Genomic DNA, 139,176 nt, shown 5'->3' on the forward strand with positions numbered 1-139,176 from the left:
AGCTCTGTGGAGCTTGAAAAGCAACAAAAGTTGGTTCGATAAGAGATTACCTGCCTCACCCTCGTCTGTGTTTTACGAGTGTCAGTCACCCTGGTACTGGAACTCTGTGGCGCTGGTAGCAGAGCTCACAGCTACCAGCCCATGCAATGTGTGTGCCTGGCAGCCTGAAACACAGATGTTATGCAGCTCACTACCACCATCTATTGGTGAAGAGGGGAAAGAGCAGCCAACAGCTGCTCCATCAGCTGTTTACCCAGAACTCCATAGACAGAAACTGCTCAGAGAAGGAACTCTGCCGCCCTCTGTCAGCAAACAGGGGGAAGTACAGCTAAAGAACTCATTGCCTAAGCTTTACCTGAAATCCTCCATGACATTTTGGGTCCTCCCTGGAACTGTACACGAGCCCCAAGTTGGTCAGATAATGGGACTGAATGAAGAGAGCAAGACTGAGGGAACAAGGCTCCTACCTCGTGGCAAGAACTCCGCTCAGGGGTCCTGTCATCCTCTCCACTGAGGACTTTGCAAAGAGATGGCACTGAGGAGACTTCCCAGCAAGAGGCAGCATTGAGGGGGATCTTGGCTGAAGTTGCAGTCGAGGGAACTGAACTCTGGTGAAGGACCCCAACACAGCACCAGTACAGCGGAGATCACTATATCTGGGATTGGTGCGGGGAGGGGCTCACAAGAATTGACAAGACCTTTCCCCGAGGGAAGCTGAAAGTTTTTGCCTTGGTTCTCCCCAAACTGAACTTCCTTGAAATCCCTCTCCAGGGAAGTTCTCACATGCCAGGGCGTGTAGCCGAGATCACAGCTTGACCAGCCCCTCCTTAAGGCAGCTCGGTGGGTCACTGCTCTTCCCAGCAGGGTCTCCATCTATTTTAAAGCAGCCCCACCCCCGTCCACCTGCCGATACATGAGGGGATTTGAAGTGAAAATGGAGTCATAGCACAGTGAGGTCCCAGTGCAGGTGAACCCTGTTAGGAACACTCCCATCAGCCCCCCGCCCTATCACAGGAGCGGAAAGCCGTGTACTAAGGGGGCACAGAAGGGTCACCAGTATTAGCTCCATTTTACAGATGGGAGAATCTGAGACAAAGGAGAAGTGACTTCCCCAAAGCCACAAAGGGAGTCTAGCAGAGAGCCAGGTTAGGATTCCAGGATCCCGTTCCATTAGAGAGCCCTGCTTCCCTTGATTCTTGTGTTTCTTGTCCTGACGTCAGTCACCTGTTGAGACCTGGGAGTTCAGAGGGGAGCCTCCTGCCCCAGAGCTACCATGTCCCAAGAAATAATGACTCAATACTGGGATGGCAGCAGCTTGGCCCCCAATATTGCACCACAGGAGATACACCAGTGGAATGACAGCAACACACTCTGGTCCCAGGGAGAAGCAGCACTGGTGAGCCTGAGAAACCCAGGTTAGCTACACTCAGAAACCGCATGGGCATGTGCAGGGGCAGGTGTGTGACAGCAAAGCAAAGGTGGAGCCGCCATGGGGAATGGGAAGAAGGTCTCTGAGCAGAACAGCCACCTCCTGTCCTTTGCTCCACCGCCCTAGGATTGGCCCAGTTGCTGACTTCAGACAGCACTGAAAACTGCCACCACCACAGTGCCACCGATGGCATCTGGTCACCGGTCTCCTGGGAGCCTTCAACAATCCCAGCCTACGGTTCTAGCCTTTGTGGTGTCAGAAAAAGCCCTTCCTACTGCAGAGCTGTCATCCTGAGCCTGCAGGCAGGCAGAAACAATAGCTCAGAGATGTGAACTACTCAGTGCATCATAACAGAAGTGTTAATTCTGTACCAACTTGAGAATGTCTACATTAACTATTTCATTGCTGATCATTTGAACAGCCAATCAGCGTGTTTATCTCACAAATGGGAACTAGTGAGAAGATTCTCCAGCCAATTTTCATTTTCAATACTAAACTCTGCAGGACAAGCACAATTAAAAATTGAGACACAGCATAAAAAACAGTAAAATGCAACAGCACAGGGGATGCTGTACTGATCATATTGACATAATTAAAAGGCATCCACTGTTAAAACATCGCCATAGCTACTGCAAGCTCCTCAGCTTGTAGCGTTTCAGCAACATAAGACAAAGGTCAATCACATTTCCCCATCAAAACATTTCATACAGAACATGGCTTGTTTTCAGAGTGTCCATTTAAAAAAGTGTCAAACAAATCTGAGCAAGAAAACTACTGTTAGTTTTCAGCAGAGCTTTTCGTGAGGGGAAATTCCCAGCGTCACCAGTGATTGCCTGGTGGGCCAGAGTGACTTGACCACCACAGAATTTATATACAGAGGCGAGGGGAGGGGGAGAAGGGAGAAGAGGGTGGCAAGGGAGCCAGAGAGAATGTAGCAATTCTGTTAAACAGGACTGCAGTAGTATTTATCTTATCATCTACACCCACTTATTGTCCCATTTCCCCATGAGTTCACTAAGCTCAAGAAACCCAAAGTTTATTTTCCTGTCTGTTTGAAGTCTTTATATGGAGGTAGGCCTCAGCCTGTACCTAAACTCTCCCAAATTCAGGGGCTTCTTTTCCAAGGGGTCACTTCACCACAGACCGATCTCATGCAGTCTTTAGTACAGTCTGTTGCTCTTTAGCACGGCTTTTCCTTCCTGCTGTGGAGTGAGCTGGATCTGACATAGGTCCCAGACCTCTCCCACCACCAGCAGCCTCTGAGAAGATTGGTGGTTAATTGGAGCCACAGGACCATGCCCTACTTTTCACATTCAGGGGTAGTCTATTGTCTACAGCTGCTGGGGTTGTTGGTGGTTTTTTTGCTGCCTTCCACTCATATGATAGCTCCCTCGGTCACATCCAGCCAACTCTCCACAGGGGTCCTGCTGCAATATTGAGGTCAAGCCCACCGTCGCATATAGAATGCCTTGTTTATAGCCAATGGGAACATGATAGGGAAGGGAGAATCTGGGCAGGAAGACAATGGGGAATTAGGGACACAGAAACAACTAGGAGAAGAATGGGTAGCGCCTGCCTGTGAACCTTTATGGGAACAGGCAGAGAACATGACCCAGCAGGCAGGACAAATGGCAGTGGGATTTGGACATGATCTAACCTATCTCCCACCATGCTTCCTTGCCCCTAGATAAGAACCCAACTCAACCTCCCTCTCCACCTTCACAGCTGTTCTCGCCAAACACCTGCAGTCATGTCTTCCTGGCTGACCCCCCATCCAGTCCCCCAGTTGGACTTTGCCAGCATGCCCAGTTACAGGTCATTCCGACAACAGTTCTTCTCTTGGTTAACAACAAACACCCCAGGTGCATTGAACTGAGGAGTGTCCATGCTTCTGTTTGACCTGTGATCAGCAAGGCTGTGGGTGAACTCCCAGCACTATGGGAGTCAATGGCAAAGTTCCCACAGACTTCAGTGGGGCTAGAACTTTACCCTGTGCTCCTTCCCCATCACAGCTGGGAACATTCACACAGCTTTCCTCTGAGTGGGTATGAGGGACGGGGCTGTGTTTTATTGCAGTAGGTCTTATGGGGTGACAGAGGACCCAGAGGAAATGCCACTCCTCTGCATTACAGTGGAGTGCACAACTCTGAGCTTGTGTGTGAACACTGGGGAGTTAAACCCTGGTTTGCAAGTTTACCTGGGGCACAGGCCTTGGCCCAGCTCTCTGCACCATGAGGAATTTCACTTGATGGGGGAGCTTGTCAATATCCCTTTACTACAGGTGTTTTTAGAAGACTCCTTCATATAGTATTTGAGTCAGACTTTGCTTCTTTGTTAGCACCTGGAGCCAATTAGAAACAGCCAGGGAGCAGGGCAGGAGATTGGGAAGCTTTGGGCCAGAAGGGGAGACAACTAGAGAATAGCAAGGGAAAGAGGGAAGGGGACGTATAACAGTGGGCACCCATCTCTCATGAGCACCCTATGTTCAAGTGTGTCTGCAGTCTTCAGATAGTACCAGGCCATGCCCCCAGGAAGTCCTCCCTCCCCCAAGACAATCATCTTCACCCACTGGGTCTCTTCTAGCCCCAGCTCTCCAGCTGGGCCACTTAGCAGTTCAGTTCCCCTTCTGGGGGTGCATGGCAGTTCAACTGTAAGCCCACTTCCCCAGTGGCCTATGGGAGGGGAGGGGACCCAGGCCCACCCACTACTCCAAGTCCCAGCCCAGGGATCCTAAGAACAGCAGCCTTTCCCTGATTGGTCGCTTCCTGCACAGTCTCTCTAGGCCGCTCGGAGGACTTAGCTCCACTGCTCCTTTCCTGGGACGGATGTGGCAGGACCCTAAGGCCTCCAGCAGGGGGCCTCTGGGCCCAGTCCACCCCATTGCAGCAAGTAAATGGAGAGAAAAGATAGAAAAGAAAAGACAGCAGAAAAAAGAAAAGCACAAAAGACAAGAAAAGATCTGATGGAAATAGCCCCAGAAAAGGGGGGATGGAAGAGGAAATAGAATAGATACAGGGAGAGGAAACAAAGGAAACAAGTGGGGAGAGCTGTGATGATTGCAGGGGGTCGGGGAGGGTGACACACTGCTTGTGGAGGGAAGGTCCCGTGTGCAGAGAGATGGGGAAGGGTCATGTGTATGGGGGAGGGGGAGGACAACTTTTTTTTTTAAAGAAGCACACAGGCAATGATGAAAGGTGACACATTTCACTTTCTATTATTTTTTATTGTCTGTTTCTAAATGGCCCTAAGGGCTGGTCCCTGCTCAATGCCCCAGAGGAAGGCGAAAAACCTCCAGGGTCTCAGGCCAATCTGCCCTGGAGGAAAATTCCTTCCTGACCCCAAACATGGCGATCAGTTTGACCCTGTGCATGCGAGCAAGGACCACAATGGGAAAGGACCCACTGGTTGCTATGGTTACACACCCTGCCCCAGTCAAACCCTGAGATACAGTCTGTGTCCCAGTATTCGCCAATCTCCAGTGCTTTCCTCTGATAAGGTACGACTCACTTCATTGCTTCCATCCTGGCAGACAGAACCAGCTGCTCTCCTTCCCCCAGCAGGTGAACAGATACGAATTTGAATCCTCCCACAGCCCTGTCAAGGTGAATGCTATTTCTTCACCAGTACCACCAGCAGCAGCATCGTTTCCCTACTGGCTGCTCTGACCAGCTGCACTGCTTTATCCTTGGTGGGTCCAACAGGCTCTTCCTCCATAGGCAGGTATCAATCAGCCCCTTCATTAACACACAGATACAACCAGATATTGCTGACCTGTGACAGTTACAACCAGCTCCACTGATCAATCCTGACAGACACAACCTCTTATATTGCTTTCCTCTTCCCCTGCACTAACTTCTCCTTCCAGTTCCTCTCTCTATAGTCACAACCAGCTCCTTTGTGTCTCTCTTGCCAGATGGATTTCAACACCACTCACAGCAGAAGCAGATGCACTGTGAATCTAACTGACAGAGACAGCTGCACCGCTTCCCCGTTAGAACGGCCAATTTTCTCTGAGCCATAACCTGACAGAGTTAGACCCAACTGCATAGTTCAGCACCCAGTCAGAGTATAAAAACAGGAATATTTTCTTACTGTTCATGGCCACCTGGGCCACAATCATCTGGAAAATTACAAACAGCTCAATTGCTCATCCACTAACAGCTAATCCTAGATCCCTTCTCTTCATATATACCACCAGCTTCATTGTACTACAGGGGAAAGTCCCAGTTTTCCTTACTCCCCATCCGGTCACTGAGTTGATTTCTTTTCAGAAATTTGCTGAGCTGTGCAGTTTGTCAACTGCTTGTCGATTTCTTCTCTCCAAAGGGAAGATCAGCTGCATTTCTTGTACCTGAAAGTATAGTCTCATCCATTTATTTCTAAAGGAATGCTGGAAGGCATTTCTCACCTCTCAATAGGAACAATCACCTTTCATATATCTTCCTGGCATAAATCTTCCTACTGTTCCCACAGCTTGAAGCCCAGTCAGCTGTAATGAACCGTATTTGAAAGATACTTTATTATTACTAGGTATGTTCAGATTTTGGGGGTCTTACATTGAAATGTTGGTTTGCATCCGATTTATTTAGCATGAAGAGAACATTGAATGCTCACCTCTTTGTCAGTGATGGTCTAAGCATTGCTCTCCTTTTGAGAGGTAACATCTTCTGCAATGTCTAAATCTTGATAGGTGGTCCCTTAACTAGAGAGAGGAGATGCTTTTCTTAGATCTCCGCAAGAATGGCCGTCATCAGTTTTGTGGTATTCCCCTCTGAATGGCAGAAGAATCTGAAAATGTACCCAGAATCATTGACTTCTAGATTGTTGCCATGAGACGGAGCACGTCTTACCTCATAACAGAAATGATCCACTTCATGTATCTTCTTCCTGCACTTCTAAAGGACAATAAAGTGCAATGAACAATTCTGCTAAAATTTGAAGCATATAAGTGGCTGCTTGCCTTTTTCTGAACTAGAAGTAAAAGATGCTTTTCTTCCTTGTGGCCAGGTCTTACCTGGCTGACTTTGTTTCTTAAATTAAGCAGCCTCTTGTCATCCTCCCTTTAACTGGAAGATCTTCATTTCAGCTGAAAATAGAAAGAGAGTCTTTAATTCCTGTCCACATGCTGTGAGGGGGTGCCTTCCTTACCTCTTGATAGGAATGATCAGTTCCACTTATTTCTTGACATTTGATAAATAAGCAACAATGATCACTTCTGTACAAATAGAATCGGTTGGACAATTAGTCTCTGCAAATGCGAGAGCAGGTGAAATGCTCTTCTTCACACTCTGGTTAGCTGCACTTTTTGGAAGGAAAAAGGAGCAAAGATCATCATCATTAGTAAGAATTACTGACTACTTACATCTGAACCAGTAGCTCCCATTTTTATTGCTTTATTCAGTAAAGCAACTTCTTGTGCTCTTTAGAGATGAAGATTTCATCAGTTATATTTCTTCCACCTGAAAGTATGTGCAGAATCATTTACTATTATGGGAATGGCGTATTGCATTTCTTACCTCCTTAAAAGGATGGATCAGCTAATTCCTGGATTGAACAAGTGGCAAGTCCATGTTGCTTTGTCTTGCGTCTGCTTTTCATACTCTCCCCATGACAAGTAAAGTCCACCACAGCTCTTCTCCCAGAAAGTAAAATCCACACCATTTGATATACACATGGATGTTTGGAGACCGGTATTTTTTATCTCCTTGCCCAGGAAAAACACTTACCCTCACTTCTCCCTGGTAGGAATGACCACCTGGTCTGTTCATATCTCATATTAGAAAAACCTGCAATCAATGTTTGACAGAATTATTGATTATTACTCATTACCAGCTATGAAGAGTCATCAATGGAGAAGGTTCCTTAGCATCCAGATCATTAAGCTTTAAGAGACCTTTCAGTGCTCACCTACTTGTCAGCAATGTTCTACCGCAAGACTTTGATTCCTAGAGGTACAGCGAGTTACCCCGTCTAAAATTTGAAGCATATAAGTGGCTGCTTGCCTTTTTCTGGACTAGAAGTAAAAGATGCTTTTCTTCCCTGTGTCCAGGTCTTACCTGGCTGACTTTGTTTCTAAAATTCAGCAGCCTCTTATCATCCTCCCTTTAATTGGAGGATCTTCATTTCACCTGAAAATAGAAGTAGAGCCTTTAATTCCTGCCCCCATGCTGTGAGGAGGTGCCTTCCTTACCTCTTGATAGAAATGATCAGTTCAACTTATTTCTTGACATTTGATAAATAAGCAACAATGATCACTTCTGTACAAATAGAATCGGTTGGACAATTGATCTCTGAAAATGCAAGACCAGGTGAAATGCTTATCTTCACACTCTGGTTAGCTGCACTTTTTGGAAGGAAAAAGGAGCAAAGATCATCATCATTGGTTAGAATTACTGAATACTTACATCTGAACAGGGAGCTCCCATTTTTATTGCTTTATTCAGTAAAGCAACTTCTTGTGCTCTTTAGAGATGAAGATTTCATCAGTTACATTTCCTCCACCTGAAAGTATGAGCAGAATCATTTACTATTATGTAAATGGCGTATTGCATTTCTTACTTCCTTAAAAGGATGGATCAGCTAATTCCTGGATTGAACAAGTGGCAAGTCCATGGAGATTTGTCTTGCGTCTGCTTTTCATACTCTCCCCATGACAAGTAAAGTCCACCACAGTTCTTCTCCCAGAAAGTAAAATCCACACCACTTGATCTACACATGGATGTTTGGAGACTGGTATTTCTTACCTCCTTGTCCGGAACAACCACTTACCCTCACTTCTCCCTGGTAGGAATGACCACCTGGTCTATTCATATCTCATATTAGAAAAACCTGCAATCAATGTTTGACAGAATTATTGATTATTACTCATTACCAGCTATGAAGAGTCATCAATGGAGAAGGTTCCTTAGCATCCAGATCATTAAGCTTCTAGAGACCTTTCATTGCTCACCTAGTTGTCAGCAATGTTCTACCGCAAGACTTTGATTCCTAGAGGTACAGTGAGCTTCCGTGGCTAAAATTTGAAGCATATAAGTGGCTGCTTGCCTTTTTCTGAATTAGAAGTAAAAGATGCTTTACTTCCCTGTGGCCAGGTCTTACATGGCTGACTTTGTTTCTTAAATTCAGCAGCCACTTATCATCCTCCCTTTAATCGGAAGATCTTCATTTCACCTGAAAATAGAAAGAGAGTCTTTAATTCCTGCCCACATGCTGTGAGGAGGTGCCTTCCTTACCTCTAGATAGGAATGATCAGTTCCACTTATTTTTTGACATTTGATAAATAAGCAACAATGATTACTTCTGTATAAAATAGAATCGGTTGGACAATTTATCTCTGCAAATGCGAGACCAGTTGAAATTCTCATCTTCACACTCTGGTTGGCTGTACTTTTTGGAAGGAAAAAGGAGCAAAGATCATCATCATTAGTTAGCATTACTGACTACTTACATCTGAACCAGTAGCTCCCATTTTTATTGCTTTATTCAGTAAAGCAACTTCTTGTGCTCTTTAGAGATGAAGATTTCATCAGTTACATTTCCTCCACCTGAAAGTATGAGCAGAATCAGTTATTATTATGGGAATGGCGTATTGTATTTCTTACCTCCTTAAAAGGATGGATCAGCTAATTCCTGGATTGAACAAGTGGCAAGTCCATGTTGCTTTGTCTTGCGTCTGCTTTTCATACTCTCCCCATGACAAGTAAAGTCCACCACAGTTCTTCTCCCAGAAAGTAAAATCCACACCACTTGATATACACATGGATGTTTGGAGACCTGTATTTCTTACCTCCTTGCCCAGGAAAACCACTTACCCTCACTTCTCCCTGGTAGGAATGACCACCTGGTCTGTTCATATGTCATATTAGAAAAGCCTGCAATCAATGTTTGACAGAATTATTGATTATTACCCATTACCAGCTATGAAGAGTCATCATTGGAGAAGGTTCCTTAGCATCCAGATCATTAAGCTTTAAGAGACCTTTCAGTGCTCACCTACTTGTCAGCAATGTTCTACCCCAAGACTTTGATTCCTAGAGGTACAGTGAGCTTCCGTGGCTAAAATTTGAAGCATATAAGTGGCTGCTTGCCTTTTTCTGAACTAGAAGTAAAAGATGCTTTTCTTCCCTGTGGCCAGATCTTACCTGGCTGACTTTGTTTCTTAAATTCAGCAGCCTCTTATCATCCTCCCTTTAATTGGAAGACCTTCATTTCACCTGAAAATAGAAAGAGAGTCTTTAATTCCTGCCCACATGCTGTGAGGAGGTGCCTTCCTTACCTCTTGATAGGAATGATCAGTTCCACTTATTTCTTGACATTTGATAAATAAGCAACAATGATTACTTCTGTATAAAATAGAATCGGTTGGACAATTTATCTCTGCAAATGCGAGACCAGTTGAAATTCTCATCTTCACACTCTGGTTGGCTGCACTTTTTGGAAGGAAAAAGGAGCAAAGATCATCATCATTAGTTAGCATTACTGACTACTTCCATCTGAACCAGTAGCTCCCATTTTTATTGCTTTATTCAGTAAAGCAACTTCTTGTGCTCTTTAGAGATGAAGATTTCATCAGTTACATTTCCTCCACCTGAAAGTATGAGCAGAATCAGTTATTATTATGGGAATGGCGTATTGCATTTCTTACCTCCTTAAAAGGATGGATCAGCTAATTCCTGGATTGAGCCAGTGGCAAGTCCATGTTGCTTTGTCTTGCGTCTGCTTTTCATACTCTCCCCATGACAAGTAAAGTCCACCACAGTTCTTCTCCCAGAAAGTAAAATCCACACCACTTGATATACACATGGATGTTTGGAGACCGGTATTTCTTACCTCCTTGCCCAGGAAAACCACTTACCCTCACTTCTCCCTGGTAGGAATGACCACCTGGTCTGTTCATATGTCATATTAGAAAAACCTGCAATCAATGTTTGACAGAATTATTGATTATTACTCATTACCAGCTATGAAGAGTCATCAATGGAGAAGGTTCCTTAGCATCCAGATCATTAAGCTTTAAGAGACCTTTCAGTGCTCACCTACTTGTCAGCAATGTTCTACCCCAAGACTTTGATTCCTAGAGGTACAGTGAGCTTCCATGGCTAAAATTTGAAGCATATAAGTGGCTGCTTGCCTTTTTCTGAACTAGAAGTAAAAGATGCTTTTCTTCCCTGTGGCCAGGTCTTACCTGGCTGACTTTGTTTCTTAAATTCAGCAGCCTCTTATCATCCTCCCTTTAACTGGAAGATCTTCATTTCAGCTGAAAATAGAAAGAGAGTCTTTAATTCCTGCCCACATGCTGTGAGGAGGTGCCTTCCTTACCTCTTGATAGGAATGATCAGTTCCACTTATTTCTTGACATTTGATAAATAAGCAACAATGATCACTTCTGTACAAATAGAATCGGTTAGACAATTTATCTCTGCAAATGCGAGACCAGTTGAAATTCTCATCTTCACACTCTGGTTGGCTGTACTTTTTGGAAGGAAAAAGGAGCAAAGATCATCATCATTAGTTAGCATTACTGACTACTTACATCTGAACCAGTAGCTCCCATTTTTATTGCTTTATTCAGTAAAGCAACTTCTTGTGCTCTTTAGAGATGAAGATTTCATCAGTTACATTTCCTCCACCTGAAAGTATGAGCAGAATCATTTACTATTATGGGAATGGCGTATTGTATTTCTTACCTCCTTAAAAGGATGGATCAGCTAATTCCTGGATTGAACAAGTGGCAAGTCCATGTTGCTTTGTCTTGCGTCTGCTTTTCATACTCTCCCCATGACAAGTAAAGTCCACCACAGTTCTTCTCCCAGAAAGTAAAATCCACACCACTTGATATACACATGGATGTTTGGAGACCTGTATTTCTTACCTCCTTGCCCAGGAAAACCACTTACCCTCACTTCTCCCTGGTAGGAATGACCACCTGGTCTGTTCATATGTCATATTAGAAAAGCCTGCAATCAATGTTTGACAGAATTATTGATTATTACCCATTACCAGCTATGAAGAGTCATCATTGGAGAAGGTTCCTTAGCATCCAGATCATTAAGCTTTAAGAGACCTTTCAGTGCTCACCTACTTGTCAGCAATGTTCTACCCCAAGACTTTGATTCCTAGAGGTACAGTGAGCTTCCGTGGCTAAAATTTGAAGCATATAAGTGGCTGCTTGCCTTTTTCTGAACTAGAAGTAAAAGATGCTTTTCTTCCCTGTGGCCAGATCTTACCTGGCTGACTTTGTTTCTTAAATTCAGCAGCCTCTTATCATCCTCCCTTTAACTGGAAGATCTTCATTTCAGCTGAAAATAGAAAGAGAGTCTTTAATTCCTGCCCACATGCTGTGAGGAGGTGCCTTCCTTACCTCTTGATAGGAATGATCAGTTCCACTTATTTCTTGACATTTGATAAATAAGCAACAATGATCACTTCTGTACAAATAGAATCGGTTGGACAATTAGTCTCTGCAAATGCGAGAGCAGGTGAAATGCTCTTCGTCACACTCTGGTTAGCTGCACTTTTTGGAAGGAAAAAGGAGCAAAGATCATCATCATTAGTAAGAATTACTGACTACTTACATCTGAACCAGTAGCTCCCATTTTTATTGCTTTATTCAGTAAAGCAACTTCTTGTGCTCATTAGAGATGAAGATTTCATCAGTTACATTTCCTCCACCTGAAAGTATGAGCAGAATCAGTTATTATTATGGGAATGGCGTATTGCATTTCTTACCTCCTTAAAAGGATGGATCAGCTAATTCCTGGATTGAGCCAGTGGCAAGTCCATGTTGCTTTGTCTTGCGTCTGCTTTTCATACTCTCCCCATGACAAGTAAAGTCCACCACAGTTCTTCTCCCAGAAAGTAAAATCCACACCACTTGATATACACATGGATGTTTGGAGACCGGTATTTCTTACCTCCTTGCCCAGGAAAACCACTTACCCTCACTTCTCCCTGGTAGGAATGACCACCTGGTCTGTTCATATGTCATATTAGAAAAACCTGCAATCAATGTTTGACAGAATTATTGATTATTACTCATTACCAGCTATGAAGAGTCATCAATGGAGAAGGTTCCTTAGCATCCAGATCATTAAGCTTTAAGAGACCTTTCAGTGCTCACCTACTTGTCAGCAATGTTCTACCCCAAGACTTTGATTCCTAGAGGTACAGTGAGCTTCCATGGCTAAAATTTGAAGCATATAAGTGGCTGCTTGCCTTTTTCTGAACTAGAAGTAAAAGATGCTTTTCTTCCCTGTGGCCAGGTCTTACCTGGCTGACTTTGTTTCTTAAATTCAGCAGCCTCTTATCATCCTCCCTTTAACTGGAAGATCTTCATTTCAGCTGAAAATAGAAAGAGAGTCTTTAATTCCTGCCCACATGCTGTGAGGAGGTGCCTTCCTTACCTCTTGATAGGAATGATCAGTTCCACTTATTTCTTGACATTTGATAAATAAGCAACAATGATCACTTCTGTACAAATAGAATCGGTTAGACAATTTATCTCTGCAAATGCGAGACCAGTTGAAATTCTCATCTTCACACTCTGGTTGGCTGTACTTTTTGGAAGGAAAAAGGAGCAAAGATCATCATCATTAGTTAGCATTACTGACTACTTACATCTGAACCAGTAGCTCCCATTTTTATTGCTTTATTCAGTAAAGCAACTTCTTGTGCTCATTAGAGATGAAGATTTCATCAGTTACATTTCCTCCACCTGAAAGTATGAGCAGAATCAGTTATTATTATGGGAATGGCGTATTGCATTTCTTACCTCCTTAAAAGGATGGATCAGCTAATTCCTGGATTGAGCCAGTGGCAAGTCCATGTTGCTTTGTCTTGCGTCTGCTTTTCATACTCTCCCCATGACAAGTAAAGTCCACCACAGTTCTTCTCCCAGAAAGTAAAATCCACACCACTTGATATACACATGGATGTTTGGAGACCGGTATTTCTTACCTCCTTGCCCAGGAAAACCACTTACCCTCACTTCTCCCTGGTAGGAATGACCACCTGGTCTGTTCATATGTCATATTAGAAAAACCTGCAATCAATGTTTGACAGAATTATTGATTATTACTCATTACCAGCTATGAAGAGTCATCAATGGAGAAGGTTCCTTAGCATCCAGATCATTAAGCTTTAAGAGACCTTTCAGTGCTCACCTACTTGTCAGCAATGTTCTACCCCAAGACTTTGATTCCTAGAGGTACAGTGAGCTTCCATGGCTAAAATTTGAAGCATATAAGTGGCTGCTTGCCTTTTTCTGAACTAGAAGTAAAAGATGCTTTTCTTCCCTGTGGCCAGGTCTTACCTGGCTGACTTTGTTTCTTAAATTCAGCAGCCTCTTATCATCCTCCCTTTAACTAGAAGATCTTCATTTCAGCTGAAAATAGAAAGAGAGTCTTTAATTCCTGCCCACATGCTGTGAGGAGGTGCCTTCCTTACCTCTTGATAGGAATGATCAGTTCCACTTATTTCTTGACATTTGATAAATAAGCAACAATGATCACTTCTGTACAAATAGAATCGGTTAGACAATTTATCTCTGCAAATGCGAGACCAGTTGAAATTCTCATCTTCACACTCTGGTTGGCTGTACTTTTTGGAAGGAAAAAGGAGCAAAGATCATCATCATTAGTTAGCATTACTGACTACTTACATCTGAACCAGTAGCTCCCATTTTTATTGCTTTATTCAGTAAAGCAACTTCTTGTGCTCTTTAGAGATGAAGATTTCATCAGTTACATTTCCTCCACCTGAAAGTATGAGCAGAATCATTTACTATTATGGGAATGGCGTATTGTATTTCTTACCTCCTTAAAAGGATGGATCAGCTAATTCCTGGATTGAACAAGTGGCAAGTCCATGTTGCTTTGTCTTGCGTCTGCTTTTCATACTCTCCCCATGACAAGTAAAGTCCACCACAGTTCTTCTCCCAGAAAGTAAAATCCACACCACTTGATATACACATGGATGTTTGGAGACCTGTATTTCTTACCTCCTTGCCCAGGAAAACCACTTACCCTCACTTCTCCCTGGTAGGAATGACCACCTGGTCTGTTCATATGTCATATTAGAAAAGCCTGCAATCAATGTTTGACAGAATTATTGATTATTACCCATTACCAGCTATGAAGAGTCATCATTGGAGAAGGTTCCTTAGCATCCAGATCATTAAGCTTTAAGAGACCTTTCAGTGCTCACCTACTTGTCAGCAATGTTCTACCCCAAGACTTTGATTCCTAGAGGTACAGTGAGCTTCCGTGGCTAAAATTTGAAGCATATAAGTGGCTGCTTGCCTTTTTCTGAACTAGAAGTAAAAGATGCTTTTCTTCCCTGTGGCCAGATCTTACCTGGCTGACTTTGTTTCTTAAATTCAGCAGCCTCTTATCATCCTCCCTTTAACTGGAAGATCTTCATTTCAGCTGAAAATAGAAAGAGAGTCTTTAATTCCTGCCCACATGCTGTGAGGAGGTGCCTTCCTTACCTCTTGATAGGAATGATCAGTTCCACTTATTTCTTGACATTTGATAAATAAGCAACAATGATCACTTCTGTACAAATAGAATCGGTTGGACAATTAGTCTCTGCAAATGCGAGAGCAGGTGAAATGCTCTTCGTCACACTCTGGTTAGCTGCACTTTTTGGAAGGAAAAAGGAGCAAAGATCATCATCATTAGTAAGAATTACTGACTACTTACATCTGAACCAGTAGCTCCCATTTTTATTGCTTTATTCAGTAAAGCAACTTCTTGTGCTCATTAGAGATGAAGATTTCATCAGTTACATTTCCTCCACCTGAAAGTATGAGCAGAATCAGTTATTATTATGGGAATGGCGTATTGCATTTCTTACCTCCTTAAAAGGATGGATCAGCTAATTCCTGGATTGAGCCAGTGGCAAGTCCATGTTGCTTTGTCTTGCGTCTGCTTTTCATACTCTCCCCATGACAAGTAAAGTCCACCACAGTTCTTCTCCCAGAAAGTAAAATCCACACCACTTGATATACACATGGATGTTTGGAGACCGGTATTTCTTACCTCCTTGCCCAGGAAAACCACTTACCCTCACTTCTCCCTGGTAGGAATGACCACCTGGTCTGTTCATATGTCATATTAGAAAAACCTGCAATCAATGTTTGACAGAATTATTGATTATTACTCATTACCAGCTATGAAGAGTCATCAATGGAGAAGGTTCCTTAGCATCCAGATCATTAAGCTTTAAGAGACCTTTCAGTGCTCACCTACTTGTCAGCAATGTTCTACCCCAAGACTTTGATTCCTAGAGGTACAGTGAGCTTCCATGGCTAAAATTTGAAGCATATAAGTGGCTGCTTGCCTTTTTCTGAACTAGAAGTAAAAGATGCTTTTCTTCCCTGTGGCCAGGTCTTACCTGGCTGACTTTGTTTCTTAAATTCAGCAGCCTCTTATCATCCTCCCTTTAACTGGAAGATCTTCATTTCAGCTGAAAATAGAAAGAGAGTCTTTAATTCCTGCCCACATGCTGTGAGGAGGTGCCTTCCTTACCTCTTGATAGGAATGATCAGTTCCACTTATTTCTTGACATTTGATAAATAAGCAACAATGATCACTTCTGTACAAATAGAATCGGTTAGACAATTAATCTCTGCAAATGCGAGAGCAGGTGAAATGCTCTTCTTCACACTCTGGTTAGCTGCACTTTTTGGAAGGAAAAAGGAACAAAGATCATCATCATTGGTTAGAATTACTGACTACTTACATCTGAACCAGTAACTCCCATTTTTATTGCTTTATTCAGTAAAGCAACTTCTTGTGCTCTTTAGAGATGAAGATTTCATCAGTTACATTTCCTCCACCTGAAAGTATGAGCAGAATCATTTACTATTATGGGAATGGCGTATTGTATTTCTTACCTCCTTAAAAGGATGGATCACCTAATTCCTTCCTGTAACCTACAGCCGTCTGTCATCCTTGCATCTCAAAATATGACCTGCTGCAAAGATCAACATTTGTCAGACTGTATTTTTGTCAGGCAACAGGTAAATGAATTGTCCTTAGATTCATTTTGTAACAGGGAACATAAATGCTCGCCTTCTGTGTGATGAATTGCTGTATTGGTTTATCTTTTTCTCTCCATACAATCAGCTGTATTGTTAAAACCCTAGTAGGTATAAGTGGTTTCTTTATTCTTGACTAGAACAAGTAAATACTTCTGTAACTCTCAGAAGCTTTGGTTTTGTATATTACTTAATTCTAACGAAACTGCTTGTAGCCTTTGACAGCAAAGGATAGATTCACTTCCTTCACCTAAAAACACTCAGATTGGTTAGTTTCCACTCCATTGCTACCAGAAGGTGCATTCCTTACCTCTTGATAGGAACAGTTTCTCTTACTAGAGTGGTACTATATGAACTTCTGACAGACAAGATGTAATGATCAAATCCACAGGAATAGTGCCAATTGCAATGTCATCTCTTGACAGGTAAGAACCAAGCTGATGCCACTTCTCAGATAGACCATTTGTACCCTTTCCTTTTTGAATTGTACAAATGCTGGCATGATTAACCCCTAGTAGTTACATCTTGACACAGACAATCAGCATTCTACCCGATGCTAAAGAAATCAGTCCAGGTTCTTACCCCATCCACTGCTTCTGTGCTTCTCCTTTCTCTTCTCTTGCAGCCTCTTTGCCCACTCCTTTTTCATGTCTCTCTCCTCACCCATTCCCCTTTCCTCTTTCTTCTCTGTCCCTTCCTCAGCCCCTGGTGTTTCTTTCTCACTAACAACTTCCATTTCCCCCCTCACCTCCATTATCAATACCTCATTTCCTCCCCCCACTCCAGTCTTGTCCCTGCCTTGTTTCCTTCCTCCTTACAAGAATTCTTTCCTTCATCCTTCTGTGTTTCACGTTCCCATCTTTAACAATGGAAGCAGGTTGGTCCCAGAAGGCCCTGCTCCAACACCCTAGTCCCTGTACTCAGACCTACAGGCAGCAGCCATGTGCTCTGGGCGACATCCTGGTGTGAAATGCAGCAGCCCCTGGTGGCTGACCCATCAATCACTGCATCACAACAGGGAGTTGTGGGTCATCGTCACCAACTCCTCAGTGGGGCAAAGTGACCTGCCCCACATCCCCCCAGGGGAGCTGTAGGGGGAAGGCTCTGGCTGGCTCTAAACTCTCAAATGAGTCAAATTACACTTCAGATCTGGACTCACCAGCTGGGGCTCTGTGACAGTGAATTCCAGGATCATGAACGGCTCCTTTCCCTGTGATTTGGATGGAGTGGGACTTACACAGCCCTCACCTATGGAAGCTTACATCATAGTTCCCATCCCCTGCCTGCCCCACCTCTGGGTTTGTCTAGGTCACCACGCCTACAGTGGAATGTTACATCTCCATCATAATGGGCCAATTCTGAGCAGTGCTGAGTTCCTGCATCTCCCTCTGGAACCAGTGAGAGCTGTGGGTGCCCAGCCTCTCTCGGGACTAACCCTGTTGGCTGCGTTTCATGGCACCGTGCTGTGCCCTCCATCTTGTGTTCTAGGCTGATCACTGTAGACCCACCCGGGGACTGACAGCCAGTGCCTCCTGTACAAGGGAATCCAGGCAGGGGTTTCAGTGTTAGTGGGAGATGGGCAGATACCAGAACCATCCCTCCACCCTTCCATGATCACTGGGAGCTCTGATAAAAGGACACCTGTTATTGGCTGTGTGGGTCCATACATTGTCCTGGCTCTGGCCAGGTAGCTAGCCCAGGAGACCTCAGTCAAACTGCCCAAAAGACAACAGACTTGTTCAGTGGCAAAGACGCTTGGCCAGGTTTGTTGTCGACAAAGCACTGGTACTAGCACCCCATACACTCTGCATGGACATTAGGACATGTATGCTCATGAACATGGACCAGCTCAGTCAGCAGTAGGACTTCCCACTGTCCCCTTGGCCAGATGTACCTTCTGAGACCCCTCTTTTATACACTGATACAAACAAGTTGTGTATTTCCCCTCTCACATGCTTAGTATCCACCTTGGACCTGTTGGTTCAAACCATCTTCGGGGAGTGTATTTATATTTTAACTCTGTAGTGGGGTATTCTTGTGACTAGCTAGTGCCTAGTATTTATTAGGAGTGTCTCTGTTTTAGCAACACCAGCCACATCCTTACCAAGTTCGTGTACTGGACAGTGAAGTTGTAAGCAAGCATTTGCTTTGTAGCAGGTCCTGACTGTGGCTGATGTTTGGTTCAGGCCTCATCTGGTCCCAGGCCCTGTCTTTCAGGCTCTTTCTGCTACAACTGTCATATCCAAACCACCCCACGTTTGGCTTTGGTTTTCCCAGCAGATGAGTTTGCAAAACCAAGACCCGAACCATCTCCCCTTTTGTTCTTCTCTAGTATTAGGGCCTCTCCAGCCTTGTTTGTGAGTGACCCCCCCCTGTAACTTGGGTTGCCTTGAACTCCCAGATCTGTTGTTCACCCTGACCCCCAGGGAGGAGCAACTCCCATTGATTTCCACTTGGAGATACTCCTACCTTCCAGTCAGCATCCAGGCCTGACATCGCTGGCCTGAAGCTTTCAGGAGGTTGGGCTTCTAGAGTTTTCCAGTGAGCAGAGTCAGATCTGGAAACTAATTCCACTGCAACAATTTGTACTTCACTGGCTGGTTTGGGTTTAGTCTGTGATGGTGTAAGGACAATGTTTGTGAGAACTAGAGACGTGTCAACAGGAAGTGGAGATGAAATAGAGTTATTCAGCTATATTGTAGAGGGGAGGTTAATGAGAGCTAGAACTGAAGGGAGAGGGAAAGACAGATCTCTCAATGGTCCCTGATTATCTCACTCAGAAATTTAATTCCATAAAACACTAGCAGGAAATAAGATAGAAGCGGCGTTTTGCTTCCTTCTCCCACTTCAGGATGTGCCCCAGTGTTGCTTATGACCGATTTATGGAAATATTGGACACTGAGGTTGATGCATGGGGCATATTTATATCGTTACTCATTGTTTTTCAGTGTGAAGGGTTGTGGTAACTGTGGAAGACCTGATGACTTTGACACTATGGATAAGGCCTTTAGACCTAATTAGGGCTCTGGTTACTCCAGGACCAGCTGGGTCTATATTCTGTGGCATAGTCTATATCCTTGTGGGTAGAGCAGGTTGGAAATTTTTACAGCAGCTTCATTCACCCTATGAATAATTAATATTTTGACTGACTTGAATATGAAGAAATCTAATATAATCAGCGCAGCAGTCCCTGCGTGGGTCAGGTTTTCCATTCCATGTATTTCACACTGCCCTTGCTTTCAGCTTCAGTCTACTGAAGACTCTTGACAATTAAGTAACTGCAGGGAAGAAGCTGGAGGCTTTGGCTGCTGTGTCGGGGACAATTGGATATTTTGGCAGCTGGGAAGGCATAGGAAGCCGTGTGGCATGGTGGGGTAAGCACACCAGCTAGATGTTTCTGCTAGAACAATCGAGTCAGATAGGTAGCAGTGTGCACACTTGTATTGTCATATTTAGAGCTGTAGCCCTAGAGTTGAAGGCCAGAAGGGACCACAGATCATCTAATCTGACCTCCTGTATATCACAGGCCCCTAAACAGCACCCTGAACCCCCACCCTTGGCTCTGGGCCAAGAAACAGAGCCCCGGTCGTAACCATAGTAACCTTGAAGATGCAGGATCTGGTTCTGTGTTTGTGCAAAGCACAAGGAGAACATGCCAGGGTAACTGTATCAGTATTCCCCTTCCCTGGTCCACCTGCTTTAGGCTCCCAGCTCCCAGCCATCACCGCAGTTGGGGAGACTGTCTTCCCTTCACACACACTCCCCCTTGACAGGCATGTTAAGACTGCAGAGCCCCCTGATTTACACTTTGACATTCTCCACAACCCAGCCGCCTTTCCCTCACTAGGCTCTGCCCAGTGTATTGCCCACAATTACAAGTTACCAAACAGCTCTTTCTAAGCAAGCACCTAGATTCCTAAGGGGAAAGCATTACAAAGAAAACATTAACAGTACTAAAGGAACCGACGCCCATGCTAAGAAGTTTACCAGCCGTCATCCCAACTTCAGTCTTGGGCTCTGGTTCCTTCCAAACCCACAACTGGGTTTTCCCCATGGAAGAGTGTGGGGTAAAGACACTGGCTGAATAAAGGGACAGAGGTGAAAGGGGAGAGAAAAGAACTAGGTTGAAGATGAAGAAATAATTGATAATGGGGTGCATTGCTGTTTACATATCTAAGGGATGACTGTAGCATGAACAAACTCCAGAAAGGAAGAGGGAAGAATGGACAAAGGAAGGGGAGGATAAAAGGAGAAAAAAATAAAAATGGCCCCCTTAATCTCTCTGCCACTGCCTTCCCTGTGAGTTTGTTCGAAATGCCTGCAGTTACTGAATTGCACATTGTGATTCACTCCGGGATGCTTTACCTTTGTTCTTTGTTGGTTTCCTCAAACTAAGATGGATCATTCAGATAAACACTCTGTGGGTTTTGAAAACGTGACCCAGTCCACTGTGCAGGACCCAGAGCAGGAACTCGAGTCGCTCAGAGAGCCTGGGTCTGTGCTAGAAACTTAGAGACAAAACATTGTTACAGAAACCATCTCCCTCACACTCTCCCCTCTCCCTCTGTGTGTTACTGGGGCATTGCATGTACCTTCTGGAGGAGGGACGGGATGCTAATGTATTTCCTGTCATCAGCCCTTTGAACTCACCCCCCTCGGAGAGGTGCACATATACTACTTCAAACTGGATTCTCCAGGGACTAATAGACAAAGGGTTTTTGGATAAATAGCCTGGTTTTAAACTGGCTCAGGGCCTTCTTCCAGCCAATGGGCAAGACCCCTGGTCCACAGAGGGCCCCAGCCCTGAGGGAAGGGTTGGAAGGACAGGGGGCTTATGCTGAGCTGAAGCTGTGATGAACAAGGAAATCCCTTGGGTGGGGCCAGAGCCCATGTTCGGGTTGGGGTGATCCCTCGGCCCACGCATCCCTCGTTCCGCGCCCCTTCCCGCAGCCCCCATTGGCCTAGAGCGGTGAACCGCGGCCAGAGGGAGCCACGATCGACTGAATCTGTGGACGCGGCAGGTAAACAAACCGGCCCAGCCCACCAGGGGATTTCCCTGAACAAGCGGCAGCCCTAGTTTGAGAACCACTGCCCTAGGGCCCAAGCTGGACTGTAGAACCGCTGTGTCCCCATTGCTCACTAGCCTGGAGATCTTTGACAATGCTTTGCTAGTGAACAGTGAACCCCCCAGGCTCTGTTCACTCATAGCCACCAGCATCCAAAGTCAGGCCCATGAATCCACGAATGCTCTGCCCAGCTAGTCATGAATAGACACAGGGCGGTACCTATATATCCCTCAGGCCCAGCCTTGCACCCCAGAACTGTGCATCTTGTACTGCTCAGGACCCCCCTACCCCCGAATGGTGTAAACTTATTAAAAGTCCGTCATTCCATCAAAGGGTGATGAACATGCCCCAGCCTTTAACGTGAGTAGAGATCCCCCAAACACTCCAGCCCAAAGCAAACTGGCTTAGATAAACAATGAAACACGCTTATTAACCAGAGAGGGATTTTAAGTGATATAGGCATAAAAGTCAGCATTGGTTAGAAAAGAAAAGATTGTGGTTGTATCCTAACTCCTAAACTTTACCAAGCTGAATAAGATTTGAAAGCAAAAAGGGATCTCTCTCCCCAAAACTTTCCGCAGGCCATACTGACTGGAAGGCTTTCCAGACAAGACCGCCCCTCCCCTCCCCCCACACTTTTCAATGTTGGTTCTTTGTCTTTCACACACTCTTGCCGCCATGTGTTGAGATAGAGAGGACAGGATCTGGGGAAGCCATTGTCTTATTTATACCCTCCTCCTCTCGCTGAGGATTACCTGCACCCAATCACGATTACCCAATCAGGATTACCTCCACCCAATCAGTGCGGGCAAGAGCAGAGGAAGATTCAAAAAAGGATTGCATATTTATAGGGACATCAAGAATAGCCAGAGTTATGAGAATTTTATTAAAACACTTGGGACGTGCATAGTCTTATGCGTCGCGTGTAAGACAATCTAACTATTAGAGAGCAGCATGTGAAAAAACAATTTAAAAAAACAGTTATAAAAATATGGTCCTTTATAGAGGCTTCAATTCTGCAAACCCTTAAGCAGGTACTTAACTGTACGCCAGCTGACGTCAGCAAGGGGGCCATCTGAACCCACGGAACAGCAATTCCCAGCAGATGTTTCCATTTCCTCTTTGACTGACAAGCAGCTGATCCAATTATAGGGAAGAGGGTTTTTGGCCATTGTTCTGAGCATCTTCACTTCCAGGGTTCCATGAGCCTCAAGCAGGGGTAGGCAAACTTTTTGGCCCGAGGGCCACAGCTAGGTGGGGAAATTGTATGCACGGCCATGACTATAGGGCTGGAGCATGGGGTAGGGGTACGGGAGGGAGTGCGGGTGCGGTTTGCAGGAAGGGGCTCAGGGAAAGGGGTTGGAGTGTAGGAGGGGTGCAGGGTGCGGGCGGGGACTCAGAGCAGGGGGTTTGGGTGCAGGAGGGGGTGTGGGAGGAGGCTCAGGGCAGGGGATTGGGGTTCAGGAGGGGGCTCAAGGCAGGGGGTTGGGGTGCAGCGTGCAGGAGGGGTTTGGGATGTGGGTTCTGGCCCGGTGCCACTTACCTCGGGTGGCTCCGGTGTGGAAGCAGTGCGCAGCGGGGCTAAGGCAGGCTCCCTGCCTACCCTGGCCCTGTGCCGCTCCCGGCAGCAGCCGGCATGTCTGGCAGTGGCTCCTGGGGGTGGGGTGGGGCAGGCGACTCTGCCACGCGCTGCCCTTGCCTGTGGGTACGACCCACGAAGCTCCCATTGGCCGTGGTTCCCCGGTGTCTTTGGGCGGTGTCTGCAAGTGAGGGCAGCGCACAGAGCCCTCTGCCCCCTCCCCCCCATGGGCTGCAGCGAAGTGATGCCGGCTGCTTCCGGGAGCGGCGCGGGGCCAGGGCAGGTAGGGAGCCTGCCTTAGCCCTGCTGCGCGATGGGGCTGGCAATCCTGTGGGCCGGATTGAAAGCCCTGATGGGTCGGATCCGGCCCGCGGGCCATAGTTTCTGCTCCCCTGCTCTAAAGTGATTGCTAGGTAGCACAATGGGGAATCTTTAGGTGACAGAAATGTTTATCTCATATTTTCCTATGGGTCGGATGCCACTGAGACTGCCTAAGCCATCAGCAATCACCGGGTTCTGCTGCCTCAAAAAAGGGTGTCAGAGAGGAGTCTTTTTATTCTGAACACCTGTGAACTTCCTTCCAATTATCCAGCATCCCCTCCCCTCCCTTCCGTTCAGTTCAAGGTTTATTTGCAGGTGCAGAATCTGGCAGGCAGGATGGTCAACATGGTGTTGGGGGGAATGCCTGGGTAACAGGTGTCTGAGAGCTCCATCCCCAAGGGTACGCTATAACAGCTGATCCTCATATTGTCTGATTGACAGGAGCTGTGGAAAAAATCAGACTCAGTAAGTTAGAACCTAAAGAATACGCCTGCAGTACGTGCATTGCACTTGTCCAAGTGGTTGCACTAGCTCCGTGCGTGCCAGCCAGCCAGAAATAAACAGGGCTCGTTGGACAGACGCAGCGACAGGAAAAGATCATCGGTGCTGTGAAAGGGAGACCTGAGCGGTAAAGGCCTTCAGGAACATTTACAAGCTGGAGACCTAAACTCTGTGCTTCTAGTTCTGAGATACCCAGATTTAATGTTAGACAGAAACCAGCACAGACAGGCCAAGAAAACAGTCCCAGCCGGGTCTGAAACAGCTTTTCGATTTCAACGCACTGGGACTGGGAAGTTGCCCAAAAGGAAAAGGCAGAAGGACCTCATGTGTAACTCAAGCTCTGTGGCTGATTCTGCACAGGGACTGCACTGAAGACATTTCTCTCACCCCTCTTCTCTGAAATCACGCACTCTGCAACAATCATCACCGCCAGGATTATAACAAGGGCCCCGAGAACCATCCGGATGACGAAAACAACGTGGGAGGCATTGCTCCTTTTATCTGAAATCAAGAAAAACCTGTCAGTGTGGGATGCAGGGATTGAGAGGGACAGATTTGCCTCTAAAGGAGGGATAGAGACTGATGGATAAATAAAGGGACGGCAGGAACAGTTTAAAGATGAAACACTGTTTCTCCCCTGTCCCTTAATTTCCGACCTCGTCCTGTGTCACAGGCAGTTTCCTTGGCCTCCCTTTTTGCCAGCAGGTTCCTCTTCATATGCCAGCTGCTGGGACCTGTGGGGTCATCGGGCTGGGTTCAGCCCTCTGCCTAGGGGAACCTTCCCATGAGGCCAGCCAGCAGCTGACTCTGCCGCATGGGTAGGAAATCGCTAGCATAGCAAGACAGTAGAGACCTGGCCAGAGCCCTTACCGAGAGCAACAAGAATAACGGGGATTCTGAATATACAAATTACCTAAAGCTCCTTGCCAGTGGTCGCCATTAAAAATCAGCATTTACCCCAGTCAGCACGCAACACTGCTGAGATGCCACACTGCTTCCTCATGCTTGGAACTGGCACCGGATTGCAGCACTAACTTGAAGCACTAACTTCACCTCCTCCACAAAACAGTAATTCTGTTGACAACTGCTAAATGTGTGTATTTACACAAGCATCAGGTTCAGCTGTGAGTGTCAGTTAAATGCATTAAAAAAACCCACTATAAATGCTCCACTGCACACACAATTCCCCCTCTCGGGAGAGGATGAGAGAGAGAATGGACCACACCTGGCAGATGTTAGTCACATTGCTTGATGCATGGCTGGAAGCTGCTCAAGCCCAAGACTTTTTAAAGGTATTTACGCATTGCAGTGCTGAGTGGAGCAAAGTCTACGTGACTTAGCAGCCTCCATTTCATTTTCAAAAGGGACTTAGTGCCCCATTCTCTTCCAATGAGAGAGGCTCCTAAGTCACTTAGGCCTTCCAGTGCTGAGTGGAGCAGTGCCTACATACCTTTGCAAATCTGGGCCTCAGATACTATGATAAGGGCAGTAAAAGAACCTGCCATATATACTTGTTCATAAGCTGAATTTTTTTAGTAAAAAAGGGAAGCACCAGAGAAAGGGGGTTGGCTTATGAACTGGTATAGAGAGGGAGAGGTGGGACACAGCCCCTCCCCCCAAGAGACGGAGCAAGGAGAGACAGCCCAGCAGAGCCAGAAGGGAAGAGGCGGCGCCAGAGCGTCTCCACTTCTGGCCACGCTGCTCTCCCCCCAGTCTCCGAAGCAGCTGCAGCTCTGGGGCTGGCCGGCTGCAGCCATGCCCCTCGCCCCCCCCCCACCCCCCCGAGCAGGCTGTGGCCGCGCCGCCCAGCTCAGCCCGCTGGAACATGCTGCAGCCGCGCCGCCCGGTCTCGCCTGCCGGAGCAGGCTGCGGCCGCGCTGCCCAGCCTGCCGGAGGAGCTCCAGCCAGGCCAGAGACATCCTCCCCTGGCCCTCCCCAGATAAGGTGGGAAGGGATGGGATGGGGAGAGTGTGGGGGTCCCAGGCTAGGGGTGGGGTCATATGGGGGGTGCTCCCCTGAGCCCCAGCTTCTCCCCCTCAAAACAATTTCCCCACCAGTTGCTGTCCCGGTCCGTCAGGGTTAGCAGCTGGCGCGCCGGGACTCTTTGTTTACTTAGGTTTACCTCCGTGCCTGCGGACGCTCAAGGTAAACAAACCATCTTGGCCCACCACCGGCTTATCCTGATGTCCCGGGAGCCAAAGTTTGCTGACCCCAGAATTATAGGGTCAGTTTATGAACGGGTTATAATTTTTTTCCATTTTTACTTATCCATCTTGGGGGGCGGGGAGGGGGAGGTCAGCTTATAAGCCTGTTCATTTATGATCAAGTATATACGGTATGTAGAAAAGAGGAACAGATTCTCGGGTGCACCGAGTGTTGCTCCAGATGCCTTTATGCCCGGCCCGTCCCTGCCCAGTCTTTGGGCGCTGTCATAAAGAAGCTCAGAGCTGGGCATAACTTAGAGCAGCTTAAAGGACTCCTGGCCCGTGTTTGTCCCTGGCTCTGTCTCTCAGGCCGGGCTTCACTTGTAGTGAAAGAGGTGCCAGGGCTCAAGCAATTGTTTTTTACATTCATAACTGATGCCGCAAGCCCAGGAGGGCCGGGGCTATGGATTGCCAGGCCTGGCAAGCCCTGGCACAGATTAAGCACTGCTCTCAGCACGGCTTTCCCTGCTCCTGCTCCGTCGCTCTGTGGGGAACCGATAGTATCTGGGTCTCATAGTAGGAAGCACATAGGAGACTGCTGACACTTACTGATGGTCACCTGGGTTCCGGCTCCTGACACAGACAGGCTCCTTGCTGTGATCCCCACCTCACACACGTAGGTTCCTGTATTAGATGAATTTGCATTCTTCAAAGTGAGAGAGGCAAACCCATTGTCCAAATGCAGGGTGGTGATCACATCGCTGTCATTCACCAGCTCTGTCTTTAGTGCCTCCGTCCCATAGTGATACCATCGCACATACATGGTGCTGTTATTGACTGTCTTGAATGTACAATTGATGGTAAGTTCTGAGCCTTCGAAATCACTGACACTGGTTGGGGTTTGATTCACCATCAGGTCGGTAATTTCTGCAGAAAGAGAAACACAGATGATGGCACCTTCATTGAGAAATAGTTCAATGTGCCACCAGACAAGGGCAGATGTACAAAATGAATCTCTCCAGTCCTGCTGTTTAGTTTCCCCTGCTTGTTAAGAGTTTAAACGGATGTTCTTTCGTTTCGCCCCATATAGAGCTGTATCGTGCATGTCAAGACTTTTCTGCTCTGTTTAGTGAGCAGGTAACCCCAGAAGCTTCAGTCTAGACAAACCCCCTCCAACAATATGACGTCTTACCTGAACCTTGTGTTAGGGTTACCATATTTCAGCAAGCAAAAAAGAGGACGGGAGGAGCCCCGCCCCTGTCTTGCCCTAGCACCGCCCCTGCCCCACCCACTTCCACCCCCCTCAGAACCCTCCCCCCCCCGCCCCTTGTCCCCTGACTGCCCCCTCCTGAGACCCTCCCCCCAATCCTAACTGGCCACCTAGGACCCTACCCCCTAACTGTACCCTAACTGCCCCAATCCTTATCCACACCCCCACCCCCAGACAGACCCCTGGGACTCCCACGCCCCATCCAACCACTCCCCACCCCCTGACAGCCCCACCCAGAACTCCCGACCCATCTAAACCCCTCTGCTCCCTGTCCCATTGCCTGCTCCGATCCCTCTCCCCACTACTGCCCCCTGACAGCCCCCCCCAGAACTCCCAACCCCGCCCCCCCGCTCCTTGTCCCCTGACTGCCCCCTCCTGGGACCCCTGCTCCTATCTGCCCTCCAGAACCCCACCCCCTACCTAAGCCTCCCTGCCTCTTGTCCCCTGACTGCCCCCTCCTGAGACCCTCCCTTAACTGCCCCCCAGGACCCTACCCCCTACCCGTACCCTGACTGCCCAAAACCTTCTCCACACACCCCCCAGAAAGCCCCCCCTGAACTCCCGACCCCCCCCATCTCTTGACTGCCCCCTCCAGAACCTCCCTGCCCCTTCTCCGACCCCCTGGCTCCCTTGTCGTTGCCCTTCGGTTCGCCTAAGGTCTCTCTGGGAGCTTGCTCAGGAACTGGCTGAGCCGTTCTCCCGGCACACTGGGCAGCAGCGGGGGAGGAGCTCCAGACTGCCGGAGGCGAATGCAGGGAGGGCGGGAGGGAGTGATCTCTGCTGCATGGGGAGGAGGGACTCTGTCTCGCTGTCGGAGCCCCATGTAAGTGGCACCATCCGGCAGCCCTGTTAGCCACGCACGCTCTGCATGGGGGGAGGGGGGGAAGTCCGGACATTAACAAATTTCCCCCAGACGCGATTTTTAGTTCAAAAATCCGGACATGTCCGGGGGAATCCGGACGAATGGTAACCCTACTTGTGTATGCCTGACACGCCTGCCAAATTCCTTACATTCAAACCCTTCTTGAGACCTATTTCCCTCCAGCAGCCCAATGCAGGGCAAGAGAGAGGGTGGCCAATTCTCCTTTGTTACAGAAAAATGGGATTCCCTGAAGGACGTGGAATGGGCAGTTCTGAGACGTGATGCCCTTCTGCTGGCAATGGCAGGGGAGTGAGGATCGAGGTGCAACCATTATTCAGGGCAGGGCTGTGCTTACAGCATAGCGAGAGAGTGTCAGCAAGTCTTTAGCGCTGGTTTTACTGGTGGAAACTTCAGCAGCTCCAGGGCCAGGCGGCAGCTGAGCAGGGGTTTTGAGGATCTCCATGGCCCCCAGATGTTGGATTTAAGGGCCTAAAGCCCTGTGTGGATTTAGTCCTTTAATCTCTGTCTCACTTCCCAATCTACTGTTAAGACGTCTGCCCGTTCTCCCCCTTTTGTCTGTCTTGTCTCTTTAGAGTGTAAATTCTTTGGCTCAGGGGCTCTCGCACTATGTCCATGTACAGTAGAGCTGATTGCAAATGTTCTGGCAAAACTTACCTTAGACTGAAAATGCCAATGCACTGACGAGAACTGATTCACCAAATCTACTACAGATTTGACTCCACTTTCGTCAAAACACACACTGGTTTCTGTTGGTGTTCCAAGAGCCCCAGGGTTCAAAAAGAACTAGATAATAGCCTGGAGGATGGTCCATCAATGGCTGTTAGCCAGGATGGGCGGGGATGGGGATGCCAGAGGCTGGGAATGAGCGACAGGGGATGGATCACTGGATGATGCCTGTTCTGTTCATTCCCTCTGGGGCACCTGGCACTGACCACTGTCAGAAGACAGGATACTGGGCTAGATGGACCTTTGGTCTCACCCAGTCTGGCCGTTCTTATGTTCTTCTGTCCCGCGAGCCCCAGCTTGGGGAGTCGGGAGTCGAGTCTCGGGGCGGGTGGGCTCCCCACGCTGTGGCAGAGCCAGGTCTCTAGGGGCTCTTGCTGTCTGCTCGGCTCCCTGCTCGAGCCAGGGCTCTTGGCGCTTCCAGTGTCCCTGCCATGGAGCTGGAAGCCTGGAAGTTCCAGGACCAGCTCCCAGGGGTGCAGCTCTGGGGTCGCTCCGCCATGCAGACTGCCCCGGGCTGGAGATCCCAGGGCCTCTAGAGTCCTGGGCCAGTGACTCCCCAGGCTGCTCTACTTGTAACTGGCCTCTGAGACTCTGGAAGTCCTCAGGTCCCTGGCCCTGGTGCAGTCCTGATCTGTCTTGGTTTGGAATGAAGCCAGTTGTGAAACAATGAAACTTCCGACAAACTGAAACCGCTCTAGTGTACAGGACCTAGCACAGTCGGCCCCACATGTTGGTTGAGGCCTCTGAGCACCATTGCAAAGCAAACACTAAATAACAACCTATTACTGAGCATACAACTTCATCCTGACTCTGCTCAGCCCTTTGTGGGTTTGGGTTGGACTTTTCGGGGGCTAAACTAGAGGGATGCCCATGTTTTGTTGGTTCTGTAAGTCAAGCACATTGCATGCACCAGGGACTCTTTGCATCCCTCTGTCCCCCAAAAGGTGCCGGGGTGCCACCCTCCCACCCCTCTCTATTTCAGGGACTCACTAGCCCCCATCCTCATGCCAGGAGCTCTGTGTCTCCCCCATTTCTTCCCCCCCATGCTACAGCCCCCAATTCTGCCCCAAGCCAGGCGCTCTCTGTGCCCTAATCCTCTCCCTTTCCACCATTCCAGGGCCCCCAATTCTCCCTGCATGCTCAGAGCTTTGGCTGTACCCTCATTCCAGCATTATCCCTAGACCAGATCCCCCATCTTCCCCGTGTCAAGGGCTCTGTGAGCCTTCCCGTCCTCCCTTCCACAGTATTGTTATTTCTCCTCTTTCTGCCCAGGACATAAATCATCCAGAGTGTCAGGATGTTACACTCTACTGGGGGAAGGAGCAGAGATGAGACAGGAATGTTTTCCTACTGGGAAGTGTTAATTGGTGCCACAAACTGGTTCTTTGATTTAGACAGTTACAGAGGTGCTTTGCTCCAAGCTGTTACTCTGCTAAACAGGAAACAGGCACTCCGTGTGTCCCACACTTTTCCCCCTTTGGGTTTTCTGATTTCCCCAATATCAGAGTTCTGCCCAGTGATGCCTTCAATACTCCCTGAAATGTTGGAATTGATGGGCTGCGGGGTTCCAAACTATTGTGTCACAGACCAAGAGAAATGCCATCACGTTGAGTGCACTGTAGCTGTGTCAGTCCCAGGATATTAGAGAGACAAGGCGGGTGAGACAATAACTATTATTGGACCAACTTCTGTTGGTGAGAGAGACGAGCTTTCGTGCTCCATAGAGCTCTTCCTCAGGTCTGGGAGAGATACTCCCAGCACCACACTAAAATGCAACGCTTAAACTCCCACACAGATTTCCATCACAACTTCAACAACCACCACCCAGCCAGCCAGCCATTAAACTCTCTGGGGAACACTCCCACACTAGCATCAATTTCCTAGACACCACCATCAGCTTCAACAATGGAACCCCACAGACAACCCTAGACAAGAAACCCACAGATCTCCACACCTCCCTTCATAAACCCAGTAACCACCCCAAACAACCAAGAAATCTGTAATCATAGACTTTAAGGTAAGAAGGAACCATTATGATCATCTAGTCTGACCTCCTGCACAACGCAGGCTACAGAATCTCACCCACCCACTCCTGTATCAAACCTATGTCTGAGCCATTGAAGTCCTCAAATCATGGTTTAATAACTTCAAGGTGCGGAGAATCTTCTAGCAAGTGACCCATGGCCCACGCTGCAGAGGAAGGCAAAAAAAACCCCAGGGCCTCTGCCAATATGCTCTGGAGGAAAATTCCTTCCGGACTCCAAATATGACGATCAGCTAAACCCTAACCATTTGAGCAAGACTCGCCAGCCAGACACCCAGGCATTCAGATAGCACAGAATTCGCTCCTAGGAGAGTCTGGGATACACACCTTAACACACTGAAAACTGGCTGCACCAAACAAGGACATTCTACTAGAGAAGTAGATTGCATCATGGAATGGGCTGTCCAAATACCCTGAGAGAAGATGCTTGAAAACAGAAATAAAACCTCCTCTGACTGCACTTAGAGGAGAGGAAAGTGATCAGGACCAGTCATCATGGATTCACCAAGGGCAAGTCATGCCTGACTAACCTAATTGCCTTCTATGAGAAGATAACTGGGTCTGTGGATGAGGGGAAAGCAGTGGATGTGTTATTCCTTGACTTTAGCAAAGCTTTTGATACGGTCTCCCACAGTATTCTTGCCAGCAAGTTAAAGAAGTATGGGCTGGATGAATGGACTATAAGGTGGATAGAAAGATGGCTAGATCGTCGGGCTCAACAGGTAGTGATCAATGGTTCCTTGTCTAGTTGGCAGCCGATTTCAAGCAGAAATCTTTCCTGAACCCCCACTTCTGACCTTCAAGCAACCCCCCAACCTCTCCAAGGGCATCATCAGAAGCAAGCTGCCCACAAACCAGGACACACCAACTCAAAGCAGCACCAGATCCTGCCAGAACAACAGATGCAAAATCTGCAGACAGATCTCCACTGCTACAATGATCAACACCCCCCACAACTCACCTTTCAAGATCCACGGATCCTACACAAGCCTATTACAACATGTGGGGTACCTCATCCAGCGCACTAAATGCCCCAATAACAACGATGTGGGTGAAATCAGAAAATCACTGTGCTCTTGAATGAACTCACACAGGAAAATGATAAAAGACAAAACCACCCTGTCTCCAGTGGGGAACACGTCTCACCGGTCAGATACAGAGTGGTCCTCATCCTCAAAGGAAGCCTGCACAACACTTTCAAAAGATGAGCCTGGGAGCTAAAAATCATGGACTGAACAGACACTGGATTTATGGCTTATTACAACACCCTGTAACCTCCAAACCCCTCTTTTTGTCCTATGACTGCAGAAGTGTTAACGGGCCACCCTGCCTTGAATGGTCCCTTGAAATAGGTGTTAACTACTTATGCTAAACCAGCCATTCTACCTTGTATTTACCTGTGACACTCTGCACGTCTCTACTTAAAACACTGCATCGGCCCAGCTGCACCACTGTCTAAACAGGAGGTTCGGTCGGTGTAACTAATTACGTTGCTCAGACGTGTGGATTTTTCACACCCCTGATCAACATAGTTATGGTGACATAGGTCTGTAGTGTAGACCAGATCTAAGTCTCCAAGAGCTGAAGAAGAGCTCTGCATAAGCTTGAAAGTTTGTCTCTCTCTCCAAGAGAAGTTGGTCCAATAGAAGATATTCCTTCACCTACCTTGTCTCTCAAGTTGCGTATAAGGCTTAGCCAATTAGAAACCTCCCCTCACACCCCATCTCAAAACAGTTTTTTTTAATATCTGGGGCTTGATCCTGCATTATTTGTGAAGCCAAAACCCCCACAGAAATCAGTGGAATGCAGGGTCAGGACCATTGTACGTACCACAGAATGTCCCCCCGTTTTGCCCACAGCTCTGCCCTTTACACTTTTTGCTGCTCCATCTCCCCCAGCACCACCTGCCCCAGCTTCTGGAACCAGGCCAGTGTCCTTAGGTCCCTGGAAGGGGTTTTGTAGAACAGAGAAGGAAATGCTGGTATTTACCATTGATGGTCACTTGGGTTCCCTTCCCAGGAGATGTCCCATCCCTGTTCCCAACCCAACATACGTAGGTTCCAGAATCGGTGACATTGGCTTTCTTCACGGTGAGCGAAAGAGACCTCTTTTCTTTATCTTCTGATGATATGATTCGATCTGTTCCACTGGACAACTTTTCTGTTACATACTTTCTGGTTTTATACCATTCAGCATACCACTTGGTTGAATTATTGCTTGTGTTGAATGTACACTCGATGGTGAACTCTGACCCTTCCATTGCACGGATATAAGGGGGTGTCTGATTCACCACAAAGACAGCAGTAGTATTTTCTGCAGTTCCTGAAACACAAAGTTCAGTGTCACTATTTGAAATTATTGCAACAGGAAGAAGAATTAAATCAAAGAAAATTGTTTGCAAATGATCCACTGCAGAATGTTTCCATTTCTCTAGCAGGAAGCCAAGTGCACGAGCAGGAACTCTCTGCTGAAGGTCACGGCATGAAGTTCAGAGCGGTGAGTGGGGAGGGCTCAGCTGGGCAGTTAGCACAGGCCCCACTTGCACTGTTAGCCGGCCTGTCCCACTGGCTCCAGCCTGCCGTACGGGCTCCAGGGGGCCTCTCCCTAAGTGTCAGCGAGAGAGCACTGGGTGGCTCCTAGGGATCTAGAGAGAAGCCCAGATGCAGGGAATTGGGCCTGCAGGCCCCACGGTGGAGTGTCTGCTCCAGGGAGGCAAATCTCAACTACAATGGGCAACCAGAGACTTGGGGAGGGAGGCAGGGTTCAAAGAAGGGAGATAGAGTTGGGAGAGACGAGACAAAAGGAAGGTGGCGGGACGGGAAGACTGAAGGAAAGAGAGAGCTGGGAGTGGAAAAGAGAGGATGGGAGAGAGAGAGAGTGTGTGCAAAGCAGGGGAGAGGGATAGAAAGATGTAGAGGGCCTAAGGAAAGGGGAAGTAAAATAGACAAAAATGAAAATTATGTGAGGCAAATACGAGATGAAAGGAAGACAATGATCATCGTTATTATTTATACTTATTCCCATTGCACCTAGAGTCCTCGGGCACTAGTACAGACCTGTTGTTTTAGGCCCTGTACGTACTGTAAGAGCCAGTGCCTGCCCTGAAGAGCTCACTGTCTACAAGTGGGAGAAGAAAAAGAGATACTGTAGAGGGGGAGTTTACTTATTCCCTGTGCACAGGGGCACCACCAGTCTCTTCCCAATAGTGGGGCTGAGATGGGCCAGACAGAAAATTGGGGGCCTGAGCCCCCCCATTGCCACAAGGCCCCACCCCTCTTTGTAGCCCCGCTCCATGGCCAAGTCGGAGGCCGGAACCGGGCAGTGAAGGTGTTGGCTGCTGACAGCCAGTAAGAGCTGCCCTGGCAGGGGAACCTGGCTCGGGGACCGGCAGAGCCCTCGGGGAGCAGCGACCACAGGGGTGGGGCCCAGGAGCCTGGCCTGGAGTGGGTCAGAATGGGCTGCTGTGGGGAGCCCTGGATCTACCACCTGCCCTGGGCGCTGCGCCCTGGCGCTTGAGGATAGGGATCAGGGGCTGTTCTCGGGCACCCCAGTCCTCTGCCCAGGTTTACTTCTCCGCTGCTGCTGGAGCTGGGGACCCAGCCAGCAGCCTCTGCTCTCTCCACTCTGCCTTCAGAGCTGGGCAGCTGGAGAGTGGCAGCTGATACAACAGGGCTAAGGCAAATTTTGGGGTGGTTCTAGCCCCTGCAAGAGCTGCCCCTGCCTATGCACTAGACCACACTGCCTGCCCCCAATTATTATTATTATTTATTATTAAGCAGTACTGCTAACAAACACAATATTCTACAGAACAAAGAGCAGGATGATGTATTTCTGTCTTACAGTGCTGATGAAATACCGTCTATTCCATCAGTAACTAGGCAGGATGTAAACTAGCAATGTTACAGGTAAACTTTTTTCTATTCTGAAGGACTGGATAACTTGCACCCAAGAGCATTAAAAGAATTGGCCAAGGAGCTTGCAGAACCATTTTGTTTTTAATAACTCTGGGCACAATGGGGATGTTCCAGAGGATAGGAAAAAAAGCTAATGTTGTGCCAGTATTTTAAAAGGGTAAACGGGTGACCTGGAAAACTCTGAGCTGGTTAGTCTGACTTTAATCCCAGACAAACAAACTTGATATAGTTTTTTTGATGACGAATTTGGTTGATAAAGGTAACTGTTGACATAACACTTGGGGCTTGTACACACTACCACTTACCGACCTAAGCACACTTATGGACAGCGTTATGTCGGCGGAAGAGCTTCTCCCACAGACATAGCTCCTACCTTTCATGGGGGTGTATTTATTGTGCCAATGGGAGAGCGCTCTCCCGTCAGCATAGAGCATCTTCACCACACAGGCTACAGTGGCGCAACAACATCGAGTGTAGACTAGCCCTTAGACTTCTGCAAAGCCTCTGATATTCTGATTTCATATGGTGCTGTGTTTTTAATCAACATAGTATATAGAATCCTAGTATTGTAGGACTGAAAATGACCTAGTCCAGTCCCCTGCACTCATGGCAGGGCTAAGTATTAGCTAGATCATCCCTGACAGGTGTTTGTCTAACCTGCTCTTAAAAATCCAGTGATGGAGATTCCACAACCTCCCTAGGCAATTTATTCCAGTGCTTAACCACCCTGACAGTTAAGAAGTTTTTCTTAATATCCAACCTAAACTGCCCTTCCTGCATTTTAAGCCCATTGCTTCTTGTCCTATCCTCAGAGGTTAAGGAGAACAATTTTTCTCCCTCCTCCTTGTAACAACCTATTATGTGCTTGAAAATTGTTATCATGCCCCCCGCCCCCCCGCCTCAGTCTTCTCTTCTCCAGACTAAACAAACCCAATTTTTTCCAAACTTCTCTCATAGGTCCTGTTTTCTTGACCTGTAATAATTTTTGTTGCTCTTCTCTGGACTTTCTCTAATTTGTCCACATCTTTCCTGAAATGTGGTGCCCAGAACTGGACACAATGCTCCAGTTGAGGCCTAGTCAGCGCAGAGTACAGTGGAAAAATTACTTCTCGTGTCTTGCTTACAACACTCCGGCTAATACATCCCAGAATGATGTTTGCTTTTTTTTTTTTTTTTTCCCAACAGTGTTACTCTGACTCACATTTAGTTTGTAATCCACTATGACCCTGTACCTATTGGGTTCCGGGAAGTGGGTGGGCGTAAGCCCGCCCACTGCTAAAGGATCCCCCCCCAGCCTAAGGGGAGGATCCACAGGGCCTGGAACTCAAATAATTACGGGGGACAACTAATGTAAAAACAGGGACAGGAGTGTGGTCAAAGGGTCAAAAGAAGAGAACCAGACGGGGACACCGAGCAGAGAACCCCGGACAGCGCCCACTGCTCCTCAAAGGCTTCAAGGGAGCCAGTGGATGCCGCCCAGAGGAACTCTGCCCGGATACGTGAACGGACAGAGGATCGGAAACAGGCCCCGCAGTCACAGGCACCTCCATCGGCCAACCTCCTCTCCCTGGTTTTATAGATGGCCTGTTTAGCCAGTGCCAAGAGGAAGTTGACCAGGAGGTCCCGCGACTTTGTGGGGCCACGGATAGGGAGTGCATAAATGAGAAGGTGAGGGGAAAAGTGTAACCAAAAACGTAACATAATATTGGTGAGGAGCCGGTGTAGGGGCTGCAACCTGGCACACTCTAAGTAAACGTGAGCCAGGGTCTCCCTCACGCCGCAGAAAGGACAGGTGTCCGGGACTAGGGTAAACCGCGCCAAGTACACGCCCGTGCTCACGGCCCCATGAAGGAGCCGCCAGCTGATATCCCCGGCGGGCCTCGGGACCAGAGTGGAATAGAGGCTGGCCCACCGGGGCTTCTCACCCTCGACAGATGGCAGGAGGTCCCGCCACTTTGTATCGGGGCGGGACACGAGGGTGAGGAAGTGAAGAGTGTGCAGCACGAGCGTGTATAGATGTTTCCTTGGCGCGGTCAGGAAACGAACCGGCTGCAAGTCGTGCAGCCGGCTCACGGAGAAGGGGCGGAGGGGCCGGTTGGGTCCACGGGGTAGGGGCCCGTGTGACAGAGCGGTTCTGGCGGAACCTAACTGAGAGTGCCAACTCAGGACAAATTGCTCAAATAGGGCAGTTACAGCCCAAGGCTGGGGTTCTTTCCACCTCTAAGGCAAACCAAACCAGCCAGACTAAGATGACTTCGGTCTCACCCCCCGGCTAACCGCAAGTCTCACAAGCAATCTCCTTAGACACTCCAGTTTCCCAGTATTACCACCAGTGCCACTCGTTATGGGGACAAGTGGTTATGAAAACCAATACCCCAGTAAAAGAAAAAGGTTCTCCTGATCCCAAAGGACCAAGCCCCAGACCCAGGTCAATATACAAATCAGATCTTACCCACAAATCACGCTGTTGCCAATCCTTTAGAATCTAAAATCTAAAGGTTTATTCATAAAAGGAAAAGGATAGAGATGAGAGTTAGAATTGGTTAAATGGAATCAATTACATACAGTAATGGCAAAGTTCTTGGTTCAGGCTTGCAGCAGCGATGGAATAAACTGCAGGTTCAAATCAAGTCTCTGGGATACATCCCCCGCTGGGATGGGTCCTCAGTCCTTTGTTCAAAGCTTCAGCTTGTAGCAAAGTTCCTCCAGAGGTATGAAGCAGGATTGAAGACCAGATGGAGATGAGGCATCAGCCTTATATAGTCTTTTCCAGGTGTAAGAAAACCTCTTTGTTCTTACTGCGGAAAATTACCGCAAAATGGAGTCTGGAGTCACATGGGCCAGTCCCTGCATACTTTGCTGAGTTACAGGGCGTATCTGCCTTCTCTCGATGGGTCCATTGTATAGCTGATGGTCCTTAATGGGCCATCAAGCAGGCTAGGCAGAGCTAATCTCAGCTTGTCTGGGATGTCACCCAGAAGCATAGCATAAATTTGAAATACAGACAGTATAGAGCCAATATTCATAACTTCAACTACAAAAGTGATACACACGTATAGACAGCATAATCATAACCAGCAAACCATAACCTTGTTTTAGACACCCCATTTGACCCCCTTTATACAAGATTTGGGTGCCACTACAGGACCTTGGTTGCAACAATGATCTATATGGTCCCAGATTATATCAATAACGTCACACCCCCAACGCAAAATTGATGCAGGAAGGGATGTCACAAACGTCACTGACTGCATCCTAAGAGCTCTCCACTCTGGACAATGCATCAGCTACAATATTTTCCTTTCCCCTTATGTGGACTATATCCATTTCATACTCCTGAAGGGCTAAACTCCAACGCAGCAACCTGGAGTTGTTGCCCTTGGCCCTGTGCAGCCAGACCAGAGGGGCATGATCACTCAACACAGTGAATTTTTTATTGTACAAATAGGGCTTAAGTTGCTTGACAGCCCAGACAATGGCATAACATTCCTTTTCAATGGTAGCGTAATTTTGCTCAGTGGGGGACAATTTCTTACTTAGATATGCCACGGGATGTCTCTTCCCTCCTTCCCCCTCTTGCATTAGCACTGCCCCCAGCCCAATATTGGAAGCGTCTGTACATAATAAAAAGGGCTTTTCAAAATCTGGGCTGGCCAAAATAGGCTCTTTGGCCAAAGCGCTCTTTATGCTTTGAAAACCCTGCTCACAGGCCTCCGTCCATAGCACCCGGTCTGGTTTTTCCTTTTTCGTCAGGTCTGTGATGGGAGCAACAATGTCGCTGAATCCCTGCACAAATCTCCTGTAATAGTTGGCCAGACCAATGAAGGATTGGACCTGCTTTTTAGTTCTAGGGGTTGGCCAGTTTTTAATGGCCTCTACCTTTACAGGCTCTGGGCGCAGTTGCCCATTGCCCACCCTGTGCCCCAGGTAGGTCACCTCAGCAGCTCCCATTCTGCATTTAGAAACCTTAACCGTTAGATTGGCCTCCCTGAGCCGGTGCAGCACAATCCCTATGTGGTTCAGGTGATCTTGCCACGAACTGCTGAATACGGCCAGGTCGTCTATATAGGCCCTCGCAAAAGATTCTAACCCCCGTAGGACCTCATTTATAAGTCTCATGAACGTAGCCCCTGAATTTCGCATCCCAAAGGGCAGCACTTTGAACTCATACAGGCCCGATTCCACTATGAAAGCGGATTTTCCTTGTGCCTCGGCATCTAGGGGTATTTGCCAGTACCCCTTAGTCAGGTCCAGGGTGCTTATAAACCTTGCCCCTCCCAGTGTATCCAGTAGATCCTCTATTCTGGGTGTGGGGTAAGGGTCAGGCTGGGTGATAGCATTTAGCTTCCTGTAATCCACACAAAACCTCATGGTCTTATCCTTTTTTGGCACCATTACAATGGGAGAGGCCCAGGGGCTCTGGGATCTGGTGATTATTCCCATTGTCAACATGCTTTCCACCTCTTCCTGGATCTGTCTTTGCATCTCTCCCTTGGCCCTGTAAGCTCTGCTAGGGGCTGGGCGGGGACCCACCGTCTGAATGGAGTGTGTTATTCTATCTGTGAGCCCTGGCCTATTGGAGAATGTTCGCTTATGGTGTCTTAACAGCATCAGCAGTTCCTTTCTTTGAGGGGGGGTTAAATCCTCCCCCATCTCAATGCTCTCAAGAGGCGTTTCCTCCTGGCTTTCAGCAACCATGTCAATTAAAGGGGCAGATCCTGCCTCTTCCTCAGCATAACAGATTGTGTTCACATTTACCTCCCTTGCATGGTAGGCCTTCATTCTGTTCACATGCACTGTCTGCACACTTCCCTGGACCTGGGGCTTCCTCACATCATAGGTAACCTCATTAATCCTTTCCACTACCTCCATGGGTCCAGACCAAACATCTTTCATTTTGTTCTTCCTGACAGGATCTAGCACCAATACCATGTCCCCTATTTCAAACGCTCTCTCTTTAGCATCTCTGTCATACCAGGCTTTCTGAGTATCCTGGCTCTCTTTCAGATTCTGCTCAACCAACTTCATCATCTCCTGCAAGCTCTCCTTGAATTGAGCCACATACTCGGCCACCGGCTGCTCTGCCTCCTCCACATTACCTTCCCATGAGTCACGAACCAAATCTAGGGGCCCCCGGACCTGCCTCCCATAGAGCAGTTCAAATGGAGCAAACCCTGTAGACTCTTGGGGCACACTCCTGTATGCATACAATAGATATGGCAGCATAACATCCCAGTCATTCTGGCGTCTATCCACATACATTTTCAACATAGACTTCAGGGTTCCATTGAACCTCTCCACTAGACCATTAGTCTGGGGGTGGTAGGGAGCAGCTTTCAGGTGCTTCACCCCACATAACTCCCACAACTGTTTGAAAACCACAGACATAAAGTTAGACCCACGGTCAGACAATATTTCCTTGGGAAAACCCACTCTGCTAAAAATAGAGAACAAGGCCACTGCCACCGTCTCTGCCTCGATATTAGCCAAGGCTACAGCCTCCGGATATCTGGTAGCAAAATCTACCAACACCAGGATGTATTTCTTCCCATTTCTGGAAGGTTTTGGGAGTGGCCCCACAATATCCACAGCTACTCTGGCAAAAGCCTCCCCAATAATGGGCAGAGGCTGGAGGGGCACCTTGCTAGGCCCCCTTAACCCCTTACGCTTCTGGCACAGCTCACAGCTCCTGCAGTAATCTCTCACTGACCCCGAAAGGTGAGGCCAGTAGAAATTCTGCTCTAGCCTGTCACACGTTTTGCCTATCCCCAGATGTCCTGCAAAGGGACTATCATGAGCCAACTTCAACAAATCATTGCGGTAACTCTCAGGTACCACAAGCTGTTTGCGAGCTGCTGCTTGGGAATTCTTCCTTCCCCTAGGTGGTTCCCTATACAACAGCCCATCCTGCATAAAAAACCTGCCTCTCTCTTCACAGGCCGGGACCTGACTCTGAGCATCATTCCTGGCCCTCTCTAGAGATACATCACTCTGCTGAGCCACAATAAATTCACTCTGGGTTTTGTTTGGATTCAGAATCATCTCTGATACTTCAGACAAACCCTCACCTGATCCATCTTGAGAGGCACTCTCTGTCTGTTTGCTGCCCCCCTCACTGCCATCGGGCAGGGTATCCGCCACAGCCCCAAATTCTTTCTGAGACCTGGTCACTACATTCACTTGGCCAGGCACCCCTAATATGTTATTTCCTACCAACACATCAGCCGGAATCAAATCCCGGACAGCAGCCTTCACATCCCCTTTAAAGCCATCCCACTCCAGGTGGATTCTAGCCATTGGCAGGTTTACAGAATACTCGGATAACGCCACTACCGTCACATACTCCCCCGGCAGCATGTCCTCCGGCTTCACCAGATGTCCCTTGACTATAGTTACATCCGAGCCAGTGTCTCGCCATCCCGTGCATTCAACATCATTGACCTTTGCCTCCATGATAAACCTCTCACTCCCCTGCCATGCCTCAGTCCTGACATAACTGGTGAGCTTATCACCTCCTCCCAAGCCACTGGAGACGATGGGGTTAACATTAGCTACTGCTGTGCTTGCACCTGAACTTAAGGTGGAGCTGTTATGGCTTGGTTCAGCCTGAGTGCTCAGGGTAATGGAGTTGGCATTTATCGTGGCATTTGGGGTTGCTGGCTTTGGGCTGCCCTTCAGGGTCGGGCAGTCTGGTCTCATGTGGCCCAGCATACCACAGTGATAGCATGTAATCTGTTCCGTCCTGGGATGAGAGTTCCTACCCTCCGGGCCCCCTTGAACTCCTCTAGAAGAGTCAGGGACAGATTTACCTTTAAATCCCTCCCTCCTCTTGAACTGGGGAGAAGGGTGATTAGTTTTCCCCGGGGTTTTACACCCTTCTCGAGCCCTGTTTTGGGTATGGGCATCCGCAATCTCTGCTGCCCGTAGGACTGACTCAGGCTCCCTGTCACACACAGCTGCTCTCACATGGTCAGGCACAATATCTAAGAACTGTTCCAAAGTTATTAAATCCAGCAATTTTTCAAAACTCCCATGCGCCTTGGCCCCCACAACCCACTTTTTAACAAAACCCATCAGCTTATGAGCACATTCTACAAAAGTATATTCCTTAGGCATTTTAAACTCTCTAAATTTAACTCTGTAAGATTCAGGAGTAACCTTGAATCGCCTTAACACAGAATCTTTAAACTGCCCATAATCCAAGGCTTCTTGTTCCCCCAAGTCATTAAATACCTCCCTGGCTTTTCCAGTCAGTCTGGTCAGCAGGACAGGCATTCGCTGACCCTCAGGGATCTGGTACAGATTGCAGAGGCGTTCAAAGGTAGACAAAAACTCCTCTATATCCTCAGTATCATTGTAAATGGGACACATCCTTTCCCAGTTTTTCTCATGACGGGGGGGAAGTGGAGTACCAGGTGGGGATGACTTTCTCCGCTCTTCCATTACTTGGAGCTGAAGTCTGGCCGTCTCCTGTTCAGCAATGAGCAGCTCTAGACGCCCCTTACGAGCTCTCTCTTCCCTCTCATCAGCCTCCTTCTTTCTTTGATCGGCTTCTTTCTCTCTCTCAGCAGCCTCTTTCTCTCTCTCTCCAGCCTCTTTCTCTCTCTCTCTTTCTAACTCTGCTACTTTTTGCTTCTCCAGCAATCGAAGATCTGCTAGCTTCTGTTCATGCTCAAATTGCAGTTGACTTGTCACCCTTTGCATTCTAATTTTTTCTGCCTCTTCTGCAGCCTCAGGTAAGGGCTGTGCTCTTGCCCCCTGATCACTGGCTATTAACAGATTTCTCAGTTCTTGATTTGTAGCTTTCTTTCTAAAGCTTATCCTCTTTTCTGAACACAAATTTTCCAGGGCTTTTTTGCCAAGTCCCTCATATGCTCTTTGCTCAGCCATTGCAGCAGCTCTTTAACCAACAAAACTCTCAATCCCAAAATTCAAATTTGGACAGCGTGGGGTTCTGACCCAAAGCTTAATTGACCTGGTTCTGTGGATCCAAGCACGACTACGCCACTGTGACAGAGCGGTTCTGGCGGAACCTAACTGAGAGTGCCAACTCAGGACAAATTGCTCAAATAGGGCAGTTACAGCCCAAGGCTGGGGTTCTTTCCACCTCTAAGGCAAACCAAACCAGCCAGACTAAGATGACTTCGGTCTCACCCCCCGGCTAACCGCAAGTCTCACAAGCAATCTCCTTAGACACTCCAGTTTCCCAGTATTACCACCAGTGCCACTCGTTATGGGGACAAGTGGTTATGAAAACCAATACCCCAGTAAAAGAAAAAGGTTCTCCTGATCCCAAAGGACCAAGCCCCAGACCCAGGTCAATATACAAATCAGATCTTACCCACAAATCACGCTGTTGCCAATCCTTTAGAATCTAAAATCTAAAGGTTTATTCATAAAAGGAAAAGGATAGAGATGAGAGTTAGAATTGGTTAAATGGAATCAATTACATACAGTAATGGCAAAGTTCTTGGTTCAGGCTTGCAGCAGCGATGGAATAAACTGCAGGTTCAAATCAAGTCTCTGGGATACATCCCCCGCTGGGATGGGTCCTCAGTCCTTTGTTCAAAGCTTCAGCTTGTAGCAAAGTTCCTCCAGAGGTATGAAGCAGGATTGAAGACCAGATGGAGATGAGGCATCAGCCTTATATAGTCTTTTCCAGGTGTAAGAAAACCTCTTTGTTCTTACTGCGGAAAATTACCGCAAAATGGAGTCTGGAGTCACATGGGCCAGTCCCTGCATACTTTGCTGAGTTACAGGGCGTATCTGCCTTCTCTCGATGGGTCCATTGTATAGCTGATGGTCCTTAATGGGCCATCAAGCAGGCTAGGCAGAGCTAATCTCAGCTTGTCTGGGATGTCACCCAGAAGCATAGCATAAATTTGAAATACAGACAGTATAGAGCCAATATTCATAACTTCAACTACAAAAGTGATACACACGTATAGACAGCATAATCATAACCAGCAAACCATAACCTTGTTTTAGACACCCCATTTGACCCCCTTTATACAAGATTTGGGTGCCACTACAGGACCTTGGTTGCAACAATGATCTATATGGTCCCAGATTATATCAATAACGTCACAGCCCGATGAAAAGGTCCGGAGGGCCAGGGGTGGAGGGTGGGCGGGGCGTGCCCTCATGCAGGATCCGGTCGAGGCAAACCCGAGCAGCGGGCGGCAAAGCGGCCCTCACCTCCCGAAGTACGCGCTGGGGAGTACAAGGCCTGGAGAGCCCCATGCGCCGAGCGAGCGTCAGGGGATCCAGCCAGTCTCCCCGGTCGTAGTCCAGGAGGTCTCCGACTCTAGTGACTTCTGCCAGGACCAACCTCTGGCGCACCGCGGGGGACTCCGCCACCTGCACACGGAGCTGGGGATTGTGTAGCAGGGGCTCCGCGAGGAGATCTGCCCCCTCGGTGGCCGCCACGGACCTGGTCGCTGAGAACAGTTTCCAGGTCCGGAGGAGGTCCTGGTAGAAGACCGGCAGCCCGGAGAGGTCTCGCGGAAGCCCTCTCGGATCGAGATAAAAGAGCTGCCGGTCGTATCGGAGCCCTCGGAAGCGGCGCAGGAAGGCGTGCGCCAATACGCTCCACGCCGGATTACCTGCACCATAAAGGAGCCTCTGCAGGGCCTGGAGGCGGAAGACATGGACCTGAGTGTGGAGGCACTTCAGGCCCTGCCCTCCCTCCTCTAGGGGCAGATGGAGGACCCCTGCAGAGACCCAGTGCAGTCCTGGCCAAAAGAACTCCAGAATCACCCTCCGGAGGTCGGCCAGGAAGCCCGGGGCCGGGACCAGGGTGTTGAGACGGTGCCAGAGCATGGACAGGACTAGTTGATTGAGTACCAGTGCCCTCCCACGAAGGGAGAGGCACCGGAGTAGTCCTGTCCATTTCCGGAGCCGCTCCGTCACCCTGCCCTGTAAACCTTGCCAGTTCTCCGGCGGAGACGGATGCGTGGCGGAAAGGTAAACGCCGAGATAGAGCAGCGGACCTACGCTCCACCGGATGGCCTGAAGCGCGGGTGGGAGGGAGCTCGCCTGCCACCCGGCCCCTACCACCAGGCCAGAGCTCTTGACCCAGTTGACCCGGGCGGAGGAGGCCGCTGAGTACATGGTCTGGCAAGCCTCCACCCGCACCAAGTCGCCCGGGTCCTGGACCACGAGGAGCACATCGTCGGCATACGCCGACAGGACCAGCCGCAGCTCCGGTTCCCGAAGCACCAACCCCGTCAACCTCTTGCGGAGGAGACAGAGGAAGGGCTCGATCGCCAGAGCGTACAGCTGGCCCGAGAGGGGGCACCCCTGCCGCACTCCCCGCCCGAAGCTGATCGGTTCGGTCAGGGTCCAGTTGAGCTTGACCAGACACTCTGCGGAGGCGTACAGCACCTGGAGAAAACCCACAAACTGGGGTCCGAAGCCTAACGCCTGCAGAGTGCCCAGGAGATACCCGTGGTCCACCCTGTCGAACGCCTTCTCCTGATCCAGGGACAGGAGGGCGAACGACAGACCATCCCTACACCCAAGTTCCAGAAGATCCCGGACCAGATAGAGGTTATCAAAAATGCTACGGCCCGGGACGGTGTAGGTCTGGTCTGGGTGGATCACGTCCTCCAGCACGGACCCCAGCCGCAGCGAGATGGCCTTGGCTACGATTTTGTAGTCCGTGCTGAGGAGCGAGACGGGACGCCAATTCCGTAAGTCGCGGAGGTCCCCCCTCTTCGGCAATAAGGCGAGCACGGCTCGCCTGCACGAAAGAGGGAGGACCCCGCTTCGCAAGGCCTCGGCCCAGACGGTGACTAGGTCCGGGCCGAGGACGTCCCAGAACACGCGGTAGAACTCCACGGTCAGCCCGTCCATGCCCGGAGATTTATTGGTGGGCATGCGGCGGAGGGCTTCCGAGAACTCGGCCAGAGAGAGAGGCGACTCCAGCCGGTCCCGGTCGCCCGCGCTGACCGTTGGGAGTCCGTCCCAGAGCACTCTGCAAGCGGTAGGGTCAGTCGGATCCGGGGAGAAAAGGTGTGCATAGAAGGCCTTGGCCCTCTGGCACATCTCCACCGGATCCGTAAGGGGGGTGCCGTCCTCCGCTAGAAGGCAGGTGACGTGCTTCTTGGCCCCCCTCCTTTTCTCCAGGGCGTAGAAGAAGCGGGAGCCGCGATCCATCTCCCGAAGGAGGCGGATGCGGGATCGAACAAAAGCACCCCGGGCCCGATGATCGTCGAGGGCCCGGAGCTCCTCCCGCTTCTCCCGGCACGCTCCGCAAAGGGATGGATCCTCAGGGCTGGCGGCCAGACGCCTCTCTAGCTCCAAGACCTCCCGTTCCAACTGCTCTATCGCCACATCCCTCCGTCGGCTGGCACCCCGGGTGGAATCACGGCAGAAGAGCCGGGCGCGCACCTTTCCTAGGTCCCACCATCGCCGCGCCGAGGGAAAGGCACGCCGCTGCCCTCGCCAGACCAGCCAGAACTCCCGGAAGGACGCCACGAAGCCCACATCCTCCAACAAGCTATTGTTAAAGTGCCAATAGGCCGGCCCCGGCCTCTCCCCACATAGAGAGGCCGTCACGGTGACTAAATGGTGATCAGAAAAGGGGGCCGGCCGCACATCGGAGGAGTGGGCCCGTGAGAGATGGAGACGTGACAAGTAAATGCGGTCCAACCGGGAGTGGCACGACCGATGGACTTCCACCCGGACGTAGGTGAACGTGGAGACGTCGTCCGGGTGGTGGTCGCGCCAGACGTCCACCAGGGAATGACGTTCTACAATCTCCCGGAGGACGTCCGCTGCGGCCGGGCACTGCTCGGTCCCCGAGCGGTCCCGCTCCTCGAGGGTAGCGTTGAAGTCGCCGCCCAGAACCAGGCACTCACGAGGATCCAAGGAGCCGAGGAAGGCGGATGCCTGCTGATAGAAAGGCAGCCGCTCCGGGCCCGATGTCGGGGCATAGACGTTGACAAGATTAATCACAAGCCCCTCCATACGGACCCGGAGGTGCAGCAGGCGGCCCGGCACAACCTCGGCAACCCCCAGCACCTCGGGCCGTAGGTCGGGAGAGAACAGGGTAGCCACTCCAGCCGTACGAGCTGTGAGATGGCTAAAATAGACCTTGTCCCCCCACTCCAGCCGCCAGCTGTCTTCGGCGGCCGGATCCGTGTGGGTCTCCTGCAGGAAAACCACAGAATACCCCCCTTCCTGAAGGAAGGAGAGCACCTGGCACCTGCGGAGACCCACCCTACAGCCCCTGGTGTTCAATGTTGCAAAAGAGATAGGTGGCATGAGGAGGGCTGGGGGGGATCCTCGCTGGCAGGGACGCTCGCGGCCCCCATTGGGCCGCGCAGCAAACCGTGACCCACCCCGAAGGTGAGCAAGGAGTCACGGAAGCTGCGGACCCGCTGGTAAGCCGCAGCACCCTGCTTCCCGGTCCTTTTACCCTCCCCCATGAGGGCCCTCGCGGCCCGGAGGATCTGGTGGAAATCCCCCCATCGCTGGAGAGCGAGCGGCACCTTATTGCGGGAGCCACGCACATCTTCTAAAAACTCCCGCAGCTCTTCTCGCAGCATATGGGGGGGTGGGGTCACTGGCTGCAGATCATCCCCCGTTGGGGCCCCTGGCTCGGCCCCGTGGCCCACTGAGACGGGCAGGCAAGGGGCGGACCCTCGACGTGGCGCCCGATGGACCGGCGCCACACGGTCCGCCTCAGACCCCGGCTTAATGGGGGGCGGCGGCGGAGGGAGAAGAGCAGCCCCTAGTGGGTCGGGACTGGGGAATACAAAAGCCGCTCCCTGGGGGTCACCCTCTGGGAAAGAGAAAGTGACATCCCCAGAGGCGGCAATGGCATCGTGGGAGGTGGAGGGGACAGGGCTGGGGTCAGGAGTAGGGGTAGGGCCGGGGGCAGGAGTAGGGTCGGGAAGAGGGACAGAGGCGGGATCCTGGGCCCCAGGAGCTGGACAGCTGGAAGGTAGCTCCTCTCGGTCGGGCCCAGGGGTCTGAGGGTTAGGGAGGGGGTCCCCAGGGATGCCGGGCTCAGGCTCTACGGCAGATGGAACAGCCACGGCAGCAGGTGGTGAACAATCTGCAATGGGGCCCCCACTCGGGAAGGAACTCGGTTGCCCCACACCAACAAGGGATACCTCTGGTAACTCGAGTCCCGGCCGCGAGGCACCGGCCGTCGCCTGAAGAGGCTCGGCGGCCGTCAGCGATGCGTCACCCGCAGCCGGGCAGGGCAAGGAGTCCAGGGGTTCCTCGAAGGCAGGAGCAGCGGTCAGGGGAACAGGAGACGCAGAAGGGAGGGTTGAGGTGAGAGCGGCTAGATCAAGGCCCGCTGGCAAAGGGTCGTCCTCCCCCTGGGTGACCGGGGTCAGACCCAGGGCCTCGATCTCCTCATAGATAGAGGGCAGCTCACCTCCCACCACCCCGGGATCATCCCCGCTAACACCCGAGGCGACGCTTGCCTCGAGCATCGCAGAGGGTATAGGTGGTAAGGGGGTAGGAGGGGCCGCAACGTGGGCCTCCGCGAGGAAGGACTGCGGAGAATGGATGGCGGCATCCTCCGGTGCTGCCACAGCTTCCCCAACCGGCAACGGTAGATGTAAAGCACCCGCGGGCAAAGCGGAAGGCTCAGCAGCGGAGCCCCCCTTCCTGGTTTTCCGGGGGGCCTCCGCACCGGATGGCAGGAGTGGAGCTCGAGCCTTCCGCTTGCCCCGCTTTCCCTGTACTAGGGTCCAGCCCTCCATGGCATCGTCTGCGGGCTGGGTGACAGGGATTGGGTCGGGGGGCAGAGATGACGGCTTGAGGACCTGAGGAGGTAACAATGGGGCAGTAGGAGGGGGGCAGAATCCCCCTGGGGAGGGCCCTCTCTCGCGCCCGGCAATACCCCCACCGCACCCTCCTCTACAGGCCCCGCCACAGTGCATATAGCAGAGACGGGGTTCTCTCGCTCATCTGGGCATGGTGGGGGAGATACCCCTTGAGCCCGAGCGGGAGCAGTGGTGGTCCGAGAAAGAGGAGGGGCGGCTCCGGGTACCGGGCAACTAGGAGCGCCAGCAATGGTGGGGCTGGCACTCTGCCGGGGCTCGGGGGTCCCGGACGCTCCTCCGTGCCGGGCCAAGGGGCAGTCCCTCCGGACGTGCCCTATCGCCCGGCAGAGGTAGCACCGGGCCTCCCCCGTAGAATAGTACACCCGGCAATGGGTCCCCCGATAGGGGACCAAGAAAGACCCCTCAAGCGCCTCTCCAGCACGTGCCGCCGGCGGCAGTTGGAGCTGCACGTGCCGGCGGAACGAGAGGACGTGACGGAGGGCGGGGTCCTTGCATCCTAGCGAGAGAGGGCGAACGATGGAAATAGGTTTCCCCAGGGTGGAAAGGGCGGGCAGCAGGGCGACATTGGGAAGGTAAGGAGGAACAGAGGTAAGGACCACACGGACACCCAGGTCCTCTAGCGGCTCCAGGGGGACGAATACACCCCCCACCGCCAGGCCTTTCTCCACCGCCTCTTGGGCGGCGGCCTCCGAGGCAAGGAAAAAGACAACCTTGCCATACATTTTGGAGGCCGCCACGATGGCCGCGGGCCCCACCACCCTTGCCAACGCCCGCACGTAGGTCTCCACATGCGGTGAGGCGGGTACCTGGAGGCAACGGATACCATGCCTCCTAGTCAAGGTGGGGAAGGGGCCCAGGCCACTATAGTTGGAAGCGGAGGCGGTGGATGGGCGAGATGGCATACCGGTGGCCGCTGCCACCTGGGCATACGCCCTAGGGCCTGGGGGAGGGGCACCCGCAGAGCTGGTGGAGGGAGCAGCGGGAAGGGATGCCGCGGCCGGTGGTAGGGCCGCGGCAGTGGAGGCAGCCCCTGCCATGGAGGGCCCAGTCTTTTTAGCGGGGCTCTTTCCTTTTTTTCTTGCCCTGGCCTTTCCTGCCGGCTGGGGCAGCTCCCCCATAATTGGAGGGAGCTAGGGACGTGGCAGCAGCGGAGGTCACCCCGTCGCCTGCCGCTGCTAATGCCGCAGTGGTGGCAGGTGGCTCGGCAGCGGAGGTCGAGGTAGAGGCTAAGGGGACAGGCGGGGGAGGGGTGGCGGGGCCTACTTGGGGGGGCTCGCCCACCGTGTTCCCCTCCATATTGAGCAGGGAGGGAGGGGAAAACACACTGGAGAAAAAAAGGGGAGGGGGCGACTAAAGGAAAGGCAGGTCAACCACTCCTCCTCGCTAGGCTGCAGGCAGGGGAGGAGGGCACCGAAACGCAGGGAGATGCGGGAGTATCAAGGGCTGAGGGGGGACAGTCACCGACACCGGCTCCTCTAGTTACACTAAGGGAGGGAAGGTCACAATAACAGAAGGGGGTGCAGTGATTAACCAAAATGTGATGGGGGGCACAAGCGCACGGGAGGGGGCATGGGCACACGAGGGGAGAGGTCAATCAGGGCAAGGGGGGCGCAAGGGAGCAACCAGGCTGGGAATGGGGCAGAGGAACCAAAGGGCTAACCGCAGGGTTGGGGTGGGACAACGGAACCAAACTGCAAAGGGAAAAGGGCGGGGCAGGCAAACAAACCGAAGCTGGGGAGGGGCAAAAGGCTACAGAGGGCAAAGGGGGTAGGCAGCAAGGGGCAAAGCTTGGGGGCCTGTTGCAAAAGGGGAAGGGGTCAGTCCGGGGGGGGAGGGGGTATGTGCGCCCACGAGCGCTTGCGAAAAAGTCAATGTGCGGGCCGCCTGCCCGCCGCTGCAGGCCCAAATGCTGTCAGTAGGGCGTGGCAGGCCAGGAAAGCAGCAGAGTCCCAGAGGCAGGAGCGGAGACAGATGGAAAATGGGCTGTGGGGTTGGTGGTGGAGGGGGCAACGGTGGTGGTGGGGGTTTGGGGGGGGGGGGACACACAGATGGACCGGGGGCAGGCTCCACGCCACACCCCCTGTGTCCCCACAAACGCAGTCTAGACCTCCACCACTAGAGCACAGTTCGAAAATTACTCAGTTCAAAACAGCCCCCTCCACAGTGGTCTCCAGAGTCTCAAGCGCTCCCCCAGCAGCCGATGGACCGCGCAGTCCTCTTCCTCCACCTCCAGGCTCTAGCAGCTCCCCAGGACACGCACAGCACCGGCAGCAGCAGCAGCAGCAGTAGCAGCTCCGGCAACCCTGGCAGCCAAGCAGGAAGGACCCCCCCACAGGTGGTAGTGCTGATGGTGAAGGTGGGGGGTCTTAGCTTCTCCCTCCAAAGATGGTGAGGAGGGGGGGCTGACCGGCAAGGCCCCCCCACCCCTGACTCAGCAGCAGTGGTAGCAACAGCAGCAGCAGTCTAAGGAGGGAGCTCTAGCCAGCAGCAGCAGCCCAGGGAGTAAAGGAGAAGGAGCTCCAACTAGCAAGGCAGGTGGAGAGGAGAAGGAGAAGGAGGGAGAGCTCCAGCCAGGAGGGCAGCCACAGAGGACCCTGAGCACGCTCTGTAGCGGGGTGGACACCCGCTCCTGCCTGGCAGGGCTTGAAAGCAGCCCTGCAGAGGGCGGCACCTCTAAAAGCTGGGCTGATTGGGGAAATGGGCGCAGCTGGGCCACGCCCCAATCAGGCCACAGCTGGCCTGTATAAAAAGGCTGTGAACCAGAGGCCAAACAGTCTCTCTCTGCCTTCAGAGGGAGAAGGGCCTGGCTGCAGGGAGACAAAGTACCTGAGTGGAGCAGGGCTGGGGAACTCCAGCCTGGAAAGCCCAGGCTGCGGCCTAGTAGAAGGCCAAGGGGTACTGGGGGTTGCAGAGGGAGCCCAGGGGTAGGCCAAGGCAGCAGGTCGAAACCCAACCTTGCCTGTGATGCAGTCTGCATCCAGTTTGTCCACATCATTTTGAATGTTGATCCTACTCTCCAAAGCAAAGCTTGATGTCACCTGTAAACTTTATAAGTCTACTCTCTATGCCATTATTTAAATCACTGATGAAGATATTGAACAGAACTGGACCCAGAACTGATCCCTGTGGGACCCTACTCGATATGCCCTTGCACCTTGACTATGAACCACTGATAATGACTACTCTCTGGGAATGGTTTTCCAATCAGTTATGCACCCACCTTGTAGTAGCTTCATCTAGGTTGTATTTCCCTAGTTTGTTTATGAGATGGTCATGTGAGACAATATCAAAAGCCTTACTAAAGTCCAGATATACCACATCTATTGCTTCTCACCTATTCACAAGGCTTGTTAACCTGTCAAAGAAAGCTATCAGGTTGGTTTAACATGATTTGTTCTTGACAAATCTATGCTGACTGTTACTTATCAACTTACTATATTCTAGGTATTTGCAAATTGATTGCTTAATTACTCGCTCCATTATCTTTCTGGGTACTGAAGTTAAGCTGATTGGCCTGTAATTCCCCAAGTTGTCCTTATTTCCCTTTTTATAGAATGGCACTAGATTTGCCCTTTTCCAGTCCTCTGGAATCTCTCCCGTCTTCCATGACTTTTTGAAGATAATCGCTAATGGCTTAGCTAGCTCCTCAGTCAGCTCCTTGAGTATTCTAGGATGTATTTCATCAGACCCTGGTGACTTGAAAACATGTAACTTGTCTAATTTTTAACTTGTTTTCTTCCCCTATTTTATCCTCCGATCCTACCTCATTTTCACTGGCATTCACTATGTGAGATATCCCAACACTACTCATCTTTTCGGTGAAAACTGAAACAAAAATGTCATTTAGCACCTCTGCCATTTCCACACTTTCTGTTTCTGTGTCCCCCGCCCCTCGGTGAGTAACAGGCCTACCCTGTCCTTGGTCGTCTTCGTGATTGTAATATGATTTAGCTCAAAGAAGTTCTGGGCTCGATGTAGGAATTACTAAGCAAGACTCTATGACCTGTGTTCTGCAGGAGGTCAGTGTAGATGTTCATAATGATCCTTCGCTGGCCTTAAAATCTATTAAACTATGAGTGCATGAAACACGGGATGTTATTCTGCTGCACCTTGTCAGAGCTTAAGTCTGTCCACTTTTGCCTTGGCTTCTAGTTCCTGCAGTTGAATATCTGCCATTCTGTGTTCATGGTCAAACCACAGGCGTTCTCATTCAGCAGCTTCTCCTTCCATATCAGCTATGTTTTGCTTTTGTTCAAGTTGTAGCTGCTGGTTTTTCACCGCAAGCATTTTCACTGGTTCTACTTCCTTATCACTGGCAATTAACAGATTTTTCAGTTCCTGCTCTGGGGCCTTTTTCTTAAAAGACAACTCCCTCTGTGACCACAATTCTTCTAGGCTTTTTCTGTCAGGAACTTGATCATGGGTCACTCACTGAAACTGATTTTTAACCCTCAAACTCTCCCATATCAAAATTTATTTTTTTTGACAAGCATGTGGTTCTCATCCAAAAGCCCAATTAACCTGTGGTAATGTGTATCCAGGCAGGACTACACCACTGTGACCAGGGTCCCGGGGGGAGCCAACTGTGGTCACTCAATTACGGTGAACTGCAAAGAATGGGGCAACCTCATCTCCAGCTGCAGCCCTGGTTTCAGCCCCAAACTCCCAGCCCTGCTCCTGGCTGCAGCCCTGGCCACAGCCACGGCTCCACTCCCAGCCACGGCACCAGCCACAGCTCCCACGTCAGCCTCAGCTCCCGGCCCTGACTGCAGCTCGGCTCTCCGCTCCCAGCTGCGGCTGCCAATCACGGTTTCCGGAGAGGGCCCAGACACGTTCCATTACGGGTAAGGGGTGTGTGTGACAGAAAAAGTTTGGGGACCCGCCTCAGGGAGCTGGCAGGGGAAGTGGGATGGGAACCCTGGAGTTAGCTGCAAAAGGGGGCTGGGCAAGGTGGAATCAGTCACAATGGGGCTACTCAGCACGAGCGGGGGGGGGACAGAATCTAGGGCGATCGTAAAACAGCTTCTTTACCAGCTTTGCTGACGCAGAGGCCAACGTCTCCACTGATTTGTTCCCACAGACGTCAGTGGAGTTCTGCCAGCCGTGAATTAAGATCAGTCCATTCTTTGTTAAACTATGGCCAGGTCTGTGCTAGAAAGTGCTCTTGCTAGTACAGCTTCCACCAGCTTCTTCAGCAAAATAAGCTACACTGCCCACAGCCCTTTCTGGCTGGTAGAGCATCTACACTGGGATTTGCTGATACAGAACGTCTTCACAAAAATCACACCTCTCAGTGACAGTGCTGTACCGGCAGGAGTTTCTAGTGTGCACCTGCCATAAGAAGTAAATGATGTAAATTGATTTTCAATGATGATGCTCAGATCAAAACCAGTAACTCAGTTGTTACCTCCCTACGCCCTTTAATACCCCAGAAATATTTGTTACAGTTCATCCCTCCTTTCCCCGAAACACTCGCTTCTCTGAAAGAGCCAAACCCCCAAACTCACCCAGCCTCAGAGACAGGAGAAGTGCCCAAAGCAGAGAGAGCCTTTCCAGCCGGGTTCTCATGTTCCTTCGAGAACCTTTCCCTGGCAGCGCTGTCGGGGGCCCTAATTGAGGAGGTGTCAGATCTGCTGCTAAAACAGCCGGTGCTCTTAGTTCTTGCAGCTCATTGGCTGAGGTAACCCCAGAGCCATTGCTGCACTCTCTCTCCCCGTCCCCTTTCCGCGCTGTCCCTTACGAACTCTCCTCTGCGCGATGGTATCTTTATCTGCTGATTCTTTGTTCCATGTGTGAGTTTCCTGCAAGTATCCCCTGCCAACTTCCCTATTCTGTCACACTGAATGTTCTCAGATCACACAGTGAGTTTAAAAATATTACTGTTGAATTAATTTTTAAAACTTCCTCTCTCCTCTCTATCAAACTCTACACTAACCCGGCCTTTCAACGTTTGAAAGTATCAGACCAGCAATGTCCATGGCCCTGAATCTCCCTCGGCAAGGTCTGAGTCATTTCTATTCCAGTTGTATCCTCTCGGAGGGGGTGTGGATCGGGGTCCAGAATAACAAATATACCATGTAAAATACAGGTGTCATTCCCAAAGAGTGGTGCAGTGGGGTTGTAGTACAAAGAGTGAGCAAAATGGAGGGATAGTTTTAACTTTGCTTTGGAAAATCTCATCAGGTTCTATTCCCTTCTGCAAAACTAAACCCCAAACCCCGCCATGGGTCACACCTGAGTCCTATTTTATCTGAGCCCCCCCAGGTCATGAAGGGTTTGGGTGGCAGTTCTGCTGTTGGCCCATCAGTCCCTCACACTAACATGCGGCCTGCATATGGAAGGCCTTCATAGCTGCAGAATTCAATCCATGATTAAGAATGAAAATCCCTGATACCTAATACATGCCGCCACATCCAGGAGATGGCCAACCCAGGTGCACAGATGTGACGTCCCTTCATACAAAATGATGCAACTTAACTCTGCACAGGAAATGACACATACCTGGCAATCTAAATTTAAAAAGAAGAGTATGTTTTACTTAACCAGAAGAGCAGTCCAATGTCCGTTGGTAATAAGCAGTGCCTCAATGGAGGGTAAGCTGAGGACGGGGTCACCCCTGTGAAGGGAGGAAGAGAGCAGCTGTACCTGGCGTGATAAGGTATGTCCCTGGGGATCATGTTTGGGAAGAAGACCACACCACTTGGCCATACATGTCTAGGTGTGAGCAATGCAACAGTTTTCAGCTGTCACAATAGAGGCAACGAAGTATGTCACATCTGCCAAGAGGAAGACAATGCAGATGGGCAAAAGGAAATCTCACAGTACTTCAGACAGACTAAGGCAAGATCTACACTAGTGGCTGTATTCTGTGTCTAGGCGTGTGGTTGAGCAATCACCCCCCATTCTCCCCCCAGAACCAAGTGTCTGCAGGCAAACAGAGAACGAGGGAGCTAGGCCACCTGAGGGGTGCGGTGTACATGTCTCCGGCTCTGGCCTGGCCCCGTTCCCATGCCAACTGGCAGCATGGAAGGGGGTAAAGGGACTATACCAGGTCTCGAGTTTCAATAGTCCTCCACCCCCAGTCGACAATGGACTGAATCCTTTTCTGCCTGGTCCTTCCCCAATCTATAAAGGGCCGTGTCCCCCGTTTTCACCCGTAGGCATGAACTGCTCTGACCACATCACAACAGCTTTCTGCTGCACTCTTTGATCAGTACAGGGGAACATGGCTCCTGCTCCAAGAGCAGCCCCCTGGCTCACCGGCCACGCTTGGGTGCTGCTGATCGGTGTGTCATCGAAGTACATCATCCTCCCTGACTTTGTGCCCCCCTGTCTGGGCATTTCTCGGGCAGCACGCTGGCAGTGACAGTCCTGGGGCTGCACAGACCGGGCGAAGAAAGGGGGTGGGTTTAGAAGAGTTCCCATTGAGGGTGGGACCATTGTAGAAAATGTACAGTTGTTTGTCCAATAGCTGTTTTCTTTGTCTCTTCAGTTTCAGTGCTTCTCTTCTCCCCCCTGCTCCAATCTTACAAAGAGGAGCTGAACAGAACCGAGGTGGAGTTTGGAGCTTAGGTCCAGGGAGGGGAAGGGGACACTAGTTATCTGAGAAAAAGTTAGTCTCAGCAGTCCTTTCTCTCTTGGAAGATGACAAAATACTACTCTCCCTGTCCCTGGGATCTGGCTTCTCCCCGCACTGAGACATGCTGCACAAGGTCAGAAGTGAGGGTGTGTAAGGAAGCCGGTCTGGCAGCTGGATAAACACAGTGCGATGTCCCTTTGCTATGGAGAGCTGAGGGGCTTGTGGTGCTGCTCTGAAACTCCAGGGAACCAAATAAAGGGGCTGTGTCTCTTTCTTTCCCTGTACTTTTCCCTGTTGTTAGGCAGGCACAGAGGCAGGATTTTCTGGTGTTGCCGGGGCAGGGTGGGGTAGGGGGTGGTCATAGTTCACATTTTCCTTTGCACGACAACTCCATGTGCTTGATGAGAATATAGTCAATTTCCAGTCAAATTGCCTCCCAGGCCTGTAAATACATTTCAACAAATTTCTGGTGTAGCTGAAGCTGGGTCTTGATGGTCAAGGGCAGAACATATCTGCTTAGTCCACCTTCACAGCCGAACAAACCCCTCCATTCAGTGACAGGTACAGGGGTGACCATTTACAGAAACATCTCTCTGGCATAGAGTGCCGGATCTCCTCCACAGGACTGGAAAGCCATGTCCCTGTTCCATGCTGGTACCTTGACAACCTCTATTTTCTCCAAATGTTGGCCGGCCTTTAAAGAGGAAATTGTAAGCTGGTAGCATAGCCCTGATGTGAACAGCCACTCCCTGGGCTCCTGAGAGTCTATGAAAATTCTAAATATTTAAAACCTTATTACATGTATCTTAGTACCAGTAGCCTCTGCTCTTTCCTCATGGGCTGCAAAAGCTGTCTGGGAACCAAGGATGGTCTAACAGTCACATTCCTGGAATGCTGAAAAGTATCAATATTGTGGCCACAGGAAAAAAAACCATATAATGCTACCCTTGTCTTTGAAATGGCAGGACCTTCGGCACCCGGGAGGCAAACCATTCTGCTAGAACGGCCGGAGCGGCACCCAGAGACAGCAGAGACAGACAGAGCAGGACTCTGTAGCACCTGGTTATTGGCATGGACAGAAGGACTCAGGAGCAGTGATGGTGTCCCTTGAATAGATATATGGACAGAATTGGTACCGGGGTTGGTAGCAGGGTTTGGTTCTTGGGTTGGTGTGTTTGTTGTGTGGTATGTAGTTGCTGGTTAGTATTTGCTTCAGGTTGCCGGGGCTGTCTGTAGGTGAGGACTGGCCTGTCTCCCAAAGTTTGTGAGAGTGAGGGATCATCCTTCAGGATAGGTTGTCGATCCTGGATGATCCGATGGAGAGGTTTTAGTTGGGGGCTGTAGGTGTCTGCTAGTGGAGTTCTGTTACTTTCTTTGTTGGGCCTGTCCTGTAGTAGGTGACTTCTTGGAACCCTTCTAGCTCTGTAAATCTGTTTCTTCACTTTACCAGGTTGGTATTGCAGTTTTAAGCACGCTTGATAGAGATTCTGAAGGGGTTTGTTTCTGTCTGAGGGATCGGAGCAAATGCAGTTGTATCTTAGAGCTTGGCTGTAGACAATGGATCATGTGATGTGGTCTGGATGAAAGCTGGAGGCATGTAGGTAAGTATAGCAGTCAGTAGGTTTCCGGTATAGGGTGGTGTTTATGTGACCATTACTTATTAGCACTCTAGTGTCTAGGAAGTGGATCTCTTGTGTGGACTGGTCCAGGCTGAGGTTGATGGTAGGGTGGAAATCGTTGAAATCTTGGTGGAATTACTCAAGGGCCTCCTTCCCATGGGTCCAGATGATGAAGATGTCATCAATGTAGCACAAGTAGAGTAGGGACGTAAGGGGATGAGAGCTGAGGAAGCGTTGTTCTAAGTCAGCCATAAAAATGTTGGCATACTGAGGGGCTATGCGGATACCCATAGCAGTCCCGCTGACTTGAAGGTATAAATTGTCCCCAAATCTGAAATAGTTGTGGGTGAGGACAAAGTCACAAAGTTCAGCCACCAGGTTTACCATGATAGTATCGGGGATGCTATTCCTGATGGCTTCTAGTCCATCTTTGTGTGGAATGTTGACATAGAGAGCTTCTACATCCATAGTGGCCAGGATGGTGTTTTCTGGAAAATCACCAAAGGATTGTAGTTTCCTCAGGAAGTCAGTGGTGTCTCGAAGATAGCTGGGAGTGCTGGTATAGGGAAGGGGGCATTCCCTAATGGAGAGACTGATAGAAGGGTGGCCAAACAAGTTTGAGGTCCATCTGCTAACTCGCTGCTCCTGACCGGGAGGGGTCTGCAGGACTCCAGGACCACACCCTCCACTGGCACCCAAAACCTTACACATTCCAGTTAGTCCTTTTATTAAATGTTATAATTTCCTTGACCTGGGTGAGGTCCCTCCTTCCTAGCCGTGATGAACATAAGATGTTTTCAGGCTCAGGATTGGGGCCCAGAATTCACAGCACAGGAATTGGAATGGTGTAACTAGTTTGACATGGGTCTTGTGAAAATTATTGATTTCCTTACAGCCCCGGCTTCTGGAGTCAAGAGGATCGGTGTTGAGTTCAGCCTTCATTCTTAAAGAAAAATAAGTTTCTGGCCCTCATGTGACCCCAATGCACCCTAAAGACTCAAAAAGCAGAAGGCAAATAAAAACAACAGAAAATGTACTAACTTTTACATAATCACATTGTTTTAAAGCCAATCTCATGACTTTTGGTGAGCAGGACTCATGATTGTTGAATATTTGGGGTTGGCAATACTGTATCTTACTGCAAATGCTTTTCTGTCTGTCCCACACCCACTTCCCCTCCCCACATGGGTTAGGAAATATCCAAAGTCCCAAGGATGGGGAAAGTGCAGCTAGTGTGATGTGCTTACAGACCCCACCGCTACCTCCACATGTAGCGGAACTCCCAACACAGACAATGGGTAGAGAAATGTCTTTGCAGCTTCGTTGACGTGCAAAAAAACGAAATGCAATTCAAGCACCAATACAGGCAGCTGCCACCACCCTGTGATTAAAAGTCCCTTCCTAGCCCCCACTTCCCAACCTTAACCAGTTTCAGACTTAGTAGTGATTAGTGCTCCGTAATAGCCACTAAACGCAGTTAGCACTGCCGACAAAGATTGGTTAAAAAACATGGGTGCCTGTCCCCACCCTGCTCTACCCCAAAGCAAATGTAGCTAAGGTGGTTAAGTGTGACTGAGCACTGCTGATAAGAGGTGTGTGGACAGATAAGAAAACAGAATCGCACAATGATTGTATTACAACTCAGCCGCCATCCTCCTCAGCCTAAAAAGGTGTTAACCCAATGGAGTTTCCCTGTTAAATCTCTTGAATGTGTGAATTGTCACAGGAATGAACACCCTCCCAAAGCTCTGTAGCCCCCGGGTATGTGCCAATGTTCCCTCGGGAGCTCCTCCAGCAGCTGGACAGGGTGTGATGGTGTCCCCTGGCCCAAGCAGATGTCATACTTTGCCTCCCTGCTGTGCCAAGATGCATCCAGATATGGCATCCCTGATTTCCCAGTGGTGTGAGGTGAGTGTCCTACTCTTTTTCCCCAGCCAGGGACAGCCTACCTGCACCCCAAACACCTCATCCCCGGCCCTGCCACATCCCAGACCCCGCACCCCAGCCAGAGCTCTCACCCCCCCACACACCCCAACCCTCTGCCCCAGCCCTGAGCCCCCTCCTGCACCATGAACCCCCCAGCCTCACCCCGCACCCCTCACCCGTGCACCTCTGCCCTAACCCTGAGCCCCTCCCACACCCCAAACCCCTCATCCCCAGTACCACCCCAGAGGCCTCACATTTTTACATTCTTTTAAAAAATATATATTGGCTTACAAAGCAGGTGTCAGAGGGGGTGGGACTTGATCCCGTTCTGGGCACCACCAAAAATTATACAAACCTGCCGTCCCTGGTGCCAACTTGCCCTAGGCATTTTCAAAACATGGTCCTGGGGGGTGGATCCCGCTGAAGTCCCCTATCAGGCCTGTATCCTCATCCTCCTACTCCCAATAGATCACTGCTTGAACGAAGCCTTTAGGGGAAATCACAGACACTTCTTCTTTTTACTTCTACTGTATCTGCTGATCAGAAAATTAACCCAATAGTTTTTTTTTAATGTTTATTTGCATACAGGAAATGTTAGCAATTTAGCACTCAGAGCCCCTTGACGTCTGTTCTCTAACAAAGAAAAGTGCAATTGAACAAATAACGTCAATGAAGTTTCATAAACTTGCTGGATAAGGAACAAAATGGCTCCACGGGCACAGCCTAAGCTATGTCGGTAAGAGAGAGAATGCGAATAGCCAACCAGCCTTAATTCCAGCGGTAATATCACTGCGACCGTGTCACTCCAAAGCAGAACCTGTGCCAGCCGGGCAAAGCCTGCTCTCCAGCATTCAGGCCCAGATCCTCAAAGGTTGTAGGTGCCTAACTCCCATCGATTGCTCTGGGCATTAGGTGCTTAAATACCTTCGAGGATCTGTGCTTAACGTCCTCCCGGTGCAGGGCGCTGCACGTGTAATGGGACAGGAGAACTTGAGCCTGCCTTCCTGGAAGAGCCGCTCTGCAGCTGCCGAGTTCTTCCTACCCAGCTGCAGCAGCAAGTTGTACACTTAGCTCCGTGCTCCCCTTTCACCCGAGTGCTACACAAACGCCATGTCTCTGCCCACATATGTATGCAGTGGTGTTGTAGCCACATGGGTCCCAGGATATCAGAGACAAGGCAGGTGAGGTCATATAGAGGAAGAGGAAAGTGATCAGGAACAGTCAGCATGGATTCACCAAAGGCAAGTCATCCCTGACTAAGCTAATTCCCTTCTATGATGAGATAACTGGCTCTGTGAATATGGGGACAGCAGTGGACGTGTTATTCCTTGACTTTAGCAAAGCTTTTGATACGGTCTCCCACAGTATTCTTGCCAGCAAGTTAAAGAAGTATGGGCTGGATGAATGGAAGTATTTGGTGTGGTAAGAAGTAGATGCAGTATTGTATAGTAATGGCCTAAATCACTAGCAGTAATTCTGCTGTAAGCTGTAGAGTTTAGGGCAACCGCTATGTATTTTGTACACAGCTTAGTCATTCAGTGTGGTGTCTCTCAACCCCCAACTGTCATAAGGGGGGACTAGACAACAGGGGATAGATCACTTGAAATTGCTCTGTACTGTTCATTCCCTCTGAAGCATCTGGCACTGGTCAAAGACAGGATACTGGGCGAGATGAACCATTGATCTGACCCAGCATGGCCATTCTTATCGACATTGTAAGGCACATGTACAGTCTTGGTGTAAATGGTTGAAAACCTTAATGACTTCAGCCAGGCTCATTATCTCCATACTGATTTATACCTGCCTCTGGAAATTACTTGCATCTGAAGAAGTGAGGTTCTTACCCACGAAAACTTATGCTCCCAGTACTTCTGTTAGTCTTAAAGGTGCCACAGGACCCTCTGTTGCTTTTTACAGATTCAGACTAACATGGCTACCCCTCTGATACTAGTTACCACTGAATAACCCATCGTTTGCATTAATGAAACTGATGTGGCTAAAGACCTACCCCACATAAGGGGACCAAACCCAGTCTTGGTGCAATCACAATGCAATTCGATAGCTGTCTTTTCTTTTGGGAGTTCAGTCTTGAAAACTGGTGATGCCATGTATTAGTTAATAATGAATTGATGCAGGTATTAATAATAAGCAGAACATTTTGCAGGTGTTCACATGGTTGCTGTGCTGTTTCTTCTGGTTGTATCCTTATGGCATCCATGAGTTGTGGTCTGCACAGGTTATATCTCATGCATCTGCAGTAGTCATAAAAAGCAGTGCATTATGGGGAGACTTTCAAAAACACACCTGTTGATTTTTTGGGGTCTCTCCATTTTTGGGAGCCCAACAGCCCCTTTGGGTTATTTTTTCTGGGGGTTTATCTAACATTTTTATTATTAATTATTATCTAAAAGCACAATCTACTTACACCACTAGAAATGATGCTTTTTTTAAAATTACACATTTCCTTTTTCAATTTACAGTAAAGCCACACAGACACACGGGGACAAATCCATTCCTGGTGTAAGTAGGTACAACTCCATTTCAATCAGTGCAATTGCACACACTTAATCCTGGCCTAAACTTGCTGTAAAAGCTTTAGTTAATATTTAAAATCTGCTGGCGAAGCAATTCACATTGTTGTTTGGCTCTTGAGTGGGTGGAATCCAGGGAAGCTGAATTCACTCCCAACAGAGAAGCCGACTTTGTGCTTAGAAAGATTCAACAATCATGTCAGTGTCATTCATGAACGTATGGGACATTGCTCTTGAGCCTTATCAGCATTATTGTTCATCCTCCAGTGTAGGGAGCATGGCTCTTCGGAGGATTTTCCTTCCTCATTCAGCACAGTTGGCATCTTCAGTGGAGGACAGCGCTTCCCACAACAAGATGGCAACATTTTCCATACTTGGGTGGCTCAAGGGCTTGGCTCTCGGTCACTTGTTCAAGTACAGTGCTGGTAAATAGCAACTAAAACTTGCTATAATCCGATGGCTGGTGAGTTTGTTAAATTAATTTCTGGTCTCGACTCAGTTCCTAGTGAAACACTGTCCACTGCACAACCCGTTTCCTGGCTGCAATCGCAGCACATAGACCAAGAGTAGATGGGTTAGCAGAACTCTCCATTTACCCACAGAATTGGTCTCTCCAGATCACAGTTGAGGCATGTTGGTGGAGCAGGAAACGAGGGAATCTTGCACTGCTACCTGTTCTGTTCATAACTAGTGGACTTTGATCTCCAAGGACATCTTTTACTAAGAGCTCATTCATTTTTTCATGGAGACTTGCATTTCATGGACATGTGAAATGCTGGTCACTCCTCTGTTAATTCCCACTGGCTCTTCCCCTAGCGATGACGAGGGTTGACTTTTGCGTAGATGTCATTGTCATCTCTCTGTTTTGGCCGTGTCTTCACTTCCGTGTAAACAACCTCTTCCTCTGCTTTTGCGTGTCTTTTGTGGGAGTTCAAGTCAACGTAAGTCACCTCATCAGCTGGTAGTGGAGAAGACTGCAAAGCAAGATGAAAATGAGTGAAGACTGCTCGTTCCTTTCATGCCCATATCGTACTGTTATAATGCTAGACCATCTTCCATTGACAAGGCACTGTAAAAGAGTGTGCTGACTTTTTAGGAAGCTATATTCTGAAACACCTCTAATGTTCCTGGAGCATATGCTGCATTCTCCAGTGTTTTGAGGTTTCTGGAGCTGCATAAGATTCCCCCTGTCTTGAACTTCCCAGTTCCACTGCCTAGAACCAATGCTGCATTCTCTATTATCACTGAAGATCCTGTGCAATCGCTAATTTATGTCCTCTTTATCTTTGCTCTAAGACTAATTAACTCTTGATTCCCCTCTGACTTTTTAAATGTCGTACCACCCTGATCCTATCCAGGACTAGTGCTGCATTTTCTGTTACCCTGAAGTTCTTGGAGCTGCAGTCTGTAAAAGGAGAACTGATTTCTTTATTACCTTGTATTCCTGGAGTTGATGCTCAACACTCAGTTCCCCTACGCTAGAGAGAAAAATTAAATGCAGCTCTTATGATAAGCTCTCCAACTCACCGTCTCCATCTGATTCATCTCTGCCTCTGACCTGCTTTGAAGTGGTTCTGGAAAAAAAATGAAGTTGTGGCCAAGCTGGGTATTCTCTGATGACCTTTGGGTCACTTAACTGAAGGAGTTAGTTGTCAGTCTCGTTAGTTCATAGTGGAGCAGAATCTACAGCCCACACGTTCCCACCCGAGCAATTGCCAATAATTGGTGGCTTTGTTGGCAATCCAGCCAAAGGTGGAATAGACGTGGAGACTGAATCCACCTTTCACACCTTGAGGTGCTTCCTCAGGTCAGGGAGGAGACATAGAATAGTCCTACCATTGCCCAGGCGGCATCTGTGCTTAGGTATGAGACTTCACTAACTAGGGCTGCCAGTTCACCACCGCTGCTGTATGTTCACTGGCAAAAATTCCCCAAATTACTCTTTATTCAGCTAAAGGAAGGACACAAAAAAGAATCTATCGGCATCGTATGAGCTCCCCTCATGCAGAAATTGTTTACATTTATTGTCCAAGTAAACCTTACCTTTGGAGCTCTGTCTCCATCTCCACAAAAGGATACCGAGCACCAGCAAGAAGAGAAGTGTCCCAGCCACAGCTCCAGGAACAATGTAAGAGCTCATTAGCCTTTGGTCAGGTGCTGTTGAAAGAAATGTTAATTCGCTGATGTCCTACTAGACAGGGGCTACAGAAGCAGGGGAAGTTGAGTTATTACACTCCCATCACCTCTAGTTCTAGGGAAAGACAACATAGGTCAGGCATTATCACCTCTACAGGAGTCCTGCTGGATAGGGGCAGGGGAAGATGCTGTGAGGTAGGTCACTAGACCACCCCCACCACCACCTGAGGAGTCCTGCGGCAGAACAGCTGAAGGAGAAAAGACAAACTGGGTCACTGTTCCACCACTACTTGAAGAATAACCGACACCAACCTGGTGGATTCATTTGTTAGAAGATGGTATTGGGCTAATCAGTTAGGGTAAAGTAAAGAGTAGCTTACACCCTCACCCAGAATCAAACTGGAACCTGCGCTGAGGTTCAACAAGATTTCCCTCATTTAAAAAAAAGACAGACAGTATTCTGCAGTTATGTTCCAAAACACTGCAGCTTACAATAGTGGTACTACTCTGAGTGGGTTGTTAGGTCTGTTCTCTAGACACTTCTTGTTTTTGTCCAAGACTGAAAACAGTATTAGCAATATACCAAGAGGCATTTCCATCCTGCTCAAAACTGGAAATACTGGAAATCTTCTTACAAGAGAGCCTGTCATGGTGAAACTGACTGTTCAATACGGGCGAGAAGAGCTTCTGAACCTAGAGGTGCTTCTCCGAACCTCTGAACCCTTTGTGATTCACCCATCACCCAGTGGCTCGGAGAATTCTGGTGGGCAGCAATGCTGTGCTGCTGTGCGAAGGACATCGGGGGGGAGGGGGGGGTTGCAAGTACTTGGATGACCCAAAAAAAAAAAAAAGATGGGCAGGATCTGGAAAGCCACCAGGAATCTCTGACTTCTCACTGCAAATCTCTCCATAGCTTTGCCTTCTCCTTCTGTTTGCCAGCAACTCCTGTCCCATCAATATCATTAGTATTAGCATTAGCTCTTCCTTTCCTAGTCCTTATTCTTCCCTAGGAAATACAGTGAAGATCTGAGAGGAAAATGCTGCTATTGACCATGGATGGTCACTCTGGTTCCATTTCCACCGCCATTTTTACCAAAGTCGCACCTGTAAATGGCTGTTGACTGGGGATATATTAAAATAAATGTCTCCCCCTCCAGTATTATGTGTCCTTTTCCCAGCCTGTCCATTTAACATTCCCTGCTTATCAGAGGTTAACGTGATGCTTTCACTTAGTTCCACTCATAGCTTTATGATGCCTGGTAAGACCAGAAAACCATCCCACCTCCCTTGCCCCCAAATGTTCAGTCTGGAGAAGTTGCCTCCTGCAATATGGATCCTTATGTGAACCGGATCTGACATAAGAAGCAGCCCCAGGTTTCACCCATCCACAAATCAGACATAAATTCATGTCTAACTACCCTTTTATCTCTCACAAATTCCAGATTCCAGGCACGCAGGCAGGCTTTGATCGTACCAATATGTGTGTATGCGACATGGGCAAGCATATGTTCAGAGACTAATTTGAGGCCATGTGAAACATTTGGCTGTAAAGGATCTAAAATGGAAACATTGTTCCCCCTTAATATCGTCCTGCAGGGCTCTATCTTGCAAGGAGTTTAGTGCTTCTGGGCAGGCGTGGAGCACCCTCAGCTCCCATTGAAGGTGGAACTGAAGACACTCAACACCTTCCAGGAGACATGTGTTCTTGTTCTCACTCGCTCACCCCCATTTCCCCAAGAAGATCAGGTAGGAAATTCTGGCACTTACTCTCAATGGTCACTTGGGTTCCTGGTCCATTCCCAGAGAGGTTCCTTGCTGTGATCCCCACCTCACACACATAGGTTCCTGTATTAGATGAATTTGCATTCTTCAAAGTGAGAGAGGCAAACCTATTCTCCAAATGCACAGTTGTGATCACATCGCTGTCATTCACCAGCTCTTTCTTTGGTCCCTCAGTCCCATACTTATACCATCGCACATACATGGTGCTGTGGTTATTGACTGTCTTGAATGTACACTTCATGGTAAGTTCTGAGCCTTCTAAATCATTGACACTGGTTGGGGTTTGATTCACCATCAGGTCGGTAATTTCTGTAGAAAGAGAAACACAGATGATGGCACCTTCATTGAGAAACAGTTCAATGTGCCAGCAGACAAGGGGAGATGTACAAAAGGAATCTCTCCAGTCCTGCTATTTAGTTTCCCCTGCTTGTTAAGAGTTTAAACGGATGTTGTTTCGTTTGGCCCCATATAGAGCTGTATTGTGCATGTCAAGACTTTTCTGCTCTGTTTAGTGAGCAGGTAACCCCAGAAGCTTCAGTCTAGACAAACCCCCTCCAACAATGTGACATCTTACCCAAATCTTGTGTATGCCTGACACGCCTGCCAAATTCCTCACATTCAAACCCTTCTTGAGACCTATTTCCCTCCACCAGCCCAATGCAGGGCAAGAGAGAGGGTGGCCAATTATCCTTCATTACAGAAAAATGGGATTCCCTGAAGGACGTGGAATGGGCAGTTCTGAGAAGTGATGCACTTCTGCTGGCAAGGGCAGGGGAGTGAGGATCAGGGTGCAACCGTTTTTCTGGGCAGGGCTGTGCTTACAGCATAGCGAGAGAGTGTCAGCAAGTCTTTAGCGCTGGTTTTACTGGTGGAAACTTCAGCAGCTCCAGGGCTAGGCGGCAGCTGAGCAGGGGTTTTGATGATCTCCATGGCCCCCAGATGTTGGTTTTAAGGGCCTAAAGCCCTGTGTGGATTTAGTTCTATAATCTCTCTGCATCTCACTTCCCAATCTTCTGATAGGATGTCTGCCCGTTCTCCCCCCTTTGTCTGTCTTGTCTGTTTAGTGTTTAAATTCTTTGGCTCAGGGGCTCTCTCACTGCATCCATGTACAGTGGAGCTGATTGCAAATGCTCTGGCAAAACTTACCTTAGACTGAAATCTACTACAGATTTGACTCCACATTCGTGGATTTCCACCCCAACTTCAACAACCACCACCCAGCCATCCAGCCATTAAGCTCTCTGTGGAACACTCCCACACTAGCATCAACTTCCTGGACACCACCATCAGCTTCAACAATGGAACCCCACAGACAGCCCTAGACAAGAGACCCACAGATCACCACACCTAACGTCATAAACCCAGTAACCACCCCAAACAACCAAAAAAATCTGTAATCTACAGCCCGGCACTCATATAGCACAGAATATGCTCCTAGGAGAAAGTCTGGGATACACACCTTAACGCATTCAAAACTGCCTGCACGAAACAAGGACATCCTACTAGAGAAGTAGATTGCTTCATGGAATTGACTGTCCAAATACCCTGAGAGAACATGCTTGAATACAGAAATAAAACCTCCTCTGACTGCACACCAGTTGCTACCTACCACACTACACTGGAACCTATACGGGGCATCATCAAACAACTATGACCCATACTCGATAGGGACCACATCCTGAAAGAAGTCTTCCCTGAACCCCCACTTCTGACCTTCAAACAACCCGCCAGCCTCTCCAAGGGAATCATCAGAAGCAAGCTCCCCACAGACCAGGACACACCAACTCAAAGCAGCACCAGATCCTGCCAGAACAACAGATGCAAAATCTGCTACATATCTCCACTGCTACAATGATCAACACCTCCCACAACTCACCTTTCAAAATCCACGGATCCTACACAAGCCTATCACAATGTGTGGGGTACCTCATCCAGTGCACTAAATGCCCCAATAACAATGATGTGGGTGAAATCAGACAATCACGATGCTCTTGAATGAACTCGCACAGGAAAATGATACAAGACAAAACCACCCTTTCTCCTGTGGGGAATACGTCTCACAGGTCAGATACAGAGTGGTTCTCATCACTCAATCAGTTTCACACATACAGAATGGGAAGAGACTGCCTAGGAAGGAGTATGGCAGAAAGGGATCTAGGGGGTATAGTGGACCTCAAGCTAAATATGAGTCAACGGTGTGATGCTGTTGCAAAAAAAGCAACCATGATTCTGGGATGCATTAAGTGATGTGTTGTGAGCAAGATACGAAAAGTCATTCTTCCACTCTACTCTACGCTGGTTAGGCCTCAACTGGAGTATTGTGTCCAGTTCTGGGCACCGCATTTCAAGAAAGATGTGGAGAAATTGGAGAGGGTCCAGAGAAGAGCAACAAGAATGATTAAAGGTCTTGAGAACATGACCTATGAAGGAAGGCTGAAAGAATTGGGTTTGTTTAGTTTGGAAAAGAGAAGACTGAGAGGGAACATGATAGCAGTTTTCTGGTATCTAAAAGAATGTCATAAGGAGGAGGGAGAAAATTTGTTCACCTTAGCCCCTAAGGATAGAACAGGAAGCAATGGGCTTAAACTGCAGCAAGGGAGCTTTAGGTTGGACATTAGGAAAAATTCCTAACTGTCAGGGTGGTAAAACACTGGAATAAATTGCCTAGGGAGGATGTGGAATCTCCATCTCTGGAGATATTTAAGAGTAGGTTAGATAAATGTCTATCAGGGATGGTCTAGACAGTATTTGGTCCTGCCCTGGGGGCAGGGGACTGGACTCGATGACCTCTCGAGGTCCCTTCCAGTCCTAGAATCTATGAATCATCCTCAAAGGATGCCTGCACAACACTTTCAAACAACGAGCCTAGGAGCTTAAATTCATAACTCTGCTAGACACTAAAAATCATGGACTGAACAGACACTGGATTTATGGCTTATTACAACGATCTGTAACCTCCTAACCCACTCTTTTTGTCCTATGACTGCAGAAGTGTTAACAGGCCACCCTGCCTCTAATGGTCACTTGAAATATGTGTTAACTGCTTATGCTAAACCAGCCGTTCTACTTTGTATTTCCCGGTGACACTCTGAATAAGGACCCGTCTATACTTAAAACACTGCATCGGCCCAGCTGCACCACTGTCTACACAGGAGGTTCGGTTGGTGTAACTAACTACGTCGCTCAGATGTGTGGATTTTTCACACCCCTATCAACGTAGTTATGGCGACATAGGTCTGTAGTGTAGACCAGACCTGAGTTTCCAAGAGCTGAAGAAGAGCTCTGCGTAAGCTTGAAAGCTTGTCTCTCTCACCGACAGAAGTTGGTCCAATAGAAGATATCCCCTCACCCACCTTGTCTTTCAAATTGTGTGTAAGGCCTCACAAGCTTAGCCAATTAGAAACCTCCCCTCACACTTCATCTCAAAACAATTTTTGAATATATGGGGCTTGACCCTGCATTCCTTGTGCAGACAAAACCCCCCACAGAAATCAGTGGAATGCAGGATCAGGACCATTGTATGTACCACAGAATGTCCCCCAGTTTTCCCCACAGCTCTGCCCTTTACACTTTGTGCTGCTCCATGTCCCCCAGCACCACCTGCCCCAGCTGTCTGGAACCAGGCCAGTGTCCTGAGCTCCCCGGAAGGCTTTTGTAGAACAGAGAAGGAAATGCTGGTATTTACCATCGATGGTCACTTGGGTTCCATTCCCACGAGATGTCCCATCCTTGTTCCCAACCCAACATACGTAGGTTCCAGAATCAGTGACGTCAGCTTTCTTCACAGTGAGGGAAGGAGACCTCTTTTCTTTATCTCCTGATAATCTGATTCGATCTGTTCCATTGGATAACTTTTCTGTTACATAGTTTCTGGTTTTATTCCATTCAACAAACCACTTGATAGAGTTATTGCTTGAGTTGAATGTACACTCGATGGTGAACTCTGACCCTTCCATTGCACGGATAGAAGGGGGTGTCTGATTCACCCCAAAGACAGCAGCAGTATTTTCTGCAGCTCCTGAAACACAAAGTTCAGTGTCACTATTTACATTATTGCAATGGAGGAAGAATTAAATCAAACAAAATTGTTTGCAAATGATCCAATGCAGAATGTTTCCATTTCTCTACAAGGAAGCCAAGTGCCCGAGCCGGAACTCTCTGCTGAAGGTCACGGCATGATGTTCAGAGCGGTGAGTGGGGAGGGCTCAGACTGGGCAGTTTACACAGGCCCCACTGGCACTGTTAGCCGGCCTGCCCCACTGGCTCCAGCCTGCCCTACGGGCTCCAGGGGGCCTCTCCCTAAGTGTCAGCGAGAGAGCACTGGGTGGCTTCTAGGGATCTAGAGAGAAGCCCAGATGCAGGGAATTGGGCCTGCAGGCCCCACGGTGGAGTGTCTGCTCCAGGGAGGCAAATCTCAACAACAATGGGCCAACCAGAGACTTGGGGGGAGGGCTCAAAGAAGGGAGCTAGAGATGGGAGAGGCGAGACAAAAGGAAGGTGGAGGGGGGAGAAGACTGAGGGAAAGAGAGAGCTGGGAGTGGAAAAGAAAGGATGGGAGAGAGAGAGAGTGTGTGCAAAGCAGGGGAGAGGGATAGAAAGATGTAGGGGTCTAAGGAAAGGGGAAGTAAAATAGACAAAGAAAAAGGCAATGAGGTGAGAAAAAAATCTGAGATGGAAGGAAAGGACAATTCACGTTGTTATTTATTCCCATTGCAGCTAGAGTCCTCAACCACCCGTAGAGCCCCACTGGCCAGGTCGGAGGCAGGAATCGGGCAGTGTGGGGCGCTGGCTGTTCACAGCCAGTAAGAGCTGCCCACGTGGGGGGATCTGACTCCAGGGCCAGCAGAGTCCTTGGGGAGCAGTGACTGTGGGGCCGGGGCCCAGGACCCTGGGCTGGAGCAGGTCAGTCTGGTCTGCTGAGGGGAGCCCTGAACCCTCCACCTGCCCTGGGCAGTGCGCCCTGGCGAGCGAGGACAGGGGCCAGGGACTGCTCTCAGGCCCCCTGGTCCCTCACTCAGGCTTATTTCTCTGCTGCTGCTGGAGCTGGGCACCTGGCCAGCAGCCACTGCTCTCTCCACTCTGCCTTCAGAGCTGGGCAGCTGGAGAGCAGCAGCTGATACGGGGAACTAAGGCACTTTTTGGGGTGGCTACAGCCCGTGAAAGCCCACCCCGCTGCTGGTCCTGCCTATGCATTAGACCACAGTGCCTCCCTCTAATTAGTATTAGTTATTATTAAGCAGTATTGCTAACGAGCATAGCACTCTGCAGAACAACGAGCAGGACGATGTATTCCTATCTTACAGTGCTGATGAAATACTTTCTATTTGATCAGTAACTAGGCAGGATGTACACTAGCAATGTTACAGGGAAGCATTTCTTTAACCGGCAGGACTGGATAACTTGCACCCAAGAGTATTAAAAGAATTGGCCGAGGAGCTTGCTGAACCATATTGTTTTTAATGAATACTGGTACAATGGGGAAGTTCCAGAGGACAAGGGAAAGTTAATATTGTGCCAGTATTTAAAACGGTAAATGAAATGACTTGGAAAACTCTCAGCTGGTTGGTCTGACTTTAATCCCAGACAAACAAACTTGATATAATATTTTGGATGACGAGTTTGGTTGATAAAGGTCCTGGAACTCTGGGACTGCTGTCCCCCCTTGACTCTCCAGCCTGGGTCGTCTCTCTCACAGAGCTATGCCAGTGAGCAGCAGCAAACCCCTCCAGGGGCCGTGATCACTTATCATCAGCATGTGGAGACCCACACCCAGCTAAACTGCATGAAGGCTCCCCAAGCCTCTCACAGAATCATAGAACTGGAAGGGACCTCGAGAGGTCATCTAGTCCAGTCCCCTGCACTCATGGCAGGACTAAGTATTATCTAGACCATCCCTAACAGGTGTTTGTCTGACCTGCTCTTAAATCCCCAATGATGGAGATTCCATAATCTCCTTAGGCAATTTATTCCAGTGCTTAACCACACACAGTTAGGAAGTTTTTCCTAATCTCCAACCTAAACTGTCCTTGCTGCAATTTAAGCCCATTGCTTCCTGTCCTATCCTCAGAGGTTAAGGAGAACAATTTTACTCCCTCCCCCTTGTAACAACCTTTTATGTCCTTGAAAACTGTTATCATGTGTCCCCCCACTTCAGTCTTCTCTTGTCCAGACTAAACAAACCGAAGTTTTTCGATCTTCCCTCATAGGTCATATTTTCTAGACCTTTAATCATTTTTGTTGCTCTTCTCTGGACTTTCTCCAGTTTGTCCACAGCCTTCCTGAAATGTGGCACCCAGAATTGGACCCAATACTCCAGTTGAGGCCTAATCAGCGCAGAGTACAGTGGAAAAATTACTTCTTGTGTCTTGCTTACACACTCCTGCTAATACATCCCAGAATGATGTTCACTTGTTTTGCAACAGCGTTACAGTGTTGACTCATATTTAGCTTGTGATCCCCTATGACCCCCAGATCCCTTTCTGCAGTACTCCTTCCTTGGCAGTCATTTCCCATTTTGTATGTGTGCAACTGATTGTTCCTTCCTAAGTGTCCTTACTGAATTTCATGCTATTTCTCCAGTTTGTCCAAATCATTTTGAATTTTGATCCTATCCTCCAAAGCAGTTGCAACCCCTCCCAGAGTGGTATCATCTGCAAGCTTTATACGTGCACTCTCTATGCCATTATTTAAATCATTGATGAAGATATTGAACAGAACTGGACCCAGAACTGATCCCTGTGGGACCTGTAACAGGGTCGAGACACACCAGTGTGGCACTTCCTGCTGGTCATTCGGGAATTACCTCGTCCAGCACTTGGAGTGCCTCCTGGTGGCCGGTGTCTTGCCTGCCAGGCCCCCGTGTCCCTCCCAGACCTCAGTGCCCCTTACCTTGGGGTTCTGCCCACCCCATCTGTCCCTACGCTCTGGATCTCCCCTCCCAGGGGAACCCCCAACCCACTACGCCCCCCTTGCCTCAGTGGCTACTGCCAGTCATCATCTAGCCCCCGTTCACTGGGGCAAACTGCAGTCTGTAGAGGCCACTCATCATTGGCAAGGAGATTGGACCAGCTGCCTCTGCCTAATCCCGGGCTGCACCTCCCAGCCCCAGTACCTGCATAGGCCTCTGTCAAGGCCTCAGCCTGGGGAGTTGCCAGGCTGGAGCTCCCTAGCTCCTCCTCCCTTTCCCCAGCACTGCTCTGCATCAAGGACCCTATTCCCAGGCAGCTACGTCCTTCTCTCTCCAAGGCTGGAGAGAGACTCTGACCCAGCTCCTCCCTGAGCCCTTATACTCATCTGGAGCACTATGTCCAGTTTTGGGCCCCACAGTACAAGAAGGATGTGGAAAAATTGGAAAGAGTCCAGCGGAGGGCAACAAAAATGATTAGGGGGCTGGAGCACATGACTTATGAGGAGAGGCTGAGGGAACTGGATGCATCAGGCAAGGTATTTCCAGTAGAGATAAGGAGGTGTTAGTACTGTTATACAAGGCACTGGTGAGACCTCATCTGGAATACTGTGTGCAGTTCTGGTCTCCCATGTTTAAGAAGGATGAATTCAAACTGGAACAGGTACCGAGAAGGGCTACTAGGATGATCCGAGAAATGGAAAACCTGTCTTATGAAAGGAGACTCAAAGAGCTCGGCTTGTTTAGCCTAACCAAAAGAGAGCTGAGGGGAGATATGATTGCTGTCTATAAATATATCAAAGGAATAAATACCAGGGAGGGAGAGGAATTATTTAAGCTCAGTACCAATGTGGACACAAGAATAAATGCATATAAACTGGCCATCAGGAAGTTTAGACTTGAAATTAGATGAAGGTTTCTAACCATCAGTGGAGTGAAGTTCTGGAACAGCCTTCCAAGGGGAGCAGTGGGGGCAAAAGACATATCTGGCTTCAAGACTAAGCTTGATAAGTTTATGGAAAGGATGGTATGATGGGATAGCCTAATTCTGGCAATTAATTGGTCTTTGACTATTAGCGGTAAATATGCCCAATGGCCTGTGATGGAATGTTAGATGGGGTGGGATCTAAATTACTACAGAGAATTCTTTCCTGGGTGTCTGGCTGGTGAGTCTTGCCCCCATGCTCAGGGTTTAGCTGCTCACCATATTTGGGGTCGGTAAGGAATTTTCCTCCAGGGCAGATTGGCAGAAGCCTTGGGGGTTTTTCGCCTTTCTCTGCAGCGTGGGGCACGGGTCACTTGCTGGAAGATTCTCTGCACCTTGAAGTCTTTAAACCATGATTTGAGGACTTCAGTGGCTCAGACATAGGTTTGATACAGGAGTGGATGGGTGAGATTCTGTGGTGTGCATTGTGCAGAGGTCAGACTGGATGATCATAATGGTTCCTTCTGACCTTAAAGTCTATGATTCTATGCAGAAATTGAAGTAAATGAAGTAGAAGGAAGAAAGGATGAGGAAGTTACAAACAAGTTACAGTATGGGGACCCAGCTTCATAGCCCAAATGTGCTGACAGTGTGCAGCAAATTCTCATGGAATATGGACCCAAACAAGTTCATGAATTTCCCTTCCCTAAGGATGGAAATAAAAGAAAATTCTCTGCTCAGCATTACAAGAGGAAACTCATTAATGGGGAAGAAATTCATTGAAACTGGTTACAATATTCAGTGTCGAAGGATTCTGTGTTTTTGCTTTTGCTACAAGTTGTTTAGAAATCAAGCAGTTGGTACATCACTTACTGAAAATGGTTCGAAGGACTGGAAAAACATATCTTCAATTCTCTCTTCACATGAAAGAAGTACAGAACATTTGGAATGTTTTCAAAATTGGAAAGAACTTGAATTACGATTGAAAAAAGGAAAAACTATCGATGCAGAAAATTTATATGTGATCAAGGAAAAAGAAGACTATTGGCAACGAATTGCCTTCATTGAGGAGATAACTGGGTCTGTGGATGAGGGTAAAGCAGTGGATGTGTTATTCCTTGACTTTAGCAAAGTTTTTGATACGGTCTCCCACAGTATTCTTGCCGGCAGGTTAAAGAAGTATGGGCTGGATGAATGGACTACAGGGTGGATAGAAAGCTGGCTAGATCATTGGGCTCAACGGGTGGTGATCAATGGCTCGATATCTAGTTGGCAGCTGGTATCAAGCGGAGTGCCCCAAGGGTCGGTCCTGGGGCCGGTTTTGTTCTATGTCTTCTTTAATGATCTGGAGGATGGCGTGGATTTCACTCTCAGCAAGTTTGCAGATGACACTAAACTGGGAGGAGTGGTAGATACACTGGAGGGTAGGGATAGGATACTGAGGGACCTAGACAAATTAGAGGATTGGGCCAAAAGAAACCTGATGAGGTTCAACAAGGACAAGTGCAGAGTTCTGCACTGAGGACGGAAGAATCCCATGCACTGCTATAGACTAGGGACCAAATGGCTAGGCAGCAGTTCTGCAGAAAAGGACCTAGGGGTTACAGTGGACGAGAAGCTGGATATGAGTCAACAGTGTGCCCTTGTTGCCAAGAAGGCTAATGGCATTTTGGGCTGTATAAGTAGGGGCATTGCCAGCAGATCGAGGGACGTGATCATTTCCCTCTATTCGACATTGGTGAGGCCTCATCTGGAGTACTGTGTCCCGTTTTGGGCCACACACTACAAGAAGGATGTGGAAAAATTGGAAAGAGTCCAGCGGAAGGCAACAAAAATGATTAGGGGTCTGGAGCACATGACTTATGAGGAGAGGGTGAGGGAACTGGGATTGTTTAGTCTGCAGAAGAGAAGAATGAGGGAGGATTTGATAGCTGCTTTCATCTATCTGAAAGGGGGTTCCAAAGAGGGTGGATCTAGACTGTTCTCAGTGGTACCAGATGACAGAACAAAGAGTAATGGTCTCAAGTTGCAGTGGGGGAGATTTAGGTTGGATATTAGGAAAAACTTTTTCACTAGGAGGGTGGTGAAGCACTGGAATGGGTTACTTAGGGAGGTGGTAGAATCTCCTTCCTTAGAGGTTTTTAAGATCAGGCTTGACAAAGCCCTGGCTGGGATGATTTAGTTGGGAATTGGTCCTGCTTTGAGCAAGGGGTTGGACTAGATGACCTCCTGAGTTCCCTTCCAACCCTGATATTCTATGGTTAGAGCATCTGATTACTTTAGTGAGAGTTCTCGGTGGGCAAAATTTAGCATTCTGCGGCCAAAATAGAAATGAAAAATTATAGACTCCAGGTAATGGAAACTTTTTAAAATTTGTTGAATACCTAGCTTTGTTTTATCCAGTCATGAAAGAGCATCTACGTAAAATAACTGATCATGAAACACAGGTTCATTACTTAGGAAAAAATATGCAGAATTAACTGATTCAAATCCTAGCAAATGCCATTAAAAATAAAATTGTAGAAGCCACCCATTCTGCACAATAGTTTTCAGTAATACTGGACTGTACACCAGATGTGAGTCATGGTGAACAAATGACGATGATCATTCGTTTCGTGGATATGGAAAAGTCTGCAGATGAAGATGATGTTGAAGTGCTCATAAAGGAACATTTTTTGGATTTCGTACCACTGAAGGAGACGACTGGAGCATTTATGACTGAAACTATTCTACAAGAGCTTGAAGCAATGTCATTATCTGTTGAAAACTTACGTGGCCAAGACATTATAATGGTAGTAATATGAAGGGTAAAGACAATGGTGTGCAAAGGAGAATGATGGAAATCAATCCTAGGGCCTTTTTCATTCCTTGCAGTGCGCATTCTCTGAATTTGGTTGTCAATGATGCTGCTAGATGCTGTTTGAAGGCAAGCAGTTTCTTTGACCTGGTGCAACGTGTTTATGTGTTTTTCTCAGGCTCAACATGCCATTGGGAGATTCTGACTCGCCATGTTAATTCTTTAACTGTGAAACCACTTAGTCAGACAAGATGGAGAGTCGTGTTGATGCTTTGAAACCTCTTTGCTATGAACTTGGAAACATTTATGTAAGCAGAGTCAGGATGAGCTCTACCCTGACATCTGGTGGTGAATTATGGCGAGTGTGGAAAAAGAACTTCAGGGGCTGATCTTGTTTGCATAGGCACACCCACCCGCCTAGCATGAGCCCACAGCAACCAAAAGTGGTTACTTTGGCTGGTGTGGGATCCCCAGTTCCTCTGTTATTGGGGCAGGAAGAATAAAGTGTTGTTACCCTGATTATGTGAATCAAGGCCAGTGGAACTGTTGTATGACAGAGGACTCACCATTAACTAAGTAGCACTCACTAGACAAGGGGCATGGGTTCCAAAACCCAGTGAATTAAGAGAGGATGGGGACAGGTATTTGTACCTGATATTATGACCCCCCTCTCTGAGGGCCTGAAACACCAATTGCACCACCTCCTCTCCACTGTTGAATAGCAGAGCTAATTTTGATTCTATTGAGAGTCTAGTTACAGGCTGCTATGTGGAATTCACTTTGGGCCAATGGTGCACTAGCACTGGGGCTCCCCTACTACAGGCTGAAATCACTAAAGAGCTAAAGTTACTAAGAGCTGAGATCATTGAGTGCTGTGTTAAGTAGCGGGGGAGCCTGAAGCTATATTGCTAAGCGACTGGCAGAGCAGAGCAGTTTGTGGGACGGCTAGAGCGGCCCACAAAACGGTGATTGGAGCGGAGCTGAGCTGTTTGCGGGACGGCTGGTGGAGCAGCCCACGGAACGGCGAGCGGAGCAGAGTGGAGCTGAGCAGTTTGCGGGGATGGCTGGAGGAACAGAGTGGAGCGGAGCGGCTGGTAGAGCAGAGCAGTTCGTGGGGCGGCAGGAGCGGCTCGTGGTGAAGGCTGCAGCGGAACCCCACGGTGCCCCTTAACACCCTGCGTGCCCCTCTTCCCCCCCCCCCCCCGCATTTCCACCCAGGCTGGGGGGGTAAAACCCTGCAGATAAACTTTTGAACTCTGGGGCTGCACTGACCAGGGGCAGAGACTTTTGGCTTGTTGGACTTTTGGGACTTTGGGTGATTCTTGGGTTCCTAGACTCGAGACTTTTGGGGCGTTGGACTTTGGGGACTTTGGGTGATTTTTGGGTTCCTAGACTCGAGACTTTTGGGGCGTTGGACTTTGGGGACTTTGGGTGATTTTTGGGTTGCTGGATTCAAGAACCAAAGGGAAAGGACACGGCCCAATTTGCTGGGGTGGGTCTTTTGCTCATGGTTTGTGTTATAAATCCTGTTTGTGGTGTTTTTCCAATTTAATACTGATGTCGTTTACCTCATGTTGTTAAACATTTTCTGCTACACTCAGACTCCGTGCTTGCGAGAGGGGAAGTATTGTCTCTTAGAGGGGCCCAGGGGGTGGTATGTTATTGTCCCAGATCACTGGAAGCCGGTTTTATTGAAACAAAACCCCTAGATACTGAACCCGGCCCTTATTGCTGCCAAATCAGATGGGCAGAAGGGTTACATTTATGATGCCCTAATTGAAATTTCTGATACTACCTTTACTGGATCATCTGGCAATACGGCATGTTCAGATGCAGAGGCTCTTGCAAATGGCCTTTCCAAGTTGAAATTTGTGACTTCACTCATTTTGTGGTATAATATCCTTTTCGGGATTCACCTCACTAGTAAGCAGCTTCAGGGAAAGAGCTTGAACATACATCCTGCTATTCAAAAACTGCGGCAAACTAAAAATATTCTGGAGGAATTCAGAAGTGATGAAGGGTTTGAAAGAACACCAGTAGCTTCTCTCGAGCTTGCTGAAGAAATAGACTTTCCAACAGAATTTGAACCAGAGCCAGTTCGCATTCGGCAAAAGAAACAGCAGTTTTTGTAAGAAGGACGAGACACCCATAGAACCCAAAACAAAGGTTCATAGAATCATAGACTATCAGGGTTGGAAGGGACCTCAAGAGGTCATCTAGTCCAACCCCCCGCTCAAAGCAGGACCAATTCCCAACTAAATCATCCCAGCCAGGGCTTTGTCAAGCCTGACCTTAAAAACCTCCAAGGAAGGAGATTCCACCACTTCCCTAGGTAACGCATTCCAGGTTCAAAGTGAATTTCTACTTCGCACATCTAGATACTGCTATTCACTCAGTTGACGAAAGATTTCAACAGATGCAGCAGCTAGAGTCAGTATTTGGCTTTCTATATGATACCCACAGCTTGCAAAAGAAAACAGCAAAACAGATAAGAGACTTTTGTATAAAACTGGAGTTGGCATTTAAAAGATATTGATGCTACAGATTTGTGTAGTGAGCTTCAGGCTTTTTTAAGATGACTTAAAAAACATTCCACTCCTGAAGAAGTACTGAAGTTTGGGAAAATAAACTCACAGACAGTTTTCCAAACATTTTTATAGCTCTACGCATTCTTTTAACTTTGCCAGTTTCCGTAGCTAGTGGGGAATGTAGCTTCTCGAAGTTAAAATTAATAAAAACATATCTGCGTTCAACAATGGTGCCACAATGTCAATAGAGCATGAAATAGCTGGAAAACTGGATCTAAAAGAACTAGTGACTGAATTTTCAAAACCTAAAGCAAGAAAAGTCATGTTTTAAGAACACAGAGTGTTTTTTATTTGGAGTGTAAATACAGACGCCCCCTGGGTTATGCAAACCCAACTTATGGAAATCCACACTTACGGAAAAAGTTCCGTAAATTCCATAAGCTTTTTTTTTTTTGGCATAATTGTCGGAAATATGTTCCCGATTTATGTAAAATCCAACTTATGCAAGGCATTCCGGAATGGAATGCTTGCGGAAGTCGGGGAGCTTCTGTACAGGTTAAAGTTCATTGAAGAGTTTTCTTATTTCTTTCTATATTGGATGTGGTGGTAATGGCAGTTAAAGCAGGATAGCGTCATGGATGATTTTGGATTTGCAATAATAAAACTTATAATTAACATTTTAATGCATTTTTATTTGGAATTGGACTGGAATATCATCTAGCTGTCGTGTACAAATCTATTCTGAAAATTTCATGTCTCTATTTTATCTGATCTCAGAAACATTGGTTAAAAAACATTAAAAGGAAAAAAGGGGCAAAATGTTTCCCAGTTTACCAAAAACCTCAGCCTAGATCTGCCCTTGGGGTTTGTGGGGGGGGCGCTGATTGCATGGTTCGCCTAGGGAGCCAGTTGCTGGCAGCTAGTCTAGGGCCGCCCCTGCAGGTCAATGCACTATGTCTGTGATATAAACTAGTCCCAAGGAGGGGCGGTATTGAGGTCAGGGAGCCTGTGATGGAGTCCTTAGGGCAGGGGTCCCCAAACTGTACAGGACCGTTGGAGGAGGTTACTGGGGAGCTAAGGCCAGCCCCCATGGGGGTCAGGGAGGGAGTCAGGGAGTGGACCCCCCGGTGGCGGGTCCACTCCTACCCTCATCCCTAGCCCTTTCTTCAGCCCCCAACTCTTGCACCCAACTCCCAGCCCTGCTCCTGGCTGCGGCCCCGGCCAGAGCCATGACTCCACTCCCAGCCACGGCCCCAGCCGCAGCTCTGACCCTGGCCTCAGTTCCTGATCATGCCTGCAGCTCGGCTCTCCACTCCCAGCTGCGGCTCCCAACCACGGTTCCCAGAGAGGGCGCAGACACGTTCCATTATGGGAAAGGGGGGGGACATGATGGAAAAAGTTTGGGGACCCGCCTTAGAGCGCTGGCAGGGGAAGTGGGATGGGAACGCTGGAGTTAGCTGCAAAAGGGGGCTGGGCAAGGTGGAATCGTTCACAATGGGGCTACTCAGCACGAGCAGGGGGGGCAGAATCTAGGGCGATAGTAAAACAGCTTCTTTACCAGCTTTGCTGACACAGCGGCCAACATCTCCTCTGATTTGTTCCCACAGACGTCAGTGGAGTTCTGCCAGCCGTGAATTCAGATCAGTCCATTGTTTTTTAATCTATGGCCAGGTCTGTGCTAGAAAAGCTTTGCTACTCTAACTACACCGGCAAACCCTCCTAGAGGGGACACAGCTCATAGCAGGGGGGAAAGTGCTCTTGCTAGTACAGCTTCCACCAGCTCCTTCAGCAAAATAAGCTACACTGGCCACAGCACTTTCTGGCTGGTAGAGCATCTACACTGGGGCTTTTGCTGATACAGAACTTCACAAAACTCACACCTCTCAGTGACAGTGCTGTACCGGCAAGAGTTTCTAGTGTAGACCTGGCATAAGAAGAAAATGCTGTGAATTTATTTTCAATGATGATGCTCAGATCAAAACCAATAACACAGTCGTTACCTCTCTACGCCCTTTAATTCCACAGAAAGATTTGTTACAGTTCATCCCTCCTTCCCCCAAAACACTCGCTTCTCTGAAAGAGCCAAACCCCCAAACTCACCCAGCCACGGAGACAGGAGAAGTGCCCAAAGCAGAGAGAGCCTTTCCAGCCGGGCTCTCATGTTCCTTCGAGAACCTTTCCCTGGCAGCGCTGTCAGGGGCCCTAATTGAGGAGGTGTCAGATCTGCTGCTAAAACAGCCGGTGCTCTTAGTTCTTGCAGCTCATTGGCTGAGGTAACCCCAGAACCATTGCTGCGCTCTCTCTCCCCGGCCCCTTTCTGCGCTGTCCCTTACGAACTCTCCTCTGCGCGATGGTATTTTTATCTGCTGATTCATTGTTCTACATGTCAGTTTCCTGCTAGTGTCCCCTGCCCACTTCCCTAGTGTTTTCTCACATTCTCTCACAGTGGTCGTTCCCAAATCACATGGTGAGTATGAAAATATTGCTGTCGAATTAATTTTAAAACTTCCTCTCTTCTCTATCAAACTCTACACTAACCCGGCCTTCTCAGAGTTTGAAAGCATCAGACCAGCAATGTCCATGGCCCTGAATCTCCCTCGGCAAGGTCTGAGTCATTTGTTTTCCAGTTGTATTCCCTCAGAGTGGGTGTGGATCAGGGGTCCAGAATATACCTTATAGCAGGGGGGAAAGTGCTCTTGCTAGTACAGCTTCCACCAGTTCCTTCAGCAAAATAAGCTACACTGGCCACAGCACTTTCCAGCTGGTAGAGCATCTACACTGGGATTTGCTGATACAGAACGTCTTCATAAAAATCACACCTCTCAGTGACAGTGCTGTACGGGCAGGAGTTTCTAGTGTAGACCTGGCATAAGAAGTAAATGCTGTAAATTGATTTTCAATGATGATGCTCAGATCAAAACCAATAACACAGTCGTTACCTCTCTACGCCCTTTAATTCCCCCAAAAGATTTATTACAGTTCATCCCTCCTTCCCCCAAAACACTCGCTTCTCTGAAAGAGCCAAACCCCACAAACTCACCCATCCATGGAGACAGGTGGCCTAGCTCCCTCACTCTCTGTTTGCCTGCAGACACTTGGTTCTGGGGGGACAATGCGGCGTGATTGCACAACCACACGCCTAGAAACGGAATACAGCCACTAGTGTAGATCTCGCCTTGGTCTGTCTGAAGTACTGTGAGATTTCCTTTTGCCCTCTGCATTGCCTTCCTCTTGGCAGCTGTGACATACTTCCTTGGGCAGCACTGTCAGGGTCCCTAATTGAGGAGGTATCAGATCTGCTGCGACAACAGCCTGTGCTCTTAGTTCTTGCAGCTTATTGGCTGAAGTAACCCCAGAGCCATTGCTGCACTCTCTCTCCCTGGCCCCTTTCCGCGCTGTCCCTTACGAACTCTCCTCTGCTGGATGGTATTTTTATCTGTTGACTCTTTGTTCCACGTGTGAATTTGCTGCCAGTATCCCCTGCCCAGTTCCCTATTCTGTCACACTGAATGTTCTCAGATCACACAGATATTATCTGTAAAACTCTACACTAACCCGGCCTTCTCAAAGTTTGAAAGTATCCGACCAGCAATGTCCATGGCCCTCAATCTCCCTCGGCAAGGTCTGAGTCATTTCTATTCCAGTTGTATCCTCTCAGAGGGGGCGTGGATCTGGGTCCAGAATAACAACTATACCATGTAAAATACAGGTGTCATTCCCAAAGAGCGGTGCAGTGGGGTTGTACTACAAAGAGTGAGCAAAATGGAGGGGCCGTTTTAACTTTGCTTTTGAAAATCTCATCAGGGTCCGTTCCCTTCTGCAAAACTAAACCTGTAGACATGAACTGCGCTGACCACATCAGAACAGCTTTCGAATGCACTCTTTGGTCAGTACAGGGGAACGTGGATCCTGCTCCAAGAGCAGCCACCTGGCTCACGGGCCACGCGTGGGTGCTGCTGATCAGTGTGTGGCTGGAGAACACCTTCCTCCCCGACTGCCTGGAGCAGCAGGAACATTCGCCTGTCTCAGGAATCTCCAGGGAGGCTGGAGCCGGTGGGCATTGAGCGGGCCGTGGAGCACATCAAACACTTGAGGCTCCTGCAGTGGAGAGCAGAAGACTCCAGCAGTTGCTGTGGGAGACCTCCTCATCGTCCATGCCCCTTCTATGACAAGCTGGACCAGGCGCTGTCAAGGGCTCCCAGTCCAGAGCTCACGACCCCTTCCTCAGCCCTGCGGCCTCATTGGCTGACGGGATGCTGATGGGGGCCAGGGTGAGGAGGCAGCAGGAACTGCAGAGGATGCCCCAGAAGAGCCGGAGGATGAGGAGCTACCCAGAGAAGGTGGTTGAGGAACCCGCCCCACCCCCGCAACAAGCCCAAGGAGAACCTAGAACTGGTAAGTTTCAGTGGACCCCCCCCCCACCCCAATATCCCTCTCGCTCTGGTGCTACATTCCTGGTTGTAAACCCGACTCCACTTCAGTCCTTAAATGGCCACTGAGCAAGACGCGCTATAGATCAATGATTTTATTGATTTCCAATCAACCATTATTATGCCTTTGGCAGAAACCATAAAACAGATTATTTACGAACAATCCCAGTCCTGGTGCTGCACAGACTGGACAAAGGGGGGGGGGTTAGAAGAGTTCCCGTTGAGGGTGGGACCGTTGTAGAAAATGTACAGTTGTTTGTCTAATAGCTGTTTTCGTTGTCCCTTCAGTTTCAGTACTTCTCGTTTTCACCCTCTCCCCCCCCCACCCCGTCCCCTTTACTATCCACTTACAAAGAGGAGCTGCACAGAACAGGGGTGGAGTTTGCGGGTTAGGTCCCGGAAGGGGAAGTGGACACTAGTTATCTGAGAAAAAGATTAGTCCCAGCAGTCCGCTCTCCCTTGGAAGACGAGAAAATTCTCCTCTCCCCGTCCCTGGGGTCTGGCTTCTTCCCGCACTGAGCCATGCTGCACAAGTTTGGAAATGAGGGTGCGTAAGGAAGCCGGTCTGGCAGCTGGATAAACACAGTGCAATGTCCCTTTGCTATGGCGAACTGAGGGGCTTGTGGTGCTGCTCTGAAACTCCAGGGAACCATATAAAGGGGCAGAGTCTCTTTCTTTCCCTGTACTTTTCCCTGTTGTTAGGCAGGCACAGAGGCAAGAGGAGCTAGAGGAGGGCACATGTTGCTCCTGGCTGGCCAAAGGGAACTGCAGCACCACAGACAGCTCAGTGCTGGCATGGACTGGGGGAGCGAGAAAGGGCTCCTGGCTGGCTGCTGGGCCTGAACTTAGATGAGCTCTGAGGTGAGGGTGAGTCTTTGGCAAAGGCTGGGGCCATGGGAAAGTGGCCCAGGGAATTGAAAGCTGTATAGTTAGAGACACGGTGGCATCTGGCTGCTCTTCTCCAGATCTCTGGACTGGGACCCGGAGTTGTGGGTGGGCCTGGGTCTCCCCCATTCCTCCAATAGGCCACTGAGGAACTGCCTTACAATCAGACAGCGAGAAACCCCCAGAAGGGGAACTGAGCTACTTCGTGGCCAAGCTGGGACCAGAGTAGACCAAGAGGATGAAACCTTTGCCTCCAGGGAGGAAGCCTTGGGGGTACGGCCTGATACCAGGGCTGGGACTATTTAAAATTGCAGACACACCCAACCGGAAGGGGGCGCCCAGGAGAAGTGGGTGCCATGCCGTTACACACCGATGAACTCCTTCATGGAGCAGAAGGCACAGCATAGGGAAGGGGGCGTTCCCTAATGGAGGGACTGATAGAGCTGGTGGCCCAACAAGTTTTGGGTGCATCTGCTACCGTGGCCACTGCACCTGTCTGAACCACTACCACCACCCCATACTTCGGCCACTGCCCAAGGTGCTTCTGAGGCAGAGGACCCAATCCCACCCAGAGTGACCGGGTGGGGTCTACAGGACTCCCAGGACCACACTCTCCACTGGTACCCAAAACCCCTCACAGGGGGACTCCCATGAGCATCCATAAGGGGAACAACAAACCTTTAGGAGTCCTGGAACCTCACCAGGTGCCTGCCCCACTAACAGCATGCAGGAGACATCCCTATCTGTCCGCAAGATGAATTATCCCCCCCCATTGTCATGGGGATGGCAAGGAGGCAGATGCAGAGACATTAACATTTGGCTGTTGTTCATGGATTCAGTCCCATTATGTTTTGTTGGTTTCCATCTCTTTCTTAAAATATTTTCCTTACACGTTCCATATAGTCCTTTTATTAAATGTTATCATTTCCTTGGACCTGGGTGAGGTCCCTCCTTCCTAGCCATGATGAACATAAGATATTTTCAGGCTCAGGATTGGGGCCCAGAATTCACAGCACATGAATTAGAATGGTGTAACTAGTTTGACGTGTGTCTCGTGAAAATTATTGTTTTCCTTACAGCCCCAGCTTCTGGAGTCAAGAGGATCTGTGTTGAGTTCAGGCTTCATTCTTAAAGAAAAAATAAGTTTCTGGCCCTCATGTGTCCCCAGTGCACCCAAAAATTACTAACTTTTACATAATCTCATTATTTTAAAGCCAATCTCATGACTTTTGATGAGCAGGACTCATGATTGTTGAATACTTGGGGTAGGCAATACTGTATCTTACTGGAAATGCTTTTCTGTCTGTCCCACACCCACTTCCCCTCCCCACATGGGTTACAAAAGAGCCAAAGTCCCAAGGATGGGGAAAGTGCAGCTCGTGTGACGTGCTTACAGAACCCATCGTTATCTCCAAATGTAGCAGAACTCACAACACAGACAATGGGTAGAGAAATGTCTTTGCGGCTTGGTTGACGTGCAGAAAAATGCAATTCAAGTACCAATACAGGCAGCTTCACACTTAGTTTCAGACTTAGTAATGATTAGTGCTCTGTAATAGCCACTAAGCGCAGTTATCACTGCCGACAAAGAACAGTTAAAAAAAGTGGGTGCATGTCCCCACCCCCCACTTCCCCAAAGCAAATGGTGCTAAGGTTTAAGTGTGACTGAGCACTGCTGCTAAGAGGCGTGTGAACAGCTAAGAAAAAGGAATTTCACAATGACTGTATTATAACTCAGCCGGCATCCTCCACAGCCTAAAAAGGTGTTAACCCAGTGGAGTTGCCTTTTTAAAACTTGAATGTGTGAATTGTCACAGGAATGAACACCCCCCCCCCAAAAGCTCTGTAGCCCCCGGGGATGTGCCAATGTTCCCTCGGGAGCTGCTCCAGCAGCTGGACAGGGTGTGATGGTGCCCTTGGCACAGGCAGATGTCATCCTTTGCCTCCCTGCTGTCCCAAGTTGCATCCAGAAATGGCATCCCCCATTCCCCTTGCATGCTGGGAACCAGGTCCAGGCCAGGAGGGCCCTATAAAAAGAAGCTGCCGAGGCAGGGACAGTCAGTTCCTTGCTGGAGCTAGAGGAGGGCACATGTTGCTCCTGGCTGGCCAAAGGGAACTGCAGCACCACAGACAGCTCAGTGCTGGCAGGGACTGGGGGAGCGAGAAAGGGCTCCTGGCTGGCTGCTGGGCCTGAACTTAGATGAGCTCTGAGGTGAGGGTGAAGCTTTGGCAAAGGCTGGGGCCATGGGAAAGTGACCCAGGGAACTGAGAGCAGTGTAGTTAAAGGGACACGGTGGCACGTGGCTGCTCTTCTTAAGATCCCTGGACTGGAACCCGGAGTAGTGGGTGGGCCTGGGTCTCCCCCATTCCTCCAATAGGCCACTGAGGAACTGGCTTACAATTAGACAGCGAGAAACCCCCAGAAGGGGAACTGAGCTACTTTGTGGCCCAGCTGGGACCAGAGTAGACCAAGCGGGTGAAACCTTTGCCTCCAGGGAGGAAGCCTTTGGGGTACGGCCCAATACCAGGGCTGGGACTATTTAAAGATCGCAGACACACCCAACCAGAAGACCCTGAGGGCGTGTGGCCACCGCCAGAGGAAGTGCCTGAGCCACAACATCCCTGCAGCACAGCCAGGGCCTGGGCAGGAGGCCTGGGACTTGTGAGGAACAGACTGAACTTCCCTGACATTCCAGAGACACTAGTTGTGATGTCCCCGTGCCACAGAGCGGGGTGACGTGTTTTCCTTTAATCTTTCCCATGTTTTCCTTATTTTTTTAATTGGTTGCTGTTTAATAAATTGTATTTGCTTTGAACTGTATGTAATGATCAGTGGGTCAGGGAAGCATCCAGTGCAGAGAGAGCACCCCAGAGTGGGGACACCCTAGCCCCTGTCCTAGATAACCACAGCAGGGTTGGGGGTCGAGCCCCCCAGGAATCCTGGGCCCAGCCTTGTCGGGGTTATGAGGACTCTGCCACACAGGCGAGTGGAAGGAGAGTCCTCAAGGTCAGGCAGGCCTCTGGGTAAAGGAAGTGGAAGCGAGGACTCAGATCCTTTCACTAGCCCACTTCACCGGGGTAGTGTATATGCCAGGAAAGTTCCCCACAAAGTTTGCGGCTTGGTTGATGTGCAGAAAAATGAAACGCAATTCAAATAACAATACAGGCAGCTGCCCCCACCCTGTGATTAAAAGGCCCTTCCTAGCCCCCACTTCCCAACCTTGACCAGTTTCAGACTTAGTAGCGATTAGTGCTCCGTAAGAGCCACTAAGCGCACTTAGCACTGCCGACAAAGAACGGTTAAAAAATGTCCCCACCCCCCACTTCCTCAAAGCAAATTTAGCTAAGGTGGTTGAGTGACTGAGCACTGCTGATAAGAGGTGTGTGAACAGCTAAGAAAAAAGAATTGCACAATGACTGTATTACAACTCAGCCGCCATCCTCCACAGCCTAAAAAGGTGTTAACATAGTGGAGTTGCCTTGTTAAAACTCTTGAGTGTGTGAATTGTCACAGGAATGAACACCCTCCCGAAGCTCTGTAGCCCCCGGGGATGTGCCAATGTTCCCTCGGGAGCTCCTCCAGCAGCTGGACAGGGTGTGACGGTGCCCTTGGCACAAGCAGATGTCATCCTTTGCCTCCCTGCTGTGCAAAGATACATCCAGATATGGCATCCCTGATTCCCCTTGCATGCTGGGAAGCAGGGCCTGTGTGCACATGGGGGGGATCCGGCTGTCTGTACAGAGTTTATAAACCTGACTTCTCCGGAGCCGCTTTACCCTCACAAATGTTGTGGAGCGAATGCCATGCAAAAATTCCAACGGACTTCAATGAGGTCAGGATTTCACCCATTGTGCAGCCAGGTGTGAGGCTTGGAGGGACAGGAGAAAGATCTAGAATTCCAGGCTGTTTGCTCAGATATTTGACTACATTTCCCTTAGTTGGTCCAATAAAAGACAATTGACTGGTCCCTTAGAATATGTGCTAACTGCTTCTGCTAAACTATCGGTCTGGTCTTGAATTTCGCTGTGACACTCTCAGTACCTTGCCCAGGCCTGAGGAAGCATTTGGTGCAGCTGGAAAGCTCGTCTCTCTCACCAACAGAAGTTGGTCCAGTAAAAGATACGACCTCGCCCACCTGTCTGTGTACAAGCAGACAGTCAATGCAAAGAGCACCACCTACTGGCACATAAGCTATTCATTTAGAATCAATACTACACATACTTCAATAAGTTGTTGTTCTTCACTGGAAATGAGTGCTGAGTCCAGCTCTGAACAGTCTCTGCTCATTAACATGCCGTGGAATGAGTGTTCTCAGACGTGAGTATCTGCCCACACCCTGCTCCTTTTATACCCTGTGAACAGAGGCCATGTGCAGGGGTGCTGGAACAAGGGGTGCTGGAGGCGTGGCAGCACCCTTTGGCTTGAAGTGGTTTCCGTCACAAATGGGGTTTACAGTTTTGGTCAATGGCTTTCAGCCGCCCCACTCTCCCCCACTATACACATTGTTCCAATGTCACTGGTGACATATGGGGGGGGCACACGGGGTCACATGCCCCCCCAGATTAGCTGCTTGGTTGTACTGAGCATGCTCAGTAACATCTGCTGAAGCTGCTGCCCTCACTCTGCCCCCCACTGTCGGCAGGTCCGGGTCATTTCAGCGATGACGAGGGTTGACATTTGTGTAGATGTCATTGACATCTCTCTGTTTTGTCCGTATCTTCATTTCCGTGTAAACCTTTTCCTCCGCTTTTGCGTCTCTTTCGTGGAAATTCCAGTTAACGTAAGTCACGTCAACAGCTGGTGGAGGAGAAGACTGCAAAGCAAGAGGAAAATGAGTGAAGACTGCTCGTTCCTTTCTGCTTTGCAAGGTCTAAAGTAAATGGTTAGTGATGCCCATATCATACTATTATAATGCTAGACCATCTTCCACTGACACAGGCACTGTAAAAGAGTGTGCTGACTTTTTAGGAAGCTGTATTCTGAGTATGAAACACCTCTGAAGAGCATGGAAGAAATGCTGCATTCTCCAGTGTTTTGAGGTTTCTGGAGCTGCATAAGATTCCCCCTGCCTTGAACTTCCCAGTCCCACTGCCTAGAACCAATGCCGCATTCTCTATTATCACTGAAGAACCTGTGCAATCACTAATTTATGTCCTCTTTATCTTTGCTAATTAATTCTTGATCCCCTCTAACTTTTTAAATGCCGTACCACCCTGATCCTATCCGGGACTAGTGCTGCGTTTTCTGTTACCCGGAAGTTCTTGGAGCTGCAGTCTGTAAAAGCAGAACCGATTTCTTTATTACCTTGTATTCCTGGAGTTGACGCTCAACACTCAGTTCCCCTATGCTAAAGAGAAAAATTAAATGCACTCTTATGATAAGCTCTCCAACTCACCGTCTCCATCTGATTCATCTCTGCCTCTGACCTGCTTTGAAGTGGTTCTGGAAAAAAAAATGAAGTTGTGGCCAAGCTGGTTATTCTCTGATGACCTTTGGGTCACTTAACTGAAGGAGTTAGTTGTCAGTCTCGTTAGTTCAGAGTGGAGCAGAATCTACATCCCACATGTTCCCACACGAGCAATTGCCAATAATTGGTGGCTTTGTTGGCAATCCAGCCAAAGGTGGAATAGACGTGGAGACTGAATCCACCTTTCACACCTTGAGGTGCTTCCTCAGGTCAGGGAGGAGACATAGAATAGTCCTACCATTGCCCAGGCCGTATCTGTGCTTAGGTATGAGACTTCACTAACTAGGGCTGCCAGTTCACCACCGCTGCTGTACGTTCACTGGCAAAAATTCCCCCAAATTACTCTTTATTCAGCTAAAGGAAGGACACAAGGAAGACTCTATCGGCATCGTATGAGCTCCCCTCATGCAGAAATTGCTTACATTTATTGTCCAAGTAAATCTTACCTCTGGAGCACTGTCTCCATCTCCACAAAAGGATACCGAACACCAGCAAGAAGAGAAGTGTCCCAGCCACAGTTCCAGGAACAATGTAAGAGCTCATTGGCCTTTGGTCAGGTGCTGTTGAAAGAAACATTAATTAGCTGCTGTCCTACTAGACGGGGCTACAGAGGCAGGGGAAGTTGAGTTAGTGCATCCCCATCACCACTAGTTCTAGGGAAAGACAACATAGGTTGGGTCATGCATTACCACCTCTACAGGAGTCCTGCTGGATAGGGGCAGGGGACGACGCTGTGAGCTAGGTCACTAGACCACCACCACTACCCGAGGAGTCCCGCGGCAGAACAGCTGAAGGAGAAAAGCAAACTGGGTCGCTGCTCCACCACTACTGAATAACCGACACCAACCTGGTGGATTCATTTGTAAGAAAATGGTATTTGCAATGGGCTAATCAGTTAGGATAAAGTAAGGACTAGCTTACACCCTCACCCAGAATCAAACTGGAACCTGTGCTGAGGTTCAACAAGATTTCCCTCATTTAAAAAAAAGAAAGACAGTTATGGTCCAAAACACTGCAGCTTACAATAGCGCTACTGCTGTGAGTGGGTTTTTAGGGCTGTTCTCTAGACACTTGTTGTTTTTGTCCAAGACTGAAAGCAGAATCAGCAATATACCGAGAGGCATTTCCATCCCGCTCAAAATTGGGAAATACTGGAAATCTTCTTACGCGAGAGCGTGTCATGGTGAAACTGACTGTTCAATACGGGCGAGAAGAGCTTCTGAACCTGGAGGTGCTTCTCCGAACCTCCGAACCCTTTGTGATTCACCCATCACCTAGTTACTCCAAGAATTCTGGTGGGCAGCGATGCTGTGCTGCTGTGCGAGGGACATCTGGAAGGTGGGGGTGGGGGTGTAAGTACTTCTGACTTCTCACTGCAAATCTCTCCATAGCTTTGCCTTCTCCTTCTGTTTGCCAGCAACTCCTGTCCCATCAATATCACCCCATGCAAAGTATTGGCATTAGCTCTTCCTTTCCTAGTCCTTATTCTTCCCTAGGAAATAGAGTGAAGATCTGCTGCTATGTACCATGGATGGTCACTCTGGTAAAAATGGCGGTGGAAACGGAATGAAAGTCACAAATGGCTGTTGACTGGGGATGTATTAAAATAAATGTCTCCCCCTCCAGTATTTTGTATTCTTTTCCCAGCCTGGCCATTTTACATCCCCTGCTTATCAGAGGTTAAAGTGACGCTTTCACTTAGTTCCATTCATAGCAAGACCAGCAAACCATCCCCCCACCCCGAATGTTCAGTCTAGAGAAGTTATCTCCTGCAATATGGATCCTTATGGGAACCGGATCTGACATAAGAAGCAGCCCCAGGTTTCACCCATCCACAAATCAGACATGAATTCATGTCTAACTACCCTGCTATCGCTCACAAATTCCAGATTCCAGGCACGCAGGCAGGCTTTGACCGTACCAATATGTGTATATGCAACATGGGCAAGCATACGTTTAGAGACTAATTTGAGGCCATGTTAAACATTTGGCTGTAAAGGATCTAAAATTGAAATATTGTTCCCCCTTAACAGAGCTCTATCTTGCAAGGAGTTTAGTGGAGCACCCTCAGCTCCCATTGAAGGTGGAACTGAAGACACTCAACACCTTCCAGGAGCTGTATGCTCTTGTTCTCACTCGCTCACCTCCATTTCCTCAAGAAGATCAGGTAGGAAATTCTGGCACTTACTCTTGATGGTCACTTGGGTTCCTGTTCCATTCCCAGAGAGGTTCCTTGCTGTGATCCCCACCTCACACACGTAGGTTCCTGTATTAGATGATTTCGCATTCTTCAAAGTGAGAGAGGCAAACCCATTGTCCAAATGCAGGGTTGTGATCACATCGCTCTCATTCACCAGCTCTTTCTTTGGTCCCTCAGTCCAATACTTATACCATCGCACATACATGGTGCTGTGGTTATTGACTGTCTTGAATGTACAATTCATGGTAAGTTCTGTGCCTTCTAAATCACTGACACTGGTTGGGGTTTGATTCACCATCAGGTCGGTAATTTCTGCAGAAGGAGAAACACGGATAATGGCACCTTCATTGAGAAATAGTTCAATGTGCCACCAGACAAGGACACATGTATAAAATGAATATCGCCAGTCCTGCCGTTTAGTTTCCCCTGCTTGTTAAGAGTTTAAACAGATGTTCTTTCGTTTGGCCCCATATAGAGCTGTATCGTGCATGACAAGACTTTTCTGCTCTGTTTAGTGAGCAGGTAACCGCAGAAGCTTCAGTCTAGACAAACCCCCTCCAGCAATGTGACTTCTTACCCGAACCTTGTGTACGCCTGACACGCCTGCCAAATTCCTTACATTCAAACCCTTCTTGAGACCTATTTCCCTCCACCAGCCCAATGCAGGGCAAGAGAGAGGGTGGCCAATTCTCCTTCGTTACAGAAAAATGGGATTCACTGAAGGACATGGAATGGGCAGTTCTGAGACATGATGCACTTCTGCTGGCAAGGGCAGGGGAGTGAGGATCAGGGTGCAAGCGTTACTCTGGGCAGGGCTGTGCTTACAGCATAGCGAGAGAGTGTCAGCAAGTCTTTAGCACTGGTTTTACTGGTGGAAACTTCAGCAGCTCCAGGGCTAGGCAGCAGCTGAGCAGAGGTTTTGAGGATCTCCATGGCCCCCAGATTGGATTTAAGGGCCTAAAGTTCTGTGTGGATTTAGTTCTTTAATCTCTCTGTGTCTCACTTCCCAATCTACTGTTAGTACGTCTGCCCGATCTCCCCCATTTTGTCTATCTTCTCTGTTTAGAGTGTAAATTCTTTGGCTCAGGGGCTCTCTCACTATGTCCATGTACAGTAGAGCTGATTGCAAATGTTCTGGCAAAACTTAGCTTAGACTGAAAATGCCAATACGCTGAAGAGAACTGATTCACCAGATCTACTACAGATTTGAGTCCACATTTGTGGATTTCCACCCCAATTTCAACAATCACCGCCCAGCCATCCAGTCATTAAACTCTCTGGGGAACACTCCCACACTAGCATCAGCTTCAACAATGGAACCCTACAGACAACCCTAGACAAGAAATCCACAGATTACCACACCTCATGTCATAAACCCAGTAACCACCCCCAAACAACCAAAAAACTTGTAATGAACAGCCCAGAGTTCATATAGCACAGAATATGCTCTTGGAGAAAGTCTGGGATACACACCTTAACGCAGTCAAAACCGCCTGCACCAAACAACGACATCGTATTAGAGAAGTAGATTGCATTGACTGTCCAAATACCCTGAGAGAACATGCTTGAATACAGAAATAAAACCTCCTCTGACTGCACACCAGTTGCTACCTACCACACTACACTGGAACCTATACGGGGCATCATCAAACAACTATGACCCATACTCGATAGGGACCACATCCTGAAAGAAGTCTTCCCTGAACCCCCACTTCTGACCTTCAAACAACCCCCCAGCCTCTCCAAGGGCAACTCACCTTTCAAGAGCCACGGATCCTACACAAGCCTATCACAACCTGTCGGGTACCTCATCCAGCGCACTTAATGCCCCAATAACAACAATGTGGGTGAAATCAGACAATCACTATGCTCTTGAATGAACTCACACAGGAAAATGATACAAGACAAAACCACCCTGTCTCCTGTGGGGAACACATCTCACAGGTCAGATACAGAGTGGTCCTCATCACTCAATCAGTTTCACACATACAGAATGGGAAGAAACTGTCTAGGAAGGAGTATGGCAGAAAGGGATCTAGGGGTTAGAGTGGACCACAAGCTAAATATGAGTCAACAGTGTGATGCTGTTGCAAAAAAAGCAAACATGATTCTGGGATGCATTAAGAGGTGTGTTGTGAGCAAGACACGAGATGACATTCTTCCACTCTACTCTGTGCTGGTTAGGCCTCATCTGCAGTATTGTGTCCAGTTCTGGGCACCGCATTTCAAGAAAGATATGGAGAAATTGGAGAGGGTTCAGAGAAGAGCAACAAGAATGATTAAAGGTCTTGAGAACATGACCTATGAAGGAAGGCTTAAAGAATTGGGTTTGTTTAGTTTGGAAAAGAGAAGACTGAGAGGGGACATGATAGCAGTTTTCAGGTATCTAAAAGGGTGTCATAAGGAGGAGGGAGAAAACTTGTTCACCATAACCTCTCAGGATAGAACAGGAAGCAGTGGGGTTAAACTGCAGCAAGGGAGGTTTAGGTTGGACATTAGAAAGAAGTTCCTAACTATCAGGGTGGTAAAACACTGGAATAAATTGCCTAGGGAGGTTGTGGAATCTCCATCTCTGGAGATATTTAAAAGTAGGTTAGATAAATGTCTATCAGGGATGGTCTAGACAATATTTGGTCCTGCCATGAGGGCAGGGGACTGGACTCGATGACCTCTCGAGGTCCCTTCCAGTCCTAGAATCTATGCATCTATGAATCATCCTCAAAGGAAGCCTGCACAACACTTTCAAACAATGAGCCTGGGAGCTTAAATTCATAACTCTGCTAGACACTAAGAATCATGGACTGAACAGACCCTGGATTTATGGCTTATTACAACAATCTGTAACCCCCTAACCCCGCTTTTTGTCCTATGACTGCAGAAGTGTTAACGGGCCACCCTGCCTTCAATGGTCCCTTGAAATATGTGTTAACTACTTATGCTAAACCAATCGTTCTACTTGTATTTACCTGTGACACTCTGAGTAAGGGCCCGTCTATACTTAAAACACTGCATCAGCCCAGCTTCACCACTGCCTACATAGGAGATTCGGTCGGTGTAACTAACTACATCGCTCAGGGGTGTGGATTTTTCACACCTCTGATCAATGTAGTTATGCCGACATAGGTCTGTAGTGTAGACCAGACCTAAGTTTCCAGGAGCTGAAGAAGAGCTCTGCATAAGCGTGAAAGCTTATCACAAACAAAAGGTGTTCCAATAGAAGATATCCCCTCAGCCACATAGTCTCTCAAGTTGCGTGTAAGGCCTCACAGGCTTAGCCAATTAGAAACCTCCCCTCACACCCCATCTCAAAACAGTTTTTGAATATCTGGGGCTTGACCCTGCATTCCTTGTGCAGACAAAGCCCCCACAGAAATCAGTGGAATGCAGGATCAGGACCATTGTACGTACCAAAGGATGTCCCCCAGTTTTGCTCACAGCTCTGCCCTTTACACTTTGTGCTGCTCCATCTCCCCCAGCACCACCTGCCCCAGCTCTCTGGAACCAGGCCAGTGTCCTGAGCTCCCCGGAAGGGTTTTGTAGAACAGAGATGGAAATGCTGGTATTTACCATCGATGGTCACTTGGGTTCCATTCCCACGAGATGTCCCATCTTTGCTCCCAACCTGACACACGTAGGTTCCAGAATCAGTGACATTGGCTTTCTTCACAGTGAGGGAAAGAGACCTCTTTTCTGTATCTGCTGATAATATGATTCGATCTATTACATTGTTCACCTTTGCTGTTACATTGTTTCTGGTTTTACTCCAATCACCAAACCACTTGGTTGAATTATTCCTTGTGTTGAATGTACACTCAATGGTGAACTCTGACCCTTCCATTGCACGGATAGAAGGGGGTGTCTGATTCACCACAAACACAGCAGCAGTATTTTCTGCAGCTCCTGAAATACAAAGTTCAGTGTCACTATTTGCATTATTGCATCAAGAGGAAGAATTAAATCAAAGAAAATTGTTTGCAAATGATCCACTGCAGAATGTTTCCATTTCTCTACAAGGAAGCCAAGTGCACAAGCAGGAACTCTCTGCTGAAGGTCACGGCATGAAGTTCAGAGCGGTACGTGGGGAGGGCTCAGACTGGGCAGTTTGCATAGGCCCCACTGGCACTGTTAGCCGGCCTGCCCCACTGGCTCCAGCCTGCCGTACGGGCTCCAGGGGGCCTCTCCCTAAGTGCCAGCGAGAGAGCACTGGGTGGCTCCTAGGGATCTAGAGAGAAGCCCAGATGCAGGGAATTGGGCCTGCAGGCCCCACGGTGGAGTGTCTGCTCCAGGGAGGCAAATCTCAACAACAATGGGCCAAACAAAGACTTGGGGGAGGGGGGTCCAGCCAGCAGCCTCTGCTCTCTCCACTTCAGAGCTGGGCAGCTGGAGAGTGACAACTGCTACAACAGGGCTAAGGCAAATTTTTTTTTGGGGGGGGGGGGGGGGGGTTATAGTCTATGCACTAAACCCCACTGCCTGCCCCCACAATTATTATTATTATATATTATTAAGACAGAGAATGAATGCATGTGTGCATGGTAACAGTTGCAGCTAACACATACATGGTGCAGTATAGGTACAGGTCAGATGTACAGAGTGATCTGGATTGTTTGGAAGGGTGGGTGTGACGGATCCTCAGGGTACAACCTGTAACTCTGGGATTGCTGTCCCCCCTTGACTCTCCAGCCTGGGCCCTCTCTCTCACAAAGCTATGGCAGTGAGAAGCAGGAAACCCCTCCAGGTGCTGTGATCACTTAGTCATCAGCATGTGGAGACCCAACCCCAGCAAAATTGCATGAAGGCTCTCCAAGCCTCTCACAGAATCATAGAAATGGAAAGGACCTCGAGAGGTCATCTAGTCCAGTCCCCTGCACTCATGGCAGGACTAAGTATTATCCAGACCATCCATAACAGGTGTTTGTCTACCCTGCTCTTAAAAATTCTCCAGTGATGGAGATTCCACAACCTCCCTAGGCAATTTATTCTGGTGCTTAACCACCCTGACAGGAAGTTTTTTCTAATATCCAACCTGAACTGCCCTTGCTGCAATTTAAGCCCATTGCTTTTTGTCCTATCCTCAGAGGTTGAGAACAATTTTCTCCCTCCTCCTTGTAACAACCTTTTATGTACTTGAAAACTGTTATCATGTCACCTCTCAGTCTTCTCTTCTCCAGACTAAACAAACCCAGTTTTTTCATAGGTCATGTTTTCTTGACTTTTAATCATTTTTGTTGCTCTTCTCTGGACTTTCTCCAATTTGTCCACATCTTTTCTGAAATGTGGCACACAGAACGGGACACAATACTCCAGTTGAAGCCTAATCAGCGCGGAGTAGAGTGGAAGAATTATTTCTCGTGTCTTGATTACAACACTCCGACTAATATATCCCAGAACGATGTTTGCTTTTTTTTTGCAACAGCGTTACAGTGTTGACTCATATTTAGCTTGTGATCCCCTATGACTCCCAGATCCCTTTCTGCAGTGCTCCTTCCTAAGCAGTCATTTCTCATTTTGTATGTATGCAACTCATTGTTCCTTCCTAAGTGTCCTTATTGAATTTCATCCTTTCTCCAGTTTGTCCACATCATTTTACATTTTGCAACCCCTCCCAGCTTGGTATCATCTGGAAACTTTATAAGTGTACTCTCTATGCCATTATTTAAATCATTGAACAGAACTGGATATTGAACAGAACTGATCCCTGTGGGACTCCACTCGATATGCCCTTCCACTTTGACTATGAACCACTGATAATAACTACTCTCTGGGAGTGGTTCTCCAATCAGTTATGCATCCGCCTTATAGTAGCTTTATCTAGGTTGTATTTCCCTAGTTTGTTTATGAGATGGTCATGTGAGACAATATCAAAAACCTTACTAAAGTCCAGATATACCACATCTACTGCTTCTCCCCTATTCACAAGGCTTGCTAACCTGACAAAGAAAGCTATTAGGTTGGTTTGGCATTTTTTGTTCTTGACAAATCCATGCTGACTGTTACTTATCACCTTATTATCTTCTAGGTATTTGCAAATTGATTGCTTATTGTGACAGACCCAGACCAGTGGGGTACAGGAGTCTGGTAGAGGGCAAATATACTGGTCACTGGATGAGTAGTTTTCTGTTCCCTGAGTGACCAGAGCAGGGGCTGCACTAGAGTAATCAGGAACCTGCTAGAACCAGTTAAGGCAGGCAGGCTAATTAGGACACTTGGAGCCAATTCAGAAGAAGCTGCTAGAATCAATTAAGGCAGGCTAATCAGGGCACCTGGATTTTAAAAGGAGCTCACTTCAGGTTGTGGTGCGAGTGTGAGGAGCTGGGAGCAAGAGGTGCAAGGAGCTGAGAGTGAGAGGGTGTGCTGCTAGAGGACTGAGGAGCACAAGCGTTATCAGACACCAGGAGGAAGGTCCTGTGGTGAGAATAAGGAAGATGTTTGGAGGAGGCCATGGGGAAGTAGCCCAGGGAGTTGTAGCTGTCATGCAGCTGTTACAGGAGGCACTATAGCCAGCTGCAATCCACAGGGTCCTGGGCTGGAACCCGGAGTAGAGGGTGGGCCTGGGTTCCCCCCAAACCTCCCAATTGACCTGGACTGTGGGTTCTTCCCAAGGGGAAGGTCTCTGGGCTGTTCCCCAACCCACATGGTAAATCTCTGAGGCAAGAAAATCCGCCAATAAGCGCAGGACCCACCAAGATAGAGGAGGAACTTTGTCATATTATTTATTTGCTCCATTATCTTTCTGGGTACTGAAGTTAAGCTGATTGGCCTGTAATTCTCCGAGCTGTCCTCATTTCCCTTTTTATAGAATGGCACTATATTTGCTCTCTTCCAGTCCTCTGGAATCTCTCCCATCTTCCATGACATCAAAAAGATAATCGCTAACGGCTCAGATATCTCCTCAGTCAGCTCCTTGAGTATTCTAGGATGTAGTTCATCAGGCCCTGGTGACTTGAAGACATCTAACTTGTCTAAGTAATTTTTAACTTGTTTTTTCCCTATTTTAGCCTCAGATCCTACCACATTTTCACTGCCATTCACTTTGTGAGACGTCCAATCACTACTAACCTTTTTGGTGACAACTGAAACAAAAAAGTCATTTAGCACTTCTGCCGTTTCCACACTTTCTGATACTGTTTCCTCCCCCGCTTGTTGAGTAACGGGCCTACCCTGTCCTTGGTCATCTTCTTGCTTCTAATGTGTTTAGCTCAAAGAAGTTCTGGGCTTGATGCAGGAATTACTAAGCGAGATTCTATGACCTGTGTTCTACAGGAGGTCAGTGTAGATGTTCGTAATGATCCTTCCCTTGCCTTAAAATCTATGAAACTATGAAAGCCTGAAACACAGGATGTTATTCTCCTGCACCTTGTGCAGTCAGTTTTACTGTGCAACATGTGTGTAAAATACAGCAATTCTGCTTTCTTTCCTTTGCACAGGTGCAAATGATGACACAAGATGCAGGCTGGGGGGAGGGTGGTCAGGCGCACAGTCTTAAAGAGAGACCATCAATTTTCACTAACATGTTAGACTCAAGGTTCTTTTCTTCTTGTATTACCAACCTCTGCTTCTACATGGAATCAGATGTCCAGTCCACTAAGAGACTACAAGTCATTTCCAAAATATCTAGAGATGAAAGTTTACCTGCCATCACCTGTATTCTCGAGAGATTCACTGCACAGCTGTCCTTCTGCTCTGCAGATTCAGCTGTCCAATCTTCCCTCTGAACCAGAGATACAGACTTTTTTTTACTCAAAGAATCAACATGGAGACAGTCCTGTCCCAACACCATTGTCTCCCTGACAAGCTGGTTAAGCTTATAGGGCTGTTTAAACTCCCTAACAATTTTTTTTCATCTGAAATGGCCTCAAAGCTCCCCACCGTGGATTTTTTTGAAAGCAAATTCAGTGGATTCATTTTCATTTGAAAGATTTTGGCCACTAGGTACCAACACACTTTCCTCAGAAGAGAGACTGTTTACTATCCACAATGGCCCATTAAGAGTCAATGGAAACAATTCCTTTTTGCCCTTACTAGGCACAGCTATTGACTTTTTACCGACTTCAAAGGCTTCACCCAGAAATTCCTTTCCTTCTGCAATATCATGAACTGTAACAGGTTCTCCCTGAGCTTTATTTGTGTCCAGAACCGACTTTGGCACAACAGACAAATCAGCAAACTCCTTCTAAATTTCACATACATCCAGAATCACCTCTGGCCCATCAGGAGGATTTTCACAAAACCCTCTTCAGGTAAACTGCTAGACTTCATAGTCACAAGATTAGAACCATTCCCTTCCTTGTTACAAGCTTCCACACTGTCATTGGATACCATAGTCCAATCACCTTCATGCTTTCCTTGTGCCCTGGCTAGGATATCACCCTGATCAGACAAGGTTGTCATATCTTTACCCAGCAACACACTAGCAACAGGCAAAATAGAAGCACCAGAATCGCTTGGTCTATAGGAGCTATTTATGACATCAACTGGATGCAACCTAGTTGCAATGTTGTCATCCCTAGCAGACACAAATTTAGGACCACTTCCTTCCTGGGCTTTAGTTGTATCCAGAACCAACTTTGGGTCAACTGATAAATTTTCAACCATCATAGGCTGACAGGCTTCTTCTGTCTGCTCTACAAACAGAAAATAGCTGGAGAAACATCCCCTTTAACAGACAAACAGCTTGGGATCTCATTTCCCTTGTCCCAGCACACCTGGATGTTCACGGACAATTGCTTGGAGACTGGGGTAGCTCCCTTCATAGGTAAGTCATTACCCCAACAGACACAGGAACATTTCCTTCACTGTCACAATTCTCCACTCTGGTAACAGGTAAGATATAGGGATACTCACGTTCCACCAGCCTTGCCTTCCCAGACTGCTGATTAGACAAAGCCATCAGCTCAGAAGGCAGCCTATGCTCATCTAAACTTCCTTTGCCTTCCCCTCCCTTAACAGATAAACTGCTGTTTCTACAAATAGTGTCTTATTACACTGATCTACTTTAAGCACATCACTTTTACCTGGGTCAGGCTTACTTTCCCAAGCTTTACTAGCCAACAATTTATCACTCACCAGGACTGTACCCCCTCCTTCCTCAGTTCGGGCTTTAACCCGATCACCAACTTCAATTTACTCTAGAGAAACATCTTTCTGAGCCTTATCTAATGCCAGATTCACTTCTGAGATACCAGACAGACACTCAGAAATTTCTTCCACATATGCACTGCTTCTTAGTACAGATAAACAGCTATCTTCCTCAGACAAACATTTGGAGAAACCCTCCATAGGCAAATCGTTGCCCCTAGTAGACAGAGGTTCAGGACTATTTCTTTCCTGTGCCTGGTTTATTTCAACCTGACTGAACAAAGCTTTAATATCATCCCCAATCAAAAGATCCTTAGACAATAACTTTATTACACTAGCTATAACTTCATGTTTAACACCATTCCATTCAAGGTGGATTCTGGCTAAAGGCACATGTACAGTAAACTCATAGAGGATTACAGTATTCACACTCTGATTTGGTAAATCATCTTCCTCTTTGACAAGATCTGTTTTCACAAGAGTGATGTTAGAAGCTGTAATTTGCCCTAAACCGCTTTTCCCATTGACTTTTACATTCTCTGCACAAGTTATGGGGTTACCTTCACCTGAGCTCACAGTAAAAGCATTTACATGAAAGGTGGCGGTGTTGGGGTAAATTTGGTTACACACAGACAACTGCTTAGAATCAAACAACATACCAACATTGTTACAAACTGGATAGATTCTGTCCCTATCCTTGCTGTTGAGAGGAGCTGGCTTTCCAGGATGATACAGTTCCTGTTGTTCCTATATTCCCTTGAGTTGGAGCTTAAGTCTGTCCACTTTTGCCTTCGCTTCTAGTTCCTGCAGTTGAATATCTGCCATTCTCTGTTCATGGTCAAACCACAGGCGTTCTCTTTCAGCAGCTTCTCCTTCCATATCAGCTATTTTTTGCTTTTGTTCAAATTGTAGCTGCTGGTTTCTCACTACAAGCATTTTCGCTGGGTCTGCTTCCTTAGCACTGGTCATTAACAGATTTTTTTCAGTTCCTGCGTGGGGGCCTTTTTCTTAAAAGACAACCCCCTCTAGGCTTTTTCTGTCAGGAACTTGATCATGGGTCTCTTACTGTAACTGATTTTTAACCCTTAAACTCTCCAATATCAAAATTAATTTTTTTGACAAGCGTGTGATTCTCATCCAAAAACCCCAATTAACCTGTGGTAATGTGTATCCCAGCACGACTACACCACTGTGACCAGGTTCCTACTGGGGGCCAGCTGTGGTCACTCAATTAGGGTGAACTGCAAAGAATGGGGCAGCCAACCCCCCAAAAGCTGGTGGATATTCCAATACTTAGATTCACCAAGCCAGCATAAAACAGCTTCTTTATTACCTCACTGGTTACTCAGAAGTCCAAACAACACAGTTCCCTTAAAGTGATCCAGCCTCAGGTCTCCATCCAGGTACCCACGTCAAATATGGTGAAAATTTTTGTAAATCTTATTTCATCCTATAAAAGAAAAGGTTCTACCAATCCCAAAGGATCAGACACATTACCTCCCAGAATAATGAATGTTTCAGACATTACCCAAATACACGCTACAGCCAATTCTTATTCACTAAACTAAAATTCATTAAAAAACAAAAGAGAGAGAGTCTGGTTAAAAAATCAATGTACATACAGACATGACTTCAGTCCATTGAGGGTCAGATTCATAGCAGAGATAGTGAGTTTTGTAGTTCCAAAGAGTTCCTTTAGAATTCAGTTCATAGGTCCCAGTCCAAAGCTCATATTCAGAGCCTCCCAGCATAACTGGGCCCTCAGTCTTGTGACCAAAGTTCCCCTGATGAAGCCTACGCGGATCTGAGATGACAGAATCAGGACCCGAGGATCTTTTATACAATTTCATGTCCTCTTTAACAAGTTGGGAGTTCCTCAGGGAACAAAAGGTCACGAGGATGACTTTGAAGGAGGTCCATCACCGGTACTTAACTATACGAATTAACATAAGGCCATTTGCTTGTTCCTCCACCATTCACAGATTATTTACTATACATTTCAATGAGAGATAAATACCGAGATATCCCATGTTTACAATTCATTTAAATGCTAAAATCTTCTTTTGACCTCTGAATTATCAGAATAAAGGATAGACAGGGACTGCTGATTTCATTGTTGACCCGACTCATACATATGTAAATACACAAAAACACAAACATGATCTCCCCACATGTCGTCTGTGGGTTATTTGTTTTGCAGGATGTTTAACCCTTTCTAGCCATGCGTCACAGATGGTGTCAACAAAACAGTGTGAGTAGCTGGCGGCACTGGGATCGACTGGACTGCAGAACAGTGCAGAGAGCAAACCAAGAGGCCGAAGACAGACGACTGCAAAGTCAAGGATTCCAACTGCACGTAAGGGGATGCCCCATCTCCCTGCTTCTCTTACGAGGAATTTGACCAGGTTGTGGGAGTCACAGCGAGTGCAGACCTCACAGCGCTGCATGAGGATCTGCTGAGTGGGGATTGGCACTCCCCCCCCCCCCATCAGGAGGAGACCCAGCTGCTGGATGAAGGGCAAGAGGTGTCCCTGGGGGTGAGGCCGGTAACTGAAAGAGGTGATGCTGCCAGAGCACCTACAGCAACTCCTGGGTCCGCACTCGGAGGGGCTGTTTGGGGACGGCCTTGGGGAGCAGCGCACTGCAGAACCAGCCTCACAGCAAGCGCCGGAACTGGAGCCGGAGCCTGGGAAGTTTCTGCCGCCGTGTCTGCTGGGGGCCAGTGGAACGGCGGCTGGGCCTCACTTCTGGCCGGTCTGAGAGGAACGGTTAAGGGAACAGGGGGAGCGAGGGATGCTCTCCTGCTGAGGAGGAACTCCCACCAGAGAGGCTGGAGGGGTGGGTGGGTGTTCCCACTGGTTGTCCTCCAGCTGGAAGGGCTGGGGTGGCTGTCCAGAGAGGCTCGGTGTGGTGGAAGATACCAGAGCAGGATGTGTGCTCTGTCACTAGACGAGACGGTGCGGGATTTTAAGGACTGTGTGCACTGGGGGTGATCAATGGACCATGTGTTGGGGTGTTTGTTACAGGTCAATGCCCGATGTCTGTGATATAAACTGGTCCCAAGGAGGGGCGGTACTGAGGCCAGGGAGCATGTCGTGGAGTCCTTAGGGCAGGGGTCCCCAAATTGTACAGGAAGGTTGGGGGTAGGAGGGCACGGGGGGGGGCAAGGCCAGTCCCCATGGGGGTCAGGGAGGGAGCGCGCCCCACTCGCAGCCCCAGTGGTGGGTCCACTCTTAGCCTCATCCCCAGCCGCAGTTCCATTGTGTGATGGGGCAAGGCCAGATGGCTACAGTAAAGTGGTAAGGAACAGGTATGTTAGCCGCAGGCTAAACAAATCCCTAGTACCATAGTAACCAAATGGCAGTTGCTCCAGGTTAATCAAGACACCAGGGGCCAATTAAGAACTATAGGAGGGAACAGCACTGTGGGAGAAATAAAGCAGTACAAATCTATATCAGGTGCAAGGAAGGAGGCCCTGAGGTAAAGGTGAAGGAGATATTGAGTGGGGGCTGCTGTGGGTAAGTGGCCCAGGAAATTGTACACGTCCTATTTCCAAAAAGTCAGCTACCATAGCTGCTCATTTTAGGGTCCCTGGGCTGGATCACGGAGTAGAGGGCGGTCCCGGGCTCCCCCGTCCCCTCCCTGATTAATCACTGAGACTGGGAGACAACAGAGACTGTGCGAGGGAGGGTTGCTTCTCCTCACCTCCCTTGTTGGCTCATGATGAAAATGGCTCAGTAGGCTGTGACCCTTGCCTCTAGAGAGAGAAGGGCTACATGGAGGGTCACAGTGAGCCTCTAAGGCTAGCAAAATCCGCCAGGAAACGCAGGTCCCATGGGGTCAAGGACAGAACTTTGTCACAACTGGTGTCAGAGGTGGGATCATCATTCACAGCGTGGCGGAAGAAAGAGGTTTAAAAAAAAAGTGCACTGGCGTTTTAGATTTTTTGTTTTGGTTTGCTTTGTACCACAATGGAGGAGGTGGTAAGAGCCCTGGTACAAGCCACTGCAGCCCAGCAGGAGGCCACACGGGTTAAGGCAATGGCGCAACAGGAGTCCATGCAGATACAGCAAGAAACCAATGAATTATTAATGGGCCAGGCAACCCAAGATCGTGCCCTCTTGCGAGAGGTAGTGGACCAGCTGAAGTTCTTCACCACCCAGGCCCGGGGGTCAGATGGGATGCGAACCCTGAGGGCCACTGGTTGTCTGCCAAAGATGATGTCAGAAGATGACTTAGAGGGATATCTCCTCTCATTCGAAAGGAGTGCTCAGCGTGAGGTGTGGCCCCAGGAACAGTGGGCCAGCATTCTCACCCCTTTTTTGTGTGGAGAGGTCCAGAAGGCCTACTTTGACTTGCCTGCCATGGATGCCACTGACTATACCCGGCTGAAGGCAGAGATCCTAGCATGATCAGTGGTGACGACAGCGGTACGGGCCCAGAGGTTCATGGAGCAGAAATACCAGGAGAACAAACCACCGAGGTCCCAGCTATTTGACCTCCTACACCTCGTGTGGAAGTGGTTACAGCCCGAGGTGTGCAGCCCGGATGAGATTTTGAAGACCCTGGTCATGGATCATTACATGCGGGGACTGCCACCAGATCTCCGCAAATGGGTAGGCCAGAACGATCCGTCCATCTATGATGAGATGGTCACACTGGTAGAAAGAGGGATGACAGCCAGGGAATTGACCCAACTACCCAAGGAAGGCCCCTTTCGAAGCAAGCACCCGACCCCAACCCTGGAAGGTGGGACAGCCAAACCCCTGGGGAGTCCTCGGTGGAGGACAGGGGGGGTCTGAAAACCAGCGAGGACCCCAGAAGGAGGGGATTGGCCTGAGTGGGGGGAACCCTGGGACTAAACCCCCTAACCTCCATGACAGGGGAGTGATTAAAAACAATTATAGATGTTATGCATGTGGGGAGTGGGGACACATAGCAGCACAGTGTCCCAGCATTGAGGAGCCTATGCAATGCAACTTGGGGGATTGGGAGATCCCATGCTCCCTTATCCACCTTGCAGGCGTCGCATTAGCCCCGCATAACTACACCAGGCCAGTGAAGATAAATGGAGCAGAGACTACAGCGCTTGTGGACTCGGGGAGTGCTATCACTCTTATATCGGGTAAGCTGGTAAAAAGTAGCCAGCTGCGACAAGCCAAATGTGTAGCAGTGACGTGCGTGCATGGGGCCATGAGCCATTACCCCACCATCCCAGTGGAGATAGAGGTTCAGGGGAACCCCATTGAGGTGACAGTGGGCGTAGTTCCTAAACTCCCATATCCTGTAGTCATTGGGAGGGACTATCCAGGGTTTGATAATTTACTCCCCCCGGAGAGGCTGGAGGGAGGTGGGGACCCTGGAGGCAGCGAATCATCGTTGGAGGAATGTCAACCCCCAGTGTTCGCTGAGTTTTCTCAGGATCCATTCTCAGCCCCCAAAAAGGCCCGGAAGACAAAAAGAGAGAGGAAGGCTGCGAAGGCCTTGGGAACCCAGATCCTGACCCAGGGCCAGAAGACTGCGCTAGTAGGCAGAGGGACACGAGCAGCCTTCAGAGAAACTACCACCATGGAAGGTGAGCCAGAGGCTGGCCCCAGCCATGACAGCGATGAACCGTTGGAAGAAGCAGAAGCCGGCCCCTGGGAGCTCAGACAGGTTAGTCCCGGGAGAGAGACTTTCGGGCGGGACCAGGCAGAGGACCCTAGATATGATAACGTCGGGGAAGAGGTGACTGAGATAGATGGGATACCAGTGGAGGGGAAGGTCCGGGGTCCAGGACCTTACTTTATAGTGAAGAAAGATCTCCTGTACCGTGTGGTGCAAATGCAGAAGCAGGAGATACATCAACTTCTGGTGCCACAAAAACATCAAAAAGCCATTTTGAGCCTCGCCCACAGTCACCTGTTTGGAGGACACCTGGGGTAGAGAAAACCCAGGCACGGATCCTGCAGAGCTTCTTCTGGCCAGGAGTACATGAAGATGTCCGGCGATACTGCACCTCTTGTCCAGAGTGTCCACTACATAGCCCTCGCCCGCACTTGCGGGCCCCTTTGATACCTCTTCCAATAATAGAGGTACCATTTGAACGCATAGCCATGGATCTGATTGGACCCCTAGAGAAGACAGCTAGGGGCCACCAACATGTGCTGGTTGTACTAGACTATGCACCCCAATACCCGGAAGCCGTCCCCCTACGCAACACAGCTTCCAAGACAATAGCTAAGGAGCTAGTACAGATCTTTTCCCGGGTTGGGCTACCCAAGGAGATACTGACTGATCAAGGGACACCTTTTGTGTCCAAGTTGATGAAAGATCTCTGTTCATTGCTCCATGTACAAGCCCTACGGACCTCTGTATACCACCCACAAACAGACGGCCTTGTGGAAAGCTTCAATAGGATCCTCAAGGCCATGATCAGGAAAGTGGTGAGCCGGGATGGGAAAGACTGGGATACCCTATTGCCTTACCTCATGTTCACCATCCAGGAAGTCCCACAAGCCTCCACAGGCTTCTCTCCATTCGAACTACTATACGGGCACCACCCCCGGGGCATATTGGATATAGCCAGAGAAGCCTGGGAAGAGGAGCCAAATCCCGGAAGGAACATAGAGGAGCATGTACTACAGATGAGGGATCGGATAGCCTGAGTTACACCCATTGTACGGGAACACTTGGAAAAAGCACAGGAGACCCAACGAACCCATTATAACCACCAAGCAAAGCTTCGACGGTTCCAACCAGGGGATCGAGTGATCGTCTTGGTGCCCACAGCAGAAAGAAAGCTGTCGGCCCAGTGGCAGGGACCCTATGAAGTGATTGAAGCCGTGGGAGAGGTAAACTATAAGGTGTGGCAACCAGGCCGCAGGAAACTGGAGCAAATTTACCACATCAATCTTCTAAAACCTTGGCATGATCGAGAGGCATGCTTAGTCACCCAGGAGACCCTCCCCCAGGAGGATAACTTACACAAGCAAGTGAGGATATCACCCGACTTGACTCCGATCCAAAAGATCGAGGCAGCCGACATGATTAATCGCAACCAAGATGTGTTCTCTACAAAACTGGGGCAGACGACTGAGACCTATCACCATATCCACATGATCCCCGGAGCCAAGGTAACATTGAGACCCTACCAAATCCCAGACACCAAAAAAGAAGAAATCAAGGCCAAAGTAAAGAAAATGTTAGAATTAGAGGCTATTGAAGAATCTTACAGTCAGTGGTGCAGTCCAATCGTTCTAGTGCCTAAACCTAACGGTACCGTGAGATTCTGTAATGACTTTCACCGACTGAATGAAGTATCCCAATTCAATGGATACCCCATACCACGCATCGACGAACTGGTTGACCGACTGGGTAGTGCCCGATTCTTGACTACACTGGATCTGACAAAAGGGTATTGGCAGATTCCCCTGACCAAAGAAGCTAAAGAAAAGGCAGCGTTCTCCACCCCGCACGGGCTGTTCCAGTACACCGTCCTCCCTTTTGGGCTACATGGGGCCCCGGCCACATTCCAGCGCCTCATGGATAAGCTGCTGTGCCCCCATACTAGTTATGCAGCTGCATACCTAGATGATGTCATCATCCATAAGCCAGACTGGGGAACTCACTTGGAGAAAGTTGAGGCAGTACTGCGCACCTTAAGGCAGGCTGGCCTCACTGCTAATCCTGCTAAATGCGCCATAGGGCTAGCAGAGGCTACGTACCTGGGATACATTGTAGGCAGGGGCATAGTGAAGCCCCAAACGAACAAGCTAGAGGTGATTCAAAACTGGCCCCGGCCGACCCAAAAGAAACAGGTCCGTGGGTTCCTAAGCGTGGTAGACTACTACCGACGTTTTATTCCCCACTTCGCCAGTAGAGCAAGTCCCCTAACGGACTTGGTGAAGCCCCGAAGTCCAGGCATGGTGAAGTGGACCGACGCAGCAGAGGGGGCATTCGTAGACCTTCGGACGGCCCTCTGTAATGCCTCATAGCCCTGGACTTTAACAAGAAATTTATTTTACAAACAGATGCTTCCGAGGTGGGGTTGGGGGCGGTTCTATCGCAAATGATTGGAGAAGAACACCCGATCCTCTACCTAAGCAGAAAGCTGCTCCCAAGAGAACAGAAGTACGCAGAAGTCGAGAGAGAATGCCTTGCTGTCAAATGGGCCATGGAGACACTACGTTATTACCTCTTAGGCCAGCGATTTACTCTTGTGACGGACCATGCACCCCTCCAGTGGTTGCAGCAAAATAAGGAAAAGAATGCAAGGGTCACCAGGTGGTTCTTATCCCTCCAACTATTCCAGTTCCACAAACAGCATAGGGCTGGATGCCACCATGGCAAGCTGATGGTCTATCACGAGCACAGTGCCTGGCGTCCCAAGTTGCCCAACTCTATGGTGTTGAGCAGAGGGGGGGATATGTGATGGGGCAAGGCCAGATGGCTACAGTAAAGTAGTAAGGAACAGGTATGTTAGCCCCAGGCTAAACAAATCCCTGGTACCCTGGTAACCAAATGTCAGTTGCTCCAGGTTAATCAAGACACCTGGGGCCAATTAAATTCCTTCTAGAAGGCAGTGGAGATAGTTTGATTGGGACACCTGAAGCCAATCAAGGGCTGGCTGGAACTAGTTAAAAGCCTCCCAGTTAGTCAGTGAGGTGGGGGTTTCAGGAGCTGTAGGAGGAAGCCGTGCTGTTGGAGGAACTAAGGAGTACAAATCTATATCAGGTGCAAGGAAGAAGGCCCTGAGGTAAAGGTGAAGGAGATATTGAGTGAGGGCTGCTGTGGAGAAGTGACCCAGGGAATTGTACATGTCCTATTTCCAAAAAGTCAGCTACAATAGCTGCTAATTTTAGGGTCCCTGGGCTGGATCCTGAAGTAGAGGGCGGGCCCTGGCTCCCCCATCCCCTCCCTGATTAATCACTGAGACTGGGAGACAACAGAGACTGTGCGAGGGAGGGTTGCTACTCCTTACTTCCCTTGTTGGCTTATGATGAAAATGGCTCAGTAGGCTGTGACCCTTGCCTCTAGAGAGAGAAGGGCTACGTGGAGGGTCACAGTGAGCCTCTGAGGCTAGCAAAATCTGCCAGGAAACGCAGGACCCACAGAGTCAAGGACCGAACTTTGTCACAATTGTGTTTTAAACTATGGCCAGGTCTATGCTAGAAAAGCTTTGCTACTCTAACTATACCGGCAAACCCTCCTAGAGGAGACACAGCTCATAGCAGGGGGGAAAGTGCTCTTGCTAGTACAGCTTCCACCAGCTCCTTCAGCAAAATAAGCTACACTGCCCACAGCACTTTCTGGCTGGTAGAGCATCTACACTGGGATTTGCTGATACAGAACGTCTTCACAAAAATCACACCTCCCAGTGACAGTGCTGTACCGGCAGGAGTTTCTAGTGTACACCCGGCATAAGAAGAAAATGCTGTAAATTGATTTTCAGTGATGATGCTCAGATCAAAACCAATAACACAGTCGTTACCTCTCTACGCCCTTTATTTCCACAAAAATATTTGTTACAGTTCATCCCTCCTTCCCCTTGAAACACTCGCTTCTCTGAAAGAGCCAAACCCCACAAACTCACCCAGCCACGGAGACAGGAGAAGTGGCCAAAGCAGAGAGAGCCTTTCCAGCCGGGCTCTCATGTTCCTTCGAGAACCTTTCCCTGGCAGCGCTGTCGGGGGCCCTAATCGAGGAGGTGTCAGATCTGCTGCTAAAACAGCCGGTGCTCTTAGTTCTTGCAGCTCATTGGCTGAGGTAACCCCAGAGCCATTGCTGCACTCTCTCTGCCCGGCCCCTTTCTGCGCTGTCCCTTACGAACTCTCCTCTGCTCAACAGTATTTTTATCTGCTGATTCTTTGTTCCACGTGTGAGTTTGCTGCCGGTATCCCCTGCCCACTTCCCTATTCTGTCACACTGAATGTTCTTAGATCACACAGATCTTATCTGTAAAACTCTACACTAACCCGGCCTTCTCAAAGTTTGAAAGTATCAGACCAGCAATGGCCATGGCCCTGAATCTCCCTCGGCAAGGTCTGAGTAATTTATTTTCCAGTTGTATCCTCTCAGAGGGGGCGTGGATCAGGGTCCAGAATAACAAAGATATCATGTAAAATACAGGTGTCATTCCTAAAGAGCGGTGCAATGGGGTTGTAGTGCAAAGACTGAGCAAAATGGAGGGGCTGTTTTAATTTTGCTTTTGAAAATCTCATCAGGTTCTATTCCCTTCTGCAAAACTAAACCCAAACCCAGCCATGGGTCACACCTGAGTCCTATTTTATCTGAGCCCCCCCCCAGATCAGGAAGGGTTTGGGTGGGCAGTTCTGCTGTTGGCCCATCAGTCCCTCACACTGACATGCTGCCTGCATATGGAAGGCCTTCATAGCTGCAGAATTCAATCCATGATTAAGAATGAACATCCCTGATGCCTGATACATGCTGCCACATCCAGGAGATGGCAGACCCAGTGCACAGATGTGATGTCCTGTCATACAAAATGATGCAAATTAACTCTGCACAGGAAATGACACACACCTGGCAATCTAAGTTTGAAAAGAAGAGTGTGTTTTACTTAACCGGTAGAGCAGTGCAGCGTCCATTGGTAATAAGCTATGCTCCAATGGAGGGTAAGCAAAGTAAGGGTGGAGGAGAGCAACTGTACCTGGTGTGATAAGGAATGTCCCTGGTGATCGTATTTGGGAAGAAGGCAACACTGTTGGCCATACATGTCTAGGTGTGAGCAATGCAACAGGTTTCAGCTGTCATAATGGAGGCAACGAAGTATGTCACACCTGCCAAGAGGAAGGCAATGCAGAGGGCAAAAGGAAATCTTATGTTACTTCAGACAGAGTAAGGTGACATCCAGGGCTGCCCAGAGTATTCAGGGGGCCTGGGGTTGGCGGTGGGGGTTCTTCTGCTCCGGGTCTTCGGGGCACTTCGGCGGAGGGTCCCGAAGCGAGTGAAGGACCCGGCGCCAAACTGCCACCAAAGACCCGGAGCGGAAAGAGCCCTCGCCACCGAATTGCTGCCGAAGACGTGGAGGGGAAGAAGCCCTCACCGCCCAATTGCCGCCGAAGACCCGGAGCGGAAGAAGCTCCAGGTCTTCGGCAGTGGGTCCTTCACTCGCTCTGGCTGTGTTCAGCGGCACAGAAGGACCTGCCGCCGAAGACCCGCCAAAAACTCTTGTGGGGGCCCCTGAAAACTCACGTGGGGGCCCGTGTGGGGCCTGGGACCTGGGGCAAAGTGCCCCACTTGCCCCAACCCCGGGCGGCCCTGGTGACATCTACACTAGTGGCTGTACTCCGTGTCCAGGCATGTGGTTGTGCAATCTCCCCGCATTGTCCCCTCAGAACCAAGTGTCTGCAGGCAAACAGAGAGTGAGGGAGCTAGGCCACCTGAGGGGTGGGGTGTACATGCCTCCAGTTGTGGCCTAGCCTCGTTCCCATGCCAACTGGCAGCATGGTCAGGGGAAAAGAGACTATACCAGGTCTCAAGTTTCAATAGTCCTCCACCCCCAGTCGCACAATGCACTTTTCTCCCTGGTCCTTACCCAATCTGTAAAGAGACGTGTCCCCTGTTTTCACCTGTAGACATGAACTGCGCTGACCACATCAGAACAGCTTTCGGCTGCACTCTTTGATCAGTACAGGGGAACGTGGATCCTGCTCCAAGAGCAGCCACCTGGCTCATGGGCCACGCGTGGGTGCTGCTGATCAGTGTGTGGATGGAGAACACCTTCCTCCCCGACTGCCCGGAGCAGCAGGAACATTCACCTGTATCAGGAATCTCCAGGGAGGCTGGAGCCGGTGGGCATTGAGCGGGCCGTGGAGCACATCAAACACTTGAGGCTCCTGCAGTGGAGAGCAAAAGGCTCCAGCAGTTGCTGTGGGAGACCTCGTCATCGTCCATGCCCCTTCTATGACGAGCTGGTCCATGCGCTGTCAAGGGCTCCCAGTCCAGAGCTCACGACCCCTTCCTCAGCCCTGCGGCCTCATTGGCTGACGGGATGCTGATGGGGGCCAGGGCGAGGAGGCAGCGGGAACTGCAGAGGATGCCCCAGAAGAGCCGGAGGATGAGGAGCTACCCAGAGAAGGTGGTTGAGGAACCCGCCCCACCCCCGCAACAAGCCCAAGGAGAACCTAGAACTGGTAAGTTTCAGTGGACCCCCACCCCCACCCCAATATCCCTCTCGCTCTGGTGCTACATTCCTGGTTGTAAACCCAACTCCACTTCATTCCTTAAATGGTCCTTGAGCAAGACGCGGCTATAGATCAATGATTTTATTGATTTCCAATCAACCATTATTATACCTTTGGCAGAAGCTATAAAACAGATTATTAATGAGCAATCCCAGTCCTGGCGCTGCACAGACTGGACGAAGGGAGGGGGCGGATTTATAAGAGTTCCCGTTGAGGGTGGGACCATTGTAGAAAACGTACAGTTGTTTGTCTAATAGCTGTTTTCATTGTCCTTTCAGTTTCAGTGCTTCTCGTCTCCCGCCCCCACCACCCCCTTTAGTATCCACTTACAAAGAGGAGCTGCACAGAACCGGGGTGGAGTTTAGGGGTTAGGTCCAGGGAGGAGAAGGGGACACTAGTTATTGGGTCAAACGAAGGGCACAGAGGCAAGATTGCTGGAGCTAGAGGAGGACACATGTTGCTCCTGGCTGGCCAAAGGGAACTGCAGCACCACAGACAGCTCAATGCCGGCAGGGACTGGGGGAGCGAGAAAGGGCTCCTGGCTGGCTGCTGGGCCTGAACTTAGATGAGCTCTGAGGTGAGGGTGAAGCTTTGGCAAAGGCTGGGGCCATGGGAAAGTGACCCAGGGAACTGAGAGCAGTGTAGTTAAAGGGACACGGTGGCACGTGGCTGCTCTTCTTAAGATCCCTGGACTGGAACCCAGAGTAGTGGGTGGACCTGGGTCTCCCCCATTCCTCTAATAGGCCACTGAGGAACTGCCTTACAATCAGACAGCGAGAAACCCCCAGAAGGGGAACTGAGCTACTTTGTGGCCCAGCTGGGACCAGAGTAGACCAAGAGGATGAAACCTTTGCCTCCAGGGAGGAAGCCTTGGGGGTATGGCCTGATACCAGGGCTGGGACTATTTAAATATTACAGACACAGCCAACCAGAAGGGGGCACCCATGAGAGGTGGGTGCCATGCCGTTACACACCGATGAACCCCTTCATGGAGCAGAAGGCACACCATAGGGAAGGGAGCTTCCCTAATGGAGAGACTGATAGAACTGGTGGCCCAACAAGTTTTGGGTGCATCTGCTACCGTGGCCACTGCACCTGTCTGAACCACTACCACCACCCTCTACTTCGGCCACTGCCCAAGGTGCTTCTGAGGCAGAGGACCCAATCCCACCCAGAGTGACCGGGTGGGATCTACAGGACTCCCAGGACCACACTCTCCACTGGTACCCAGAACCCCTCACAGGGGGACCCCCATGAACATCCATAAGGGGAACAACAAGCCTGTAGGAGTCCTGGAACCTCACCAGGTGCCTGCCCCACAAACTGCATGCAGGAGACATCCCTATCTGTCCCCAAGATCAATTATCCCCCCGTTGTCATGGGGACAGCAAGGAGGCAGATGCAGAGACATTAACATTTGGCTGTTGTTCATGGATTCAGTCCCATTATGTTTTGTTGGTTTCCATCTCTTTCTTAAAATATTTTCCTTACACATTCCGTATAGTCCTTTTATTAAATGTTATCATTTCCTTGGACCTGTCTGAGGTCCCTCCTTCTTAGCCATGATGAACATAAGATGTTTTCAGGCTCAGGATTGGGGCCCAGAATTCACAGCACAGGAATTGGAATGGTGTAACTAGTTTGACATGCGTCTCGTGAAAATTATTGTTTTCCTTACAGCCCCAGCTTCTGGAGTCAAGAGGATCTGTGTTGAGTTCAGCCTTCATTCTGGCCCTCATGTGACACCAGGGTACGCAAAAATTACTAACTTTTACATAATCTCATTGGCTTTAAAATAATCTCATGACTTTTGGTGAGCATGACTCATGATTTTTGAATATTTTACTGCACATGCAAATGTCCCACACCCACTTCCCCTCCCCACATGGGTTACAAAAGAGCTAAAGTCCCAAGGATGGGGAAAGTGCAGCTAGTGTGATGTGCTTACAGGCACCATCGTTATCTCCAAATGTAGCAGAACTCACAACACGGACAATGGGTAGAGAAATGTCTTTGCAGCTTGGTTGATGTGCAGAAAAATGAAATGCAATTCAAGTACCAATACAGGCAGCTGCCACCACCCTGTGATTAAAAGTCGCTTCCTAGCCCCCACTTCCCAACCTTGACCAGTTTCAGACTGAGGCCTTGGCTACACTTGAGAATTCACAGCGCTGCCGCGGCGAGTGTAGTCGTGCCGCCAGCTCTGCGAGAGCTCTCTCACAGTCCTGCAAGTACTCTCCGAGGGGAATAGCTTGCAGCGCTGTGAGCGAGCGTGCAGCGCTGCAGGCGCTGATTACACTGGCGTTTGACAGCGCTGCACTCACTACACTCGGGGGGGGGTGCGTTTTCACACCCCTGAGCGCAACAAGTTGCAGTGCTGTACAACGCCAGTGTAGCCAAGGCCTGAGTAGCGATCAGTGCTTCGTAAGAGCCACTAAGCGCACTTAGCACTGCCGACAAAGAACGGTTGAAAAAAATGGTTTCATGTCTCCATCCCCCACTTCCCCAAAGCAAATGGTGCTAAGGTGGTTAAGAGTGATTGAACACTGCTGATAAGAAGTGTGAACAGCTAAGAAAAAATAATCGCACAATGATTGTACTACAACTCAGCCACCATCCTCCACAGCCTAAAAAGGTGTTAACCCAGTGGAGTTGACCTGTTAAAACTCTTGAATGTGTGAATTATCACAGGAATGAACACCCGCCCAAAGCTCTTTAGCCCCCAGGTATGTGCCAATATTCCCTCAGGAGCTTTTCCAGCAGCTGGACAGGGTGTGACGGTGCCCTTGGCACAGGCAGATGTCATCCTTTGCCTCCCTGCTGAGCCAAGATGCATCCAGAAATGGCATCCCCGATTCCCCTTGCATGCTGGAAACCAGGGCCCGTGTGCACATGGGGGAGATCTGGCTGTCTATACAGAGTTTATGAACCTGACTTGTCCAGAGCCGCTTTACCCTCACAAATGTTGTGGAGCAAGTGCCATGCAAAAATTCCAACGGACTTCAATGAGGTCAGGATTTCACCCATTGTGCATCCAGGTCTGAGGCTGGGAGGGACAGGAGAAAGATCTAGAATTCCAGGCTGTTTGCTCAGATATTTGAATCCTTTTCCCTTAGTGCCCAAAACTCCAGGAGTCAGTTTCCCCTGCCCCTGAGCTCTGCTTTTGTTCCATCTCCTTTTGGGCCGTCGGTACAAGAACGGGAGACTGACAAGTAGCGGCGGCTGCTCAGAGAGGGGTAATTAGACATTGCCCTAAAGTCTCTATCTAAGCTTCAGCCTTGGCTGCATATTCTGAGCATCCCCTCTGGGTCAGTTTTGTCCGTCCATCAGCAGTTGCCCCCCCTCCCCGCCGCCACTCCGCTCTGCCGGGTCCCGGCATCAACTGCTGCCGCAGGGTCCTAGCACCCCCCAACCACTAGTGCCAGGGCAGGCTGACCCAGGCTTACTCTGACCCTGCCCTTCCACCTCGGACGGACCCTTCCCTTTTCCAGCGGGACCCTTCACCAGCACAGGGCCCCCACCTGCAGTCACCGATCCTGCCCCACTCTGGGCAAGGGGCAGCCCCATCCCCCACCCCCAGAGAGGGGCAGCAGTAGGGGAGGAGGCGCATGTGTGATGGCAGCCCCCCCATGCACACCAACCACAGGGCATTTGAGGGGGCTTCCTGGACCTGAGAGGGGCCCTAGGAGCACGTGCAGTGACAGTGGTGCGTGTCCTCTTCTCTTTCCCCAGCCAGGGGTAGCCTGCCTGCACCCCAAACTCCTCATTCCCCACCCCAGAGCCTGCACCTGAAGCCAGAGCTCTCACCCCCACTGCACCCCAACCCTCTGCCCCACCCCAAAGCCCCCTCCTGCACCATGAACCCCTCATCCTCAGCCCCACCCCACAGTCCTCACCACTGCACCTCAAGCCTCTGCCCTAGCCCTGAGCCTCCTCCCACACCCCAAACCCATCATCCCCGGCCCCACCCCACAGCCCCCTCCTGTACCATGAACCCCTCATACCCAGCCCCACCCCACAGTCCTCACCTCCACACCCTGAGCCCCTCCCACACCCCAAACCCCTCATCCCCAGTCCCACTCCAGAGTCCTCACATTTTTACATTATTTTAAAATATATATATTGGCTTACAAAGCAAGTGTCGGGGGGGGGGGGACTTGATCCCGTCCTGGGCACCACCAAAAATTATACAAACCTGCCACCTCTGGTGCCAACTTGCCATAGGCATTTTCAACACATGGTCCTGGGGGGTGGATCCCGCTGAAGTCCCCTATCAGGCCTGTATCCTCATCCTCCTACTCCCAATAGATCACTGCTTGAACGAAGCCTTTAGGGGAAATCACAAACATTTCTTCTTTTTACTTCTACTGTATCTGCTGATCAGAAAATTAACCCAATAGGGTTTTTTTAATGTTTATTTGCATACAGGAAATATTAGCAATTTAGCACTCAGAGCCCCTTGATGTCTGTTCTCTAACAAAGAAAAGTGCAATTGAACAAATAATGTCAATGAAGTTTCATAAAATTGCTGGGTAAGGAACAAAATGTCTCCACAGTCACAGCCTAAGCTATGTCGGTAAGAGAGAGAATGCGAATAGCCAACCAGCCTTAATTACAGCGGTAATATCACTGCAACCGTGTCACTCCAAAGCAGAACCTGTGCCAGCCGGGCAAAGCCTGCTCTCAAGCATTCAGGCCCAGATCCTCAAAGGTTGTAGGTGCCTAACTCCCATCGATTGCTCTGGGCATTAGGTGCCTAAATACCTTTGAGGTTCTGTGCTTAATGCCCTCTCAGTGCAGGGCGCTGCACGTGTAACAGGACGGGAGAAGTTGAGCCTGCCTTCCTGCAAGAGCGGCTCTGCAGCTGCCGAGTTCTTCCTACCCAGCTGCAGCAGCAAGTTGTACACTTAGCTCCATGCTCCCCTTTCACCGGAGTGCTACACAAACGCGATGTCTCTGCCCACATGTGTATGCAGGGGTGGTGTAGCCACGTGGGTCCCAGGATATCAGAGACAAGGCAGGTGAGGTCATATAGAGGAAGAGGAAAGTGATCAGGAATAGTCAGCATGGATTCATTAAGGGCAAGTCATCCCTGACTAACCTAATTGTCTTCTATGATGAGATAACTGGCTCTGTGGATGAGGGGAAAGCAGTGGACGTCTTATTCCTTGACTTTAGCAAAGCTTTTGATACGGTCTCCCACAATATTCTTGCCAGGAAGTTACAGAAGTATGGGCTGGATGAATAAGGTGGATAGAAAGCTGGCTAGATTGTCGGGCTCAACGGGTAGTGATCAATGGCTCCATGTCTAGTTGGCAGCCGGTATCAAGCGGAGTGCCCCAAGGATTGGTCCTGGGATGGTTTTGTTCGATATCTTCATTAATGATCTCGACTGGAGGATGGCATAGATTGCACCCTCAGCAAGTTTGCAGATGACACTAAACTGGGAGGAGTGGTAGAGACGCTGGAGGGTAGGGATAGGATACAGAGAGACCTAGACAAATTAGAGGATTGGGCTAAAAGAAATCTGATGAGGTTCAACAAGGTCAAGTGCAGAGTCCGGCACTTAGGACGGAAGAATCCCACGTACTGCTACAGACTAGGGACTGACTGGCTATGCAGCAGTTCTGCAGAAAAGGACCTAGGAGTTACAGTGGATGAGAAGCTGGATATGAGTCAATAGTGTGCCCTTGTTGCCAAGAAGGCTAACGGCATTTTGGGCTGTATAAGTAGGGGCATTACCAGCAGATCGAGGGACGTGATCATTCCCCTCTAGTCGGCATTGGTGAGGCCTCATCCGGAGTACTGTGTCCAGTTTTGTGCCCCGCGCTACAAGAAGGATGTGGAAAAACTGGAAAGAGTCCACTGGAGGGCAACAAAAATTATTAGGGGGCTGGAGCACATGATTTATGAGGAGAGGCTGAGGGAACTTATTTAGTCTGCAGAAGAGAAGAATGAGGGGGGATTTGATAGCTGCTTTCAACTACCCAAAAGGGGGTTCCAAAGAGGATGGATCTAGACTGTTCTCAGTGGTAGCCGATGACAGAACAAGGAGTAATGGTATCAAGTTGCATTGGGGGGGAGGTTTAGGTTGGATATTAGGAAAAACTAGGAGAGTGGTGAAGCACTGGAATGGGTTACCCTGGCTGGGATGATTTAGTTTCGGATTGGTGTGGCTTTGAGCAGGGGTTTGCACTAGATACCTTCTGAGGTCCCTTCCAACCCTGATACTCTATGATTCTATATCTTTTATTGGACCAGCTTTTGTTGGTGAGAGACAAAAGCTTTTGAACTACACAGAGCTCTTCTTCAGCACATATCCTGGGGGAACTGTCCCTCGCTCTCTCACCAATCAAAGTTGGTCCAATAAAAGACAATTGACAATTGACGGGTCCCTTAGAATATGTGCTAACTGCTTCTGCTAAACTATCGGTTTGGTCTTGTATTTCGCTGTGACACTCTCAGTACCTTGCCCAGGCCTGAGGAAGCGTTTGGTGCAGCTGGAAAGTTCGTCTCTCTCACCAACAGAAGTTGGTCCAGTAAAAGATATGACCTCGCCCACCTGTCTGTGTACAAGCAGACAGTCAATGCAAAGAGCACCACCTACTGGCACATAAGCTACTCATTTAAGATCAATACTACACACACTTCAATAAGTTCACTTCTTCAGATGCATAGAGTGAAAGTTACAGAAGGGCCTGCATCTGTAACTTTCACTCTATGCATCCGAAGAAGTGAGGTTTTTACTCACGAAAGCTTATGCCCAAATAAATCTGTTAGTCTTTAAGGTGCCACCAGACTCCTTGTTGTTTTTGTAGATACAGACTAACACGGCTACCCCCTGATACTTGACTTCAATAAGTTGTTGTTCTTCACAGGAAATGAGTGCTGAGTCCAGCTCTGAACAGTCTCTGCTCATTAACATGCTGTGGAATGAGTGTTCTCAGATGTGACTATCTGCCCACACCCTGCTCCTTTTATACCCTGTGAACAGAGGCCATGTGCAGGGGTGCTGGAACGAGGAGTGCTGGGGGTGTGGCAGCACCCCCTGGCTTGAAGTGGTTTCCATCACAAATGGGGTTTACAGTTTTGTTCAATGGCTTTCAGCCCCACCCTCACTATATAAATTGTTCCAATGTCACTGGTGACGTATGGGGGGGGGGGGCACACGGGGTCACATGGCCCCCAGATTAGCTGCTTGGTTTGTACTGAGCATGCTCAGTAACATCTGCTGAAGCTGCTGCCCTCACTCTGCCCCCCACTGTCGGCAGGTCTGGGTCATTTCTGCCTGTGAATGAGGGGGAGCGACGGGGTGCACAGGGCAGAGAACCCGAAAGGAGGAGAGAGCACAGGTGGCAGTCGAAGGTGTGAAAACTCCTCCCTCTGGTTTCACTTTTGAGCAGCATCATCCTCTAGGTCAGGGCAGCAACAGAGGCAAAGAGCAGGTAAAGGTACAGGAAACCAGCTGATGTCTCCTAGCAACCTGTCTGAGGCCTGCCACAGAAACCCCCACAGTGTGGGAGAAGCAGGGAGAGCTGTGAAGTGACTCCAGGGGAGGAACTTTTACAGGCAGATGGAGAATATGCGGATGAGATTCCTCACTCTGAGGAACTTGCAATCTAAGGAATATCCGTGATTTTTTCTCAATAACAAAGAGATCAATGGGCAGTACTGGCAAGAGCTGCCCCTTTGACAGGAATTATGAGGGGTTTGGGGTGCAGGAGGGTGCTCCAGGCTAGAATCAAGGGGTTCAGAGGACAGGAGGGGAATCAGGGCTGGGGCAGGGGTTTGGGGCACAGTGGGGTGCAGGCTCTGGGTGGTGCTTACCTCAAGTAGCTCCCGGAAGCAGCATCATGCACCTCTCCAGCTCCTACGTGGAGGCATGGCACTGGTCAGGCGGCTCTGGATGCTGCCCCATCCGCAGGCGCCGCCCCTGCAGCTCCCATTGGCTGCGGTTCCCAGCCAATGGGAGTTGTGGGGAGGGGGGTGGTGCTTGGGGCAGGGGCAGCGTGTGGTGCCCCCTGGCTATCCCTACACGTAGCAGCCAGAGGGGGGACATGCCGCTGCTTCCGGGAGCCGCGTGGAAAGCCTCGGACCCCCCTCCCCAGTGGAAGCTCGAGGGCCGGATTAAAAGTTCTGACAGGCCTGACGTGGCCCATGGGCCGTAGTTTGCCCACCCCTGTTTTAGACAATCAGCTGGATATGCAGCAAGATCTCCACACACTTGCAACGTGTTCATTTTCATATGACTCTGAGTTACTTTTAAAGGTTGGCAGATCATAGCTCAGGTGAGACCTCGGAAGGCAAAACATCCTGCCACACCAGTAGATCCAAGCTGATGGTCACGGGCACCTCTGACCGAGAGCCTTTAGAAAGTGTCTTGTTTACAAAATCCTGTTTAAATGTTACGGACCCAGATCCTCATCAGTTCTGATTCCATGGGGGCTCTGACCCAATGTACAGTCAGTGTACAGCCCTAGGCCTTAGCCTGGGGATGGCAAAGGGATATAATGTAGCGAGGTGCCCGGCTCCCTTGCCTTTCACTGAGAGTTGTGTCTAAAACTCACACTGGAGCTTCTGGAAACCCTACCTTTTACTCAAATACGCTGCTTTTAAAATAATGGAATAATTAATTTCATAGTGGAAAGAAGAAAGACCACGAATAAAAGAATTTGTTTTTGGTAATGAGTGGTTTTCATTAACATTGATGAACTGCTGATTTCCTGCCAAACTCTCCCTCTTCAAAGTAGGCTCAGCCGGGGCCATGCCCCAATCAGGCCCAGCTGGCCCCTATAAAAGGCAGTGAGCCAGAGGCTCAGGCAGTCTCCTCTGCCTGTAGAGGGAGAAGGGCCTGGCTGCAAGGTGCCAAGAAGGGAACCTAGATTGGAGCAGGGCTGGGGAAAGGCCTAGGGAGCTGGGGAGCTCCGGTCTAGGAAAGCCCCAGGCTGCAGGCCTGGTAAGGCCCATTAGGTATTGGGTTGCAGGGGGCAGCCCATGGGTAGGCAGAGGCAGCAGGTGTGAACCCCCTTTGCCTATGATGAGTGGCTTACACTGCAGTCCGCTCCAGTGAGCGGGGGGCTAGATGGGGACTGGCAGTAGCTGAACACTGAGGCTAAGTGGGGTTGGGGGTGGGGTACTGCCAGAGGGGCAGTACCCCAGGTAAACGGGGTACTGGGGTCTTGGGAGGGACATGGGGCCAGCGGTAAGGCAGATCACCGGCCTGCAGAGGGTGCTCCAGGTGCTGGGAGAGCTAATTCCCTGAGGACGACCAGCAGGAGGCGCTGCAGGTGGTGAGTCCAGCCCCTTACAATTGTTGGAGAATGTGGGCACATGCGGTCTGCCCCTAATGCAAGGACAGTGGACTATTGCCTGAACATTGAAGGTGGAGAAGCAGGGGATGATGGAGCCCTGTTACACCGGGGTCTTTTTTGCTGAGACTCTGGGTGTTGTCCGTGGGTGGGGCTCAGGGTCAGCACCTCAGTGGAAGGGGGCTGATGACCCACAGGGTCTGCGGGAGGCACAATGGGCCCTCCAAGGACAGATGGCCTGGCTGCTGGAGGAACAGCGGGCCTTGTGGAAGCTCCTGCGGCGTGTGTTCAGGAGGAACCGCCGAGGGAGGAGCCCGGTCCTAGGGCCAGGAGGCCTGGAGCAGAACTAAGGACTTGTTACGTCTGTGCCAGGCACGGGCACATAAAACGGGACTGTCCCTACGGGGCTGGGGGCAGGGTGCCTCACACCAAACTAAGACAGCGCCCAGTCCCTCAGACAGCGCACTGGGTAAGGGAACCCAGGCGGCTGCGGGCGTGTTGGGCCTGTGGGAGGTGGGGCCACCTTTGGCGGGACTGCCCGACCCCAAGGAACACGACCCAGGGCAACCCAGGAAGGGTTGGCCCAGTGAGGGACAATGGGAAGAAGCAGGAGGCCCGGGCAACACCGCGGCGGGGAGCCTGTTGGCATTGCCAGGAGCTGGCCCTGGGGCGGGGGCAACACAGCTGGAGGTGGCCAAGAGAGTGTCTGACTGGCCAGTGGGCCACCCAGGGGAGGTGGCGAAAACTGCAACTGGGACGGTGGGGACCCTGTGAGAGGACGGGACCCAGACCGTCGCCGGGGAGGTCAGTGACAAGGAAACCCAAACGGACTGGGCGCAGCGGGACACCGGGACCCAGGTGGGGGTGGACAAGGTGACTGTGGGGCCCAGACCCTGAAAGAAGAGGGCCTGGGGGACTCAGACCTGCGGGCGCAGCCAGAGGCCGCAGAGTTGCCCCGAAGAAAGGCCGAAACCCAAACCCGGGAGATGGCCTGGGGGCTGGGAGGTCGTGGAAAGGAGGTTGGCGGGCTTGGAGGGACAACCCTGGAGGGCTAACTTCAGGGAGCCCAGGCCGAGAGGCCCCCTTCCCCCAGGACTGGGGGTTTTGAGGGTGTGTAGCAGAATGGTTCCCCGCTCCTGCCCTGCGGGGCTAGAGACAGCCCAGGAGAGGGCTGTGGCTGGGGCAAGGAGCCTGGGCTGATTGGGGAAAAGTAGGCTCAGCCGGGGCCATGCCCCAATCAGGCCCAGCTGGCCCCTATAAAAGGCAGTGAGCCAGAGACCCAGGCAGTCTCCTCTGCCTGTAGAGGGAGAAGGGCCTGGCTGCAAGGTGCCAAGAAGGGAACCTAGATTGGAGCAGGGCTGGGGAAAGGCCTAGGAAGCCGGGGAGCTCCGGCCTAGGAAAGCCCCAGGCTGCAGGCCTGGCAAGGCCCATTAGGTATTGGGTTGCAGGGAGCAGCCCATGGTTAGGCAGAGGCAGCAGGTCAGAACCCCCTTTGCCTATGATGAGTGGCTTACACTGCAGTCCGCTCCAGTGAGCGGGGGGGCTAGATGGGGACTGGCAGTAGCCGAACACTGAGGCAAAGTGGGGATAGGGGGGTGGGGGTTCCCCTGGGAGGGGGAGACCCTGAGACTGTGAGGGGTTACTGCCAGAGGGGCAGCACCTCAGGTAAACGGGGCACCGGGGTCTTGGGAGGGACATGGGGCCAGCGGTAAGGTGGATCACCGGCCTGCAGAGGGCGCTCTGGATGCTGGGAGAGCTAATTCCCTGAGGACGACCAGCAGGAGGCGCTGCAGGCGGTGAGTCGAGCCCCTTACAATGCAGTATTGTATAGTAATGGCCTAAACCACTAGCAGTAATTCTGCTGCAAGCTGTAATGTTTAGGGCAACCACTGTATATTTTGTACACAGCTTAGTCATTCAGTGTGGTGTCTCTCAACCTCCAACTGTCATAAGGGGGGACTAGACAACAGGGGATAGATCACTTGAAATTGCCCTGTACTGTTCATTCCCTCTGAAGCATCTGGCACTGGTCAAAGACAGGATACTGGGCGAGATGAACCATTGATCTGACCCAGCACGGCCATTCTTATCGATATTGTAAGGCACATGTACAGTCTTGGTCTAAATGGGTGAAAACCTTAATGACTTCAGCCAGGCTTGAATTTGGTCTCCACCCAGCATATGTGGTGTTCATGGTGGGTATTTAGTCACCCAGTTCTTCTTCTGGAAGGACTGCCTCTGCAGATTTGCCCTGGGTGGATCTGCAGAGGCCATATACCCAATGAACAACAGTTACCACTGAATAACCCATCGTTTGCATTAATGAAACTGATGGGGCTAAAGACCTACCCCACATAAGGGGACCAAACCCAGTCCTGGTGCAATCACAATGCAATTCGATAGCTGTCTTTTCTTTTGGGAGTTCAGGCTTGAAAACTGGTGATGCCATGTATTAGTTAATAATGAATTGATGCAGGTATTAATAATAAGCAGAACATTTTGCAGGTGTTCACATGGTTGCTGTGCTGTTTCTTCTAGTTGTATCCTTATGGCATCCATGAGTTGTGATCTGCACAAGTTATATCTCATGCATCTGCAGTAGTCATAAAAATCAATGTATTATGGGAAGATTTTCAAAGACATTCCTGTTGATTTTTTGAGCGTCTCTCCATTTTTGGGAGCCCAACATCCCCGTTGGGTTATTTTTTCCGGGGGGTTCTCTAAAATTATTATTAATTGTTATCTAAAAGCACAATCTACTTACACCACTAGAAATGATGCTTTTTTTTAAATTACACATTTCCTTTTTCAATTTACAGTAAAGCCACACAGACACACGGGGACAAATCCATTCCTGGTGTAAGTAGGTACAACTCCATTTCAATCAGTGCAATTGCACACACTTAATCCTGGCCTAAACTTGCTGTAAAAGCTTTAGTTAATATTTAAAATCTGCTGGCGAAGCAATTCACATTGTTGTTGTTTGGCTCTTAAGTGGGTGGAATCCAGGGAAGCTGAATTCACTCCCAACAGAGAAGCCGACTTTGTGCTTAGAAAGATTCAACAATCATGTCAGTGTCATTCATGAACGTATGGGACATTGCTCTTGAGTTTTATCAGCATTATTGTACATCCTCCAGTGTGGGGAGCATGGCTCTTCGGAGGCTTTTCCTTCCTCACTCAGCACATTTGGCATCTTCAGTGGAGGACAGTGCTTCCCACAACAAGATGACAACATTTTTCATACTTCGTGGCTCAAGGGCTTGGCTCTTGATCACTTGTTCAAATACAGAGCTGGTAAATAGCTACTAAAAGTTGCTACAGTCTGATTGCAGCACATAGGCCAAGAGCAGATGGGTTAGCAGAACTCTCCGTTTGCCCACAGAATTGGTCTCTCCAGATCAGAGTTGAGGCATGTTGGTGGAGCAGGAAACGAGGGAATCTTGCACTGCTACCTGTTCTGTTCATAACTAGTGGACTTTGATCTCCAAGGACATCTTTTACTAAGAGCTCATTCATTTTTTCATGGAGACTTGCATTTCATGGACATGTGAAATGCTGGTCACTCCTCTGTTAATTCCCACTGGCTCTTCCCCTAGCGATGACGAGGGTTGACTTTTGCGTAGATGTCATTGTCATCTCTCTGTTTTGGCCGTGTCTTCGCTTCCGTGTAAACAACCTCTTCCTCTGCTTTTGCGTCTCTTTTGTGGGAGTTCAAGTCAACGTAAGTCACCTCATCAGCTGGTAGTGGAGAAGACTGCAAAGCAAGTGGGAAATGAGTGAAGACTGCTCGTTCCTTTCATGCCCATATCGTACTGTTATAATGCTAGACCATCTTCCACTGACACAGGCACTGTAAAAGAGTGCGCTGACTTTTTAGGAAGCTATATTCTGATTATGAAACACCTCTAAAGTTCATGGAGCAAATGCTGCATTCTCCAGTATTTTGAGGTTTCCCAGTCCCACTGCCTAGAACCAATGCTGCATTCTCTATTATCGCTAAAGATCCTGTGCAATGACTAATTTGTCTTCTTTATCTTTGCTCCAAAGCTAATTCTTGAACATAACTAGAGGACTTTGATCTCCAAGGACATCTTTTACTAAGAGCTCATTCATTTTTTCATGGAGACTTGCATTTCATGGACATGTGAAATGCTGGTCACTCCTCTGTTAATTCCCACTAGCTCTTCCCCTAGTGATGATAAGGGTTGACATTTGCATATATGTTAACATCTTCCTCTGCTTTTGCATCCCTTTCGTGGAAGTTCAAGTTAAGGTAAGTCACGTCATCAGCTGGTAGTGGAGAAGACTGCAAAGCAAGAGGAAAATGAGTGAAGAGTGCTCGTTCCTTTCATGCCCATATCGTACTGTTATAATGCTAGACCATCTTCCACTGACACAGGCACTGTGAAAGAGTGTGCTGACTTTTTAGGAAGCTGTATTCTGATTATGAAACACCTCTAAAGTTCATGGAGCAAATGCTGCATTCTCCAGTATTTTGAGGTTTCCCAGTCCCACTGCCTAGAACCAATGCTGCATTCTCTATTATCGCTAAAGATCCTGTGCAATGACTAATTTATGTCTCTTTATCTTTGCTCCAAAGCTAATTCTTGATTCTCCTCTAACTTTTTAAATGCCGTACCACTCCTGATCCTATCCAGGACTAGTGCTGCATTTTCTGTTACCCTGAAGTTCTTGGAGCTGCAGTCTGTAAAAGCAGAACCGATTTCTTTATTACCTTGTATTCCTGGAGTTGATGCTCCACACCCAGTTCCCCTATGCCCGAGAGAAAAATTAAATGTGCTCTTATGATAAGCTCTCCAACTCACCGTCTCCATCTGATTCATCTCTGCCTCTGACCTGCTTTGAAGTGGTTCTGGAAAAAAAATGAAGTTGTGGCCAAGCTGGTTATTCTCTGATGACCTTTGGGTCACTTAACTGAAGGAGTTAGTTGTCAGTCTCGTTAGTTCAGAGTGGAGCAGTATCTACGGCCCACACGTTCCCACCCAAGCAATTGCCAATAATTGGTGGCTTTGTTGGCAATCCAGCCAAAGGTGGAATAGACGTGGAGACTGAATCCACCTTTCACAGCTTGAGGTGCTTCCTCAGGTCAGGGAGGAGACATAGAATAGTCCTACCATTGCCCAGGCCGTATCTGTGCTTAGGTATGAGACTTCACTAACTAGGGCTGCCCGTTCACCACCGCTGCTGTACGTTCACTGGCAAAAATTCCCCAAATTACTCTTTATTTCAGCTAAAGGAAGAACATGAAGAAGAATCTATCGGCATCCTATGAGCTCCCCTCATGCAGAAATTGCTTACATTTATTGTCCAAGTAAATCTTACCTCTGGAGCACTGTCTCCAGCTCCACAAAAGGATACCGAGCACCAGCAAGAAGAGAAGTGTCCCAGCCACAGCGCCAGGAACAATGTAAGAGCTCATTGGCCTTTGGTCAGGTGCTGTTGAAAGAAACATTAATTAGCTGCTGTCCTACTAGATGGGGCTACAGAGGCAGGGCAAGTTGAGTTATTACACTCCCATCACCTCTAGTTCTAGGGAAAGACAACATAGGTTGGGTCATGCATTACCATCTCTACAGGAGTCCTGCTGGATAGGGGCAGGGGACGATGCTGTGAACTAGGTCACTAGACCACAACCACCACCACCCGAGGAGTCAGGCAGCAGAACAGCCAAAGGAGAAAAGACAAACTGGGTCGCTGCTCCACCACTACTGGAAGAATAACCAACACCAACCTGGTGGATTCATTTGTCAGAAGATGGTATTTGCAATGGGCTAATCTTTTAGGATAAAGTAAGGACTAGCTTATACTCTCACCCAGAATCAAACTGGAACCTGTGCTGAGGTTCAACAAGATTTCCCTCATTTAAAAAAAAAGACAGTATTCTGCAGTTATGTTCCAAAACACTGCAGCTTACAATAGTGGTACTGCCATGAGGGGGTTTTTAGGGCTGTCCTCGAGACACTTTTTGTCCAAGACTGAAAGCAGAATCAGCAATATACCAAGAAGCATTTTCATCCCACTCAAACCTGGGAAATACTAGAAATCTTTTTACGTGAGAGCCTGTCATGGTGAAACTGACTGTTCAATACGGGAGAGAAGAGCTTCTCTACCTGGAGGTGCTTCTCAGAACCTCTGAAACCTTTGTGATTCACCCATCACCCAGTGGCTCAGAGAATTCTGGCGGGCAGCAATGCTGTACTGCTGTGCGAGGGACATCAGGAAGGGGGGGAGTTGTAAGTACTTGGATGACACACACAAAAAAAGAGAGATGGGCAGGATCTGGAAAGCCACCAGAAATCACTGACTTCTCACTGCAAATCTCTCCATAGCTTTGCCTTCTCCTTCTATTTGCCAGCAACTCCTGTCCCATCAATATCACCCCATGCAAAGTATTAGCATCAGCTCTTCCTTTCCTAGTCCTTATTCTTCCCTAGGAAATACAGTGAAGATCTGAGAGGAAAATGCTGCTATTTACCATGGATGGTCACTCTGGTTCCATTTCCACCGCCATTTTTACCAAAATCACATCCGTAAATGACTGACTGAGGATATATTAAAATAAATGTCTCCCTGCCCACTATTTTGTGTCCTTTTCACAGCCTGGCCATTTAACATTCCCTGCCTATTAGAGGTTAACGTGATGCTTTCACTTAGTTCCATTCATAGCTTTATGATGCCTGGCAAGACCAGCAAACCATCCCTCCACCCCCGAATGTTCAGTCTGGAGAAGTTGCCTCCTGCAATATGGATCCTTATGTGAACCGGATCTGACATAAGAAGCAGCCCCAGGTTTCACCCATCCACAAATCAGACATGAATTCATGTCTAACTACCCTGCTATCGCTCACAAATTCCAGATTCCAGGCACGCAGGCAGGCTTTGATCGTATCAATATGTGTGTATGCGACATGGGCAAGCATACGTTTAGAGACTAATTTGAGGCCATGTGAAACATTTGGCTGTAAAGGATCTAAAATGGAAACATTGTTCCCCCTTAATACCGTCCTGCAGGGCTCTATCTTGCAAGGAGTTTAGTGCTTCTGGGCAGGCGTGGAGCACCCTCAGCTCCCATTGAAGGTGGAACTGAAGACACTCGACACCTTCCAGGAGCTGTATGCTCTTGTTCTCACTCGCTCGCCTCCATTTCCCCAAGAAGATCAGGTAGGAAATTCTGGCACTTACTCTCGATGGTCACTTGGGTTCCTGTTCCATTCCCAGAGAGGTTCCTTGCTGTGATCCCCACCTCACACACGTAGGTTCCTGTATCAGATGAATTCGCATTCTTCAAAGTGAGAGAGGCAAACCCATTGTCCAAATGCAGGGTTGTGATCACATCGCTCTCATTCACCAGCTCTTTCTTTAGTCCCTCAGTCCCATAGTTATACCATCGCACATACATGGTGCTGTTATTGACTGTCTTGAATGTACAATTCATGGTAAGTTCTGAGCCTTCTAAACCACTGACACTGGTTGGGGTTTGATTCACCATCAGGTCGGTAATTTCTGCAGAAAGAGAAACACAGATGATGGCACCTTCATTGAGAAATAGTTCAATGTGCCAGCAGACAAGGGCAGATGTACAAAATGGATCTCTCCAGTCCTGCTGTTTAGTTTCCCCTGCTTGTTAAGAGTTTAAACAGATGTTCTTTCGTTAGGCCCCATATAGAGCTGTATCGTGCATGTCAAGACTTTTCTGCTCTGTTTAGTGAGCAGGTAACCCCAGAAGCTTCAGTCTAGACAAACCCCCTCCAACAATGTGACGTCTTACCCAAAACTTGTGTATGCCTGACACGCCTGCCAAATTCCTCACATTCAAACCCTTCTTGAGACCTATTTCCCTCCACCAGCCCAATGCAGGGCAAGAGAGAGGGTGGCCAATTCTCCTTCATTACAGAAAAATGGGATTCACTGAAGGACGTGGAATGGGCAGTTCTGAGAAGTGATGCACTTCTGCTGGCAATGGCAGGGGAGTGAGGATAGGAGTGCAACCGTTTTTCTGGGCAGGGCTGTGCTTACAGCATAGCGAGAGAGTGTCAGCAAGTCTTTAGCACTGGTTTTACTGGTGGAAACTTCACCAGCTCCAGGGCTAGGTGGCAGCTGAGCAGGGATTTTGAGGATCTCCATGGCCCCCAGATGTTGGATTTAAGGGCCTAAAGCCCTGTGTGGATTTTGTCCTTTAGTCTCTCTGTGTCTCACTTCCCAATCTACTGTTAGGACGTCTATCTGATCTCCCCCCTTTGTCTGTCTTGTCTCTTTAGAGTGTAAATTCTTTGGCTCAGGGGCTCTCGCACTATGTCCATGTACAGTAGAGCTGATTGCAAATGTTCTGGCAAAACTTACCTTAGACTGAAAATGCCAATGCGCTGAAGAGAACTGATTCACCAAATCTACTACAGATTTGACTCCACATTCGTGGATTTCCACCCCAACTTCAACAACAACCACCCACCCACCCAGCCATTAAACTGTCTCTGGAAACTCCCACACTACCATCAACTTCCTGGACACCACCATCAGCTTCAACAATGGAACCCTGCAGACAACCCTAGACAAGAAACCCACAGATCACCACACCTCCCTTCATAAACCCAGGAACCACCCCCAAACAACCAAAAAAATCTGTAATCTACAGCCCGGCACTCATATAGCACAAAATATGCTCCTAGGAGAAAGTCTGGGATACACACCTTAACGCACTCAAAACCGCCTGCACCAAACAAGGACATTCTACTAGAGAAGTAGATTGGATCATGAAATTGACTGTCCAAATACCCTGAGAGAACATGCTTGAATACAAAAATAAAACCTCCTCTGACTGCACACCAGTTGCTACCTACCACACTACACTGGAACCTATACGGGGCATCATCAAACAACTATAACCCATACTCGATGGGGACCACATCCTGAAACAAATCTTCCCTGAACCCCCACTTCTGACCTTCAAACAACCCGCCAGCCTCTCCAAGGGCATCATCAGATGTAAGCTCCCCACAGACCAGGACACACCAACTCAAAGCAGCACCAGATCCTGCCAGAACAACAGATGCAAAATCTGCTACATATCTCCACTGCTACAATGATCAACACTCCCGACAACTCACCTTTCAAGAGCCATAGATCCTACACAGGCCTATCACAACGTGTGGGGTACCTCATCCAGTGCACTAAATGCCCCAATAACAACAATGTGGGTGAAACCAGACAATCACTGTGCTCTTGAATGAACTCACACAGGAAAATGATACAAGACAAAATCACCCTGTCTCCTGTGGGGAACATGTCTCACAGGTCAGATACAGAGTGGTCCTCATCACTCCATCAGTTTCACACATACAGAATGGGAAGAAACTGTCTAGGAAGGAGTACGGCAGAAAGGGATCTAGGGGGTATAGTGGACCACAAGCTAAATATGAGTCAACAGTGTGATGCTGTTGCAAAAAAAGCAAACATGATTCTGGGATGCATTAAGAGGTGTGTTGTGAGCAAGACACGAAAAGTCATTCTTCCCCTCTACTCTGTGCTGGTTAGACCTCAACTGGAGAATTGTGTCCAGTTCTGGGCACCGCATTTCAAGAAAGATGTGGAGAAATTGGAGAGGGTCCAGAGAAGAGCAACAAGAATGATTAAAGGTCTTGAGAACATCACCTATGACGGAAGGCTGAAAGAATTGGGTTTGTTTAGTATGGAAAAGAGAAGACTGAGAGGGGACATGATAGCAGTTTTCAGGTATCTAAAAGGGTGTCAAAAGGAAGAGGGAGAAATCTTGTTCACCGTAGCCTCTAAGGATAGAACAGGAAGCAGTGGGGTTAAACTGCAGCAAGGGAGGTTTATGTTGGACATTAGGAAAAAGTTCCTAACTGTCAGGCTGGTAAAACACTGGAATAAATTGCCTAGGGAGGTTGTGGAATCTCCATCTCTGGAGATATTTAAGAGTAGGTTAGATAAATGTCTATCAGGGATGGTCTAGACAGTATTTGGTCCTGCCATGAGGGCAGGGGACTGGACTCGATGACCTCTCGAGGTCCCCTGCAGTCCTAGAATCTATGAATCTATGAATCATCCTCAAAGGAAGCCTGCACAACATTTTCAAAAGATGACCCTGGGAGCTTAAATTCATAACTCTGCTAGACACTAAAAATCATGGACTGAACAGAGACCCTGGATTTATGGCTTATTATAACAATCTGTAACCTACTAACCCCCTTTTTTTGTCCTACGACTGCAGAAGTGTTAACGGGCCACCCTGCCTCGAATGGTCCCTTGAAATAGGTGTTAACTACTTATGCTAAACCAGCCGTTCTACCTTTGTATTTACTTGTGACACTCTGAGTAAGGGCACGTCTCTAATGAAAACATTACATCAGCCCAGCTGCACCACTGTCTACACAGGAGGTTCAGTCGGTGTAACTAACTATGTCGCTCAGGGGTGTGGATTTTTCACACCTGGGAGCAAAATAGTTATGGCGACATAGGTCTGTAGTGTAGACCAGACCTGAGTTTCCAAGAGCTGAAGAAGAGCTCTGTGTAAGCTTGAAAGCTTGTCTCTCTCTCACCAACCGAAGTTGGTCCAATAGAAGATATCCCCTCACCCACCTAGTCTCTCCAGTTGCGTGTAAGGCCTCACAGGCTTAGCCAATTAGAAACCTCCCCTCACACCCCATCTCAAAACAGTTTTTGAGTATCTGGGGCTTGACCCTGCATTCCTTGTGCAGACAAAACCCCCACAGAAATCAGTGGAATGCAGGATCAGGACCATTGTACGTACCACAGAATGTACCCCAGGTTTCCCCACAGCTCTGCCCTCTACACTTCGTGCTGCTCCATCTCCCCCAGCACCACCTGCCCTAGCTCTCTGGAACCAGGCCAGTATCCTGAGCTCCACCAAAAGGGTTTTGTAGAACAGAGAAGGAAATGCTGGTACTTACCATCGATGGTCACTTGGGTTCCATTCCCACGAGATGTCTCATCTTTGCTCCCAACCTGACATACGTAGGTTCCAGAATCAGTAACGTCGGCTTTCTTCACAGTGAGGGAAAGAGACCTCTTTTCTATATCTTCTGATGATATGATTCGATCTGTTACATTTTTCACCTTTTCTGTTACATTGTTTCTGATTTTATGCCATTCAGCAAACAACTTGGTTAAATTATTCCTTGTGCTGAATGTACACTCAATGGTGAACTCTGACCCTTCCATTGCACGGATAGAAGGGGGTGTCTGATTCACCACAAAGACAGCAGCAGTATTTTCTGTGGCTCCTGAAACACAAAGTTCAGTGTCACTGTTTGAAATTGTTGCAACAAGAGGAAGAATTAAATCAAAGAAAATTGTTTGCAAATGATCCACTGCAGAATGTTTCCATTTCTCTACAAGGAAGCCAAGTGCATGAGCAGGAACTCTCTGCTGAAGTTCACGGAATGAAGTTCAGAGCGGTGAGTGGGGAGGGCTCAGCGGGGCAGTTTGCACAGGCCCCACTGGCACTGTTAGCCGGCCTGCCCCACTGGCTCCAGCCTGCCGTACGGGCTCCAGGGGGCCTCTCCCTAAGTGCCAGCGATAGAGCACTGGGTGGCTCCTAGGGATCTAGAGAGAAGCCCAGATGCAGGGAATTGGGCCTGCAGGCCCCACGGTGGAGTGTCTGCTCCAGGGAGGCAAATCTCAACAACAATGGGCCAACCAGAGACTTGGGGGGGGGGGGGAGGGGGCAAAGAAGGGAGCCAGAGATGGGAGTCACGAGAGAAAAGGAAGGTGGAGGGGGGAGAAGACTGAGGGAAAGAGAGAGCTGGGAGTGGAAAAGAGAGAGAGAGTATGTATGTGCAAAGCAGGGAGAGGGATAGAAAGATGTAGGGGGTCTAAGGGAAGGGGAAGTAAAACAGACAAAGAAAATGATGTCAGGAAAGGCTGAGATGGAAGGAAAGGACAATGATCATTGTTGTTATTTATACTTATTCCCATTGCACCTAGAGTCCTCAGCCACTAGTGCAGCCCCGTTGTTTTAGGCCCTGTACGTACAGACTGTAAGAGCCAGTCCCTGCCCTGAAGAGCTCACTGTCTACGAGTGGGAGAAGAGATACAGTAGAGGGGAGTTTATTTATTTCCTAGGCACAGGGGGGCCGCCAATCTCTTCCCAGTAGGGGGGCTGAGATGGGCCACACAGAAAATTGGGGGGGCTGAGCCCCCCATTGCCACAAGGCCCCGCCCCTCTTTGTAGCCCCGCTCCATGGCCAAGTCCGAGGCCGGGACCGGGCAGTGACGGTGTTGGCTGCTGACAGCCAGTAAGAGCTGCCCTGGCAGGGGAACCTGGCTCGGGGGCCGGAAGAGCCCTCGGGGAGCAGCGACCACAGGGGTGGGGCCCAGGAGCCTAGCCTGGAGTGGGTCAGTCTGGGCTGCTGTGGGGAGCCCTAGATCTACTAACTGCCCAGGGCGCTGCGCCCTGGCGTGTGGGGATAGGGATCAGGGGCTGTTCTCGGGCACCGCAGTCCTCTGCCCAGGTTTACTTCTCTGCTGCTGCTGGAGCTGGGCGCCCCGCCAGCAGCCTCTGCTCTCTCCACTCTGACTTCAGAACTGGACAGCTGGAGAGTGGCAGCTGATACAACAGGGCTAAGGCAAATTTTGGGGTGGTTATAGCCCCTGCAAGCGCTGCCCCTGCCTATGCACTAGACCACACTGCCTGCCCCCAATTATTATTATTATTATTAAGCCACAGAATGAATGAATGTGTGCATGGTAAAAGTTGCAGGTGACACATGGTGCAGTATAGGTACCGGTCAGATGTACAGAGTGATCTGGATTGTTTGGAAGGGCGAGTGTGACGGGATCCCCAGGGTACAACCTGGAACTCTAGGACTGCTGTCCCTTCTTGACTCTCCAGCCTGGGCCGTCTCTCTCACAAAGCTATGCCAGTGAGAAGCAGCAAACCCCTCCAGATGCTGTGATCACGGAGTCATCAGCATGTGGAGACCCACCCCCAGCTAAACTGCATGAAGGCTCCCCAAGCCTCTCACAGAATCATAGAACTGGAAGGGACCTCAAGAGGTCATCTAGTCCAGTCCCCTGCACTCATGGCAGGACTAAGTATTATCCAGACCATCCATAACAGGTGTTTGTCTAACCTGCTCTTAAAAATCTCCAGTGATGGAGATTCCACAACCTGCCTAGGCAATTTGTTCCAGTGCTTAACCTCCCTGACAGTTAGGAAGTTTTTTCTAATATTCAACCGAAACTGCCCTTGCTGCAATTTAAGCCCATTGCTTCTTGTCCTATTCTCAGAGGTTGAGAACAATTTTTCTCCCTCCTTCTTGTAACAACCTTTTATGTACATGAAAACTGTTATCATGTCCCCTCTCAGTCTTCTCTTCTCCAGACTAAACAAACCCAAGTTTTTCATAGGTCATGTTTTCTTGACTTTTAATCATTTTTGTTGCTCTTCTCTGGACTTTCTCCAATTTGTCCACATCTTTCCTGAAATGTGGCACCCAGAAGTGGACACAATACTCCAGTTGAGGCTTAATCAGCATGGAATAGAGTGGAAGAATTACTTCTCGTGTCTTGCTTACAACACTCCGGCTAATACATCACAGAATGATGTTGGCTTTTTTTTTTTTTTTTTTTTTTTGCAACAGCGTTACAGTGTTGACTCATATTTAGCTTTTGATCCCCTATGACCCCCAGATCCCTTTCTGCAGTGCTCCTTCCTAGGCAGTCATTTCTCATTTTGTATGTATGCAACTCATTGTTCCTTCCTAAGTGTCCTTATTTAATTTCATCCTATTTCTCCAGCTTGTCCACATCATTTTGATCCTATCCTCCAAAGCACTTGCAACCCCTTGCAAGTTGGTATCATCTGGAAACTTTGTTAGTGTACTCTCTATGCCATTATTTACATCATTGAACGGAATTGGATATTGAACAGAACTGCACCTAGAACTGATCCCTGTGGGACCCCACTCAATATGCCCTTCCACCTTGACTATGAACCACTGATAATAACTACTCTCTGGGAGTGGTTCTCCAGTCAGTTATGCATCCGCCTTATAGTAGCTTTATCTAGGTTGTATTTCCGTAGTTTGTTTATGAGATGGTCATGTGAGACAATATCAAAAGCCTTACGAAAGTCCAGAAATACCACATCTACTGCTTCTCCTCTATTCACAAGGCTTGCTAACCTGTCAAAGAAAGCTATGAGGTTGGTTTGACATGATTTTGTTCTTGACAAATCCATGCTGACTGTTACTTATCACCTTATTATCTTCTAGGTATTTGCAAATTGATTGCTTAATTATTTGCTCCATTATCTTTCTGGGTATTGAAATTAAACTGATTGGCCTGTAATTCCCCGAGTTGTCCTTATTTCCCTTTTTATAGAATGGCACTATATTTGCTCTCTTCCAGTCCTCTGGAATCTCTCCCATCTTCCATGTCATGAAAAAGATAATCGCTAATGTCTCAGATACCTCCTCAGTCAGCTCCTTGAGTATTCTAGGATGTAGTTCATCAGGCCCTGTAGACCTGAACACATCTAACTTGTCTAAGTAATTTTTAACTTGTTTTTTCCCTATTTTAGCCTCACATCCTACCTCATTTTCACTGGCATTCACTTTGTGAGACATCCAATCACTACTCATCTTTTTGGTGACAGCTGAAACAAAAAGGTCATTTAGCACTTCTGCCATTTCCACACTTTCTGTTACTGTTTCCCCCCCCCCCCTTCTACCTCCCCTTTGTGTAACGGGCCTACCCTGTCCTTGGTCATCTTCTTCCTTCTAAGGTGATTTAGCTCAAAGAAGTTCTGGGCTTGATGCAGGAATTACTAAGCGAGATTCTATGACCTGTGTTCTGCAGGAGGTCAGTGTAGATGTTCATAATGATCCTTCCCTAGCCTTAAAATCTATGAAAGTCAGAAACAACAAAATGTTTTTCTGCTGCACCTTGTGCTGTCAGTTCTACTGTGCAAGGTGTGTGTAAAATACACAATTCTGCTTTGTTTCCTTTGCACAGGTGTAAGTGATGACACAAGATGCAGGCCCGGGGGAGGGTGGTCAGGTGCACAGTCCTTAAGAGAAACCATCAATTTTCACTAGTATGTTCGACTCAAGGTTCTTTTGTCCTTCCATTACCAGCCTCTGCTTCTACATGGAATCAGATGTCCAGTCCACTAAGAGACTACAAGTCATATCCAAAATATCTAGAGATGAAAGTTTACCTGCCATCCCCTGTATTCTCCAGAGATTCACTGCACAACTGTCCTCCTGCTCTGCAGATTCAGCTGACCAGTCTTCCCTCTGAACCAGAGATACAGACTGTTTGTTTACTCAAAGAATCAACATGGAGACAGTCCGGTCCCAACACCATTGTCTCCCCAACAAGCTGGTTAAACTTATAGGGCTGTTTAAACTCCCTAACAATTTTTTTCCATCTGAAATCGCCTCAAAGCTCCCCACCGTGGATTTTTTTGAAAGCAAATTCAGTGGATTCATTTTCATTTGAAAGACTTTGGCCACTAGGTACCAACACACTTTCCTCAGAAGAGAGACTGTTTACTATCCACAACGGCCCATTAAGAGTCAATGGAAACAATTCCTTTTCGCCCTTACTAGGCACAGCTATTGACTTTTTACAGACTTCAAAGGCTTCACCCAGAAATTCCTTTCCTTCTGCAATATCATGAACTGTAACAGGTTCTCCCTGAGCTTTATTTATGTCCAGAACCGACTTTGGCACAACAGACAAATCACCAAACTCCTTCTAAATTTCACATACATCCAGAATCACCTCTGGCCCATCAGGAGGATTTTCACAAAACTCCCTTTCAGGTAAACTGCTAGACTTCATAGTCACAAGATCACCCTGATCAGACAAGGTTGTCATATCTTTACCCACCAATACACTAGCAACAGGCAAAATAGAAGCACCAGAATCGCTTGGTCTCTGGGAGCTATTTATGACATCAACTGGATGCAGCCTAGTTGCAATGTTGTCATCCCCTAGCAGGCACAAATTTGGGACCACTTCCTTCCTGGGCTTTAGTTGTATCCAGAACCAACTTTGGGTCAACTGATAAATTTTCAACCATCATAGGCTGACAGGCTTCTTCTGTTTGCTCTACAAACAGAAAATAGCTGGAGAAACATTCCCCTTTAA

The 139,176-nt window shown here is 49.0% G+C and overlaps 2 protein-coding genes and 1 long non-coding RNA gene across 5 annotated transcripts; all 3 read right to left on the minus strand.

The window, feature by feature from the left end:
* Positions 1-22,402: 22,402 nt before the first annotated feature.
* LOC135975586 (polymeric immunoglobulin receptor-like) lies at positions 22,403-54,972 on the minus strand. 2 transcript variants are annotated; one of them, XM_065566923.1, is made up of 5 exons: positions 54,236-54,972; positions 32,993-33,325; positions 26,690-27,007; positions 24,324-24,437; positions 22,403-23,879 (listed from the first exon to the last, which is right to left on the minus strand). In XM_065566923.1, exons 1-5 carry the CDS (start codon positions 54,294-54,296, stop codon positions 23,857-23,859), a joined length of 849 nt encoding a protein of 282 aa, XP_065422995.1. In that variant the 5' UTR covers positions 54,297-54,972; the 3' UTR covers positions 22,403-23,856. The 2 variants fall into 2 exon arrangements, with proteins under 2 accessions (XP_065422995.1, XP_065422996.1); XM_065566924.1 differs by lacking the exon at positions 24,324-24,437 and having other exon boundaries at positions 54,236-54,959.
* A 5,259-nt stretch (positions 54,973-60,231) lies between these two features.
* Positions 60,232-111,325, minus strand: LOC101952494 (cell surface A33 antigen-like). 2 transcript variants are annotated; one of them, XM_065566922.1, is made up of 6 exons: positions 111,091-111,325; positions 96,006-96,338; positions 92,427-92,750; positions 64,427-64,540; positions 63,911-63,957; positions 60,232-63,357 (listed from the first exon to the last, which is right to left on the minus strand). In XM_065566922.1, the coding sequence occupies exons 1-6, from the start codon at positions 111,149-111,151 to the stop codon at positions 63,196-63,198; spliced, it is 1,041 nt and encodes a 346-aa protein (XP_065422994.1). In that variant the 5' UTR covers positions 111,152-111,325; the 3' UTR covers positions 60,232-63,195. The 2 variants fall into 2 exon arrangements, with proteins under 2 accessions (XP_065422994.1, XP_065422993.1); XM_065566921.1 differs by lacking the exons at positions 92,427-92,750; positions 96,006-96,338; positions 111,091-111,325 and adding exons at positions 66,287-66,610; positions 69,987-70,319; positions 81,556-82,428 and having other exon boundaries at positions 60,235-63,357.
* LOC135975584 (uncharacterized) lies at positions 84,643-90,965 on the minus strand. Its single transcript, XR_010592514.1, has 3 exons — positions 90,685-90,965; positions 90,167-90,213; positions 84,643-89,584 (listed from the first exon to the last, which is right to left on the minus strand). It is a non-coding gene; the product is annotated as an uncharacterized LOC135975584 (long non-coding RNA).
* Positions 111,326-139,176: the final 27,851 nt, after the last annotated feature.

The sequence above is a fragment of the Chrysemys picta genome, chromosome 14 (genome assembly GCF_011386835.1).
Source record: "Chrysemys picta bellii isolate R12L10 chromosome 14, ASM1138683v2, whole genome shotgun sequence".
Lineage (NCBI taxonomy): Eukaryota > Metazoa > Chordata > Testudines > Emydidae > Chrysemys > Chrysemys picta.

Excerpts from the sequence above, each read along its gene's own strand:
- LOC135975586 (XM_065566923.1), bottom strand. The coding sequence starts at position 54,296 with ATGAGAACCCGGCTGGAAAGGCTCTCTCTGCTTTGGGCACTTCTCCTG. Across the intron at positions 27,008-32,992 it reads AACCCAAGTGACCATCAATG|AAATTACCGACCTGATGGTG; the intron begins GTAAATACCAGC and ends CTCTTTCTGCAG. Across the intron at positions 23,880-24,323 it reads CGTGATTTCAGAGAAGAGGG|CTCCTGTCAATCAGACAATA; the intron begins GTGAGAGAAATG and ends TTTTTTCCACAG.
- LOC101952494 (XM_065566922.1), bottom strand. The coding sequence starts at position 111,151 with ATGAGAGCCCGGCTGGAAAGGCTCTCTCTGCTTTGGCCACTTCTCCTG. Across the intron at positions 96,339-111,090 it reads TCTCCTGTCTCCGTGGCTGG|GAGCTGCAGAAAATACTGCT; the intron begins GTGAGTTTGTGG and ends TTTGTATTTCAG. Across the intron at positions 63,358-63,910 it reads AGATGAATCAGATGGAGACG|TCTTCTCCACTACCAGCTGA; the intron begins GTGAGTTGGAGA and ends CTTGCTTTGCAG.